At 41.4% G+C, this 137,826-nt stretch overlaps 3 protein-coding genes across 8 annotated transcripts; 2 read left to right on the top strand and 1 right to left on the bottom strand.

The window, feature by feature from the left end:
• Nucleotides 1-12,632: 12,632 nt before the first annotated feature.
• Nucleotides 12,633-50,436, bottom strand: radil2b (Ras association and DIL domains 2b). Of its 3 annotated transcripts, none has more exons than XM_026177377.1 (18): nt 49,802-50,436; nt 43,108-43,313; nt 41,675-41,849; nt 38,685-38,917; nt 37,287-37,708; nt 31,302-31,598; nt 30,789-31,181; nt 30,213-30,250; nt 29,901-30,127; nt 29,539-29,651; nt 25,536-25,800; nt 22,073-22,245; nt 19,881-20,025; nt 19,634-19,800; nt 16,488-16,965; nt 16,216-16,412; nt 13,697-13,836; nt 12,633-13,620 (listed from the first exon to the last, which is right to left on the bottom strand). In XM_026177377.1, exons 1-18 carry the CDS (start codon nt 49,927-49,929, stop codon nt 13,527-13,529), a joined length of 3,891 nt encoding a protein of 1,296 aa, XP_026033162.1. In that variant the 5' UTR covers nt 49,930-50,436; the 3' UTR covers nt 12,633-13,526. The 3 variants fall into 3 exon arrangements, with proteins under 3 accessions (XP_026033162.1, XP_026033163.1, XP_026033164.1); XM_026177378.1 differs by having other exon boundaries at nt 43,108-43,310; XM_026177379.1 differs by lacking the exon at nt 49,802-50,436 and adding an exon at nt 47,403-47,433.
• Nucleotides 50,437-56,062: 5,626 nt separating this feature from the next.
• Nucleotides 56,063-113,595, top strand: abcc3 (ATP-binding cassette, sub-family C (CFTR/MRP), member 3). 4 transcript variants are annotated; one of them, XM_026177373.1, is made up of 31 exons: nt 56,076-56,466; nt 75,225-75,401; nt 76,103-76,216; nt 81,448-81,585; nt 84,848-84,973; nt 85,219-85,280; nt 86,756-86,890; nt 90,358-90,606; nt 93,191-93,368; nt 93,535-93,696; nt 94,369-94,461; nt 94,588-94,791; nt 95,819-95,965; nt 96,058-96,145; nt 96,321-96,387; nt 96,467-96,593; nt 97,858-98,034; nt 98,258-98,425; nt 100,271-100,454; nt 100,549-100,657; nt 100,905-101,061; nt 101,230-101,437; nt 101,912-102,222; nt 107,506-107,705; nt 108,922-109,048; nt 110,000-110,101; nt 110,625-110,771; nt 110,864-111,022; nt 111,813-111,979; nt 112,061-112,255; nt 112,787-113,595. In XM_026177373.1, exons 1-31 carry the CDS (start codon nt 56,431-56,433, stop codon nt 112,896-112,898), a joined length of 4,626 nt encoding a protein of 1,541 aa, XP_026033158.1. In that variant the 5' UTR covers nt 56,076-56,430; the 3' UTR covers nt 112,899-113,595. The 4 variants fall into 4 exon arrangements, with proteins under 4 accessions (XP_026033159.1, XP_026033160.1, XP_026033158.1 ...); XM_026177372.1 differs by lacking the exon at nt 101,912-102,222 and adding an exon at nt 103,015-103,328 and having other exon boundaries at nt 56,077-56,466; XM_026177374.1 differs by lacking the exons at nt 101,912-102,222; nt 108,922-109,048; nt 110,000-110,101; ... (3 more) ...; nt 112,061-112,255; nt 112,787-113,595 and adding an exon at nt 103,015-103,234 and having other exon boundaries at nt 56,063-56,466; nt 107,506-107,565.
• A 5,772-nt stretch (nt 113,596-119,367) lies between these two features.
• wfikkn2b (WAP, follistatin/kazal, immunoglobulin, kunitz and netrin domain containing 2b) lies at nt 119,368-122,394 on the top strand. The gene is made up of 2 exons (XM_026177653.1): nt 119,368-119,775; nt 120,280-122,394. Exons 1-2 carry the CDS (start codon nt 119,590-119,592, stop codon nt 121,822-121,824), a joined length of 1,731 nt encoding a protein of 576 aa, XP_026033438.1. The 5' UTR covers nt 119,368-119,589; the 3' UTR covers nt 121,825-122,394.
• Nucleotides 122,395-137,826: the final 15,432 nt, after the last annotated feature.

Raw genomic sequence — 137,826 nt, 5'->3', positions numbered from 1 at the left:
ATTCCAGTCCCTTTGAGATCAATGATAAAAGAAGATATTGTGCACTCTAAAATTTCTCCTGGACTGAGGCAGCTCTGCATAGCTGGAGTTGAATTTGGTGACAGCAGGTTTACAAACAAAGTGATCAGGAATATTTTGATAAACGAAATTTTCCCTAATCCGGTTAAAAGAAATTATATCCTTAAAGAATTTGAGACCATGGAGGTTAAGGCGATAAGAAAAAAGTATATTTCACTTCCTCTTTCCCCTAAAGCAAAAGAGGTTTACTTTAAAATCATTAATGAGGTTTATCCAACCAATGAATTCTTAAGACGGAAATTTAATTTAGATGTGAACGCCTGCACATTTTGTGAAAATGATATTGAAAGTCTGGATCACTTGTTTTTCAACTGTGAATCAGTGCACTCCTTCTGGACTGACATGTGGAGCTGGCTACAGTCCAGGAGAATTCAGTTACCACATTTGACGGTGACAGTAATAAAATTTGGAATACTTGCTGAGAATGCAGATTTTGACCTGTTGATTAGGACGATTTTGTTAATGGGAAAATTTTTTATTCACAAATGCAGATACTTTAAAGCTAAACCATGTATAAACAGATGGCTGAATGACTTTAGACTCTGGGCTAAATCGCTGAAACTTGTGAATAACAAGAAAGCCCATAAACTTGTTGTTTTATTTAAAGAGTTTAACCTATGTTAAAAAAAAACAAAAAACTCCCTATTTTATAATCACGACCGCCCTTTTTTTGCACGTTAGTTTTTGCCTTTGGTTCGAATCCTTCAATGACTGTTCTTTATTTTTGTGCTAACTCTTTTAACTTTGTGCTTATTGTTGTTGTTTTTGGGGGTTTTTTTGTTCGTTTTGTTTGTTTGTTTGTTTTGCTATAATGCTCAACCGAGGATGTAACATAATCGGATTAATGATGGTGCCTTGTATGTTAAACTGTTGTTTGTAAATAAAGTTTAATTAAAAAAAAAAAAAAGTAATCATTGAACGATTCGTGTAAAATTTACGGACTTAGTAATACACAATATATTTATTTATTTTTCATTGTTTGTTGGGATAATAGAGCTGTTATTGGAGCTGATAACAGAGCTTATATTGTAATATTCACAATTATAAGTCAGAGAGCCGAAAATAAAACACTGCCACGCAAGCTAAGACCCAAAACTTTATTTCACAGCTGGCACTTTAAAACGAGGATCGCAAATAAAGGCTGAAGGGAGGCCACCTATGTACCCGAGGGAGGGCAAAAAACAGCACACTTCAAAGGGATCTATACACTGCAAACAACCGCATGCAAATGATTGACACTGCAAGCAGTGAAAACCATTAGGTTGGAGCTCCGATTACAGCTCCCAGCCTGAACTTGGATCATCTCTCCCCGTCTACGTTCCCTCCGACAATAAAACAACGATACGGATCTTACAGAAACACCAGACCTCCCTTGGGATCTGATCTGGTCTGTGTTTCAGTGTTTTTTATGTGTAATGTCTTTACTTATATTTGTAAAAAGACTTTAGTGTACATGATTTGCAAAGGGCTTATATATAAAAAAAAAATTACATGTTTTTTAAATATGTTTGTGTTATTGTACCTAACCAATCCCGTCCTTTTTGGCCACTTAAAATATCTTTATAGATCTATTGTTATATTTCTGCTATCCTTTGGCCGGATCGGTCTTAAAAAATACATTTTTAATGTCAATCAGATGTTGTATGGGTTAAATAACGGATATATTAAAGTCACTCTGTCAAAAAACTGATTGAGGCTTCTACCTTGTGACAGGAATGTTGTTTGTGGTTCAAGATAACTTGATATCATTCATGAGGGATACATTTAATGTACGTTTCACATATACATAGGCTTAAAAGTTATTTATAGCAGTTTAAATTCAATCAATGACTTTTTGGCGCTACAATGGCAACTAAAGTCCGCAAGGACTTATAGGTGGCATCTTATTCCCAGCCCTATACTAAGTAAGGAAGGGAACTAGCCTCCCCTCGTCACACTAGAACACCAGTCCCCTTTCTATCTATCTTCGTCGCCTCATCTATGAATGCAAAACTACCATGTCTGTCAAATGCGTTTGTTAGGTTTTGTGAGGTCAAAACCTCACAAAACCTAACAAAACCAAAAGAAATTAGCAACTAGGGCTAAAGAGTCAAACTAACATACTGACAACCCCCAAGAATATGCACAGCCCCCCATTTTCTGCTCTTCACTCCCATTACTATACTCTTGCAAATCAGATCCCCCCCCCCCCCCTTAGTAATACAGAACCAAACTGATTTAGGTATAATGGAATATGATTTCCCTGTAATAACCAATACAAACCCACCTAATTTACCATCGATGCATTCAGAACCTTCTTTAGCACTTTCCAAGCCTCTGACAGATACTAAAAGGGTTGGGATGGACAGGTATTGGGCCCTATGCACGCCTCCTTTCCTGGAAATAAGGGCAATTTCACCATATGTGTGGACTACAGTCACACTACCAAAACCCTTCTCCTGTTACTGGAACTAGCAGGCTGAGGGAGAAGAGTGGGAATAACTGGGAATATGTCTGTGAAGGTTCTCAGTCATCCAGGTCATCGTAGTCTAAGGAGCTTGGAAAGAAAAGTAACAAGCAATGCTTCTGATTGTGCCAGAGCACATTTTGAACAACACCATGGGAATTTCGGATTTTACACAGGTGGTTGGATGTTACACTCTGGAAATGGAAGGAAGGTGAGTGTTATTAACCCTCTGTGGTCCACGCTGCACCTGCAAATCACATGACTGATGTAAGCTGACATAGCAACAAGCTGCAGCCACCCTGAGTCTCTATTTCAGCCCACATTGAAAGTTATGACTTTAAAGTTTTTAAATTTTAATTACAGGCCAGTAAATCTAGAGTTGTGATAATATATATAAGGCACGCTTTTTTCTAAATACTGTCATCACGTTTTTGTGTGTGTGTGTTTAAAGCGTTTTCTAAGGAAAGCACGAAAACAGTAAAGAAACATTTAGTGTGGAGTGGATTCTTAGTGTTGTGTTGTCTTGTGTAGTTGTTCTGTTGTGTAGTCGTTTTGTTTTGTGTGTCAGTGAGGGCACTAATGAATGTCACAAAGGCACATTTGCAATGTAAACACTGTCACTAAGTAGAAAACCAGCGGAGTGATACACCTCCTGTTGTCAGGCCTGCAGGTTTATCCCTGTGCTGTTCTCTGTCTTTTGGTGGACAAACTTTTTTTTTACTGGCACACATCATTTGTGGGGCATCTTCTTGCAACACCTGATTGTTCTCTCATTTTAGTTTTAGTAATATTTTTAAATGGTTGTAGAAAAAAAACAGCAGGTGTATTGGCTGCATTTTTAGATAAATAGTTGTATATGTTTACAAAATGTACAATTATTTTATATTTGCATTTCAAGTTATAAAAATTTACTCAAGATGTCTGTGGGGGTTTTTACAGTAAAAAAATACTACTAGGATTTTAAGTTCTTTGTGTGATTTCAGATCAGTAATAGTACTATTAATAGTAATAGTAGTACTAATGCAGTATGTCAGTGAAAAACAACTAAATTCAGTTGAGCTGAAAAGAATGATACCAAACAAGGCAAGGGGGGGAAAAAAATTAAACAATCTGAGGGTGAAACACAAACGTCAACTCAAAAGGAGTCAAAAATGGCCGGTTTTATTTCAGACCTCAGTGGGTTAATCCAACAAATCATGAAAAATTAGGTTTACATTTTTGTTCATGACAGTGCAGATTTCTGACATTTTGTGTAATTTAAGCTGTAACAATGTGATTGTTTTCTAACAAAAAACAGTGTGAAACTTAAGTTAGACTTGTGTTTGTAAATGAACCGCCCCATGTTGTGTAGCTTTCTGGAGTTTATACTTATTGGGCTACATATTTATTTATTATACAAGCTATACAGTACATAACATCAAAACTCACATGTTTTATGTAACTAAAGTGTGTAATTATGTGGGCTACAGACAATAATTAAGTTATAGACTATATATATATATATATGAAAAACGTGTATACTTACTGCATTTGAATCATTTTAACCATATATAACCACCTACATGTGTGTTTGGAGAAAAAAAAAGGCTTTGATTTTGCCACCCCATTTGATTTCTTTGCCACCCTCATGCCACCCTAAGAAAATTTCTCTAGATCCGCCCCTGCTTAGAACTGAAGAAGCTTCTCGGATGACAGGTGAAACGTCTTCAAGCAACTCAAAGAAGTCCAGACGCTTTTCTTTCCAAGCTCCTTAGACAACTGTGGGAATAGAAGCAAAATGCGTGGGCTCCAATTTCAGGCACTGAACCGCTCTCCCTTCCACTACACCAAGTAAAACTTCCAGCTGCTCATCCCTCTTTGACTTTTGTTCTACAACTACATTACTATCCTGAGCCAAGTGGCCATTTTGCAAACCTCTAATAAGTTCCAATTCTGCAGTCAAATTTATTGCAGCCGCTAATGTTGCTGGTTTAGAACTGCTAAGAGTAACATGCAAAATCCTACATCCCACATGTGTAATAAAATGATCCCTTGCCAGCAAGTCTTGTGTCACATATGTGTATCATTATCAGTAGAAGTGTACTCTCTACATACCAGCCTATGTGAGGCAATGCAAAATTCCTGGACTGTTTCATTATGTAACTTCCTCCATGTAGAATAATTCACACAGTTGCAATCTTCACTATCACAAGGATCCAAACACCTCCTCATAGCATCTTTCAGGAGAGTATAATTAGTTTTAGATTAAGCGGACAAACCACTATAAACTTCATGAGCCTGTTCCAATTTTAACTTCTTCACATCTTCCCATACGTTAATGCAACATCTGCATGCATGTCCATTTCATGTTTCAGAGAGTTAAAATGTGAAATTGACACGGTGGATGCGATGGACTTGGCGTGTCTATTATACGTTTTGCTGTGATATACATCCTACAGGATTTTCAATAAAATGTTTTTGTTCACAGTAAAAAATATTTCAAATTGTTGCTTAACACTCGAAGAACATTCCTGAAGGATGACTACACACGCATTCCTATTGGTGGAAAACACTGAGCTGAACAGATCTGTTTCGTTTGTGTGTTTGCCTGTCTTAATACGTGTGCCTGTATTTACATTGATGTTGCTGTGCATAGTATAGACAGGATATAGTCTGTGGCAATTTTATTTGTTTATTTATTTACTTTACTGATAGGTACTTTGACTTTATTGGGTATTCAAATATTTACTAAAGGTCATCAGAAGGTAGTCATCAGAAGGTCCTTAGTTTTCGGTCAAAGTACCCTGTCCCCATATACCTCATTTCAGGGTTACTGGCAACTCTGTTGACCCTTGTCCTTTGCTCTTTTCAGCTTCATCTGTGCCTTCTTTATTAAGTTTCCATCTCTTCAAGTGCTCTCTGAAATTCCATTAATTCCCTCTTTGCACAGATGAATACATATACAGTGTTAGGGATGTCGCTGATGAACTAAACAGAAGCATTTGTTTTACAGTAGCCACAGCATTCCACACATTTCTCTTGCAGTGCACTGACAGAAAACTTTTCAGTAGAGCGTACAGCCCGATTCGATCCGGTGGGGGGATGCCAGATCAGGCGCCCCCATCCGGCTCTCCTCTCTCCTGTCTTGTCAGTTGTCTTACTTCTCTCTATTACCTTTTCTATCCCTTTGAAGAAGTGAGGCTCCTTAAATATTAAAGGGTAAGTATTAATTTTCATTTTGAACTGATAGAAGAAAAAAAATTGTAGTTAACTAAATAGAAGAAAGTAGAAGAGAAATAACAATCTAACGTAAACCAGTGACACACTCTTGGGCCTGATCAACCTTGGCAGGGCCTTCCTGGATGGTGTCTAGTGATAATGGCTGAAATGCCCAATGAATCCAAGGTCCACTACTGATGATGTGTCCCAAATTTAATATTATAATAAGTGCTGTCAGCGTTAATCTCGTTAAAATGACGTTAACGGCATAACTGCATTAACATGGCATATCTCTGTTAGCGAGTTAGCACAGATCGCCCCGTGTGTGGGGCTGCATGGCGCTAACGCGTTAACGAGCTAACCGCGCTAACGCCTTCACACCTGCACAGACTATCGACAGTAAGGCTATACCTGAGCAGAAAAGTGTGTCAAAGTGTGTGGACCGTGTGTCAATGACAAATGCTACACTGGTTTACAAAGGAATTCCAAGTTTACGTTTAATTTCGTAATTCTTATGTTTTGCGTGACTAGCAATCTCCGTACAGGTGTTCAGAATGTATTCTCCTGGATAAGACTTTTGATAATCTGCAACCATTTTTTATTAAACTATGTGAGGTCAAAAGTATTGCTTGGCGACTGTCAACATGTTCTCTAAATGAGTACCTTTTTTCTTCTAGCAAACAAGATGCAGGTTGTAAGGAAAAGTGAGGGGTAAAAATCGCCCTCCTCCAACAAGACAAGCTCCAAGTAAGTGAAGTACAGAGTGAGACTTTGTGTCGCCCACAAGGGATCAACAATGAACGCAGAGATTCATTTAAGCAACCAGGCTGATGTTGCCTGAAAGGTTCAGTGTGGAAGAAAGCCAGGCCAAGAGGAGCAGCCTGATGAAGGAGTTGGAGCTTCATCTGAGCTAGAGGCCATGGCAGCAACAAGCCCTGAGGACAAATTGGAGGAGTTGACAGGGTTGGTGAAATCTCTTATGCGGTCTCAAGCAGCCAGAGACCAAAAGTGGGAGAAGGATTTGTCACGTCAGGAGCAAAGGTGGAAAGGCATGCAGCATCAATTTCAGCAAATCCAGCTACAAGTTAACGCTGTAATTGATAAGCCTGATCCACCAGAGGCGCCAGCGCCCCCTACAACATCTGACGAACAAGAACTTGGATTCAAAGGTGAAGACATTCCAGTGGCCAGTGGGTCCAAGTCTTTAAGTGAACCAAAACTTTTTCCTCTGTCTACAGAAGATGACATTGAACATTTTCTGACTACGTTTGAAAGAATGGCAAACGTGTGTCGATGGCCCAGAGATGAGTGGGCTATTCGTCTGGTTCCCCTGTTGGCAGGTAAAGCCCGCACAGCCTACATTCTTATGGATTTAACAGACTCTGAGAATTATGATAAGGTGAAAGAGGCAATTCTGGTAAAATATGAGATCACTGCTGACACCTACAGACGCCGCTTCAGATCTCTGAAAGTTGAACCAGGTGAGACGCCACGTGAACTTTATGTAAGATTGAAAGACCCGTTTTCAAGATGGATTAAACCTGAAAAATCAACTGTAGAAGAAATATCTGAGCAGATAATTCTGGAGCAGTTTTTGAGAATGGTTAGCCCAGAGCTGGAGATCTGGATACGTGAGCATGATCCGAAGACGGCAAAGGAAGCAGCTAGCCTCGCAGAGGTTTTCACTTCAGCCAGAAAAGGAAGCAAGAGCACCTACTTCAGCCGGGAGACCCACTACACCCAACCAAGTAAGTCCATTGGGGGTGAACAGGGTTCTGGTCAAGTTCAGGCTAGAAATCTTTCTAGTTCTAGGCAGCTCCCTTCTCATAGACCTCACAATGTGAAGAAATCCTTTAAGTCTTCAGTTCAGGATATTAAATGTTATCACTGTCATAACTTTGGCCATACACAACAATTTTGCCCTGCCCTTAAGTCAAAACCATCTCTTTTGTGTGCAGTTCCAAGACCAGCCACAGAGCCGGTAGGAAAGGAAGCTTGTACTGTCCCTGTTTTAATTAATGGGCGTAAAGAGGAAGCTTTGCTTGACTCTGGGTGCTTCCAAACTCTTGTACATTCTAGCATAATTTCAGGAGAAAAGCTAAGTGGGGTTGGGGCTACAATAAGTTGTGTGCATGGAGACGAACACAGGTGCCCCACTGCTGAGGTTTACCTGACAGTGGGAGGTCAAACCCACTTGTTAGTGGTAGCTGTGGTTCCCAGTTTGCCATATTCAGTGATACTTGGTAATGACATCCCCACTCTTTTTGATCTAATACATCAGTCAGATTATGACCCTCAAGTGAGTGCTGAGAAAGACATTCAAGGCTTAGGTGATGAATCTGGAAGCTCACTTCCTCTAGATATGACAGTTGAGCCATTTAAACCCTGTCATGTAGTCACAAGGGCACAAAGTGCAAAGGAAATGATGAAAGAGCTACCCTTTTTTTGAGGAGTCTCTCGAAACAGAGCCAGGGAAGATTAGGAAGTCTAGGGCTCAGAAAAGAAGAGAAAAGTTCAAAGGCTCAGGGGAAAAGGGTACAGCATTGTTCCCTAAGCCAAATAACCAACTTGAGTTTGATGTTCCCTCAGATTTAGGTGCACTCCAAAGAAGCGACCCTACTCTAAAACCCTGGTTTGAGAAGGTAACATAGGTAGAGGGGGCTAGTCAAGGTCAGGTAAGCTGTCTTGCGGACACTGTTTACTTGATTAAAGGAGGCATCTTGTACCAGAGAAAGGGGAAGTGTGAAGCTGTAGCACTCCCACAACAGTTCAGAGACAAAGTTATGGATTTGGGTCATTCAATTCCATGGGCAGGTCATATGGCTTTTCACAAAACACTGAATAGGATCAGTAGCCGTTTTTTTTGGGCAGGGATGTATGTCCAAGTTTCTGAGTTTTGCTGTTCCTGTGAAAATTGTCAGTTGACCTCAGGCAAAGGAGTAGCACGAGCCCAGTTGCAACCACTGCCAATTATTGAAACACCGTTTGAGAGGCTAGGCATGGATATCGTGGGCCCTTTAGAGAGGAGATCCACAGGTCATTGCTACATATTAGTCATATGTGACTATGCGACACGGTTTCCTGAGGCCTTCCCACTCAGATCAATTAAAGCCCGTCACGTCGCTAATTGTCTTCTGCAGCTTTTTTCTAGGGTAGGCATACCAAGAGAAATTCTGACGGATTGTGGACCGAATTTTCTATCCAAGTTGTTGCAGCAGGTTTATAAGTTGTTAGGGATAAAGGGACTTAAGACCACCCTGTATCACCCCCAAACGGACGGGCTAGTGGAGAGATACAACCAGACTCTCAAAAGTATGCTGCGTAAGTTTGTCTCTGACACAGGTGCTGACTGGGATCAATGGCTGCCATACCTTCTGTTCGCCTACCGGGAGGTCCCGCAGGTTTCCACTGGCTTCTCGCCTTTTGAACTTTTATATGGTCGCCAAGTGAGAGGCCCCCTGGATCTGCTTAAGGACTGCTGGGAGGAATCCAAAGCAGAGGGCGAACACATCGCAGCCTACGTCATCACCATGAGAGAGAGGTTGGAGAAAATGGCATCATTGATGCAAGACAACATGAAAGCTGCACAAAAACATCAAAAGACATGGTACGATCAGAAGGCCAGGGATAGGGTCTTCCTTCCAGGTCAGAAAGTACTGTTATTGCTTCCCACCAGCGATAACAAGCTGCTGACAAAATGGCATGGACCATACGAGATCGTCAGACAAGTGAGTAAAGTCACTTATGAACTGAATATGCCAGAAAGAGTTAAAAAATATCAGACATTTCACATGAACTTGTTGAAGGAATTCCACAGCCGACAAGAGCCGGTCTATCAGTTACTGGTGCGTTCAGTTAAGGATGAGGAGGTGACTGAGAAGTTCTTTCCAACTAACATTCAAGTTTGTGCTTCAGTTGACCTTTCTCATTTGTCTCCTACTGAGCAGGCTGATATAAAACCACTCGTGGACCCACAGCTCTTTCGAGAAACACCAGGCTTCACATCACTGGTTCAGCACAAGATACGGGTGAAGGAGGATGCACCCGTTCGACAAAAGAGCTACAGAATTTCAGAACGGTTGGTGCCAGTGCTGCAGAAAGAAATAAAACTGATGTTGGACCTGGGAATCATTGAGGTGTCAAGTAGTGAGTGGTGAGCCCGATTGTTTTGGTACCAAAGAAAGATGACACCCTGAGATTCTGTATTGATTTCAGATATTTGAATGCAGTATCCAAGTTTGATCCCTACCCAATGCCCAGGGTGGATGACCTGCTGGAGAGAGTTGGATCAGCAAGGTACATTACAACACTCGATCTGTGTAAAGGATACTGGCAAGTGGCTTTGGCACCAGAAGCGAGAGAGCTGACAGCCTTCAAAACTCCTTTTGGTATGTACCAATTTAAAGTCATGCCATTTGGGCTTCAAGGTGCGCCAGCGACATTCCAACGATTAATGGACCATGTACTGAGAGATGTGTCAGCATTCTCTGCAGCATATCTGGATGATGTGGTGGTGTACAGCAAGTCCTGGGAAGAGCATGTCATTCACCTACAGAAGGTGCTACACTCCATTAGAATGGCTGGACTGACTATCAATCCCAAGAAGTGCTCCATAGCCAAGAGAGAAGTGGAGTACTTGGGCTTCGTGGTTGGCTCTGGGAAGATAAAGCCGCTAAGGGCCGCCCTGTTACAGTACATAACGTCAATGAAAATAAGCCTGGCATAAATCTCCTTCAGTTCCAGATGGGTCAGGGTTGTGTAGAGTGCTGTGGCTATGGGATCCCCTGTCAACTGGTTATCCCTTGTAATGGAAAATTTTAGCTCGGAATGTCAATTAACCTCAAGTCCTTTGTTTATGAAGTCGTGCTTTGCCTCGTGTTCTACATGTCAACAGTATAACCTCCTTATAACTTTTGCCCTTAAAGAGACCAGGATGTAATGCAGAACACGTCATAACATAACATGATTAACATGTATCTGCTGACTGTGAGGGGCAATGAACAGAGCACGCTCCTGGCACACAACCACCTACTGTTTCATAGATAATGCAAAAGTGGCTCATCGCATTGTGAGCATAGTGTGCTATGAGTGCGTCATGATACCATAGCGATAGAGCTTATGTGAGATGTTTGTGTGATGCTATAAAAGAGGTGCATGACTATGCAACCATCGTGTTGGCTGTCTGTTTGCTCTCCCATCCGCATGGTAACACAAGTATTGATTGCAACTGACTGTGTCTGCAGACTTTGTTAACAGAAAACAGGCAAACCAGTGTGGGTAAAATGTGGGTGGAATTCTTTAAATGATGTGTGATGTTACAAGTTTCTCAACTATAACATAACTAGCAAATCAGCAACATGTAACTGGACTAGTTCTTATATAGCGCTTTTCTACCGTATCCTGAGCACTCAAAGCATTTTACACAACTTGTACATTCACCCATTCGCACAAGCATGTTTTTCTACTGTTTCTAAGTGCTTCCTACCTAACATTCATACTCCGATGGATGCATCGGAGAGCAACATGGGTTTACTATCTTGCCTAGGGATACTTTGCATGCAGACTGGACCAGACTGGGATCAAGCCACCAACCTTCCAGTTAGTAGGTGACCTGTTCTACCAATTTATCCAATTCAGAGTATCAGTTGGGCTGGAGCATATCCCCACTGTGGCCATGTAGCCAATTACCAAAGGGATAAGAGAGAGACAACCCTTCACACTGACATTCGTACCTTTAGCCAATTTGGAGTTACCACTTACACTAATGTCATGTCTTTGGATTACACAGTTGGAGTACACAGAAATGAGGGAATCTTGTAAATTTGATTTTGACTTGCTTTGAGGTGATGGCTCAAAATGTTTAATTACAATGAGGGCTCGCGGATCTTTGGGACCAGGACTCGGTCTGCTCTGGCTGGCCGGCTGCCTGCATGGTCATCGCTGAAGGCCCACTGTGGCTGCTGGGTGACTCCTGTCTGGGGCTCTCCTCAGCTCTTTTCTAGGTGCCCCTGTGGTGGTCCCCCTTTGGGCTCTCGTGCTCTGGGGGGCCTCTGGATGGCTATGGCCTGGATCTCCTCCATGTCTGCTTCATGTCCGGGGGGGCAGGACTATGGCTCCCCACATGTACTATTAGACACTTACATGGAGAAACCTTTTGAATACAAACACGCTCACAAGCACAGCTGTGCCCATGGTTCCTCACAGACACACACTGTCTGGGTTGGCTGCTGCCTCTAAACATATCGTGCATTATTAGTACTGTGTGCTGCTCGGCAACATGCAGTATTTATTATTTAGTGTTACTTATGCATATGTTGGTTGTTGCTATGATTACAGCGTCTTTTCTCTCTCTATCCCTCTTCTCTATTTTTCTTTTCCCTCTCCTTCTGTAAACTCACTTCCCAGCTTCTCTTTCCTTCTTTCTCTTTCCTGTCTCTTGGTTCTGTCCATTCTCATTTAAAAATTAAAAAAAGTATATATAAACATGTGAAGGAGAAATTTCCAATTATGATTGAAGAAAAATAAACAACTTTCTCTTAAGTTGAGTTTGATCTTTCTTTTTACAAGTTATTGATATGCAGCCATAGACAATATAAAAAATACAGTCTGAAAAAGTGAAGGCACTGCATAAGTGGCTTTTAATCTGCATATTTTATTTTTAAAAAAGGGGTTTTCTGCTTTTGTTTTTTTTTTCTCCACTTTTGCTGCAGTGATATAATCCTAACTGTTTATAGACACGTTAGCCAGTAAGAAACCTACAAACATTAACACAATTTGTCATCAAAAAGGTGTACAACTTTGACATTGCGTGACAAAATCTTTGTTTTTCTTGTCCATATATAAATGCAAAAAAAAAAACGTCTGAAAATCTAAACACTGACATGTGAATGAAGGGCCAAGACACATACAATTAGAAAAAACCCTTTGTTTTTCAAAGTATTCAGGACTTGTTCATGGTAAGAAATCCAGACCATCCAGTAACACATTGTTTTAGATGGTCTTATTTCAGATGTTCTCTTGACTGAAGTTTTGTCCATTTTCAGAGCCTTCTCTTTGACATGTACAATAAGAACAACTGAATCCACATCCTACATCTTCACTTAGTCGATATGCTTATATGTGCTTTATTGTCATAAGTAGCAGATGATCATATGTCAAGAAGCCTCCAAACATTGCTGGAAGACAGATTTCTGTCTTCATTTACCTTTACAGTTGTTGCAGTGGTCTACATGTTAATTTTTTGTTTGTTGTTGTTTTTAAAAATATATTTGAATCAGAGTATGGTATATCAACATGTCAACAAGCTAACTTACTTACTTCTGGATGTCTGAATGTTAAATGATATTGCAAAACTTCGGAGAACAGCCACGCTTTTTACTCCCAGTAGTGCCTCAGGGCTCGTCTGCTTCTTTTGAAGTGAAGAAATACTTGGACCCAGAAATGTCTAATGACTAAACAAGAGAGTTGAACTTAAATAACACTGTGAAAAATGTTCCATGTGTGTTATTGCATCAGCTTTCTTGTTCTTGTGGTGATGGTCTTGTAGTTGGAGAGAGCATGGAGAGAAAAGGTCTTGTCTTCTACCAATGGAAATGATAACGCTAATGTAACCTTGACCATACACAAAAAAGGACTATGATGCCACTGTGATGTAAATTAAAAAGCTGCAAAACATCTAAAACCTGATAGAAGATTGAAGATTTTCTTTAAATTGTCCATATCCTTTAACTTGAAAGTTCCAAAAGCTCTCAGAATCATCTTTAAGTGCTGATGGTGTGTCACAAGTCTCTCAGCAAATGTAGCGTCAGCACTCATTCTGTATAATCTTAGCCATCCAGTCTGATCTGGACACGAGTAACCTCAGTCTGGCCCCTGACGACTGGATCAGCTCCCTCCCGCTGAAACAGGGAAAGATATGAAAACAAAGTTGCTCGTGCCAAATTCTTTAAATATGAGATATGATAGATTTCTTACTTTTGGTAGTCCAGTCCAAGAAGGCTGATTCCATTAACAGCCAAGATCCTGTCTCCTGGTAACAGCTTCTCACACCGGGCAGCTGGAGAGTCTGGGACCACTGCACGAATGAAGATGCCCTTCGCCTTCAAAGAAGTGTCCTGAAACATGAGGTGTCGAGTTCTCGATTAAAGCAAAGATTTCACAGTTTCTGACTGTGAGGTTTTCAAAATGGTCCTTATTTTTACCTGCATTATATTTTTTTATATATAAATGGCATGAAGTAATATAATTCATGCCACAATACATAATAATATATAGTTATTATGTATTATGTATTATAGATATATTTTTAGTGTTACGCATCTGCTGTTAACAACTCAAGTACAGTTGTCACACAGTGGAACTTTGTATTTATCTTTTATATTGGTTTTATTTTGATTTTAGCGTTTATTTGCGAGTGTAGTTTTTATTGCATGATTTTATTCTAATGTTCGTATTGCATGGTTTTTAGCGTTTTATTCTACATTGTTTTAATCCACTGTGGATTGGCTGGGCATGGGACAATTAGCTGATAGGGACAGACTCCGGTGCAAAATGCGAGGTGGGCTGGGATGTGACGGGTCCAGTGAAGGGACGAGAGGGGGACAGGAGGCTCCTCCTCGTCATTCTGGGATGAGGCTGGCGTGGAGCCCGCTCTGGAGAAGGAATTTCTGGCCTGCTGGTGGACCCATAATGAGCATTCATCTGGGGTTGTGGGACAATTACACCAGTGGATTTTAGTGCAAGTAGAAAATGGTATTTTTATGGGTTTTAGAATTGTTTTATCTAGTCTCCGTGGGAATTTTAGCATATGGAGAACATTTTATTGTATACTTTTTTCTTTTCTTTTTTTTTTTTTTTTTGCCTGTCCCATTTGGTGGCCACGGAGCAGAAGCCAGAGGGGGCTGCAGTGGCGTGCCCGCCGGCTCCGCCGGCGGCCAGCTGTGCCAGAGTGAACCGAGCCCCAGGCCCAGAGGCCGGAGGCCCGAGGGCCCCTTTGCTCCGGAAGAGGCCTGACCGAGCAACAGGCACCAGGCCCCGCCAAGTAGTCACTGGGAGTGAGCTGGTACATACCTGAGCGCCCAGCCCCGGACACCAAGAACCACCAACGTACCAACCCCTGAGGGCATCAGTTACCGGCAGGGAGTGTGGTGAGGGGAGATAGGCCTTTGGTGTATACTTTTTTCTTAGTATTTGGGTTGTTTTATTTCTACTGCCTCGGGAAATAAACTGTTGCTGATCAGACCTGCTTCATCTTTGTGCCCTTGGTATCTGACTCGCTTGCTCCCCCATGTATTTAAGGAATCGTTCGTATGACATTCTGGCGCATCAGCTTTAGTGTCTGCGTTACACAGTACTGTACTCTGCTTCAAAGAAGCCAAACTTTAAGTGTTTTTGAGTAATAGCTGTCCAGACTTTCAGAAGCTCTTTCAAAGTTTTTCAGAGGATATCGGGCACATTTTCATACCTAGCAAAGAGTCATTTTAAATTGTATTTTTAGGCACTTCATTATTAGGTTGGTTGGTGGCTCAATGCTTACTCAAACCTTATTTCTTTTTCTTTTCATTGTAATAGCTGTAAAAGTTTACAGCTATGTTAGCAGAGATAAGATAAGATAAACCTTTATTAGTCCCACATCTCGGAAATTAGTTGTGTCACAGCAGAAAGTGGACTGTGCAAAGTAACAACAGCAAAAAGAAAAATAATGGAATAGAATAAGATAAGAGAATAACATTTTTTTATTTAAATGGTAAAACACAGTTTTTAAATAATTATAATGTTGCAAATATTTAAACAAGTTTAACATATTACTAATAAAAAGAAAAACAAAACATAAAGCTGATTATTAACTGATAATTGATAATCAGTAGCATGTTTGCTAGCTATTTGTCCTTATCCAGCAACAACTGCTAAATTCAATCCTTTTTAATCACAAGATTTTTTTCCTGTGTGGGAAAATACAAATATTTAAGCAGTGAAAATTGAATTCTATTATCTCTTTCTGAACCTTTTATTATTATATATATTTTTTAATTTAAAATGTTTCTCTTTCCTCTTCCAAAAACATAAAAATGTTATTTATCTTTTTTTATTAAAATGAGCGCTGTGATGCAGTATCGGGCCACAACATACATCGTCTTTATTGCACGATGGCATAACCATCAACAACCTCACATCTGTTCATTACCAGCATTTCGTACAAAGCTTGACCAGACACAGCTTACTCCATACTCCTCACCACACTAACTCTATGTGCTAAAAGAGAAATCACTTCCTTCCTTGTTGCTAAAACCGATTCTGACGTACGATTGCAGTAACTCAGAGGGTATAGCAGCTGTGGTACAATTGTAATCTTTTTCATTTTCATTTCGACTTTTTTCTTGAAATAGATCTTCAACTTTACTCTTGGAATTTCATCGTCATAAAATTTTAGCTGTGCCATAGATTCTGCTAGCCCTGTGACGAACTGTCTACAGGTTAAATTCTCGTTGACTTACCCTTGTGTCTATTAGAGCAAGACCAATCCCTCTTTCACCTCGCTCCAGCTCCAGGCTAAAAACCTCTTCATCTGCTTCTTCTTCATCTCCGTGCTCCTCCTCTTCTTCTTTTAGTTCTACGAGTGTTTTCATATTGCTGCAATCGGACTTTAAGCGGTCTACTTTGAGAGCAGCTAAGCACTGAAACACTAATCCACCTGGAGAGTAAAACAAATGATATGTTCAAAAAAAGACGCAGAGAAGAAACTAGGAATGGAAATGTCTTTCTATACCTTCATCATGTGCATCTACACCAGAGAGCCAGGGAAGTGTCTCATCATCAGACTTCATCCATTTGTCTTGGTCTTCCTTCACCTGATCAGTTCGACCTAGTATGAGGGGACTGTTAGGTGGGGTGAGGAGGCAGGAGGGGTCCAGGACTGACCTCCTCGACTCGCTGGTCTCAGTCTCTCTTGTCTGCAGCTCTAGATTTCTTAGCTTTTGGGACAAAATATTGGCACCAGAGGAGCTGAACTCATCCAGGTAGCTGGTGAAGAGAGGAAAGGGTGATGGTGTTGAAGGCGATGATGGTGATGGCGGTGATGGGGGTGAAGGTGGTAAGGGAGCAAAGGTACTTGAAGGGGAATGGTGATTTTGGTCACTAGGCTCCCATAAGTTCAAATCAGCTTGTAATGTATTCAAAGTTTCTAGACTGCTGTTTTGAAGATTAGCCACATTAGTCAGGTTAGCCTCCATTTGAATCCCATCACCCTGGTGGACAAATAACATTAGAACAGCATGAATAGATACACCAATGAGCATAAAAACAGCCACCATAGTATAGTTCATTGTAACATGATGTAAACGATAAAAAGGGTGTCACCAGATTTATTTTTTATTGCATTATTGTCTGATGAAGAACTTGTGACTGTGAAATGTGCAACAAATATGCCTGCAGTGTTCGAGCTGTTGATTTTTCACTTTTAATGGTCACTTTCAGGCCTAACATCTGCCCTTGCTCTGGTATAGATATGTGATTAGCTTTCTAGTCTAAGGAGCTTGGAAAGAAAAAACATCTGGACTTCTTTAAGTTGCTTGAAGACATTTCTGCCATGTTTCGGTTGTGTACAGGCAGGAGAAGGACCCAAATGCAAAACTCACGACAACAAAATTAAACTCAAAAAGCTGCTTTATTCCAGAATTGCATGGAAAACTAAACTAAACTAAACTAAACTGGGACATGGATAAACTGACACGCACGGAAACACAGCCATGAGGGAGACTACGACACTGACAAAGAGAAACACAGGGCTTAAATACACAGAGGGATAACGAGGGAATGAGACACAGAAGGAGAGCACAGCTGGGAGTAGTCAGGCTGGACGAGACAAGGGAAGCAAAACTAGAATCACTCACATGAGACATGAACCTTCAAAGTAAAACAAGAAACACACTGACTGAACTCTAGACATGCAAACTTAACAGCAACTGAGAAGACAGAACATAGGGACCTGAAACATGGGACAGAAAGGCACAGTAGACACAACGTGGACATAACGCCACAGGGAAAGAGTAAAACAAAACACAGAACCTCTTAGAAAATAAAATAGGAAACATAATGAAACGCAGACATGACTACATGAATTTGACAACATAACAGACATGAAACACATGAAGGACAAGGGAGACTTAACAGGGGTTGGAAGACACAAGGGGAATCTAATAACAAAGAACTAGAAAAACTCATGAGCTTAATCACATAAACATCCAAATAAACTAAACTCAAAACACTGGGTCATAAGACCCAGGATCATGACAATTTCACCTCTCATCCGAGAAGCTTCTAAGGTCGAATGGTGGAGAGTCCTGGATTTAAACCCTGTGGGAGTGTCCCCTGTAGAGGGTCAATGAACCCCTTAATGATCCTCTACCTAATCACACGAGCCAAGGTGTGAAAACGGGTGTAGGTCACAATCAGCCAAGGTTTCGGGTGAGCTCATTGTGAAGCCTAGCCCCACCCTATCATGTGATTTCCTGAGGTCAGAAGGCCCAGGATATGAGTGGGCGTTAAGGCATCTGGGATCTCAAAACTGGATTATAGATGGCAGAGAGTTGGTGTTGTAAACCACTGTTCAAAGATGGTCGATCACAGTGGACATAGATGGCTTCTTTCACTCCTCTTTCAAACCATCTGTCCTCTCTGTCCAAAATGTGAACATTGGCATCCTCGAAAGAGTGATCATTGTCCTTTAGATGCAGATGGACTGCTGAGTCTTGTCCTGTGGAGGTGGCTCTTCTATGTTGTGTCATGTGTTTATGTTTGGTCTCTCAAATGTAGAGGTCTGAGCATTCCTGAGTATTCCTCGCACATACACTACATTGTTAATTTTGTGTTTAGGAGTTCTGTCTTTGGGATAAACTCGTTTTTGTCTGAGAGTGTTGCTGGGTCTGAAGTATACTGGGATGTCATGCTTGGAGAAGACTCTCCTGAGTTTTTCTGATAAACCTGCTACATAGGGGATGACAATGTTGTTGCGTTTGTCTTTCTGATCCTCCCTGTTGTCTGTCTAGTTGTTGTCTGGTCATCTTTTCGGTGCCTCTTTGCTGACTTGATGAAAGCCCAATTAGGATAACCACATGTTTTAAAACTCAGGAGAGTTTTTTCTTTCCAAGCTCCTTAGACTACGATGACCTGGATGACTGACAACCTTCACAGATGATCAGCTTTCTAGTTTTTCATAAAATCATCGACAGATGTTTTAACGTTTAAACGGGCCCAGGCTAGCTGGGACTTCCAGTCTCTATGCTAACTGACTGTTACTCTCAGTGACTTAGTGTATAGCTATTAAATACTGGAATTTGAATATTAAAGACAAGCTGAAAGCTGAACAAGAAGTTTTTCTTGAAAAAGGACTGAGTGGTACTAGACTTTTTTTGTTGTTTTTCAGTTGAAAGCGACATTTTTTAAAATAACATTCTTCCTTTGAAACCGATAATGTGGCTACCTGTTGGACATCACTTCTATGTGCAATCTTTGTTTAGCTCTTTGAATTTGTACTTGCTAAATACCCCAATATATTCTAGTTACTGGAAAGAAACACTCAGTAGAGCTAAGAAACCGGTCAGATCGACTAAGAACTGCTGAACTTTATTAATTAGCAGTTATTACTCCTAATTAGCAAGTGTCATCAGACTAACACTACAGACTAAGAAGGTAAACACAGTAAAAATCAACATGGTTGGTTTTACACTGTTTGCTTAGTGGTGCTAGCGCTTAAGCTAAAGCTAATGCTGCTATAGCCTCACAAGGCTGCTAGCATGACGAGAAAGTTTTCTGATATATGTTTTTTTTAGCAAAGGCTTCCAATCTGACTTTATGTGCAAACTTTATACTTTTATGCTTTATATAAAATATTATTTCTTTTTGCAATTTTCTTACCTTGTGGTCTTCAGCAGTTGAGAGATTTAAGGTGGAAATAAACTCTTTGAGCTTGTCCAGTTCTCTCCTCAGGGCTGAATCTGTTACGGCTCTTCTCAGTTGAAGCTGGTAGCCCACGTCTGGCAGCACCAGTGGATGGTGGGTGTCAAAGCTCTCAAGAATGTCAGCTAAGCAAGAAGACGGAGTGTATTAAAATGAAAAAAATGAAAGGTAAGATTATTGTGTTCACAGTACACTCACTTCTCACCTGTTTGGCGTGCTGCAGCTTGTTCTTGCACTGAAGGAGTCCAGGTGTGTCTACAAGGCGATGCTGGGCTATATAGACTCAAAAGATGGTTCAGCTGGGCTGGACTCAGGGCAGGATAGTCTAAGCGAAGAGAAACCCATGTTTTCTGTGTACACACACACACACACACACACACACACACACACACACACACACACACACACACACACACACAGTGCATTAGAATGATTCTTCTACTACATTTTCATCTGTTAAGTTAAATAAAAACTTTCTTTAAAAAAAGAAAAGCGCTATATAAGAAGCTGTACAAGTCAGTTGTCTTTTTTGAATACAGTTACAGCTGCTCAACGGAAAGGTTTGTATGCTGTTGTGAAAAGCAGCCATTTAAAGGTGAGTACCTAAAAACTGGGACCAACGACCTTAAGCCAGTGTCCCTCAAACCTGACTGGGGTAACCCTGATGTCTCGGTCAGCTTGAGCTTGAACTTGATGAACTACCCACATTCATCCACAGGTTTAAACAGAACTAGGAAATTTATCAACTGCACACAGACTGTTGAATCAGGGTTTAGTATACTTCCCAAGGACACTTCAATATGTAGACGGGACTGACCTTCCAAATATCAGACCACCCACTCTACCTCCTGAGCAGCAGTTGAGCTGTCTATCCATCAAGAAAGACTTTGGTCTGAAATGTTTTCGGTTGGGGAATGTCATTTTTCACAACAAACAAATCTTCAGCAACTGTGGGATGCTATCACATCGCTATGGACCAAAATTTCTAAGAAATGTTTCCAGCACTTTGTTGAATTAGTTCATGTTTAAATATGATGTTAAGCAAACACAGGGCAAGCAAGTAGATGCCTTTAGGCTAAGTGCAGTATGTCAGTTAAATACTGGAACGAGAAACATCATCAAACCATCCAACCATCCCTTCTCTTCCACTTATCTGGGCCGGGCAACAGCCTAAGCAGAGGAGCCCAGACCTCCCTCCCTCTAGCCAGCTCCTGTAGCTCATTTCCAGGGAAACACAGAGGCGTTCCCAGGCCAGCTGAGAGATATCATAATTCCATGGTGTCCTGGGTCTGCCCATGGCCTCCTGCCGGTAGGAGATTCCAGAACACCTCACCAAGGAGGCGCCCAAGAAGCATGCTAACCCAAACCACCTCAACTGGTTCATTTTGATGTGGAGGAGTAACACCTCTACTCTAAGCCCCTTCTGGATGCATGTGCTCCTCACCCTATCTCTAAGGGAGATGCCAGCCACCCTTCAGAGATAGTTCATTTCTGACGCTTGCATCTCATTCTTTGGGTCACTACCCCGAGATTGTGACCAAAGGTGGGAGTAGGGACCTAGAATGTCCGTTGGCTCTCAGCGAAGGCGGTTGCACTTTTTCTCCTCTCCTCCTTACCCTTATCTTCCCTGCTTAGCCTCTTGTCCTCGTCTTGTCTCGTGTGTATTACTTTCCCTGGAACAGTCTCTCACTGTCGTTCTCTAAAACCTAAAAGAGAATTATGGATTTGATCAACTGGTCTCTGAATGCTATTGACACCCTTTTCTCAACGAAAAGTCTGGGCTCGGGAGAGCCCGAGTGCCCTGGAGGGACTTTCCCTGCCGGATACACGATGGACGGGTGGCAGAACTGGAGGGTCATGTGCCTGGCGGGACTGTCGATCGAGGACGCTGAAGATATCTACCTATTCGGAACCATGATAACAGGGTTCTTGCTGATCGGAGCTGGCTTGACCCTGGTTTATCGGAGAAATAAGAGAGCGGAACCGGCTGTTCAAACCCCCCCAAGGCTGCCCGCTGGAATTGAAGCGATGGGACGAGGCGCGACCTCTCACAACGAACGCAGCATGGTTAACACCTTGGAGACGCTTACAGCTGCTGTGAAGGCTCAAAACAACACCATTGAGCGTATGGGGGGGATACATCAGAGAGAGGCCTGCTCAAAATGAGACCCTTGAGCGACAGTTGGAACACATCGCGGAACGGATCACTGCAGTTGTGGGGTCTCAGAATCAAAAGAATGACAACACCATGGAACAGAAGTTTGATACCATCATGGGGAGGCTCGCGGCTCTCCAACAGGAGATTGAGAGACCAGTGTCGGAGTGTTAAAGAACAGCTTGAAATTATCCTGGGCTGCTCGCATGGAAAATCAACAAAATCAACATCGTGTGTTTTACCTGCAGTAAATTCTTTCTAGGCGTTGCCAGCAGATTGACAGCCGATGAGAGTGTGTGTGTGTGCTCCAAGGCTAATTCTCCCAGTCCGGCTGCATGGGCCCAGTCAAGGAGCAGGTCAAGATTGGCTCGTATTCGCACACCTCTGGACCACTGATAGAACCCTGGCTCAGATCCTGTGTGCACAACAGTATTAAACATGTTTTATGTACTAATGTATAATGTACAGTAAGTTTAGATATTAGTCTCCCAACTATATATGCACAGCTCAGAATTGGGGCATCCTCCTAATGAGCTGAAGATGGTTTCCTGGGGGATCTCCTTCCAGTTCTGGACTTGGGCATCACTGAGCCCCTGGACAGTGTGAGATGCAACATGGTGGAGGTCATTTTGTAGTTCTTGCAGTGCTCCTGCTGTTCCTCCTTCCACAAAGGAGCAGGTATCAGTCCTGCTGATAGTTTAAGGACCTTTGACATCCCTGTCAACCTCTCCCAATTTTTGGGGGGTAGGGTTATTTAGAAGGTTTAATGAGTTTGTTATATGATTCTTTTAAAATGTTTTTTTTAACTCTTGTATTAATTACTTACACACATGGTTATATTTTAGCCAATATGATAACTGAAAATGTAGAAATCTCAACTTCTCTTTATGTTGGTAAAAACCTGCTGTAACCTATTGATTTATGGTTATTACAGTTGGGTATGTTTAGCTCTTTCATTTGTTTGTTGAATTATAAGAAACAGACAACTGCTATCTTTATTGCATATTGTTAAATTCCCACAGTAGAAGCACTTCGGTTTAAGTCGGCACCTTCATACTTCAGAAGAAATACAAAGGAGACAAGTGAACAAGTTCTGCAGCCACTGCTAAATCTCTTGATGGCCACTAGAGGGCAGGGCAGTTACAGCTAAATGTAACTTCTGTTAGTACATAAACGTTCAGGCCTTAAGAACTTAATTATGAGCCAAGAGATATACGGGAAAAGATGCCAAACACGCTGTAAGTTTAAGCCATACATGATGCATCACAATCTCTGTGCCAGTATAGAAGAAAAGATGAAGTGCAAAGAAATTCATGACAAATGTGACTCAGTGTAAATGTTATTACAAAGTTAGGGCAGAACACTCACACAGTTTTCCCATTTAATAGTAACAATCTGATCTTCTTGTGACTGATGAGGATAATTCACTAGTAGACAAAAGACTGAGAAGTAGTCGTGGTATAAACTGTGAAGACCTGAAAAGGTGAAATGATTCTGCTGACCTATAAAATTATCCACTTCACTTTTTACTACTTGTCAGCTGAGACTATCAGGAAAGACGACGCTCGAACCAGCAAAAATGTGTTGAAAGAACTTGAAGGCAACTATGTGAAACTACTAAAAGATTTTGTGATTTGGATAAAAAGTGAAAGCTACTAAGGTCATTTAATGCATGTCAAGAAAAAATGTTCCAGACTTTAACACTCTACATTTATAAAGGCTAATTTACACTATGGAGCCCTGCTTTTAAAAGCTGCCATATGTTTAACACAGTCTGTGAGGCTGGATTTAAGAAATAAGCCTTAATAGTTTTTAGAACATGTTTAGCGCCATCTTGTGCCAGTACAGAACATAATGTCACCGGGTTGGTTGGTTGCAGCTCACAGACATTTTTAAGTTTATGTTAACTAACTAGTGACAGAACCAATAACCCAGTGAAAATCAAGGAGAAAAGGCAGTCTAAGGGGGGTTACTTTTGTGCTGCCTCTGTCTACAACAATGAGTTTTATTCTAAGCAACCAAAGATATAGTGTCCACTTTCAGTCTCTGTCTCTTAAGCAGTAAGTGGATTTCCTTGTTTAGCTACCTGTACTGAAATTGGAAAATCCACCTGCCAGCTATAACGTTTGGGGTCCAAGCATTTTATAAATGAGGACTGTGTGGAGGAGAGCCTGCTTGAGTTACCAGACTGAAAAGCTGGTGTCCGAAACCAAGCAATCAGCTGGCAAAGCAGAGGTCTGCAAGTTAGGATATTTTATGCAGTAAATTTGTCTTTCTTTTCCAAGCACAGCCAAACAGTTTACAACATAACAGGTTACTACGTGTGCATCACACCACAAACCAAATTGTGCTTCTTACCGAAGCACAATCGGGGATCTTGACATCCATCAGCATGGACGTTATGTTAATCCTAAACTGGTGTGATGTCTGTGGTGTGACGTGCTTGTAGTAAACAGTTTTTTCTTAAAACATAGTTTTTGGTCTGCGTCGGTTGGAATAATTGGTTCCCTGAAAGCAGAGACTTTGCAGAGTAAATAAATAAAAACATAACGACATACTGTAATTATAATTAGATAGTGCTCTACTGTTTTTGCGTTTTGTGTTATCCTCATGACTAAGGTGTGTTCATTTTGACCTTGTTTTTTAATATCTCTGCAAAGTAATTTGTGACCTGTTTTTGTCTAAAAAAAAGTACCCTGTAAGTAAACTTTACTTACTTACATAATTATTAACCACAAACCCCTGTGAAACACTGCAGGCAGCTTACGGCGTAATTGGACGTGCACTTCTCTATAAATTTAACAACAAGCTGCGTTAAGGCAACCCGCAGCGACTGTGATTGGCCTGTTCTGTATCATCGATTCGACCTATGCTACTGTTTCACTGCAGATTTTGAATTCATCAGTGCAAGGGTAACAGTCATTGTCAATATAAGGAATAATAATCGCAGCATCAGCACAAGGAGTCACAAATGTCAGCAAGTTCCTGAAGCGAGATTGATGAAACTACGGGAATGGATGTGAGGGAATGTACAATGATGTGGAAAAACTTGACGGACATATATGTTTGCCCCTAAAAAATTCTGACCACAACACATAGTGGGGACCCAGGAGGGAAAAAATTCCCAGCATTCCCACAAGCACCCACATAAATGCTGGCAACAGTGTTGCTGACTTACAGTAGATTACATTGTAGCTTCTACAAAGATTCAGCACAGAAGTCTAAATCAGGCTTTAAACCTCAGAGGGTTAAAGGTCGTAACTGGCTAACCAGACGTTACAAATTTGACCAGTAATTCTGTACATGCAGGTTGTTTTATGTTCTAGTGGCATTTGAAATTCAAGCGTAATTTAGAAAATGCTTCAAAATATTTGACATTAGTTATCCTGATAATAGACTGAACAAGAATGTACCAGTTTCCAGGTTATCCAAATATATCTAAATATCTAAGGGGTTTGTACTTCTTTTATTTAGTGGTATTTATGTGCTAATATTAATTATTAGGTATCTTTGTCTGTGGGTTAGACTGATGCAGCCTATGAATGCACTTTTCTAACTCGTCACTGAGCATTCCTTTCTCTTATCCAAATATGGTCACCTTGCCTAAAAAAACCTCTCAAAGGTTAATGCAGCAAACAGTGGCTACATCCATCTTTAATATAGTCTATGATACAGACACTGGAACACCCCAAGCAACCAGCGTACCTCTCTCCATGAGTGAGTTGAAGAGTGATGCATTGATGAAGTAGAAGAGGTAGCTGATGAGCTGAGAGGAAATCTCCGGGTGAACCTGGCAGTCGGAGACTAGTGTCAGGCACTCGGTCAAAACCTCCACCACCTGCTGGATCTCCCCAGGGACCTGCAGTCCTCCGCTACCCAGGACCTGAGCGCTTTCACTGGCTGTACTCAGGTCAGAATTTTCCCTGAACGGATTGCAATCCAAAAGTCCTGGCAGGAGTGGGTAAAGGACCTTGTGAGACAGAAAACAAATGTGCAGCTTAGAGTCACTCAGTTTTGATGTGGAGCTGGCAATTGTTGATAATTCCTGTGGGTCAATTTGAGGTTGGAAAAGTTAACTTTGTGTGGTGTATGTTCTGATTAGCAGGATAAAATAAAACACGTAACCCCCTAACCTAGAATTCAGACCACCCACAATTTCCTGGCGTGTCTGTCTCACACTATAACATAGCTGATAGAAGACTGGGTAGACCCAACCAGTGCTCGCAGAAATAAAAAAGACATAATGTTTTTAACATTTCCTTCCTTTCAGTGAAAGGCCCTTGGTGTTCTTCAGGGCGAGCCCGGACAACGGCCGCTTTGTTCAGGCTAATTGTACACAGACATCTCCCTTCCTCTCCGATCTCACTCTTAGACCCACCAAGCATCCGAGGCCAACTCCAGCCATAGATCACATTCCTAAAAAGCTGAATATGGCTCGTGTGGGCTTGGCATTGCACTGCAAAAAGAACTGCTGAGTGAAGGGTTTTGAAGCAATCCACCCTGAGGAGATCAGTTTACTTTCACTAACGCTCTGAAGCTAGGAAAGGCCGAACATGAACAGGAGAACGTAACGACCACGGATCCCACTGCACATAAGACGCTGGAAATGGCTGAACAATAAAGCAAATAATCTTGCAAATGTTGCTGGTTGGAAAATATCTCTCAGTGGAATCAGGGCAGAGAGGATTTATTCACTCAGCAGCACTGGATTCTGGGATTACCACATGCATCCATGGCACGTATTAGCCTGGGGTAAAAAAACATAAAACTGCATTCATTGTGACGAACACGTAAACACGCAGTCTGCCCACAAGCCTGTTAAAGTACGCCTTTATTCATCACGACATGTCTTCAGCTGCAATAGCTGCTCACCAGTGGCGCCTTTTGTTTTCCATCCCGCAGCAATAACCCTCACATCAGATGGAAAGCCATGAAAAACTCCTAAATAAACAGAGATTTAAGAAACTTTTAGCATGTCTGCTGAGATTTAAAGCTGAATTTGCTGTGATCTAGGAGGAGTTATAATGTTATCAAACAAGAGGTTTTTCCTGGGTCACCTTGTGGAGCAACCTGTCAGGATTTAATATAACTTTATACTGCCTCAGACAAGCTACACTACATAAAACGCTACTGTAGACTAACAGTGGTCACACCACAGGCCTCATGGCTCTGAGCTTTCTAAGTTGTGGCGTTCATGATGGATGACAAAACATGCCTGGATTAACAGGACAAGACCAGAAAAAAGCAAAAATCAAAGAAGACTATGTGAGAAGAAAGCGAGTTCAATCTGCCCAAACAGCAGAGAAATAACTTTATCCTCTTCTCTTTTGTCTAGTAATCAAGATTATGCAGCACAAATAACACCTCACATTAACCCATCCTTGGCTCATGAACGATTCATAGAATAGATTACAATAAAATAAAGTTTTAAAAGATACATTCAGTTAAAATAAGATCTACGTGGTTTAATTCAATTCAATTTTATTTATACAGCACCAAATCACAACAACAGTTGTCTTAAGGCGTTTTATATTGTAAGGTAGACCCTACAATAATACATACAGAGAAAAACCCAACAATCATATGACCCTCTATGAGCAAGCACTTTGGCGACAGTGGGAAGGAAAAACTCCCTTTTAACAGGAAGAAACCTCCAGCAGAACCAGGCTCAGGGAGGGGCGGGGCCATCTGCTGCGACCGGTTGGAGTGAGAGAAGGAAGACAGGATAAAGACATGCAGTGGAAGAGAGCCAGAGATTAACTGTACTTGACTTTACCAATCAATCTATCTTCCTTCAGCAATTTTAAGTTCACCGCAAGTGACGCTGTACAAGATGGATAAAAAAAACCAACAGCAACAGTATTTTGGTGGAGAAGGTGGCAGTTTGTTGTAATACCCTGTTAACATTTAATATCTGGTCAAAACTGGGACAACTGGTGCTTTCCTGTGTCCCCTGAAGTTCTTCATGATCTGCTGTACCATTATATAACACAGCCGAACGAACTATTAGTTGCTCTAATTTGTAAATTGTTTTGTAGAGATAACTAACTGACAATGAAAAGGAAATTATAAATATTACCAGTTGATTGGATATACTCCAATAAAGTATTTTATAAGCAAAACGGTGCAGGAGAGAAGTTAAGGTGAACCAGCTGAACATTACATTTTCTAAAAGGTGAAATTATGCATCATGTTAGAAATTACTATCTGTAGGCAGGTATCTAGACCATATCCTCCAACACTTTTCCTCTTTAAAGAACCAGGGTCATATTACTGAGTTCCTTCCTTCACAGGAAAATTGTTTAAGAAAAGAAAATTGCAGCTGCCAGAATTTATGTGAGACCTCTGTTTTTCTATCTTTAACATGTCAGCATGTCAGGCTGGCTAATGTCATTTGCTAATGATGTCTTGGATGTGGCCTAATACTTGAAAAGACAGAACTCTTTAAATCTGCATTGTTCGTTTGAAGCATCACGGTAACTGGAAGAGGAGACTTCCATATCAACTATCAGCTTAAAGATGTAACTGTATGACTCCAAAATAGGACAGTCTCCTGATTAATTTTTTTTGGATGCTATTTTCACCCACACCCACACACTTAACTGGAAATTTATCTGAATCTTTCCTGGGCAGAGCTCCATGGGTGTGGCGCTTTAGTGAAAGTGCACAACTGGATACTGTGGCTACAATAAAATATGTTTTTTCTCTTTTCCCAAGGAACACTGTGTGAATAAAGCACAACATAAATCAATACAAACATACAGACTAAGAACTGTAAATGATTTACCTTTAGTGTCAGGAACTTGGCAAAATGTGCTTACTAGTTTTCCTACTGTGAGATAAGTATGAACATCAGTCTTTAGTCTAGGAACTAAAATTGGACCTAGAACAAGGAGACAACTAGCCTAGCTTAGCATAAATAATGGAAAGGAGCTTGACTAACTCTTAAACTTCTAGAAAAATTAGACAACCATATACCAATACAGACATTTCACTTGTATATTTGAATTAATAATTATTTTTTTTGCCTTTGGGAAACCTGGCCTTTTTATTGCTCAAGGTGGAATCATAGTTTACTAACAAGGTGCTAACTTACTGGAATACAGTGTGTTTTCACTGGCAAGAAACATCCAAACTAAGAAGGAAGAAAGAAAGAGTAAAAAAAGAAGAGAAAAGCTACAAAGCTTGAAAACCAAAAAAAAAAGAAGCTAAAAGGGTGCAAAAAAAGTAGGTCTTCATTACTTCATTAGTACAACTGTCACATCATACAGACATTTGAAACTTTGTTAGCATGAGAATATGTGCACAAAGTCCTTTCTCTACAAATAAAAAGTTGAAAGAAATGGTTCCTTGCTAACACACACACACACACACACACACACACACACACACACACACACACACACACACACACACACACACACACACACACACACACACACACACACAAAGGCCCTTGGTGTCCCGCCTCTCTCCCATGTCACAATGCACTCAGTGTGGTCTGGCAGCATTGCTGCTCTGTCTGCTAGAAAGCTACTGGAATGCTAACTAAGCTCTTTATTCTCAGCCATTTGCAATGGGTGGACCAGATGATCTACAAGTTGTCTATGCAGGTCAGATCGTTTCCTTCCAGTTAAACCAAGGACATATGTAATCAGCAATTTGTAAACCGCACCACTGAGTCACTTCCTTGATAGTAGTCTGTTACCTTAGTGAAGTAGTACACACACTGCTGAAAGGCGAGCATGATGACCTCCTCTAGGACAGCTATCGTCTCTTCGCTGGCTGAACGGACGCAGGACATCAGAAGCTCTAACAATACTGAAAGGTATACATTCAGAAACGCATAAATGTCATGTAATCATATGGTTGGAAATGTGGACTGTGCTTCATAATGTTGCACTGTTTGGTTGCACTACTGCCCAGCATAAGATAAATAACGAATATGATGAATTTTAAATTATGCCAGCAGAGATCAAGAATAAAAATCCGGAGTTGGAAACAAGCAGAATAGCTCCTCTTTCATTATTATCATGGTTACATGCTCTCTACAGCACCTAAACAACTAACCCAAGTTCTTTACTTCCTTGCTCTCATCATCTTCTTTCTCTGGTTCCTCCTTTTGTTCCTCCTCTTCTCGGGCTCTCCACTCCAGAATAAGAGGCAGCTGGTGCTGAATGAGCTGCAGCAGCTCCAGGCTGTTTGACATCCACACCACTAGGGGGTGCAGTCCAGGGATCAGCTCTTGAAGACAGAGAAGAGTGGGGTCTTCTGGGTTTGAACCTTCGCACCTGAGACTGCAACACAGGAGGAAAGCTGTGCAGTGTTCTCTGTGAACTGTAATATAATTAGTGTCGGGGAAATAAAGAAAGCTCTGCTTACACTTCAGGCTGAACTGCAGCCAGCTCCTTGGTCTGCTCCTGCACGACAAGATTAAAAGTTTTGGAGTGACTTAAAATAGCAATAGGTAAAATTGTAAGCCAGAGCCATCTGGGGGATATAACACAGTATTTCTCTGTTCTTCAGATAGTAACTTAATTTAGTAATTCAGTCCTTGGTTGCTACAGTGAACAGCAGTTTGAGTTCCTAAGAAATGATTCCCTGAAGAAAGTTCTGCTTTGGGAAATTAACTTTTGGAACAGAATTTTAAGCCTGATTTTCTCCCTGCAGACATTTTCTCTTTGGTCTCGGTGTGCTCGTGCTGGATGCACTCAGCAACACTTGAAAGTGACCTCTCCTTTGGTTAGCAGTGAAGCAGATGATTGAAAAAGACTGTAAGCACATCATGGCGACCAGCTATGGATCTCTTTAAATATTAACCTGTGCACATCCTTTTTTAAACATGAAATCTCTGATTTCCTGACATTGAACACATCTGGAACAACTTTCTTTGCTTGTTGTTGTTATGCTCCACTTTAAAATGTGGCCGAGCTCCTTATGTCTGTTACTACAACTCACCCACATGGCACTCTGAACTCCACTTGCAATACGCAGCAGAAGCCTGCGTAGGTCTGACGTTTGAAGACAAACTGATGAATACTGAACACACATGCACAACAGGAATGCAACAGTCAATGGTGGTCTACCACTGATGCTGCTACTGCTCCCCATAGCAACAATCTCCTTCACAATAATGTCCTCGTCTTCAGCTGCATAGGTAAGAGTCAGACTGTGGCCTTCAGGTGATTTTAGAAATGGAGGCCCTCCGCTCAAGGGCAGTTTGCAGTTTGGGCTCTGGTAGGTGATGCAGGTGCTACAGAGGATCTTTTCGCTTGTAGTTGCAGAGGTGGTGTGACCTAGAGTCCAGGAGGCGGCAGACAGGCTGGGTTCAAGAGCATCACTGATCACTTCCTTTATTTTCCAGAAAGAAACAAGAAACATGAAACATGAAGCAGGATTTGCACTTAAGAAAAAATCCAAATTGATTAAAAGTAAAAGATTTTGGTTCTTGTGAAGGTAATCTGCCGTTACCTTGTGCATTGAAGCTAGAGGGTCTTTGAAAAGAAACAAGTAGTGCTGTCCCAACCCAATAATATCACCAGAGCAAAGCGGTTCCTCATTTCTCAGCCCTTTTCCATTCTTAGTGACCACGGCATCCTGACGCGGGCAGAGAACGGTGGGTGCAACGGCGCTGTGGCGAAGGAAGTAGCAGTGTCTCGGAAGAATATCAGCGGCAAAGAGAAGGATATCAGCCTTTGACCCTTCCTTGTGACCGCTTTGTTGACCAACAACAATATTTGGGCTGGCAAGGAGGTAGATGACAAAGTCCTGAGTGAAGAAATAAATGACAAGTTACCAAACAATCACCAAGAGTTCACTATATCTCATCTTCTCTCAAATGTATTCCACCCTGTACAGTGCCGTTGTCTGCTGGTGCTTTGTTCAGGCATGCTCAAAGAATTTCTTTTAGTATATAAAGAAGCATTATGATTACCTGACCTCCCATGTGAGATTTTTATTTTTTTTTTACTTTGGTATTATTGTTTTGGTTTTACCTGCTTCTTTGATTACATTTAACTTCCAGATCTACTTGGTTTAATTCAATTCTATTCAATTTTATTCATACAGCGCCAAATCACAACAACGGTCGCCTCAAGGCGCTCTGTATTGTAAGGTAGACCCTACAATAATACATACAGAGAAAAACCCAACAATCATATGACCCCCAAGCACTTTGGCAACAGTGGGAACTAAAAACTCCCTTTTAACAGGAAGAAACCTCCATCTTAACCAGGCTCATGGAGGGGCCCCCCCTCCATGAGCCTGGTTAAGATGGTGACCGGTTCAGGTGAGAGAAGGAAGACAGTATAAAGACATGCTGTGTTTAAGCACCAAAAGCTTTAGAATGGATCATAGTTTTGGTTCAAATCAGAACTTGCACAATGACCCAGTGACAGGTTCCAATACTTCTAATATAGCCTATGAATGGTTGCCTGAAGAGGATTTAGTGATAGTAGGAAAGCTAAAAAACAAGAATGCAAAGATCTGCTTAATACAATTCAATGACAAGTGTCTGCACAGTGAATGCTAGCATGCTGTACTTGAGTATAAACAGTGGTAAAAAAAACAGCATTTAGTAACAGAAAGGTGTGTCCACACAGGCAAGGCCAACATGGAAATCTGTGCTGACACAAAATCTGTGACATTCAGTGACTTCAGTAGGGTTCAACTTTTCTGAACTTTGAGGCGAGCAACGGAAGTGACTGTCACTGAGCTCAAACCATATTTTAATTACCATATGACAGGATTGTAAATATATTTGAGGGTTATCCAGTTATCCAGGAAATCGAAGTCTGGAATGTCCGCTATCAACCAACCATCAGCAATAAAGCAAATTGCTACTGGTGTGAATGCCATAGACATTCCAGACAGACCTCTGAGGTCTAAGTCATCGTAGGTGGAACACTACTATTAATGCTAACGCTAAACCTATATTTTAGAGAAGGTAAAAACTGATATATTTTTTTTATTTTTGTCTGATTAATTTCTTTGTACTTTGATTGCAGAGACTTGGGAGCACAATTTAAAGGTACAGTAAGTAATCTTTTGACATTATTTAGTAGAAAAAAAGACAGTTGTACTCATAAATATACATTGATTAGTGTATATGTACATCTTCTAAAAAACTGATGCATTCTCACAAACTCGGAATGAATTCATTAAAAATACATGGCAGCGAGCGCTCCTGTGGGAATTTGGAGGGATAAGAAAAGATTTTACACACTGTATCTTTAATAAAAAAGAAAAAATACATATTCTGATTGCCCAAGTTTAAGAAAGCATATCAATCACTGAAGAGCCAGCAGCAGTCTAGTTGCAGTTGAAGAATAGCGTCAAAATTAAAGTTGAACAGATGTTGCAGATGTTACTCTGTCATCAGCTCAAGGTGCTTCTTAAATAGCGCCTGAATGTCCTTGTTAGACTTTCTAGTAATAGGTTTGCATTCAAGAATCATTTTCTTCTGTCTATTTGCCAATTATATAGACAGTGGAAAAAAACAACAATTAAAAAAAACTTGAGAAAATTATGAGCAGAAGAAAGAAAAGCACACACTTCAAACCTCACACATTTGTGTCCACTGAGCTAACTGCCATTATGTTCATGTGGTAGCATTACTGAGTTAATGATGCTGATCTGACACATGCTGCAAACTTCACAAACCAAAGGGTAACGTGAAGTCGGCTACATCGATCTTATATACACAGTCTGTGGTTAATCAGCAACATATCTGCAACATGTTAACAGACTGCATCCATTTGACTTTGTTTGGTCTGTAAAAAATGTTATAAAAAAAAGGCTCAAATCTGAGTAATGAGTGCTTTTGTAATGCTTGAGTTCATTTTATGGATAGTGCTGTGATCTGGAGACACAACTACACACTTTAGCCCTTTTGTTAATCACTAACAAAAAGAAAGATTGAATTTAGTGCATTACGTCAGTCCACCATCAGCTATGTAACAGTCTCCCTCAAACAAAGCTTAGCAGTCTGATCATGTGGAGGTACTGGAATTAAAATCTAGATCCAAGCCTGATTAGACAAACAATGTTTTATTAGCCCCAGTGAGTGGCAAGCATAGTGTGTAGAGATTATTATGTTTGACATTCCCCTTGTGATGCTTGTGTTTTCCAACTGGACAGATTAAAGCTGAATTAATGCACAAATAAACTCTTTAAACCTTTATAATAGTATATCTTGGGGGTACATGATTATATTCTTATGAAGGGTATTTTGGGAAAGAGCTGTGACGCAGAGCTAAAGCACTGCAGAATCTGTGTATGTGTGTGTGTGCCTGCGTGTGTGCGGCTGTTGGCCACCGTTAAAAAACCACTGGTAATCAGTCAGGAAGCAGTGCCAGGCTTGTCTTCTTCTGTTTCCTGAACAGTGTTTTTATACTGACAGTTTTTCTACGTGCTGTTCACTGACCTTCACAATAATGATTCTTTCCGCTGCCTCTCACTTTCACTTAAGAAAACAATGGATTTTACAGCACATGTAACACTATACTTTAAAATGTAATGGTTTGCATATGGAAATATTTTTTAAAGAAGCTGAAAACAACGTACATGCAGCTAAAACTGTAGAGCAGTCTAAATTTACCGTTAGCTGAGTCGTGCCCAAAAATTATACCTCATCGTTTTAGCTAACCACACCTAACAGAGGCAGAGCTACTGACTGACTATAGCGGTTTTTAAGTGTAGAATCTACCTAGCTAACTGATAAAGCAAGTTCTCGTTCTATGAATTTTATATAAATGCATTTCAACTTAACAACGCATTAAATTGTCTGGTGAAAACTGCATGGTGCTAAAAGACTGAAGCTAAAACTGCCTATTCCAGTCAAAAGTTAGCATGCTCAGCAGTTGACATAAAAGACACAGCAACGTATTCCATTGTGTTACTCAATGAGAGTAACGTATTCTGAATGCTTTGGATTCAGAATACTCTTAATATAAAATGAGTAACAGTAGGGTGGACATTAGTTGAGGCTGCACTTTATGCAGCGATTTCGTATAGAAAATTACTCGGCGCGTAAATAAAACAGGCCCGCGGCTGCGAACCGTAGTAAAGAGACCTCTGGCTAATATGTCGGGTTCCATGTCGGGCTCGTAGCCGAAAACTAGCTTTACTTTGTTGTCTGGGTCAACTTTGCTAATGAGAGACAGAGCGAGGCGTTGAAAGGCTGCTCCAACGGAAGTTATTGTTTTGGAGGAAAACACGAACACAGTGTACAGTCGAGTCTAAATAGCTTACTTACAACTGGGTTCGTCAGGCACTCTTTTTGGCTGCAGTGGTTATTATTATATTTACATGTTCCATACATGCTATGGCTGTAACACTCTGCCTATTGCCTTCATATTAAATAATTTTTTGAATAATACTTTTAAAAAAATATTTCTTCACGTCATTATGCGGGCCGCAAGTAGAGGTGGCATGGGCCCCGAGATTGAGAAACAGACTCAATCTCGGGGCCTCTCAATGTGTGTTTTGTTTGCATTTCCACCGGCGTGGAATTACCAAAAATAGAGAGGGCATAGCCTAACATATGAAGCAGGAAAAGATCGCAGTGTAATCCCTTTATTTCGCAAAGTAACTGTACTCTGATAACCACCTTTTTAAACAGTAACTGTAATGGAATACAGTTACTCATATTTTGTATTTTAAATACGTAATGCCGGTACATGTATTCCGTTACCCCCAACACTGGAAACAGAATCATTGTTATAGTGAAAATGTAACTATGAGTACAAGATAAAATGTTAAGATCCATTCTGGCCAACTGCAAAAAAGTATAGTTTCCTAATCCTAATCCTAGAAAGTGTTACCATTCAAAACATCTTAAGATGTTAACATTATAGGGTTTGAGAAGCTTGCCAAACATTTACCTAACAGTTCTTTACTGGCTTGTCTCACTGTGTGTTAACAGACCTCTCTCAACTGAATTATAGTTGTTATTTATCTGTCTCTCTTCCACAGCATGTCTTTATCCTGTCTTCCTTCTCTCACCCCAATCAGTCACAGCAGATGGCCCCGCCCCTCCCTGAGCCTGGTTCTGCTGGAGGTTTCTTCCTGTTAAAAGGGAGTTTTTCCTTCCCACTGTCGCCAAAGTGCTTGCTCATAGGGGGTCATATGATTGTTGGGTTTTTCTCTGTATGTATTATTGTAGGATCTACCTTACAATATAAAGCGAAATGAATTGTCTGGTTTAAGCTCCAAGAGGGACACAAGAAAAATGCTTTGCTTGAGGCTTCAGAATGAGACCTCACTAACCAATGGGTGACCTCACAGTGGCCTTGTCCATCTTATACATACAGGCTATATTTAGGAAGTGTGAGGTGAGCCCCTTTGGGGGGGGGGTCAATGTAGTGATCATGCTGGTCCAGGACCAGGATAAATGAGGAGTGTTACATCTTTGCCATGCATATGGATAAAAATAATGCAGATTGCTCAAGTCCCAAACAGATGCAGATGATCAACAGTGGCAAAGCCTAAGAAGAGAATTTAAGGGAAATAACCAAATGAGTTTGCCAATACTGTTGTCTGCCATTATTTTTTGTTTTTGTTTCTTTTGTGGGAGTGAACAGTTGGTAGTGTTACCCAAACTCAGCATCCGGGACAAACTTCCACACAGTAAGTAAAAACACATGTGTAGTTATTATGAACAGGACCATTTTTTTAAATGTTGCACATACACACTTTTTAGGTCTGTATGTAGTGTACTGTTATGCTGCTGGTTCTGTAAACATAATATGATAGCTATTGCAACTTTTTAGAACAAATAAATGAGGGAGCTCTGGCAGTAGCAGTAGAGGACATCAAAGTTAAGTGGTAACAATAACTTGAAATATAGTTTGGGATTCACCTTTCATGAGCACAATTCACAATTTTATCCCCGGGAAACTTTTAAAGCATTGATTACTTAACTATAAAGATAAACTTTATGTAATAGCTGAATTGTCATGACACTTTAATGCCAATTCAGCTTGTGTGCATCAGTAATGCTAATGCAATGACACTGTAAAATACACTGCTAGTTTACATCTTTTTAGTGCGATCATATAAATAATGACCTGGTTGTTGCTGAAGGTTCTGAAGGTGAGGTAAATAAAACAGTAGCTAAAGTACACAGTGTAACCAAAAGTTTTTCAGTTTGATTATCACTTTCTGCATGTTTCCTGTCTTGTCCTATTGGCCGAAGAGGCAAATTGCCAGAAAAAATAAAACTGACATCAGATAGACCATTCCCTAAACGTACACTATTGTCTTTTTAGTTTTTTTTTTATCATATAAAAACACCACTCACCCGCTACTAAACTCTTTAAATGGACGATTTCAACACTCGAACATGTATAAAAAGCCAAAGCACTGACAGGCATTGCTGTTTCCTACTGCTGCTGACATATGATTGGAAAACTGCTTTTCGGGGTCAGATGCAGAGCGTGTGTTTGGATATGATACCTGCGCGGGGTTGTAGCCCTGCAGCAGTAGCAGGTATGGACAGTCGTGAGGAGGGTGAATAGAGTACTGTGTGGTGTTATCGTCGCTGCTCTCTGTCTCCTCCCTCTCCGACTCCTCTACTTCCTGCTCGCCTCTCGGCCTTGACGGACAGAGGTTCTCTGTTTTGGCCCCCTCTGAGGGAGCTGCAAGGCTGTGAATGTGATTCTGTTCTGGATGCTCAAAGCTTTGCACTGACGTTTGATTCGGGCACTCGCTTTCATCCTTGACACGTTTTTCGTGATCTGTGTCGTGTTTGGTCTCTAAGAGGTCCATCTCACTTTTGCTCCTCCACAGTTTCTGGCTCCGGCTCATGGTTTTCTCTATGAGGGTGGAGGTCACTCTGGAGCGGCTCTTCTGCAGCTTACGAGCCTGAGCATTGATACCTGAGAGGGAGATGAATAAACAAATAAGAGAGCTGGGAATAGCGTTGTAACTACATCCAAACTGAGCTGCAGTAAAAATATACAGAGCTCAGGGCTAATGGAATGTGGTGATAGAGCAACACCCTTTTTTTTCTTCCTGAAGCAAGGTGAGGTGTGTGTGAGCCTCGGTCATTTGTCCATGGTGTGTTTATGCCAGGATGAACACAGAAGCACCATACAGGAAACAGACCACAGTGGAAAGAAAGAGAGCTCATGGAAAAAAAGAAGAAAAAACGGCACCCCCGCAGCAGGCATCTACAAGCTGACACCGATAGAAGGCCATCACAAGCTGTGCCATTCATAAAAGCAAAACACATAACAGGACACAGTCTTACACTACGAACACAGCTGTGTCAACCACAGCTGGGGCCCCTAGTAGAAATGATTGTAGAAAATAGTCCAGCCAGTGCTGTTACAGTACCACGGAGTGTTTGTGTCAGGTATCTGTGGAAAGTTCTGGTGTTTTTCTTCTGTCACATCATCCCTTGTAAGGCCAATTAGATATTGTAGCAGTGTAAATCTTTTACAGCATTTTGCAGCAAGCAGTGAAGTACAAAAGATAGGGTGTGTCACTGGAAGAAATCTAATTAAACAAGTGTGTCTGCGACATCAATTACATTTAAAGTTTTAAAGAACATTTTAATGGAACTGAGAGCAAATGTGATCCCCAAATTTGCAGCAGAAATTGAAAAGAAAGGAAAAAAAGAAATAGTAGACCTATTAAAATATAGCTTGGCCTATGTGGCTTGGCCTACTTTCACTGGAACAACAACGTGCCAACAAACCACATTTTTACTGTGAGAACTTTAAAACTGGGCTTAACACTGACAATGCTTCATTTACTGGTGAAGACTCCTATTCCAGGGCATGCACCCTGGTTCAGGATGTGGTATAGTGTGCAGCGATAACTCCTTATTGCCCTGTGGCTATAGCGTACCAGCAGTGATGGTATCCTTCTCTTTGGATGTCTTCTCCTCTACTGAACTTCTCTTCTGGATTTCGAATCGTCTTGCCAAACCATCTCTGGGTTTCCACAGCGACTGCAGGAGGAGGGGTTTTTCATGGTCGCCCAGTACTCGGAAACCTTCTGTTCTCCACGGATGATTACTAATGGAACCAATGGTGTCACAGAGAACGTAGGACTCCGCTTCCTCCTTTCTCAGGCCATACCTAGATCACAGTTAGCCATGTTATCATCCTTTCAAACCCAGAGACAGAGCACTAAAACAGTAGGCAGCAAAATTTCTCCTGAGAATTTCTCCTGGACAATATCATTAATTCTCTTGAGACCGAAGCATTACATTCAGAAGCACTCAAGGTTTATGTTCGCTTGTTAGCAGCTAACTATGCCTGTTTCTTCACAGTGGGTTTATTAAATGTTTCTTGCGTAAAACACCCTTCTGCTGTGTCTAGAAACAAATTTCTTAAAAGAAGTGACAGCAAATTGCAAAACTTTATACTGAGCTCAAAAATGCTTAAATGCTCTGAACAAGTGAGAGAGACTGTTCTTGAGTGCAATATTAGCTCATCACCAAAAGCAACTGCTTTCACATAAGTGTTTATATACATTACATGCAGTACTATGTAAAAGTGCAATAAATTTCTTTATACTTTACTAGGATAATGGAAAGGAAGTGCAGCAATTTACTGATTATATTGTTTTTCTATTCAGGTTTGCTAATAGCATTGGTAAAATGTTTGGTATTATTCACGTGTTGAGAAAGAAATTAAAGCATCTGTTTTCATAATTTCATCAGTTTTGACAAGATTAATCACCCCCTAAAACCCGTTGCCATTGATTTTCAGTTTAATTCTTGCATAATTTGGCATGTCTAAGTCTTTTCTTTCCCCTTTCCTTCCTTAAGAATCACTTTTTGAGCTCTCCACTGAAACATTTTCTGTTGAGGCTTCAATGAAGGGGGTGAAATGCATCTATCTGACCCTGTTTCAGGTTTTTCCAGTTTCTTAAGAACATGACTTTTAGATAATGTTCATCTGGCACATTTGCTTTCATCCATCACTAAACATTCCTCAACATTTTTTAAGGACACACTGCATAATGCTGAGATATGTCAATTTTCAGGCTAATATATTTCTGGGAATCTACCCTGTTGGTACAAAAATTAAATTTTATGCCCCTTAGATTTTGTTATCCTCGGCACTTTTGTAGGATCAGCTAAAAAAAATGGGAACAAATTGTGTGCTTGTGACAAGCTTTTAGTAACAAACTTTACTGTTCTTTGCTAAGTTGTCTATAATGTGTAGACACAACACTGATTCATCCCTTGAATTAGATGAGTTTTTGTGCTTGAATGATTCATTTATCAGTGTTAAGTGGTAAACAAGTAAGTAAAATAAAAAACCCAAAACATTCCTCTGAAAATGTCAGGTACAAGGACGGGACTGAATCAGCAGCTAACGTCAAGAGAAAAACTAAAAGACCTTTAGAAAATCTGGAGCTCTATTGCTAAAAACACTTACAAATTAAAAGAAAGTCTTCGTCTTACAGTACTGTACTAACTTTACAATTTATCAATATAATTTTGACTGATAAACCTTCATAGACAAACAAACACAAGGTCAAATAAGTCAAACTGACTAACTTACTGTTTGCTAAGCCATTACACTACTGCTAATGTTAGCAAGCACTGCCTGTTAACTGAATCTTCAAGCCTTTAATCCTGCTTCACTTTTTCATCTTTTTATGTAGAGTGCATACATCCAACCTAACAAATCTACCATATCATTGACAAACTATTATGTGTGCATAGATTTCTTAGCAACTAGTTGCACATTTGTCCATACAACAGAGTTAATATTTAACTTTAGAGTTGTTTTGTGCTTGCTTGTTGAATGTTAATCCAATATTCACTTTACTTTGGGCTTTAATTCGATTTCCATTTGCTCCTGAGGGAAATATCTGTATTTAAAGATGCTAAAACCCAACTTTGTTTGCCAGCTAGTTGCTAACTATGTCTGCCTTTGTTGCCGTGCATGTAGTGGGTTTTTAAGAGCTGGAAATGGGTTTGCTGGGAGTGAACCAAGTAAAAAATGCTTCAGGCTGTTAGAAACTCAACAATTAGCTCCAAGAGGCTAAAATGTTTGGTATAATTGATGGAAGCTGTAGAAACTAGGGGTGATTCTTAGTGGTTTCTTCACTGTTGGCACCATTTTTAACTTTACATATTGTAATGGGTCAATGGTTAACATTAAAGGAATTAATGCAGCTTTGACACATTTGTCTTCCAGATGTAACAGACCCTCCTTTTATTCTGTTTCTTTGAAGTAGTCAAAGCAGTATCTTATGAATATTACAATAAACCTGTTTTCATTACACAAAAAAATAATTATTTGAGAGTGTTTGCTGAACCGTTACTAAATGCATAAAGTAGTAATGGCATATTTAAATGTCACTGCTGCAGAGAATTATTTTCACTAAGAGAAAAGAGTCATGATTTACTCCTTCCTCTACAAAGTGAATACCGCTTGCATTAATCATCCCATTATGTTTTTTGGCTGAAATATAAGCAAACGCTGACAGACACTGATTCTCTAGAGGCTGCCTCGGAGCTGGGCCACACTGGCCGTCTTTAACACAAGCCTGTGGTTTTCTCTGGTCCTTTTCAGCAATACTAACTCAGTGGCCCTGTGTGCACTATACTGCAGTTATAACAAACAGAGCAACGGGTCATACCAACTTTGTTCATCTGAAATATACAATACTAAACACAGAAACGTAAATGCGCTAACCTTTCATCAGGCACTATAGCCAGTCTATAAAACTATTCTGACTGCATTGATATACAAACTCCGCTCCAGCAGAAGAAGCATATGGATATACATAACTCAGCCAGGCTCATGAGCAAACACACAAAGCAGGCACATATGGCAGGCAGACGCATGTTCCCAGATAACACATGGTCTCACCGTTCAAGGGCCTCTTTGACGAGCTCTTTTGCACTGGAGTGCGTGGTGGCGAGGACGCTTTTATAGTGAGCTCCTTCCAGGATTTCATTTCCAAAGATCTTCAGGATTCCTGGGGCAGTTATCTGATTGGACAGCTCAGATGGGTCTTCTGCAATTAAAGCATCTGCAGAGATCACTGCAGAAAGGGAAGGAAGGTTTAATGCTTTACTCAGTTGTGGTTTGGTATTATCGATGAAAGGCCAAACTTTTACATGTGATTACAAAAATTAGTTTTTATTAAAGGAGCTCCATGTTTTATTCTTAACTCTGCTAGAGTAGCTTTGTATGATTCACATTTAGTAAATACTATATTTACTTTTTTTTTAACCTCATTCTTGAAGTCAGGTTAAGTCAGGTTTCCTCTGAGTTGCTGCCCATTAAAAAACAAAAGGTTTGAACAGAAGGTTGGTGGGGCTTCTGTGCTCAGGGCCAGTTTCGGTATATCTACTCTATCTTCACATCATATAGAGCCAAGAGTAGAAGAAAAACTGTCAGAAATTGAGTGGATAGAACAGCCTGAAGCCTGAAAAAGTATAACAGGTCCCCCTTCACGGAGCATTAGTAAAAAAGCATGCAGTAAAACAAGTTTAATGCTAACTGATGCAGTTTAGGCTGGTTCCTCAGTTTCTCTTTAGCTGATTGTCATTCAAAACCATTTTAACCAATTTCAGAATGCATATTTGCATTTGAATGGACTTTGTTTTTGTGACTTTCCAAAAATTGAAGGACAATGTAATGAAAAAATATGGTGAAAATTAATGTACAGTAAGTGCAGTGGTTCCCATATAGCACTTTTTTACTCTACGTGAACACTCAAAGCACTATATAATCACACTAGCATTTATTTCTACATCCAGGTGCTCTCTATCTCACATTCTCACTCCAATGAACATAATGGGAGCAACTCAGGTTCACTCAGGTTCAGCATCTTGCCCAAGGACACTTTGGCTGGCTAGGAATCACATTTCCTGCCTTCCGATAGTAGATGACCTGCTCTACACCCTGAGCCACAGCCCCTTACTGTACATCCATGACCCGCTGATGAATATTCTTTATAACACAAACTGCACAACTGATGCAGCCAGTTTAACTTAGTGGTATTGTTTGATTTACTCAAAACAATTATTATTAAAATGAAAACAGCAGAGGCAGAGCTACTCTGACTTTTATTTTCTAAACTGGCTCAGCCTGCATGCAAGATTTTGGTATTAATCTAAAGCGCTTGCAAACTAGTGCCAAAATAGCTCTGATGATATCATTTGGGTCATCGTCTTGCACATCATCACTTATCCCAGAGCCACAAGTCATCTGTGCTAAAAACACTAGCTGTAGCATTAGCACAACAAATCCTGAGTGTAAACATGCAGGGAGAAAGTAAAGTCACTGTGACGTACTGCTTCCCTTCCTGGTGTGGACAGACAATGATGACTTGAGTCCTGCAGTCAGTGCCATGGAGCCTGAGGTGGAGGTGGGGGTGCGGAGAAAGACACCTGAGAGGCGGTGGGTGTTCCGACGAATGCGGCTTTTGCAGGGCTGTCTTATGGCCACGCCCTCAGCAGATCTGCTAGCAGATGAACTTCCAGTGGATGAAGCTGAACTGCTAAATAAAAAAGTAAAAAAAGAGTGTTTGAGAAACATTTTGAACACTTACCAGCTGGAGGACTGATAAAGCCATCACATCGGTTCAAGATCAAGGAAGACATGTTTGCGTCTTCAATCAATCAGACAATCATCAGCCACAAAAAAAGGGAACCAAAACAAAGATATCAGAAAAAGCAAATCGAATCATAAAGTATCATGTCCATTCTTGAAAGCAGCACGTATGCTAGGCACATACCGTTCTGACCGTAATGCAGTGCTGCCTGGTTTCCTTCACCATGCTTCTCTAAGCTCTCTTGGGACATGAATGAAATAATCAAGTGTTGCTTTACTTCTGACTGAGCCTCTAAGCTACTTATCATTATGGTTCAAAGGTTCTCTGCAGTTACGCCACCACTTGGAAATAAACGATTTTACATGTCTGATTGATAATCTTAGCACTCCTAGTTGCACATAAGCAGTTGCATTAGAGGATAATGAAAGCTCCTTCAAGTTCTCTCGGCTCAAAATGTGGGTTTATTTGTAGAAGAAATACGCAGTGGCATTTTTTTCAGTTTGGTCTTCAGCTTCTGAATCAGGCCAATAGTCTTAAAAAAGGAAGACGAGCACCAGTAGCTGAGTTCATCATAGTGTAGTGTGTGTAGTAGTGTGCAACAATACTGCAAGGCTCTAGCTGTACCAAACTTAAGTTCATGTGTCCATGTTGAATTAAAAACCACTTGCCTGAGCTTTTTCAACTTTGAACTGAACTTCAGTGTGACAGTATCATTGTCCATGTATGTGTTAGTGCAGCTTCACTGCTGGCATCTTTATGGTTGTGTTTCTTCAAGGGATAAGTCCCTGTAGAGCAAGGTGAATTTTGCTGAATATCTTTCATTTAAAACCTCGTTTTATTTTATGATGAAATACTTTTGTAATGGCTCTTGTTGTGTATGATACCTATAGTTTGCGTTTCCTGGTCTTAGCTGACAGGTTTGGTACCCAGTGTGGTCTTCTGCTGGTGTAACCCATCTGTTTCAAGGTTACATATGTTGTGCACTTGATTAGTGGTTATTATTTCAGTTTGTGGTCTTCTTATCAGCTCAAAGCAGTCTGACCATTCTCCTCTGAGCTCTGGCATTTTCATTTTAATCTCCACGCCACATCTAAAGTCACTTAAATCATCATTCTTCCCTATTCTCATGATCAGTTTGAAATTCAGTAGGTCACCTTAATTATGGCTAAATGGCTAAATGGAGTTCCTGCAGTGTGACTGTCTGATTAGATATCTGTGTCAATGAGTGGTTGAACAGATATTATGTAAGAAAGTGGATGATGAGCGTAGAATTGATGACTCTGCCTCAAGGTACTGGAGAAGTAAATCTTACAGTAACAGTTTATAGTGCAGCCTGTCAACTGTAATTAAATAATATTTCAATATATTTTATTTGAAATAACAATAGAAGTATATTTACATACAAATACTTAAGAAGGTAACAAGTCATATTGTACAGGAAACAAAGAAATAATTATGCGGTAAGTAAATGTAACTTATGTGGTTACATATGTAGAACAATTTTAAGTTCTACATAAGTAATTTTAAGTACTGTGTGATTTCCCTGTACTTTTTAGAGTGTGGCTGTATTTTAGAGTGGGATAACCTTGCCTAACTTACAGGTATTTTACAGAAAAGGAGACAGAAATGATCCTGTAAGTAATATGAAGTATGGCCTAACTGAGCTGTGTGCAATTACCTGATGGTTTTGTGGGAAAACAAGTATTCATTAGTTAAAATTACTTACATACTACTTAAATTTACTTAGAGTGCAAATATTTCTTTGCTTCCTAACAAAATCTGACTTGTTGCCCACTTATTCAAGTGCACCTACCCAGTGGCGTGTCTAGAAAATTTTTGTTGGGGGGGCCAGGTAGGGGCACAGATTTGGAGAAGGGTGGCAGATTTAATTGGCAGATAATGTTTTAAAAAAAAATTCTACCAACCCTTAACCATAATTCAATAATCCTATAAACCTAATAACCAAATGCACTTTTAACTCTTATTAGAATGAGATTTTAACCACTACGGTGCAAAGTTTTTAGATACTGCGTTGATAAAGTACAAGAGATACAATCAGTGCTTTGTCAGTGTTTACTCAGCAGTCAAGGACAGCAATATTTGCATAGTATTTTTTACTGACATATAGTGCACATATGTTTTGGGCAAAAACATTTTTGAAAATTAAAATACGAACATTTGTAACAAACAATTGACAAATTAGCCAGTTCCAATGCAAAACTTTCTCTGCCTGTTAAAAAAAGAAGATAATCTTCTCACAAACTGGTGTTTGATTTTGAAACAGGAAAAAAGTGGGGAAACAACTGAAAAGACTAACATTTGAATGAAACCTGAAAGCAAGTAAATACTTTCTATGCTGCCTTATCGTAAACTTTGGTAATATTGATAAAGAACAACACTGGCTGATGATAAAATACAGTCAGCTGGCATGGTGACACTGCCAGTATTAACCTGCAGGGCTGGACTGGGACAAAAAAATTGGGCATTTTTACTACAGACCGACCCACCAGGTAGTAAAGCCATAAAGACTTTGACTGAAAACAAACCCTGTTGTGACAGTGATGTACAGTCTTGTTGGTATATGTATGATTTCTATACATTTTACGTCAGATAAAAACTTTGGTTGTAAGATTTAGATAATTATTTAATAAAAACTAGGTATTTTAAATGAGAATAAGAAAGAAAAGTATTTCTTTGTGCCCACCTTTCCCTGTTAATGCCCTACCTGGCCCCCTGGCAAAACTTTGCTAGACCCGCCCCTGCACAGTTACCAGCTGTCAGCTACATAAAAAAGGATCCTGGTGTTATTTATCTCTCAGAAACAGTTCATAACTTCAACTCATTCATGTCACCTAAAAGGTAAACCTGTTTCTCCATCACCTGTTCAGCTCTGATGGTTCAGTAAGGACATCTCCTGGTTTCATCTTCATGTTTCCCTCTCACCACATATCTAAACAGACATCATGACCAGCAGCTTTACAGCTGTGGCTCCAGCAAACATCAGCTGATACTAGAAATTAATATTCAATACATTCTAACAACAGCTGATCAAGCTTAAACGTGCTGCTGTTGTTTAGCGCGACATCTGCTGGTTTCCTCTTTCTGGCGCAAAGTGGGCGATAAACAAGAGAGAAAAGCCGATCAGCTGATCATTGATCAGTTTCATGATTGAAGTAGCAACAGGAGAGGGAGGGGGAGAGAATGAGAGAAGAAGCAGCTGTGCAGCGTAAGGACAGAATAAATCCAGCTTTGTGTCTTTTTTCCATTCTAGCTAAAGTCCGGGACAAACTGCGTCTCTTCTCAGCTCAATACGAAACGTGTAATATTTTCTCTGAATGAGGGACCATTCCATTTTTTTAAGGAGCCGTTGGCAACTCTACTAACCTTATGAATAAAATAAAGTTCACTATCAGTAACATCATAGCACCCACCCAGCTGTATAAAAACTCCGTCAAACTGGCTAGAACGCAGTATGAGTTATTGCAACTGACAGTAAAAAGTCAGCAACATGAAAATAAACTCCACCTAAACTTGGTTTATATCTGACCCAGATAGACTGCAGGTCATAACTTCTTACCTGAAGTTCAGTTCACCTGACACTCGGACTGGTGGCTGCTTCGGGTCTCTCCTCCTGCCTCCCCTTCCCTCATCCACCTGTTGCCTCTGTGGAAGCCCCGTCATAGCCACCACCAAACAACGGAGTTATTTCTACACATCGACCTGCATCTGGCCAATCCACCACCTCTCATTGTTCATGCCATTACAAAAAAAATAAAAAATAAGTCACTGGGGATATGCCCGGTATGCCCGATGGCCAGTCCAGCTATGTTAACCTGCAACCAAATCTGCAGCTCCATACAGCAATGTTACGACTTAGATTATATCTTATAACGCATAACTCTTATGTTAGCTGCCCTCAGTAGCATACTGTCTGAAATATTCCACAGCTGCAATTATTCTTTAAGTGTTATTTTTTTCCTTGGTATTCTAATTTCACCGAAGTTTACTAAACTCAACAAACTTGATATTACTTACCGGGACATTTATTCTGTCCTCATTTTCTTTCACCGAAAAATTGTTTCCTGCAGTGCCGTCTTTCGCGCTTGGCTCTCCTACCTTTGCTAACGTGATGCGCATAGCGCAGAAGCGATGCTGCATTCACTTACACTCGGATATCTGAGCGTCACCGTGAAAACATAATCGGACATTTGATATTTGATTGAATTTTATTGTTTTGCCTTTGGGGTGGCACCTGGGGTGGCCAGTCTGGTTTGGGGGGTGGCCTGTGCCCGCTGGACACGCCATTGCACCTACCATTAAGTATTTGTATCTAAATATAATTAATAGTAATTTCAAATAATGTACATCAAATCGTCGACCTTGGGCTGGAAACACCAATCTGCAGATGGATTCTAAACTTCCTCACAAACAGGCCCCAGGTGGTGAGAGTTGATAAGCATACCTCCTCACCACTCATCCTAAACACAGGTACGCCACAGGGTTGTGTGCTTAGCCCCCTCCTATATTCCCTGTTCACACACGACTGTGTTGCTAAACACGAGTCCAACATCATCATCAAGTTTGCGGATGACACAACCATCATAGGCCTCATCACAGGCAATGATGGCCTATAGAGAGGAGGTGATGGCGCTGTACGAGTGGTGTCTGGAAAATAACCTGACTCTCAACATCAGCAAAACTAGAGAGATGATAGTAGACTACCGGAAACGACCAGTCAGAGAACACCAGCCCATCCACATCAACGGTGTCAAGGTCGAAAGGGTCAGCAGCTTCAAGTTCCTTGGAGTCAACATCACAGACGACTTCTCCTGGACCCTTCAGACAGACACTGCTATCAGGAAAGCTCGCCAGCGGCTTTATTTCCTGAGGAGGCTGCGGAAGTTTGGCATGAACGCCAACATCACCTCAAATTTTTACAGGTGTGCAATTGAGAGCTTGCGGACGAGCTGCATCACAGTTTGGTACGGACGCTGCTCTGCCAGCAGCTGTAAATCACTACAGAGAGTGGTGAAGGCAGCAGAGCACATCACTGGCATGAGGCTTCCTGCCATTCAGGACATTTATCTCCAGCGATGCCTCCGTAAAGCACACAGCATCATCAAGGACCAGAGCCACCCAGCACATCAGCTGTTCTCCTTGTTACCATCTGGCAGACGTTACAGGAGTCTGTCTGCTCGGACTACAAGACTCAAAAACAGTTTTTACCACCAAGCCATACGACACCTCAACCACAACACTTAAACACACACAACACAGTCCACAGGACGCACTCAGAAGCTACCCTGCAGCTTCACAAGTACTCTGTTTAATCTGCACTGGTCACTCCACTTTATTGTTATTGATATTTATATTTAAAAGTGCAATACTGTAATTTTCTGCTGCTCATTCCTGTGCAATATCCCATCTGCCCCCCGTCATATTTCTTTTCAAGATTTTCTTATTTAATCACTAGTGTACATATATTTATATTTATAGATACATATATATTTAGTCATCTTTTCTCTTTTACCACGTCTCTCTAATATTTTGCTCCTTACTATTTTTCTATTTTTTATTACTTTATTTTATTTTATTATATTTTATTATATTTTCTTCTACTGTACCATGCTGCTGAGTGACTGCTGCTCGTCAAACACATTTCATTGCAATGTTGACCCTGTGCTAACTTGCATATGACAAATAAAACTGAAAACTGAAAACTGAAAATTCCACTTAATGATTGTGCTTTTAGTAAATGGCTATATTATAAAGCATTACCACTCTTACAACTCTAGGTCTGTTTGCCATGGATGACTGCAAAACACTACGAAAAAAGTAAGAAGTGGAAAACTGAACTGTGAAATGCTATAGGAGAAGTAGACTGACAAATGCATGTGTGTATAATTTTAAAAATCTATGTCACGACTGAGCCAAAAATGACCCCATTCAGTCACTTGAAGTTTAAAATTTCCGATCAGTTCCTGTTCACAGTGACTGGGACTAATATTACATGAAATACAAAACATTCAAATCGGAAGAAAGAGACAGAAGTAAACTTGCACTTGGGGATACAAATGTTTTGTCAGGTGAACAATCAACATGGATCATCTGTTTTTGTTACAATTAAAGTCAAGTTCACAGTTCAAATACACAGACAGTCTGTCAGTGTGAATGTGAACCTCATGCTTTGTTATATCCAGTGGCTTAAGGGATCGCAAGTTCCAGGACACATCAGGATTGAATACATAACAGCATACAACAACATTCAGACAGCATGCCTAACAATACAATCAAATGACAGGAAGCACGAAGACAGAAGTAAAGGTGCACTGAGGCAGACAAAAGTTTGGTCAGGTGAACAACTTGTTAATTAAAGTGCACATGAACACAATTTGGCACGAATACGCATTTGTTAGCACGTGTTTCATACTCACTGCTGAGAGCCATCACTGGTCTTCCTCCCCAGCCTGACAAACCGTCTTTTTGGGAGAGCTGCAGGTAAGTTCGGGGGTCTTGGTGGTAGAGAGCGCAGCTCCTCAGAGGAATCTTTAATCCGACTCATTCCTGTCTGATCCACCTGGTGCTACGTTAAAGTGGTTTTATTCTAAATGATCAGAGTTGGTTATTCTAGTGCTCGACTGGAGAACAGCCGGTGTTGCCTTGCATCATTCCTGACATGTTCCATTCAGGAACCGAGGCGCAAATTCATCCAGCTGCTGCTTCATTTTCCGGAATAAGCGCTGCAGATGTTTCCAACCCTCATCCAGCTGTTGACGGACTGCTCAGTCCAACAACAGCGACGAAGCTTCTCCAGTTACAACTTCATCTCTTAACTGTCTCTGGGACGCTGACACGTGATCGAAATATATCTTACTGATGTCATTCCAGGGAGCGGACACATCTGATGAACACTGCTGCCATTATGACGTATCCTGTCCGCTTCCAAAGGAAGCAGCCTGTTTCAAATTCATAACGAACCCGCTCTCCAGATGTGTTTCGACAGCGCAACTGCCTGAAAGTGCCAAGGCTGCACACACCCGCCCACCCGCACTGAAACTTTCAAAATAAAACCTTACTGAAGAATTCGTCTGACCTTTTAAATCCCAGCTTTCACAGCATTGCACCGCTTTTCTTGCTGTGGAAGATGTGCTAAATTCACGTCTGTGCTTGAAGCAGACAGAGGAACTCGAGCAGTGAGTGAATCCAAGATTTCTGTGTCCATCACTCCATCTTCTGGCTGAAAGCAGATCACAGCCAGCGCCCTAACCATAACCTTTTTCCTGACCTTAACCAGGACTTTAATGATGTTAAATAGCGTGTTTCTAAGCGATTTGAAGAACATGTGTAGATTGAGTCCATACGGTTCTCATAATTCCTCATTTTCCCGAGGTTGTCATTTAGGAACGTGGTGGGTAGCCGAAAACGTAATATGTTGACGATTTGTCACCTAGCGTAAAATGTTACGCTTTGGGAGTGAGAACGTGTTGTCACAGCAAGATTTTTTTTTATTTATTTTTTTGTTAATGTAGGCTTATTATTCTAATTTGCAGTTCCGATTTTTTTTCCTTTTACTCTTAAATCTACTAGATTCTAGCTTTGCAATGATTTACCTTTCAAATTAGTCCTTATTTATCTAATACAGGTCCCTGGTGTAACCCCTCAATACCAACTAGTTTAGGACTGACTCAGTCCAAAAGTAGTCAAAGCCAAAGTTCTTCTGATTTGCTTTCCCACGAAAAAAAGAAGATTTGAACAGCAGGTAGGTTTCTGCTTGAGATATAGTAACATCCCCTCTTGTTGGTAACACACAGAGCTAGTATTTAAAAAAGTGTTTAAAGCTGCTTTAGCTTTAAGCTCGAGGGATTGCTTTTGCATATTATGTCATTACTGGAGTCTTTGCCCATCTTTAAGTGGAGCTATTATGGAAAAAACAATCATATTTGAGTTGTCGGCACTACGTTTAAGATACTTTTGTTAAACCTTTAATAACTAAAAAGATTTAGTGCTTGGTAAATCCTTTTTAGTTATTAAACCCTGAACCAAATTGCTGACTTATGTCATCATCAGAGGTCCATGTGTGACAAGAAATGTTATAATACTTTTATTCAGTGTTCTCAGTAAAAATATGCTAACGCATAAAACCAATGTGTAAAATTAGCTGATTGCCCTGAATGCTGTCATTTAGGTTGCTGGGTAGAAGACATTTCTTGCTATAACTGGCAAACTCACATCAGAGTGTATCACATGTGTTTTGTAGTTTCATGTGATTCCAATTTCGTATCAAAAATATAAACAAATAAGAGGTGACTCAAGACTTTTGCACAATATTGTAACTGAGGTTTAGTTATTCAGCCCATTACCCATAATGAGAAAAGAAAGTAGCTACACAACAAATAAGATCCACTCCATACAAAATTTCACTAGTGGATGTAAGAGCTAATACAATATTACACTAGAATGATAAGATACAAGCTTAAAGTTGCTTTTTATGTTTTTCCATTCGTCCGTCAGAAAGTCCACCAGCAGCTGTTTTGTTTGAAGAGTTCCAAGAGCAACACCACGTGACCGTCGATTAGAGACATGACCACTAGATGGTGCACTGCACTGTGCGTTACAAATAACCGAGTGTAACACCCTGAACAGAAGCTCTGCTTGTACACTGACATTGTTTATAAGGGATTCAAAAAATTGAAAACCTTACATATTTCATATATATATATATATATATATATATATATATATATATATATATATATATATATATATATATATATATATATATATATATATATATATATATATTCTAAACCCTGTATAGTAGTTATTTAATTCACTTTTGCTTCTTTTGTTCAATTCACAAAGGCCACTTTTCTCTAACTCATTAATTCACTTTAAACAAAAACACATCAAACACCCGCTGGTGAGCTGAAGAGCACTCCCTCGTGGTTTGCGTGGAAAGATAAATGGGCGGAGCTGTTCTGTATAGGCCCTTTTGGATAACATGACGCTTCTGATACCTGAATCTTGTAACAGCTCCTGTAGTGTAAACACTACGCAGGGCTTCCCCCGCATGTCACTGCAAGTTCACACCGTACAGGTTCTCTCTCGTGTGGACTCGTTTACTTGCACTTCACTGGATAGGCTATCCATCTTATCGTGAGCAGGAAAGAATCCGCCTGTAGGCCAAGGTCAGGCTTTCTCAGTACATAGGAAGAGAACAGAAGGGCTTAAGATCTAGTAATCAGATCCCCGGCTGGAGAAGGAGGAGTGACACCTGCAAGCAGGAGACTTAAGAAAGCTTTACAGCCCATACCTCACAAACTTACCTAACAGTAGTTAAGTCAGTGCTGCTGTTTGCGGAACAATTAAAAATGCCTTTACTACACACAAATCTCCCTTTCTTTCACTATCTCCAAAACAGAAAACAACACATCTGCTGTGTTATGAGCCAAAATAAAGCAGAGCTCTGTGCTTATGTTGACTCTGACGTCTATAATTTGACCAGAACTGACCTGCTGGAAATGCACTGCATGACTCTGGTATTTTAATCAGTTTTGACAAAAACATTAGCTTACACAGCTTAATCAGAGGTGCCAATAGCAGAATTCATATATTACTGAGTGGAAAAAAACTAAACTGAAGTTGGCTGTGTTGGTTGGTGGAACATCTGATGTGGTGTGCACATTTAAACACAGATCCAAAGGGCTGAGACAATTAAGGATAATTTGGTGGACAAAAAGGGTGGATGGATTGACAGCTAGTTGTTTTTCTATAAAAGTTGCAAAAATTTTAAATTAAAGATTTTAATTTATTACAGTGTGGAGTTACATATACTCCTGGGTGTGTTCAACAGATTGACAGGTGACAGGAATTGATGTATGCTGGTGGTTTTAACAGAGAACTTCACAGCTCAGTATCTCAGCATGACCAAACACTACAAATTTTAAACAACAGACTCGTGTGACTTTTTCCATCATTGTGGAACATTTTCATGCTGCAGTATTTTGTTTTGTTGTTTTTACCTTTCTTTACTTTTTTTTTTTTTACAGTGTAAGAAAAAACTCTTGTTGTAAAGACAGTTGGGAGTAATGAACACTGTTTTAAAAAAAAAAACTTTCAGCCATAGGTAGCTTTCATAAATATTCAGAGGCAATAAAAGCCACCTAGCCACGCTGAAATGCCGTTGAGTGGGTTGCCATGACAACACCAGAAGCTGGTATGTGAAATCTTCATTTTGATTTCTGTTTATTTTCTTTTTGTTTATTTTATATTTGTGTACAATTATAGTGAAACACCACAAGATAATTTACAAGTTTATGGATGCATTTCTTTAAATAATTTTTTTCTGATAAAATTGTTGTCGAACAGTCCCCGCCTCCGTGAGTCACAGGAACCGGAAGTTGTGAGCGGGAGAGGCAGAACGATAACACGGCAGACTGTAGAATTATGAGCATTAACTTTGCTAAGCACTTACGTACTCTGTTAAAGGGAACACGTTTCTGAGATGGATGTCATATGTAAAATTGAAATGATTTTATTTCTCTCTGTTTTTCACGATGCTTCAGCATTGTGAGAGGAAAATAAACTGAAATGTGGACGTTAGTATGAAGCGTGTTTTTTTGACCAGAGTAGATACACTAGCAGTGTTTGATTCTGAGGTTAATTCTTAAGGCACAGAGGTGCATCTATGTTTATGTGGCGAACCAAATGTTGGCGTGGAGTGGATATTCTGAAGCAAAATCTAGGCTCTGATTGTTCACACACAGCAACACTGAGCAGCAGAGGAAATATTCAGGCATGCTCAGTAGCTGTACTTCTGCAAGGAGCCTGCTTTTTGGGCACTTATTTGGAATGTATTTGTTAAAGCTTTGATTCCTGTAAATAAGATAATAACTGCAATATTCAGTAAAAGTATTTTGACTTCCGCTTTCCTTTCTTTGACTTGGCTCAGAATGCAGAAATCCGCAAATGAGCAGAGTGTAACTGCACAGAAGGGACGTTCAATTCATTTTTGTGTAGCTAACGCTGAATCACACCAGCAGTTGCTTCAAGCCGCTACGTACTTTAAGGTAAAGAGTATACTTGAGAAAATTCCACCAATTAGTTGGCCCCTTATGAGCAAGCACTTTGTTAGGGTAAGAAGGAAAAACTCCCTTTTTACAGGATTAAACGTCAGGCAGAACCAGGCTCGGGGATGGGCATTCATCTGCAATGACTGTTTGGGGAGTGAGGGGAAAGAGAAAAGAAGAAAGCAAGAGCAAAGAGAGAGAAGGCAGAAATGTAACATTCTGTACTGATACAGAAACCACATGGCAGTGGTACTGAAACCACATCAGAGTACCACAGGAGCACCCACAGCAGTGTGAGCCTATAGTTGCATAACTAAGGGATGATTCAGGGATACCCAATTCAGCCAAAGTTGTATCAGACTGTTAGGTACAAGTATGCACTGTGCACATAATTTAACTGATGCTGATCCACTCTTGATATACAGTACATGCATTAACGCAATCAGACGGACAAACTGATAAATAATGTGGTACGCTTCAGATCATGAACCATTTCTCTGGCCTTTTTTGTGTGTGTGTAATCAGTGCTTTGCAGCTTGTTCTAAATCCTCAGGAAGTATCTGTGGAGTTGGACAATGAAGCAATCACGCTTCAAACGAGTTTTATAAGAGAACATTTGAAGACATTATGTCTCAGGTGGTTTATACAGAGCTTGACATGTTTGCCAATAGCTGCATACTCCATCACAGGGCCATACATAGGTAAAGCTGAAACACTTTTCGAGATTGTCTACCTTTCAGTTCATTTAATTTCAGTTGTTTTATAGGAGGAACAACAACAGGAAGAACATCCTTTTAACAAGAAGGCCTTCAACAGAACCAGGAAAGTGCAGCCATGTGCCATATCTGGTTGGAGATCAGAAGAAATGTGAGAATGACAGAATACTAGGACTTGCTGATTTGACTTGGCCCATACATGAGCTTAAGGTCACAATACCTCAAACAGAGTTTATCTGTAGGACAGGAAAATGTATTTTATAATAACCTTTTAAGCATGTTGAACCAGTCCAAGAGGAAGTGTAACAGGTTTACGAGGTGGAAGGAAGATTTAAGGACTTTTATTTAAATACCTTTCCAGTCATACAGGTTTGAAGATATATTTGTTAGGTGTCCTCCAGCACACATTCGTTTTCTGAAATACACCATTACTTGAGGCTGCTTTTAAAAACAAGTGTTTATTTACCATTCATCAATTTCACATACAGTGCACTAAAAGGACTTAAATATTTTTTTAAACATCTCGGAGAGCTTGCTTTGTGTGGATTTAGGTTGTCTTCACTCTCTTCATCTAATAGCCTGATGCTGACATCAGAGCTCTGTGTGGGCCATACCATCTGTTGCAGGATAAGATTTTTATGACTCTTGCTGCATGTTTTCTAGTGGTTGTCATGCTGCAGAATGAATGCGGGACCAGTCTGGAGCACTTCACAATATGATCTCAGTGAAGATAATGTGAGCAACCCAAGCCCTCTTATCCTGGCCACAAAAAAATCTAAGTCAAAACCTTTTTTAAAAAAAAAACAAAACATAACTACAAACAGTTATCGCGTGTAAACCCTAATGATCTGACTCGGAAGCTAAGCATTATTCAATACTGTCGAGTCATGTTGACTGTACACGGTAAAAGTGAGACAGGGAGCAGCAAAAGGGGTGGAGCTCCGCAATATGTACAACCTTTTACTGTCACTAAATCCTCCAGCGAACTACTTCTCGAGCTGACTCTGGATGACTTCTCTCGTGGCAGTGCGGAAGTACCGGAGCAGTAACTGCGCGAGTCGGTCCACGCCGTGAAGAGAGAGGGGAGCGCGATACAGACACCCGAACCAACTCCGCTACAGTGCACTCGTATGTGTGGCATGTGACGGTTAGAGAGCGTCCAGTTACGAGAAGGAACAGGAAAGCAGGTCGTTTGGCTACAAAGAGCTCGACCTGTAGAAACTGTAGAAGGTGCACGCAGAGCTCTCCGGTGGTTCCCCGCTTCCCGCTGTGACCGAGATGGAGCGGTTGTGCGGACCAAAGCTTCCGTTCTGGGTGAGTACCCTTCTGCGCTCGGTGGTTTGTCATGAACATCGGGGTATACTGCAGAATACTCCCCTACCCCGGTGTATAGTTCGTTCACTACCAGGTGGTTTTGAACAGTGTTATGTCACCGGCTGCTCTTGTTTTCTTTCCGTCGCAGCTGTCTATAAATAAGCTTTTTCCCACCTAATAGCATTTACCGGTTTAATAAGCTCACAGTTAATGACACGGCGAACTGCGTGTTTTCGGTTTAGAGAAGTCGGTCACTCGTGCAAAAGAACACCTCATACATTGGATAAGTACCTGTCAACTTCTGTTTAATGGCTCTTGCGGCACTCCTTAGACATGTCGGGGTCTTTAAACTTCTCTAACAGTCCATAAACAGTAGCAAGATGATCGAATGGGCAAGAGCTACTAAATAGCTTGCTACATTAGCCTCACTGGGAATAAAGGAGGGATAAACTCACAGTTAAGCATCAGCACTAATCATTTTCCCACTGGGAATATTTTGGTGACTCTGTTTTTTCCCCTTCTGCTGTTGATGATGCGACACTGAGGAAACTGAGGTCATGCTCGGTGTAGTGCGTCGTTTGTCTTATACTTGCAGGTTTAATGCCATAAAACATGATTGCAGCTCCTAATGTAAACACGGTTCAGAGTTTCATTTCCCCCGCTTTAATGTTAGGAATGCGGAGCGGGCAGAAGTGCAGACATTCTGTACTTAAGTAGAAGTACAGAATGTCTGTACTGTTAAAAAAATACTCCAGTAAAAGTATAAATAATGATTCATCTTCTTTACTCAAGTAAAAGTGAAAAAATACAAGTTCTGAAATGTACACAAAATAAGAAAATAAAAGTAGCTCCTTAAAGAATATTTTTTCCAACTATTTGTACACAAAGCTAATTGAACCTTGTGTTATATTAATAGTTGCCTGAAAAAAAAGTTGCCTGAATTTTAATTCTAATAAATACACTCAGTTTGAATCAGTAAGTGTAACAAGAATAGAGAAAAAGAAGGAAATGTTATAAAAAAGTGGCGTTTTTTTATGTTGCCTACATTGACTTTGCCTCTTAACAGGAAAATGCGTAGAGAAGAGGTTAAAGCAGTTTCAGCAGGTGGAGAACCCAATAAATCTGTTGTAGTGGCTCAGTGTGAGGAAAAGAATCACAACTCTCAATAATTTCTATTGAGAGCTCCGGTAGATTTTCTTAGTGTACAGGCTGTGATCAGCTGTGGGTTTACACACCTGAATTAAGCAGATGTTTCATGAGCTGTCCTGGTTGATTTCCATCGTCTACACTGACAGTACACTGTTTATAATGTCTTTATACCCAATAATTCTCAGCATCATCAGCTTAACTTCAGATTCTCCTCTGCTACACTTAATGTAACCTAACTCTGATCATGGAACCACAGCTGCTGCGCACCAGTCACACACTGATCCATCACAGTACAGCAAACTAACCTGTTTATCCTGTACAAAAGAGTATTTCCACGCACAGTTTGTTCCAGTGTTGTGCCAAAAAAATAAATAGAAACACTGGCTCACTTTAACCTCTGACTATGGCACAGTTTTTTATGCCACATCCCTTGGTGATCAACACATGAACAGGATTGCCTTTCATGTGTTACGGTTCAGGCTTAAATCGGTTTAATGTTTGAAGGCCTGCAGTCACATGACAAAATAACTCCCCTCAAATTAAACCAAAAGTATTGAGTCTTGTTTTGAAAATCTGATTATTAGTATTTGTACTTTGTTACTTCCCACCTCTGTGAGAATGCAAACACCGCCTACAGAGTGTCATCATTTAGCTTTGACTACTATGACTATCTCTGTTTGGGGAAGTCTGTTTTAAAGAAGTGACATTGCGGCAAATGAGTATTTCCCAGGGTGGGTGACGGTAATATGCTGCTCTCATGGAGGTTACAATGGTCACTTCACTGCAGAATGCAGATTCCAAAATGACCACATTGCAAGGTAACCGACAGCCACGCTCAGTAACACTAGATTTGCCTGGATGCTTTTTATCCACATGTACTTCTTAGTTATAGCCTGCCTGGCTTCCTGTGGTTGAAAGACCATTTACAATGTGCTGTTTTAATTTGAATATTTTGCAGCCATATTGTAAAGAATTAAACGAATAGCTTCTTAAGGCTTTAATTTCATGGTTTAGCCACAAATTGTGTATTGATGACCAACAGTTGCGCATATAAACATCGATCTGACCCATTCAGATAAAAAGGATTCTTTTTGTTTGTTCGCTTTTGGCGGGGTTGTCTGGCTGTTTAGTATGGATGTGTGCCAGCAACTGCTAAACAGCACAAAACGAAGAAGCTTGTTAACCAGCAGGTGCTGGACTGGTGGCTCAAGTCAGGTGTAGTTACACTAGATGCGATATACACACAAAGGAAGCTAGAGAAAGCCAAAGATGACCACAGACCAAAGATAATGAAAACTAATTTTAAAAAGAATAAAATCCAAAATTTTTGAATCTCACACAATGAGCTCCAAGTGAACATCAAATATCAAATTTTGGCTTGAAACGGCCATTCTCAGCGTTTAGCACCTGATTGCTTCGTGATATTACTCAGCTGACCTGCATCTGGTTGGATCTCACATTAAGTGCCGGCTCGCTCTTGAGGCCTATTTGCCTATCCTATTTGCTGCTGTCCGCTTTAAACAGACCGACGGCAGTTGTAATCCCCTTGCACAGTGCAAGTCAGGTTAACTACTAAAGCCCCCGTTCACATATAAAGCGATTCGCTTGTAGATGTGCTTCTGTAGGCAGCCTTATAATTTGTGACCATGTGTGATCCTTCCATTCCAGCGATGGTCATTTCAATCATTCACTTTAAAGTCGGTAACAGTTCACCAGTTATTACTAAAGGTTATTTTGCCTGTCGTCACTCCAAGTCATCGAACGTCATTGTCGTCCATGGTCACTAGTTGTCCCTTTAATTTCCTGAGTGTATGCCCCTTAGCACATGGGAGAGAGCTTTATTTGTTCCCTCACTGTTTGCAAAAGGTGTAGTGTGCACCTTTCCCCTTTAAATGATTGCTCAAACATGGCTGTAGTAAAATCAGCGTTTGCACTGCTCATTTCCTTGTCGGGTGATTTATGAATTAGCCTTTGTGTGAATGAGCGTGTACACAGCATTTATAAAAGGGAGTTTTGAAGTACTATGCGGGGGAATCTTTTGCTCTGAAACCTCACACTGACAAGATTTGAATGGTAAAACAGCTGGCTTTGATGTTTGTTTCTGACCTGTTTACTTCTATCATAAAGCACATAAGAGTTTATAGACAAGCCGCCCCTGTATTTAACATTTGTGTCAGTGTGACACTGGGTAGGCTGTCTGTAATGCTGTTACCTCTGTGGTAACTCAGCGTGAAGCCACATTAGAGAAAATGTGCCCTGTGTTCTGTGGTGAGTTTTAATTTTGTGACTCTGGTTTCTGAATATTTATAAAGACAAAAAAAGGTTGTGTTTAATAAAAGGGCTACAATCCCACTTTTTGATAATGCCATATGGGTTTTTAAATGAGTCATTTAGTGTATAATATTAAATAATCATCAAAATATCTTTTACAGTTTTTCACGAAAGTTTTAACAGTTTCAAAGTGTAAAGAAAAATGCAGCTATTTCCCCATTTTAAAAAAGGCCCAGAAAATGATTGTTGACTGAAACAATTAAATAGTTATTGGAGCGGTTGCAGACTGTGAAATACCAATGATTTGATATCGACCAGGAAAGCCGATGTCAACCAATACAGATATCGGCTAATACCAATGTTGAGCCAATGTTTGAAATACAGTCATGTGACATAGGTGGTTCCAGTCCTATTGGTTTGGCTTTGCAGTGACCGAGCAGTACAAAAAGGCTCAAAAGACATGCAAATCGTTTTGCACATGCCAGCCCTGCACACCATCTGCCAGAACTGTCTCCGTAAAATCATCTGACAGCTGCTTTTTGGGGCTTCCCCACATAATCTTCCTTTATGGATCAAGTTCTCATTAGATTGCAAATTTTAGTTCTTCTGAGCTTTTTAAAGACTTCCCTGTTGGTTTCAAAGTTGATGTTGAAAGTTCAGTCTCAGCACTGGACTCAGCAGTTTGCTACCACCTGCAAATCTTCATTATCGACTTGCTGTGAACAGTGTCATGCGAAATAAAAAAATGAAAATCACGTTTTGTTTTGTTTTTTTAAAGGGAGAAATGTTTTATATAAACACTTTGATGAATATACAGTGGGGCAAAAAAGTATTTAGTCAGCCACCGATTGTGCAAGTTCCCCCACCTAAAATGATGACAGAGGTCAGTAATTTGCACCAGAGGTACACTTCAACTGTGAGAGACAGAATGTGAAAAAAAAAATCCATGAATCCACATGGTAGGATTTGTAAAGAATTTATTCGTAAATCAGGGTGGAAAATAAGTATTTGGTCAACAACAAAAATACAACTCAATACTTTGTAACATAACCTTTGTTGGCAATAACAGAGGTCAAACGTTTACTATAGGTCTTTACCAGGTTTGCACACACAGTAGCTGGTATTTTGGCCCATTCCTCCATGCAGATCTTCTCGAGAGCAGTGATGTTTTGGGGCTGTCGCCGAGCAACACGGACTTTCAACTCCCGCCACAGATTTTCTATGGGGTTGAGGTCTGGAGACTGGCTAGGCCACTCCAGGACTTTCAAATGCTTCTTACGGAGCCACTCCTTTGTTGCCCGGGCGGTGTGTTTTGGATCATTGTCATGTTGGAAGACCCAGCCTCGTTTCATCTTCAAAGTTCTCACTGATGGAAGGAGGTTTTGGCTCAAAATCTCACGATACATGGCCCCATTCATTCTGTCCTTAACACGGATCAGTCGTCCTGTCCCCTTGGCAGAAAAACAGCCCCATAGCATGATGTTTCCACCCCCATGCTTCACAGTAGGTATGGTGTTCTTGGGATGCAACTCAGTATTCTTCTTCCTCCAAACACGACGAGTTGAGTTTATACCAAAAAGGTCTACTTTGGTTTCATCTGACCACATGACATTCTCCCAATCCTCTGCTGTATCATCCATGTGCTCTCTGGCAAACTTCAGACGGGCCTGGACATGCACTGGCTTCAGCAGCGGAACACGTCTGGCACTGCGGGATTTGATTCCCTGCCGTTGTAGTGTGTTACTGATGGTGACCTTTGTTACTTTGGTCCCAGCTCTCTGCAGGTCATTCACCAGGTCCCCCCGTGTGGTTCTGGGATCTTTGCTCACCGTTCTCATGATCATTTTGACCCCACGGGATGAGATCTTGCGTGGAGCCCCAGATGGAGGGAGATTATCAGTGGTCTTGTATGTCTTCCATTTTCTGATGATTGCTCCCACAGTTGATTTTTTTCACACCAAGCTGCTTGCCTATTGTAGATTCACTCTTCCCAGTCTGGTGCAGGTCTACAATACTTTTCCTGGTGTCCTTCAAAAGCTCTTTGGTCTTGGCCATGGCGGAGTTTGGCGTCTGACTGTTTGAGGCTGTGGACAGGTGTCTTTTATACAGATGATGAGTTCAAACAGGTGCCATTCATACAGGTAACGAGTGGGGGACAGAAAAGCTTCTTACAGAAGACGTTACAGGTCTGTGAGAGCCAGAGATTTTCCTTGTTTGAGGTGAGGTGACCAAATACTTATTTTCCACCCTAATTTACGAATAAATTCTTTACAAATCCTACCATGTGAATTCATGGATTTTTTTTTTCACATTCTGTCTCTCACAGTTGAAGTGTACCTCTGGTGCAAATTACTGACCTCTGTCATCATTTTAGGTGGGGGAACTTGCACAATCGGTGGCTGACTAAATACTTTTTTGCCCCACTGTAATGTGTTACGTACTGTTTTGATAACCTCCCTTGTACAAAGTCTGTGTTGTGTATCATTGTGAGAATACAGCTGCTAACTGTCGTGTTCTGTCTAGTTGTGCGCTGCCTCTTCATGCTCGACCCCGGCCTAAACACTTAAACCAAATGGAGTATTTCTGGAAGCAGCAGCCCCTCTGACACAGACTGTCTCCTTATTTGTACTAGAATAGAGAAAGGAGGACTGCAGAATGTTCCTGAACCTTTCCCAACAGTGTTTGAAGTTTGAATGCGGAAAATGCTTTTTGGGTACACATAAAAAAGAAATATAGATAATAACTGTATGTTTCTGTTTAAAGTAAAATAGATGCATTCCAGTATTTACTATATTGGCTGCTAATAAGAAAAAAGCTTTTGAACTGATTACTTGAAAGATAATTGGAATTGAACACATTGATTAGCTTAAATGGCTTAATGGACATTTTCTAAGTAGGACATCTTCACGATTAAGCTATTTATTAAAAGCCAGCATTGGGAGTGACCACGAGGGACAGGATTGTAAATGAGGACATCAGAGGGACGACTCAGGTTGAGCAGACTGGGGACAAACTTTGAAAGGCGAGGCTGAGATGAGGGAGCTGCTAGACTGGAAAAGAGGAAGAGGACAGAAAGATTCATGGATATAGCAAAGGAGGACACGAGGAGGGTTAGTGTGATGGAGGAGGATGCTAAGGGTAGGGTTAGATGGTGGCAGATGATCTGCTAAAGGATACGGTAGCACGGTGGTGGATGGTGAATTTCCAGAGAAGCAGCTGAATTAATTTCAGGGACCACCACAACAATGGCCTGACCAGACGGCCAAAAGGACTGGAGCTAGGTGGTTATCAGCGACTGGATGTTTTCAAGTGTGAGTGTTCTTGCAGCGCCCAAGTAAAGGGTACAGTGTGTGTGTGTGTGTGAGAAACTCTGCAGTTTCCCCGAGTTCAAAGTATATTTAAATAAATGAAAATGCCAGAACGTGTTCAGCAGTGGCAACAATAACTGATTAAGTGCGAAGAACTTTTCTGCCTCACAGCACTTTATTAAAACCTCTGTCAGTTTTATTAAAGTAAGCATCAAAGCTGAGGTTGGGCAGGTTTAAATGCGCATGTAAAGGTTATTACACTAATGTCACCCTGATGTGTATTCGGCCAGAATGAAGAAATGCCCACTTATTGTAACCCATACTCATACAGGAGGGCGTAGCACAGTCAGACAGAATGCATGGTATGCAGCGCACACATTATCAGACTGATCCAAAGCCTATTTATCAGCAGCCTTATATACCAACAACTCAAACTGTCAGCAGCAGCTTGGATTACAGTTGAGTGCCTTGGGGAAGATCAGCCGTGCAGGAGCTGAGCGTCGTCTTCTCAAAGACTTTAAAGTGTAGTGTAAGCTGTTGTGTAAGGCTGGAATAGTTTGTCTCATGTGCTGCTCTTAGGCAGAGGTTGGATACTACGAGGCTGAAGCTGAATTGAAATTGAAAAAGAGGAAGTTCTTGTATTGGTATTAAACTGTAGACATCGAATGCGTAGCGGTTTTTGAGCTTTTAAACCCTTGTCACACGCTGCAGGGAAGTGAGAGTACTGATGAGGTGATGAGTCTGCAGATGTGCTTAGTGCATTCAGTGTGTCTTGACAAGAAACTTACTGTGCACATTTGTTCTTCATTCATTTTTACATTATTTATTCTTCATTATCCATAAAAGTAAAGTATTGGCCTTTATGCTTTCTATCCTCCATCTCATTTGGCAGCCTTTTATAGCTATATAGCAGCTGACCATCTTAACAGTAGTAACCAACAGTTTAAAATGACATCCTATTAATATTTAATCACCTTATAACTGCAATCTTTAGATCAGCCTGCAATCCCTTCAGGTCTGCTGTGCAGATCTGTCTGCCACCAGTTGCACAGACAAAAGAAAGACTTTTGTTTTACCTCATAGCTTGTTGTTGACGTTGGTGTGCCTGCTCCAGGTTAGGAAGCCTCAGGATGAAAGAGTTCAAGTATCTCAGCCACAGTGGACTGGGAGATTGACAGATTGTGGTGAGGGTGAAAGTGAATCTGTTGGTTTATTGTATGAGATCGCCCACTCTTTAAAGAGTGGGTGGCCTCTCCTTTAAAGATAGCGTGAAGCACTCGGTCATTCAGGAGAGGCTGAGAGTGGAGCTACTACTCCTCCTTGTTGAGGTGTTTTAGGCATGTCCCAATTGGGAGACGGGGCAGACACAGTGGAGAAATTGCATCTCTCGGCAAGCTTGGGAACACCTTTACCTGGAAGGGCTGGTGGAGATGGCCAAGGAGAGAGGTCTGGGCATCTGTTTAGACTGCTGTCCCAGTGACATGGACCCAGACAAGCGGTAGAGGTTGGATGGTTGGATGGACGTAGCCCTGTGGTAACACATGAGGGCCTCCTAGCTCTATTGCCAAAGTCTATGTGACAGCACATTTGTGCCTTTTTACTTTTGGATTAGTCTGAGGAAATATGTTATCCTTAGTCGATTTGCTCCAAACTAATCATCCCTCCTCAAGTAGTTGCTGTACAATAGAAATTGATCTAAACTTTGTGACAGTGGTGCCCAATGGAGTGGAAGTTGCTTGTTGCTATTTGAAGTCTGATTTTTTTTTTAAATTCCTTAAAAACAAATTCTGCTTTTTTGTTGTAGGAAAAAAAATGTAGTTACATGTGTATTATGAATTCCGGTATTTTAATGTCAGTTTATATCTGTCCACTCTGGCATGGAGAAGTAATGATGCCCTAGGAAAAATTCCCCCGATGCAGTGTCTACTTCCTGAACCGAGAGACTGCTAAGTCAGCAAAAGCTGGTAATCGACACAGTTGTGACAAGTCTTGGTTAACAGCTCTGAATGAGTAAGGGAGGTTACAGGCTCATGATACCATGTTTTAATAAATGTGGTTCTCTGCGTGAACCCATAACGTTGTGGGTTTAAAGTGTAACAGCAGTCTTTCTGCCGCTCAGAGTTCTTCATGTTTTCAGTTTTCTCTCAGCCGGCTGGTCCGATTTATCTTTCCTCTACGGTTTGCTGTATCTTCTTTAAGGCCCTTTGCCCCCCAAGTTACGCAACACATCTGTAAAGTATCATCTTTTATCTGCTCCAAATATGAAAATCTATACTGTAGTCTGCATTTAAGTTATTTCAGCAATGCCCACTATACAGACCAAAGATCCATGGGTAAAATGCTAATGTTTTCCATGCGTCGGTGTAAGCAAACACAGCCAGCAGCAGTTCCTGTCCCCCTGCAGTCTTTACTGTCGTCAGCCTCCCATTCATACCGCTGGACAGCTTTTCAGTGTAACAGAGAACAGATGGAGATGGCCTGTTGATTTTCTCAAACCTCTAGATACACTAGAAAGCATAAGCCTGACTAAACTGTGTTGGTTGATGGTAATTCAAGTACAAGTACAAGTTAATACAATTCCCCTGCACAACAGTTGCAGTGTCTCAGTACCGAGTAATTCCCTTGCTATGGCTTTCAGTACCCTGGTGTATTGTATTAAACCACATGTAATTAAAGTATGAAACCAGAGCCACAACATTATATTTACAGTCATTAGCAACAAAATGAGGTTAGTAAAACAGGCCTAATGCATTTGCTGCACAGAGTGCAATTTTGTCTCCCCAAGGCAAAGTGTACCAAGCTGTGTTCATACATATCTGAAGTGCAGTTTCATAACCACAGGAAAACATGCAAAGTGCTTGATCAGAATTACCACCACATCAAAATGGGCCTAATGCATTTAAAACTCACCGGTTACCATTTGGTAACTCATTTTTTTCATACTCATACAGTATGAAAACTAAACTGAAATAAGCCAGGCTTTCTATTTCCTTAAGTCCAGTCTTTATGCTAAGCTATGCAAACGACAGTTTTACAGGTACAGATGTCCAAGATTTCCATAAGGAGATGAGCATGCACCACTTTGCTGATAAAAAGCAGTCTAAGGATTAAAATTCATTGTAAAATTAAAGGCTGGATCTTAAGCGCATGTGGTTGTGTAAGAAAGTTAGATTGTGCCAAAACAAATCATATGATTGCATTGCTTTGGGCATGTCGCTACAGGTACTTAGAAGACGAGCGTGCCAGATGCTTGATCCTTTTTTTGCCGTAGATAATTGTATTCTGTGTATCACTGTAAGTTACCTGATCAGGCTTGTTGATAATTTTATGCTTCTGAAAATCAAATGAACACTAAACCATAAACCAAAACACTGCATGTACATAGTAAATGTTGAATAAGCTTGAGATTCACCACTTTCATAAATGTGTTCAAATGATGTCATTGGTTAAAAAAATACACATGGGGAAAATGGAAAAACATCTGGGAATGTGGCGTTAGGAAGTAGGCATATTCAGTTATTTGCTACTAGCATAACAACTGTAAGCACCAGGATTAAAAAGGATGAATTAAAAAAAATTAGACGCCACCTGTGGCTCTGCTCCATTACTTCTTAAGCTGTTCAGCATTCCACTCTTAGAACAGTGTTTTATTGAATAAACTGCCTTAACAGCTCAGTGATAGCACTTTATAATCACCATCGTCATTATTAAATGGTGAACTGATAGCTCATTTAGCTTTAGTTAGTAGTTTTGACTGTTTCAGTGGATTATTTTAGAGAACAAATACTTTACCTAAATAATATTTATAGCTGTTCTTATGTTTTTAAGTATTCAAAAAGGCAGGTGGGATGCTAGTGGGAAAATCACAAGACTCCAAATCTAGAGATGGTGGTCTGTGTCCTACTTTTTCTTTTCTTTTTTTTCCATATTCATTTTGCTATTTGCTTGAGTTTATCTTCAGTTGATGTGTTGATCAAAGGTCCTACAAACCTTTGATATTAAATCTCTGGACACCTGAATGAGCGTTAATTAAAAGAAAACAAAAAACTATTAGATCGTAAATGGTTACAGAAAATTAAATAGTAACGGAATTCTATTTTTTAAGTATGTATTTCGCTTTAGTAAAGTAATGGCAGTTAACTCACTTTTGGTGAAAAGTTACAATAGATAAAACTAACTTCAAGGTAAGTTTAAGATCCTGTAATATTAGACATCATGAGAATGAGGTTAAGTTTGCTAATCAACAATAAAAGCTTTATTACAAAATTAGAGTTTGTGTTAATGATCACAAAGTCAGAATGTAGTATGTAACGTGTGTATGATTTATAAATCGGGGATTAAAGTAGTTTGGTAAGAGCCAAACTATCCATAGGTTGTGTTCATGATTCTACAGCGCTCATGTTCAGTTAAGCTGATGATGTCGATTCACTGACTGAACACACAGTAGCTTTATACTTACTCGGGATGGGAAATTTGACATGATGGCTTGTGTAACATAAGTTCTAATGATGAAATCCACAAAGAGCAGCAACGCCGATCAGCTGATCACAACCTGTGCAGAAAAGCTGCTTCTCACAATAGAAATCATTATCGTTGTGACCCCATGCTGCACCACCACTCATTTTTCACACCTTCAGATTGGTGGTAGTGGTGCACACCTGCCAAATCTCACTTTAACCACTCACCCTCCTACAGTGTAGTCAGAAGCAAATAGAGCGGATTTTCTCTGGTCAAACTAAGTGGATTAGATGTAAAAATTATGCATAAAATTGTTATTCCTTGCATTGATACTATTCGATTATGACATGAGATTTAATTAGTTTGGCAAAAATAAGCTTTTCAGTTTAACTTGAGTGAAGAAGTTGAATCGGTAGTTTCAAACTTTTAGCTGAATGTTTTTTTTAATGCAAGTATCTGATTCTGCTAGAAGAGGCACTCGTGTGTGCTTTTCCCACTTCTGTTATCAGTTTACAGCTAACAGTTTAATTTACTGTCAATCTATATTTTACCAACAGTGGCTATTTTTAGTGTCACTTCAAGTGATGTTCATTTGAAATCTTTTCATTTTTCATTTTAGTCTCAGTTGCAATATAAACCATTTATAAATCACCTCAAGTTTTGACAGTAAAATTGATTTTGACATGGCGACAGTCAAGTATTTTAGCAAAGGCCTTAATCATTTAGTGATGTGAAATGTATCGAAAAGCTTCACTTCAGTGATTTTGTGACTTGGATATTTAAGTCACAGTGCTGAGATTTTCAGTTTTGAGGTTGCTGACATGTGCTTGTCTCATTAAATCACTGAAAGGTTGGGGGGCAGATGGGGGTATGCAATAGAATGACTGTGTCACCATACTGAGTCATCTTAAAAGCACACGTTGCAACAAGTCTAAACAAATTAGACAGCGAGTCTCAGCGAGGAAAGAGCAGCTCTGACTCACTGGTTGTATTAAAAGTCAAACTGCCAGCATGTACAGTAGAGATTTTGTACTACTGTAAGCTGCATCGCTCGTTGTATTTGAAAGTGGTAGTACTTGAAGCTCAGGTGATAAAGTGATCTTTTATATTGCTCCATAATTTCAGATATAAAGCTTTTCACTTTCTGATATTCTGCAAATGATTTATTTGGATTCACAGGGTGTTTTGATTTTACAACATCAAAAGTTCAAGAAAAAAAGACGAGAGGGGGCTAAAATTTTTGTTAAAAGACCTTTTAATTAGAATGTTTGTCATTGTGGTTTAGTGATTTTACTTTGTTTATTTGTTCATGTTAATATGGCATGAATACTGTCTTATTCAGTCTGTTCTATACTAGTGTTAGAAAGAAAGCCAGCGTGAAGTGCCTTAAAGCTGCATTCTTTTTAATGGCCACCAGGATCTTGTTACTTGTTGCAGTGTCTTCTGATTAGGGCTGCTCGATTATGGCAAAAATGATAATCACGATTATTTTCACTGAAATTGAGATCACGATTATTTGACGATATTTATTTAACCCTTTAAGACCTACTATAGAACCAAGTCCACCAGAGCTTATATTATTTTTTTTACATGCTGTAGTGCCATTTGTGGGAGCATTTCAAGTTGCTATACATCAATACAACTGTTATAGCCCATATTTTAATAATATGTATGCATTAAGTCCATAGTAATTACATAAATTGCAAAAAAGTGCAATAAACTACAAAAAAAATTGAAAATCGCTTTTGTTTTGTTTACATATATTTCTACTTGGAGAAATTTAAGAGGTTTATCCCTCAAAACTTTAAATACAATAAAGTTGCAAAAAATAGTTTACAACAACAGGAAATTTATTTTGAGTGTCTTCATAGTTTTATTTTGGAGATACAGCAATTTTTATATACTGCAGGAAAAACAAAAAACAATCCTATGATGCAAATTTGCAAAGAAAACAGCAGGTGCATCATTTCACTGTGGGAAGTGTTACGAACAGCTGATGGGAACGGCAAAGCGTGTTTCTGGAATATTATGTTTTTGCTCCTGCAAGCGCTTTTTATGCAATTTTTGCAAAGCTATATGTGGAACGAAACCGTGACCGAGGACAAGCTGATGGCATCAGATCTAAGTACAACTCCTCCGGTTTCATATGCAAAACAAATTATTGCGCTAGCTTACACGGTTCAGGTTCTACAGGGATTTAAAAATAGTTACGCAAAACGGAGCGTGCTGCTCTGACCGGCTTTAAAGGGTTAACAATGACTTTAAAAAATAATATAAAATAGTGTGCAACACCACTGAAGTTTTTTTTTTAAACTCTCTTTTCAACCAACGGCAGTCACTCTCCAAATAACTTCTGCTTAGCTTTCCGAGCTTCCCTCGGGTCCTCTTAATCAGCGGTCTCCAACCTTTTTTGCGCCACGGACGGTTTATGCCCGACAATATTTTCACGGACCGGCCTTTAAGGTGTCGCGGATAAATGAGGGAGGGGCTAATAATCGGCTCAGTCATTTTTAATGATCGTTGAAAGCCCAGATCGTAATCGTGATTAAAATTCGATTAATTGAGCAGCCCTACTTCTGATGTTGTTGATCAGTTTATGGCAGCGGCCAAACTTGCGGCCCACGTTACCCCTACTTGAGCTGATACATTGACCTGAAGAAATAAAATGCAATTTGGCCTTTGAAGTTACTTTTCTTTTTTTTTCTTTTTAGGAAGGATTTGTTCGTTGTTGAGTGCAATGTTAAAATAAGTTCTTTAAAAAGCAACAAAATATTTAATATGGAGGCAACAAGCATGTGGGGAGCACAGACATGTGGAGGGATTGGCTGTGTTAGTTCAGTTCTTTGTAGAGAAAACAGCTTTCACTATCAGTCAGAAACTAATGTGTACACTTAAGTCTGCATTCTTACTTTGGTAAATACGAACAAATTTATAGCAGAAGTGCGGCCACGTGTGTGGCCAGAAACAGAGGACCAATTTGTTTATTTGGTAGTTCAATAAAAGGCTTCAGTTGGTTAAGAGTGAGGGGAAAATTGTGTTTGCATTTGCAGTTTTGTCTTCGTAGACAATATTTGAAATTTCAAAAACAAACAAAACACTAAATTTTCTGTGTGTGTTTTCTTTGTTTAGTTTTTTGTACTACTTGAACAGCAAAGTTCCCTGAAATGAGATGACAGTGCCAGCAGTGGCCCACAGCTCATTTAAGCCAGAGACCCCTGGTTTATGATCTCATCCACTTGTTTTGGGTCAAACTGATCACTAAATCAGATTTAGTAATTCTAAGATTAAGAAAATAGAATTAAGCAGGATATTCTCATAGCTAATGACTTCTGATTAACGAGCGTGATTGACATGCAGAGTGACACAATTTTCTTCTTTGTGGTTTTAGTCAAAGATAACACGTTTCCTGATGAGTCGAGAGAGCAGCTTCTGTATAAATCAGATTGATTTGATTACCATGAAGCCGATGTACCAGGATGTTTAAGTCAAATGCCGCTATTGAATCTTTCCTGGCTCTTATCGCTCAGTGTGATCGGTATTACCACATGATGAGACTCATAAGGGAGAAAATTATCTGGCTTGCAGTTTAACACTCCGGTCTGCTTCTGCTTCTACTAATATTTTATCTCAGTCTTGTGAAAAGAAATCCTCCTGCTCTCTGAACCTTTACATCTCGCCTTTTGTTAAAGTCTCAGCATTCAGGTCTTTAGTGCGAAGACAACGACCTTGAAAGTCTGTGAAACAGAATGAAGTCTAGTACCGGTAGTCTGCCTTTAGTAGCAGCTGCAGTGTTGAAAGTAGCTTGTCTCTTCCCTTTCATTAATCTCCTGCTTGATAGAAGCCTCTGGTGTTTCTTAAGGCTTCTAAAACACATTTTGTTAACTTGTTTTTCCTTAATCAATATCAGTTGACACACAGAGTTGTAATATTTTAAGCTTTTACAGTTACACCACTTTTACACTTTTACACCAGCAGTGTTTTACATACTACAATCTGAACACAAATAATATGTTGTCCTGCTGCTCAGGTTGACCTGAAGAAAGGAGAAATGGAGAGGAGGACCTATTAGTTGCTGTGTCATGCGCACATTTGCAATGCAAAGCATGCAGAAGTCACTACTTCATTTAGGTGAAAAGTAACATCTGCTTGCAGTAGTCCTCCATGTGTCAGGTAAACCTGAATGGATCATTTAAAAAAAAGTTGTTTGTTCCAGAGAACCAGAGAAGAAGATTGGTGCTGTTCTCATGCCTGTGTGATAAATGTATTAGTCCAGACAGGAGATGGTTAGCTTAAATGGAAACGGGCGCTAACACAGTTGTATCCACAGGTGACAACAGCCACCTGTTGACACTTCTCACTAATTAGCATGCCACACTTTCACTTCCCTGTGTTATTTTCATAAAAAGTGAAGTTAAAAATGACAACTTGTATGTTATACAGGGTTAAGAGCTTGGACTGGTTACACCAGTCCAAACTATTGAAGCTGATATAATGCCATTAGCACCCAGTGTTCTTTGTTAATAATAATAAAAATAATGATGGATTGCATTTATATAGCGCTTTTCGGGACCCCTCAAAGCGCTTTACAATACCACTATTCATTCACACTCACATTCATACACTGGTGGAGGCAAGCTACAGTTGTAGCCACAGCTGCCCTTGGGCAGACTGACAGAAGCGAGGCTGCCATATTGCGCCATCGGCCCTTCTGGCCATCACCAGTAGGCTGTTGGTGAAGTGTCTTGCCCAAGGACACAACGACCGAGACTGTCCGAGCTTTATTTGCAGGGTTCAGGTTGTGCATACTGAGCATTTAACAGCATGTTCCCTCTATCTGTTTGTCCTTGTAGGAGCACCAAGGTGTCCTTTTATCTAAATGCTTCATTGAGCAGTTTAAAACCAAAACAATCCCAAACAGATTCCTTTTCGTAGTATTAACATTTTGATAAATCTTCAGCAAATCTGGAACTTTGGATTCTTTGGACCCAGACCGAGAGACTAGTTGGGGATTCCTTGGCAACGTCAACTCACTATGGAAGAAAGTGTATTTCCCCCTGCAGTTTGCAAGTGGTTACTACAGGTTGCTGTCTGTCGCTGGGTGATATCAGTGACAACAGAGTTGCTCCACAGAAATTCTCCTTGTGATTGCTAGCAGATTACCTAACCTAGGTTAGGGTTAGGGTTAGCTTGCATAGAAGATGATTGTTTGCAAACATTTGCTAACTAACCACAGAGCGGTTGTGAAACTAGGAAAAAATGTGATGCTGACCTGAAATGGAGTACGTTTACCTTCAAAGTAAAAGCTGCACCTTTTGAAACATGTTTTTTCAGTAGAAAGGACTGTGTGCAGCAACCAATGCATTTGCAGGGCGGTCTTTAATGCACCAACACATGCCTTCTTACAACCAATTTCATCTAGTAAGAGCTCGGAAGCTGCAACCACTTGCCAGTTGGTTGGAATTGGATTTTTCCTAAAAGACTGGCAGTTACAGCGGGTCACTGACCTGTCTGTAGGCCTGCATGATTTAGAATAGTTTGTTTTCAGGTTTATATTGATTAACCACTGAGTGAAATATTTTTTATTTTTAAGATTATTCTTTTGGCCTTTTATGGATAGAGACTGTGTATCTAGGCAGGAAAGTGGGGAATACTGCTGTCCCATCATACAGCATATGGTAAATGGCCAGTATTTGTATTGCACTTTACACTACATTCAGTCATCCACCCATTCACACACTGGTGATAGCAGCTACACTGTAGCCACAGCTGCCCTGGGGCGCACTGACAGAGGCGAGGCTGCCGGACACTGGCGCCACTGGGCCCTCTGACCAACACCAGTAGGCAACGGGTGAAGTGTCTTGCCCAAGGACACAACGACCGAGACTGTCGGAGCCGGGGCTCAAACCGGCAACCTTCCGATTACAAGGCGAACTGCCAACTCTTGAGCCACGATGGTAGCATATGATCATCTGCTCACTCACTGAGCTACACTGAGTAAAATAATTTTGCTGAAGTTTTGCTGCAGCTTCTTCCTAAAGTTGATGTTAAACATAATAGATTATTATCTCTATGACAATGTACTGAAGTAAATGTGTATCTGATGGTAAAATACAGCTTATTGTTTTGGCTTGTGGACTTTAACATCCTGTGAGTCAGAAAATTCATTTCTGTTTGGACTGTGAAATGGAGAAACCCTGCTGATAAACAGTACATTCACGGTCTGAGAATTCTTTTAGTTTCCTGTCATTATTGGAGCTAAAGTGCATACATTTTTTTGTGGTAAAAACTGCAAACACACACTGGGAGAAGTTCATGAATTTAGGTTTAAAAATAACAAGTTTATAAGGCTCACGTTCACGGTCTGGGAAATCTTTAAGAAGATTAGCAGAACCACTGGTTTCACTGCTCGCTCTTGAGCAATGTTAAGACTATCTGAAGTGGAGAGGGACATTCTACAGCCACACACACATGCGCAAGCACACACTTAGCCATGCAGATGGGCGTGGCAAGGTATGAAGAGTGGTTAGATGCTGGCAGCTGTGTTTATCTTGGTTCGATCTGTGGGTGGGCCTTCAGCCGTGTGGGAGCACCATAACTGCATTGTCAGAGTTGCGTATCTGCGAATGTTTACTTGGCGTTCTCCTCCGGATGTCCTCTGGGCTAATCAGATATTGTTCTTCAGCTGCAAGTAAACGAGCCATCTGTCTTTGACACATCATGCTAAAGGTTTTAATATTTACACATTATCCGAAGTGGTGCACACTTTGTACATGTTTCTTAACCTCCATTGCTACTAATGCAGGTGGACTGCACTCTGCTTTCCCGTCAGTGCAGTTTGTGGACCAGTGTCGGCTCATCTAAAATAGACGCGGACTGATTTATCAATCGGCAGATATTATTGGCCGATAGGCTTTAATCTTAAAGTAAAAAATGTTGGATGAAAAGTCAAAATGACAAGGTGAACATTATCCACAGTATTAATGCACATTTACCTTACAAAATAAAGTCCTGTTGGCGTTAGATAAATAAAACTGTATTGAATGCAGTTTGCCCATATACCCATTATGATCGTGAATATTATGGTAATTTGAAGTTTTTAAATATCCAGTTCAAAGAAATTATTAAAATCCCCAAATTATCCTGACATTTATCCTCATACTGATTGAATTTGAGTTTGATTATTAAGGAAAGTGATTAACACAATGCCAGGTTACTTTCACTGGATATATATATGTGTAGTTTAAATCCAAACATCAGATATAAAACAAACAAAGACACAAAACTTTCTTCCACTGGGTAGCTAACCAACTGGTCACCTTTGAAGTTATAGATTTAATATTATTGCAGGCCAGCACATCATGTTTTCCTGCCCCCCAATTTGTAGCAATGAGCAGATGTTCACAAGATGTTTACTAAGAGTTTTAACTTAAGGAAACCAGTTGGTGTGATTAAATTCTGTAGGTTGTGGAGGTGGGATTCCAGCTTGTGCAGTTTAGACAAGGTGTTAGCTTTGTGGGTCTTTCAGTGAGATGTAGGCATGTAAACTAAACCGCTGTTTTCTTGTGTCCACAGGTATCCAACCGGACATTTAATTCCAGTTGGCCTGACCTCCCAGAGTGTTTTCAGCTCTCTGTTCTCTCATGGGTGCAGTGCATCTATCTGTGGGCTGTCAGCCCAATCTACATCTTCTGTCTCAAGAAGAACAAGAAAGGATACATCATGATGTCACTTTTGAACAGGTTCAAGACGGTGAGAGAGCATTTCATACACTCATCACTTTAGTTTATTATAGTTCAGTGTATGGTAATGTCACATAGTACACATTATTGTGTTTAAAACTAGTTGGGAGGTACTGCAATATGTGAGATTTTGCAAGATAATTCGTATATTCATGTCTATAAAATAAAAACCCGAGGGTCCAATACTAAACCATGTTAGATTCAACATTTATCTTTCATATATTCACGTTTAGTGTCTATAAATTGTACATTGTGTTCATTTATTTAAATAATTACTGAATAATATGTAATCTGTTTCTCATATATGGTATAACCGCAGTACAAAGAGGAGCATTTCATGTTCTATGAATGCAGTTTTTAAAGCCTCTTTTATGTGTTTGATTTCTAGTAACGTCATGCAAACTAAGGTTGCACTAGAGTATATCAATTTTAGTAACCGAGTACTTTGTTTCTCTGTTTTAGATGGTTAAATGATTTTCAGGTTATCATACATGTTATCATATATCATCACATTAACTCGACCAGCAGAGAGCGTCTAGAACTTGAAGTATAAATAAATATATTACAAACTAACTAACGAACTAAACCAAGCACAAGACTGGCCAGAAATCTCCTCATATTTTGATGGCTTTGACTTCTGTGTCTTATTTCTTTGTTTTTATATAATTCAATGTTTGTTTTCTCTCCCTTCGTCTCTCGGTTTGCTCTCAGGCATTTGGCTTTTTGCTGTGGATTGTGTGCTGGATAGATCTTTTCTACACATTGCACGAGGGCAATCAGCCGCCCATCTACTATGTAACCCCACTCGTGCTTGGCATGACCATGGTGAGGATCATGTTTTATATATATATATATATATATATATATGTTTGGTTTTTTTTGTTTTTTTAAGAATTATACAAATGTTTTTTTGCATATTCAAATACAGGCTGATGTAGGCCACATATACAAGAGATTAATATCTGAGTGATAAAAGATAAGAGTCACGGAGACTGGCTTGCCAAAATGACAGCAGCTGTTCGTGTGATGGATAAAGTGAAATAGCAACATGGGCAGTTAGCTTGCCTTCAGTGCTCCAGAGGTGTTTTTACATGACTGTAACAGAAAATCGAAGCTGACATTACACATTCATAACCAGCTGTGGCCAGTTAATGTGTGATCCGAATCTTTGTTCATGTTCACATGCACACACTCAAATACTGCGTGTGGGTGAAAGGCTGAAATCCTTTCTCTTAGCTTCTTCTAAGCAAGTGTAACTCGGCTATGAAGCACAACAAAATAAGTGAGTTTTGTGTAAACAGAAACGTCCACAGAGATGTGGAGGAGCCTGTATAGACAAACAATGTGACTCAGAGCTTAAGGAGCGGGAGGCCTCAAACTTTTTTTTAAATCATCTTAAGTGCAGTTATGGTCTAGAATAATAAAACAAAAGAGGAAAACGTAGCAATCACTGTGTAATTCTGTGTCCATTTCCTGCTTATGTCTGTCCGTGGGCCAAAGCTAAATTATTTGGTCTTTGTCAGGAAATCCAAAGGATCAGTATTTCAGCTATTTATTGTTTGATTTCCTGAAGTAACAAGAAGTGGGGAAACATTCCTGTATCGCTGTACTTCAAAGACACGGGTCACAAACGCAGAAATGTTTCTCCGATTGATACATTTAAGACATAATGCCACAGTAAAGACTTCCCTGTTTTTTGTAAAACAACAACAACAACAACAAAAAGAAACCCAAATGAAACTATGCAAGAGAAAAGGGTTTCTCACACTCATATATGCTACTTTGATTTGAAATCCCTGTAGTTGCATCATTCCACACTCATAAATGTACAGGGTTTGGCAGCAAAACTTTAGACTTTCTGATGGTTCAGCTTTTTTCAACTTGCAGTCATGGACACTATAGACACAATACAAGAGGGGTGTCCAACTCCAGGCCTTGAGGGCCGGTGTACTGCAGGTTTTAGATCTTACCCTGAGTCAACACACCAGAAGAGAATAGAGATGGCTGTAAAAATGCCATTAAAACAGTCAGCTTCAAATGGAAATTCTCTGAACTGATACAATTCACCCAAAAAAATACACAAAATATTGATAAAAGATATGCACAGTGCCCGTGAGACCATGAAATGAATCCTAGACTCCACACTGAAGCCTCTTTGCCATCATGTCAGACGTGCTAGATAACATGCTAGAATTTCACTCACTAACTGCAGCAGTAACTTTGTTGGTGGCCTTTTCTATTTGTCAGATAATGCCAATAAAATGCTCCAAAAACCATCAACACCACGGACACGTTTAAAACCTCTCTAAGAGCCTTACCAGCTACAGCTGCCTAACTTGGCAGACTTGCAGATAAAACAACTCCTAACTGTGTAAGCCTTGACAAATGAATGGGTGAGTTATACAAAAAAAAGACAATGATGCCAAAATAGTTGTTAAGTAAGGGAAATTTAATGTTTTAAAGTTGGGTGTTTTAACACAGGAGTCCATGGGACTGAGCGAGGCTCTGGAGGCAATTTTAAGAAATGCAGTTTTTGGTGCAATTTTTAGCTCATTTGGAGCTAATCAGTATCCCAGTAGTGCTTTCATTTGAGCCACAGATCAAGACAGACTGGAGGAGCGGGCATTGAGTTGGGTTTTCAATACCTGATTAGTTTACTAACTCATGTGCTTGATTAAAAGATACATTTTGTTGTTTATGAAAGGTCAAACATATATATTGTTCAGCTAATATACATTTTCCCATGTGGTTTAATGTTGTTAATGTCCAGTAAATGAATGATCTGTTAGACTGTTGATGTTACCTCTTTAAATCCCAAACTGTTAAAAACAAAATGCATCCATCAGTGTGATAAGTGCTCAGATGCAGTTATCTAAGATTGGACCAAATAAACCAAGATGCAGAAGTGAAGGTACTCTGGCACATTTCTGCACATGTGCAGAAATGTCCTTGTCACACTGGATACAGCTGGCAGTCTTGTGATAAACAGTTTACACCATCGTGAAGTTGTTGCAATTTCAAATGTCGCATGTCTTATTCCAAATCAAAACAGTTTTTTTTCCAGGACGTAAAAACAAATCTGAAACAGTTTCTGTTTCTTAAATCAGAATCAGAATCAGAATACTTTATTGATCCCTGGGGGAAATTATTTTTTGTTACAGTGCTCCATTTTAAACCAACATTAAGACAAGACAGACAATACACTAACTAAGAATAATACAATATATACATATATATACATACATACATACATAAGTCACTCATAAATAAATAGTTGGAAAAGAAGCATGTGTAGGCAGTAAAAGGAGAAAAGTCATATGCACTCTTTTTTTGTTTTTTTTTTCCTTTCTCCAAACAAATCCATTAACCAGGCCAGTGCTACAGACCTGAGGCCAGATACTGTGTAAATGGTGATACTGTATTTTTTTCCAGGTTCCTCTTAGACAGGAAAATTGTATTTCGTCTCCCCCTCCACAGCAGTGGAATGTTCCATCACTTCAGTTGTTATTGTTGGCATAAATTTACTGTTTAGAGAAAGTTTTCTGGTGGAAAAGGTGATGAAATCCTTTAGAACCACTAAAAGTCGGACAAGCACACTGCAATGGTTGCCCAAAGTAAAATTAGACAGGAAGCACTGAAATGAAAAACGTCACGCAGCAGCAGGAAATGAAAAAGAAAAAAAGTGGACTGAAAAGATGAGAGAATCTTTTCAGTCAAAGACATTGAGGTTTTCAGTCTGCACTTTAAAAAGGAAAAAAATCCTGAATGGTGAAAATAATGTAGCTGTGAGGTTTAAAGAGCTGGCCTTGTTGATTTGAGGTGAAAGAATTTAATAAAGGCAGAAAAATCCTTACAAAAGAAATTGACTGCTGCAGAACATTTTAATAATGACTTTGCTCATCCTCTGAAACTTTAGCACGTTTTTTGGTGTAGATGTTCATGAGTCTTTATGACCTTTGTGCCTTTTTTTTATCCTGTGATAAATATTTGCCAATATTTGCTTGACAGACTAAGTTTAGACAGGAAAAAGGAAAAGATTACTTGCTAAACACAGGTGAGTCACATCGGCTAAAAAAAGAAAAGGCTGTGTGTATGGACAGCATTGCAGTCCTAACATGCTTTTTACATCTGGAAATGTGCAATAGTCTACTAGGATCCAAAATTTCATTATCAAAGGGTGAATGAGAAGATGTATGGATGCAGATGCACTTTCCAATTCACTGTCTGTGTAGCCACCAGTGTTGGTCAAGTTACTTGAAAAAAGTAATCAGTAACTAATTACTGATTACTCCCCCCAAAAAGTAATCCCGTTACTTTACTGATTACTTATTTTCAAAAGTAATTAATTACTTAGTTACTTAGTTACTTAGTTACTTTTTAAAAACACGATTTACAACCTGAAGAGGTGATAAAGTGATAGATCTTTCAGCCCAATTCTACTTTTTCTACATAATCCATCATACAAAATGTAATCAAATGGAAAAGTCTCTTTTTTTAACTTGTTTTATCAGTTTTAATCTTTTAACTTTATGCATCAAGCAAAACATTTAATTATATGCAACATTCTCTGACTTGAATAAATTAGTTTAACATTTAAACCTATTTTCTACACATTCCAGCACATAAAATAAAATATTTTTTGTGTTTACACTCACTCTTTCAAACAGATGCAAGTAAAACACAGCAGAAAATAAATAAAGTCAAAGACTCAGCGGTCCTTTTGCTCTATTTTCACCTGTAAAGCAGGAGCAGGGTAGGCGGAGGGTTACCCTGTTGTAGGTGTGCTGCGGTCAGTTGAAGAATCCGCGCGAGTGTCTCTGTGAGTTTCCCATCACGTCGTAGCTACTCGGTGCTTGCTCGGAAGTTTAGGGGTTTTTTTCGCTGTAAAAAGAAGTTTTCTTCCCACGCACGATGGACGCTAATGTTTTTGTCACTTTTTATGGAATCAAACTCAAAGTAAGGTCAGTACTTCCACACTTTAAACGCTGCACGCTCATACTCTCTCCCGCACTGATATATTATCCATTGTTGATCTGCACACAGCTGCTGTCACCAACGTCGCACTTGCTTACGTCACTGTCATGAGACATTCTCGCAAAAAAAAATCACGGTTTTAGTAACGCAGTAACGCAGCGTTCCTACGGGAAAGTAACGGTAATCTAATTACCGATTTTGCAATAGTAATCCCTTACTTTACTCGTTACTTGAAAAAAGTAATCAGATTACAGTAATGGGCAGTAACGCGTTACTTGTAACGCGTTACTGCCCATCTCAGGTAGCCACTGCACTAAAAAGACACCGGCTGTGCATAACTCCTGTAGGCGGACTAGAAAGTAGGATAACAAGAATGAGTAAGTGTACCGAATGTCCTGAATGAGGACATCCTCAAAGGAGCATGCAGCTTATTGGATTCTATCAGAGTTCATTTGCTCATTAATAGCTTAAATACTTATTTACGTTACACTGGGACTTGATGCAGCCTCTGGGTTCATCATCTGTCTGAAATCAGCTGTGTTAGTTTTTCTCCCTGTAAGCCAACTCTCTTCTGATTGGCTGCCCCTTGAAAACAGAAGATTTGAACAGTAGGTAGGTGGAGCTCTGATGTTATTATTTTAAATTTTGAGCATGTTTGATATAAGGATCCACCTCTGAAAAAGTCTAACAGAGGATGAAAAGCAAGTTACGCTTTCACTCTTAATTTAAAGACGGTCCTTAAATTGGTAATTAGCACAAGTTTGATCTCACTGTCTTTTTTTAAAAGTCTGTCTTTACCTCTCCATCACCAGAAATAATGTAGCAGAAGCTGACTGAAAAGCCAGATAGGAAAACAGTGAAGCGGTCCTCCTGAAGTAAACTGCCCTGAGTGCTGCGGTTCCACGAGGAGCATATCTAACCCAAAGTTGAAACACTGACCCAGTTTGTGTGTGGTTTACCTCACATGCCCTCAGTTATTCTGTCATGGCTAATCTAATACCGTCTCTCCCTCTGCCCCTCACCCCTTCCCAATCCTTTTTCCTCTCTCTGTGTGTCACCCCCACCCCTTCCTTCCCTCTCAGCTGTTGGCCACATTTCTGATCCAGTTTGAGAGGTTACGCGGGGTCCAGTCCTCGGGGGTCCTCTTCATCTTTTGGTTGCTGTGTTTGCTGTGTGCCACCGTGCCTTTCCGCTCCAAGATCCTACAGGCTTCCAGCCAGGTGAGAACATGCCGTTGCCCTCAAATACCTTTTACTTGTCTGCCATCATCTTCTCTGCCTGGTGCCCTTTTTTCACCCGTCTGAATCTCCTTCCCCCAGTCTTGTTGTCTTAAGAGTTGTTTTGGAGTTTACAGTGGGTGGATGCTCTGGCAGGGGTTAGATCAGGGCACCACTAAGCAAAAAGGGAATAGTAGGCCTGTTGTTCCCAGTGTACTTATCTTACCTTCAGTGTGCACCGCTCACCAGCGGAGCTGCAGCTCACAGCAAACAAACCCTGCAGGGAGTATGGAGCTGCGGTGGAGACTGATGCAGAACAGTTGTTTGTAAGCGCTGCTGACCCAGTAGTTCTGCGAATTCTGGTTTTAACAATTGCAAGGCTCTAATCTGCAGGACTTGCATGACTCCCAGATAAGCTTCCCGTCCATGAGAAGGGAAATTGATTAGTGACCCATTAAACTGTTGTACTACAAAGGCTGAAAACTGCTGTTTTTACACAGTAAAGATTCATGTCAAAGTTGATTGCAAGTTGTGCACATGATGAAGAATGGTGCAGTTTATTGAATAATGCAAGATTTTAGACCTGAGTGTATTTAGTGTTATTTAAGGCAGCAAAAATCTATATTTGTTCATAATCATGGCGTTATGAATACGGAACAAAACTGCTCCTAATAAAAACTAGACTGTGCATTGCATTGCAGCATTTTTAATCTTTGTCTTTACTGGTTTGGTCCATTCTTACTATTTATAATCAGGTACCATACACTTGGTACTGCCTAGTGAGAATAGTGGACGATTTAGCTGCTGTACAGGCAGATAAGATAAGATAAGATAAGATAACCTTTATTAGTCCCACACGTGGGAAATTTGTTTTGTCACAGCAGGAAGTGGACAGTGCAAAAGTTATGACGCAAAAATTAGAATACAATAAGAATAAATACAGTACACAGCTGTACAGAATAGAATAAAATAATATACTATATACAGTAGAATAAAATAGAATAAAAATATACAATAAGATAAAAATAGAATACGAATGCTATATACAACTGAGTAAAAATACAACGATGCCAGAAAGGATTATTGCACTTAGTGTTATTGCACATGTGTGGATGTGTGTGTTTGTTCAGTTAAAGTCTTTGTTGTGGAGTCTGACAGCAGTGGGGAGGAAAGACCTGCGAAATCTCTCCGTCCCACACCGTGGGTGCCGCAGTCTCCCACTGAAGGAGCTGCTCAGTGCTGTCACAGTCTGCTGCATGGGGTGGGAGACGTTGTCCAACAGGGATGACAGCTTAGCCGCCGTTCTCCTGTCACTCACCACCTCCACTGGGTCCAGAGGGCATCCTAGAACAGAGCTGGCCCTTCGGATCACCCTGTTCAGTCTCTTCCTGTCCCCAGCAGAGATGCTGCCGCCCCAGCAGACCACACCATAAAAGATAGCAGAAGCCACCACAGAGTCATAGAAGGTCTTCAGGAGTGGGCCCTCCACCCCAAACGACCTGAGTCTCCGCAGCAGGTTGTACTGCGGAGATGTTTCTGTTTGTGGCTGGTGTCGTTTAATACTCAAAAAGATGACCAGCCTCAGTGTTGGATATGAAAGGCTTTGATGTCTGATATATGTATGCACAAGTAATTCTTTTTTTTTACGAGTTAATATTATTGTGGAGAACAGAGAATGGAATGACTGTCATGTGGGGAATGTTAATCTTGTATAAAATCTTTAAGTGATATACTTGTTTTCTGTTATAAAAAGGTCAAAAGCTGTGTTAACGTGCACGTAATGATGGGATTATAGTCAATAATCAGAGTAAGGCTTACCCCAATTAGCGTGTTTACATGGGTTCATATTCACATTTTTACATGTGGAGGATAATCAGATTTATGGCTAAATGTGTCCCCCCGTGACCCTCAACAAGGTTCTGTCTCATCTCTGTTTCTTGGTGCCAGCGTTGATCTCTCCTGATAGCTGCAACGTAGCGTGCTTTCTGAATGGTAAATACAAATTCACTGCACCAGACAACATTCATGCGTTTGAGATCTTCAGATTCACATCTGTTGTGTTGGTTCATGGCAGACCATCTCTCTCCCCAACCAGTTGCGGCAGATGGCCCCGCCCCTCCCTGAGCCTGGTTAGATGGAGGTTTCTTCCTGTTGAAAGGGAGTTTTTCCTTCCCACTGTCGCCAAAGTGCTTGCTCATAGGGGGTCATTTGATTGTTGGGTTTTTCTCATGTATTATTGTAGGGTCTACCTTACAATATAAAGCGCCTTGAGGGGACTGTTGTTATGATTTGGTGCTGTATAAATAAAATTGAATTGAATAGTGGCAAAAAAGGGGGTGCCTGATTTTTGCAGACTTTTGGCTTTTGTGATACTTTCTCCTCTGTGTGGATGTTTAGTGAATGGAAAAGCCATTCTATTACCTTGTAGGGTTGTTTAGCCTTTGAACCAAATCCTAACCTCAGCACACTGCTGTGCTCACTGTGACAATGCTTATTTTAGCTGCCAGTAGTATTGTACTATTGTACACACATACAGATCCAACGGTTCTACCTCCATTCATATGTCAAAAGGTGTTTACATACGAATATCCTGCGGTCAGCTTCCATCCATTCATGCGAATGTTCCTAACACCCACACACTTACAACTCATGCTTACCTTTCTCCTGGATGATCGTAGCAATGCATGGGTGGGGCTGCCTGCTGCCTGACTGCAAGGGGTGAATTTTACATTCATCACCAAAGCATAGGACTTGAATAAGAATTTAAGGAAGGTTCTTTTTTAAATTTCCATTTACTTTGTCATAAAGCTGTAAAATTGCTGTAAGCAGTAACTCATATCATCATGTGTCACAAAGAACCTTTTGCACACAATGACAACACCCAGACACACCTGTGAATTCTGATATAGCTGCAGGTCTGAAAGGTGCAGTCGAGGAATAACATTGTTCATCTGTTAGAGGAGGTTATGACAGAGGGCCGCCCCTCCCTGAAGCCTGGTTGCTCTGGAGGTTTCTTCTTGTTAAAAGGGAACTGGACTTTCCAGTGTCGCCAAAGGCTTTCTCACAGGGGTCGTGTGAATGTTGAGGTTTCTATATAATATTGTTGGGTCTTTAGCTTAGGATTTAAACACTCCTTGAGGTGACTGATGTTGTGGACTGGTACTTCAAGGACATGGTGTGTTTTCCAAAAAAGCCATCTCATCCCAAAAACTGATAAACGCTGATGTCTTGGTGTCTGCGTGTGTGTTCTTGTTATACTTTACAGGGCGAAGTCACAGATAAGCTGCGGTTCACCACTTTCTACTTCTACTTCAGCATGGTGGTCTGTGAGTTCATTCTCTGCTGCTTCAACGAGAAACCTCCTCTCTTCTCCAATGTTGTCACTGACCCTGTGAGTCATCGGTCACAGTCCGCTCATAAATAATTTTTGTGATTTCCTGCTCACACCATAAAGTCAGTGTTCTGAGTAGCTGAAAGTCTGAGCACGCTCCGGGGCAGCTCTGTGCTTGTTAAAGCAGGTCACACAGTCACACACTGAATTCAGTTGTTACTGGCTTCTCAGTATGTCCTCTTTATCCTCATTTAACCTCCCTGGTCTCATATTATGCGCACTCATCCTCTTTTCCCCTCCCCCAGAATCCTTGCCCTGAAGCTACAGCAGGTTTTCTCTCAAGGATCACTTTTTGGTGGTTCACAAGGTAAGCTAACATTGCTGTCTGCCACCAAACCAACCTCCACAGACCAACAGTTTGTGGTATACACTAAATGTTTTGGGGCTTTAAAGGCTCTGAGGTGTTCGTTTCTCCATCTTTAGACCCTGCTATTCATTTTTCAAGCAGTTTTTGTAGTTCTGTGAATATAGTAGGACGTGCTAGTCTGTTAAATCTTTAGTTTGGGGCTTTTTCTCAAGATGGATTAGCCCTCTTAAAACAAGAAAAATGTTTTAGGATAATTTAAGTCAATCTAATTTATTTGGACGTATCTCACTTAGCTTAGCCTGAGAGTCATTTGGCTTCATACTATTGTTGTTTAGATTAGCGCTAGTTTCTCCTTTCCTTTCTCCTTTTTTATTGCAGTGATCATAAACGCAGTGAAACTGAACAAGCAGTGTCGACTTACCTCGACCACAGCTGGTGGTAAAATGTAAAACGTTTGCAGTCATAAAAAACAATGAATGAAGAAGCTTAGAAATCGCTGTTACTTTTGCTGTTAGCTTGTTCCATGCTATGTTAGCTAATCCACAATTAATAATATATGTCATTATGTTAGTGGCTGTTTACACAGTATTCACTGTGTTCAAACATGCAGAATGATAAAAGTGTGATCTTTGTTCACATCTCTCATAGTGACTGCAATTGCCATGGTAATAAATAAATGTAAGGTCATCATAAACCATGCTAACATTCCTTCATTCATATTAGTGCTTCAACCCTTCAGTCCTCTTTTTAATGCACACATACTGTGGCTATATTATTTAGTATTGCTTGACCTCAACTTTACCTAAATGTAAGAGTTATTTACTCCTTCATTGTACAGTTTATTGGTTACAGTTTATTAGTTGTTTAATACCTTTTGAAGAAAAAAAAGAAATGTTGCTGGCACCGTTACTCCATGCTACAAATATTGTTTCCTGATAATTTTTCATGAATCACTGTTCAGCCAAACCTGTCACTGAAGAGTTTGTTTACTTACTATATCACATGATGTCAAAACATGGGGGTAGTTTGCACTGTGATTATAATTACTTAGTTCATAATGTAGCTTAAGCTTATTTAATACTGCAATATCATATTATTATTATTATTATTATTATTATTATTATTATTATTATTATTATTATCTGTTATTTTTGCATAGACATGCATCTCTGTGGGGGAAAAAAACATGAGGCCAGTTTCCGGTGAAATTCAATCCAGTTATACATAATGATCATTAGCTAATTCAGTAAACTCAATTAAGTATTTTTGAGGACAACATGTATTGGTAAGATGGCTCTGGGATAAAGAATTTTAGTGTTACATGTTGGCAATGAATCAAAGCAAACTAAACAGAAAAAAGAGGCAAACATGCACTTTAACCATTTAGATAATGTCTCATTTGTTTCAGTCACACTTGTAGCAATGAATTGCTTTAATGTAACAGATTGAATTAAGTTGCTGCTTCTCTTTCCCAGTATGGCTGTAAAGGGCTACAAAATGCCCCTGGAGGCCAAAGACCTGTGGTCTCTGAACAAGCGCGATAGCTCCAAAGTCATGGTGCCCAGGCTCCTTAATGAGTGGGAGAAGGAGGAGGCCAAGGCAAAGTTAAGGTATGTTAAACTTAAAAGCTTTGAGCTACACTTCATTTCTTTGTGTTTTGCTTAAAATAAGACAGGCTTTGATGTCTTTTAAGGTGGTCTTACACGACAGTTCTCCAGGCTTCAGACTAAACCTGGAGAACTATCTTCAGTCACTCTCAAGGAAGATAAGCTGTGAGAAAAGGCTGCAGACTTATAACTAGGCTGAAAATCAGTGTCCATGGGTCCGATAGAGTGATGAATCCATATTTTAAATTCTTGCACTGTCATGGTTTGGGGCTGCTGGTGTTGGGGGTCATGAGAAAAAAAAGGTGGTCATACCAACTTGACTTTCAAGCTCATCAGAATTGTACAAACCCCTTTTCACTGGGATTCAACCGGCCTGATGAGCTGATGAAGTGTTGTTCTAAATGGGGAATAGTTAAAAGGCCTTGATCTGATGATTGGAGAAGGCTGATGCTAGAATAAGGTCTTAGCAATTTCAAAATGTTACTGGAAGCCAAGCAAGGACACAGACAATGTGTTGTTTTTGGCTGCTAACTCGCCAGTGAGAGCACATTCTGAGCCAGCTGAAGATGGGGTAAGGGATGCTGAACAGTGTCCGCCTTAAGTTCTCTTTGTGGCTCAATGACATTTACAAAACTTTTAAATGTAACATAGTCCAATGATGCCGGCGCACACAGACGTATGCAGCGGCTAATATTGCACCTTTTTGTGTTTTTAAAACCTTTTTACTTTGTCTTCCTGCAACACGCTGACTTTTCTGTTGTGTGCCTTTCTCTTGTTGTGCATGTATTCCTCTAGACCGTTTACATTTCTCCTGTTTGTCATTTATTCCGGCTGTCTGAGCAGTGAGCAGTCAGTGAAAACCTAAGAGTTCACATTTATAAACTAATTTGAATTTCTATAAATGCTTTCTTTGATCCACATAATGTGAATTTAAAAAAAGCCATAGCTGATTGTAGCCCCGGGCTCAGGCTTTCAAAGGAAGGGCAGATTTATTAGTTCTTTGTTAGACTAGAAAAGGGAAGGGATGTTGTCGTAGAGGGCAGAGCTCTTTGTGTATGGTTGTGCGCATGCAGGCGTAGGTTCATTCCTTTTTGCACAAGTGAAACTACTAGCGCGTTTCTTTTGTAACCCTAGCAGGAGGGTATCAGTATCTGAAGCTACCACACACCGTTTCTACTTTAAAGAGTTGTGGGAAACTCCATGCACACAGACTGCAGCAACAACTCACACAGAGAGCGTCTGCAGGCATCAGAGAGGTTATACGAAATGCACTGCAACATTATAAAGGAAAGCAGCTCGTTTGTAGTAACGCTGCTCTGATGTTTCCTGTACGTTTGTGGAATATCTCGGGCTTTTACTGTCAGAGCTTGTGAGGATTAAGTCCACCTCCCGCTGCTCTGCAAAGTGAATGACTTTTCTCATATTAAGGATGCTGGATTCTATTCTTTTGAGTTTGTTCAGCTTCATGCAGGAGAAATTACTTTCCTTGCCTGCCGGCTGGGAACAGCATTCCAGCTACACGTTGTACCGCTTTAGCAAACACGCTTGACAACTTTGCTGAACTCCGACCTCTGTCAGGCTGGAAGGATCCAGGTTTGCAGAGGGAATCTGAAGTATGATTTGTTTATGCGGTATAATTTAGAGCTAAAACAGTTTAGCTACTGAACATTGGCAGTTGCTCTCATAGTGTAATTCATCAGCTATGGTAAATTATAGTCAGTACGTGACAGTGATTTACTGCTTTTCTGGGATTTTTTTTATTACATTTCCAGGGATTTAGTATCAACAGTTCACTGTACTTTACATTTAAGTTGAATCCTTTAATGGGTTACAGTGTCTTTGCAATTTAGGACTGAGTAGTCAGTCGTTTCCTCCAATGTTTGCCATAAACTGGCAAACATTTTTCTCATTTATAAACATCATCAAATCTGCAGCTAAACTAGCTTCAAATTGAAGAAATTTTGCTAGCAACCTGAGACGACGTCTAAAGGTCAATAATATTACCTCCTGTATCTTTTGTTGAACACTTTCCTAAATGCATTTGGTATTTTCATCAAAGGAAAGTGATTGGCTAAGAAAGCATTTGAAAAGTTTGTACAATATCAAACGGATATAATAGCAGTCACTTTGACCAAGAGAACAATTGACTTTAATAATAATGGATTGCATTTATACAGCGCTTTTCAGGGCCCTCAAAGCGCTTTACAATGCCACTATTCATTCAATTTCACCTTCACACACTGGTGGAGGCAGCTACGGTTGTAGCCACAGGGGGCAGACTGACAGAAGCGAGACTGCCATATCGCGCCATCGGCCCCTCTGGCCATCACCAGTAGGTGAAGTGTCTTGCCCAAGGACACAACGACCGAGACTGTCCGAGCCGGGGCTCGAACCGGCAACCTTCCGGTTACAAGACGAACTGCTAACTCTATGAGCCACGATCGCCCCAGTATTATGATCTGAGGTTTACGTTAGCATAGGTGGTAACCCTAACCACACCATAACCCTGTATTTGGGAGGCAAAAGGCAGAATTTTCATTTTTTTGGAACAAATGTGAATAGTTTTTTGATGTGTCAAAATTTACGCATTCTTATGGAGTTAGTTAGATTTAGTTGTTGGGGTTGGACCTCAGACGGTAAAGCTATTTAAATCCAATGATAGTCAGGAGCTCTGGCAGTTTAATTTACTTTTTCGAAACTCATATCAAATTATTACTAGTAATTGTTTTGAAATATTTTAAAAATCTGGAGACAAATATTTTGCGAGCACAGCACACAAATGCAAAATCTTCTAACATAAGACCTGTAATGCCAAAGATGTATGAGATTTCATGTGAAGCGCAGCATCTTCTCGTTTCTGAACTGTGCCTGTGCCTAGCATGTGGCTTTAACGAAAGCCAGTGCTGACCCTGAAAGCCTGCTGAAAGGGTTAGCAAATGTTAAATATTTGGCAGAGGGAGTCAGACACATAACATGCTGCTTTATCAGTATGAGAGTGCCACTTTCTGCTGCTGTAGTTAAACAGTCAGGATATGTGTCATTAAAGAAACTTAAGTTAGACTTTTCCTTCCAAACATTTTGATCCAAATTGTTGTGCCAATTATCTGTTCACAACAGATGTTATTCAGAAAAAAGCACCTCTGAATCTTGAGTAACATGTTATCTTGGCCTCACATGATTCAATCACTATGCTTGGGTCCTGGTGAAGGTCCAGTGCAAAAGCCTCTTTCTGCCTAGTTCAGGGGTTTCATCCTGTTACTGGGGAGTCTTCCTCCCGAGTGCTTGCTTCTAGGAGCCATCTGATTGTTGGGTTTTTTTGTATTATCATAGGATCTTCACCTTACAATATAAATCGTGAGGTGATGATTTGGTCATGATTTGGTGCTATATAAATAAAATGTAATTGTATTGAATCTCTTGCTCTTTTTCTTTCATTCCCATCCTAAATACCCAAATCCTCCCCCCTACAGTGAAGAGAGTGTGGCTAGCCAGGCTACGTACGCTAAGCCCCCGCCGTCAACCACCAACCACATCTCAGGAGGAGGAGAAGGCGAAAGCAGCCCAGAGGAAGTAGAGGTGCTGCTGTCCAGTAAGAAAGTCGCGCACCAGCCATCCTTCCTTCGCGCCCTCGTCAAGGCCTTTGGACCCTACTTTCTGATTGGCTCAGGCTACAAGCTCCTGCAGGACATCATCACCTTTGTCAACCCACAGCTCCTGAAGTAAAGACAAAGATTCTACTCTACTGTTGCGTGCTCTCTTTACTACAGCACACAAACAACTATTGTTCCAGTGTTGTTCCAGTGAATACCATTTCCAGGACACATTTTTGCATGCTGCGTTTGTGTTTTTGCATTTCGGTCTTCTTTATGCAGAGCATGTTAGCTGTCTATATTCAAAGGCATACACTGGCCTTGTTCAGGATGCAAACTCCTCATGTAAATATGTTTCCTCTTTATGCCTTTAGTAGCCCAGGGTGCAAATTCAATGATAGGAGTCTTTCTCAGAAATCCTTATCACTGTGTAGATAAGCTGTCAGAGATGGCTTCCCAGATAGTTTTCCTGCATGTGTCTTTTGTGGGACTGATGTGTTTGAACATTCCCTCCTGACACTGATGTATCATTCTTACTTGCGGCACAGTGGGGGGAAATTTTAATTTCAAATTTTCTGTCCTTTTATTTGACAGTTATCTTTTGATAAGACAGCTTTTTCATTTATTTTTGTAGTATGCCCAAGTAAAATCCTAACTTAATGTTAAAGTTCCAGCCTCTCCTCTATGGAAAAATGGATCTCAGGATTTAATACGATGCCTTATATGTAAAATAGAAAAACTAATTTTGAGCCATTTTTGGAAGTTAATACCGTCTGAGAAAGAGGGAAAAAAATAGTGAAGGGAAAACTTTACAGTCCTTCCAAACATTCATTAGAATGTCGGTGGTAACGCCATCCAGTGATTCCTATTTATATTTTATATGTACAGCATGTTTCCTTTCACAGAGATGCTGTTGTTGCTTGTTCCAAATTTTGTCATGTTACAGTCTTTTTCAACATTTAATAAATTCATTGCTCTGCTAAAAATTCTACACACAGTTCCCATGATGACAAAGTGGGCAAAAACTTTGCTTGGAATTCTTTTAAATTTACTAAAAACGGAAAAAGTGCATAAAACATGCACATAAGAATTAAAAGCCTTTGCTCAGTACTTGAAGCACTTTTGGTATCCTCAGTGACAGCCTCAAGTCTTTTTGAGTATGATGCCACAAGCTCAGCACACCTTTCATTCTTGTTTGGAGAACCTCTCAAGCTGAATCGGGTTGGATGGAGCGCATCAGTGCCCAGCTAGTCACTGACTGGGCCACTCATTCACAGAGTGGTCTCAAAGCCATTCCTTTGTTATCTTGGCTGTGTACTTAGAGTCATTGTTCGTTTGGGTGAAAATCCTTTGTTCCAGTCTGAGGTCAGGAGTGCTCTGGAGCAGGTTATCATCGAGGATGTCTCAGTACATGTCTGCATTCATCTTTGCCTCGACCCTGACAGGTCACTCAGGTCAGCAGGAACCTTCATCATGGGGTATTGTGTACATAATTTTGTGGTAATGAATTTAGCTCATTTTGGAAGAAGGCTGTAACTGGACAAACTGTGGAGCAAGTAAAGAGCGCTCTTCAGATGCACTGTATTTATAATCAAACTTGTAAAAGTGGTTTCTAAGAGTATAACCACAGTAATAACAAAACCCTTAACCAGAAGAAGCAGTTGCCACACACTTAAACATTAAAGACAACTATTTTGTCCCTCATGTTCAGCTTTGACATGCCATTGAGCCCTTTACTGGTTTATATACTATGCTATACTATGAAAAATCTACTGTTACAACAGAATGTACCTGTCATTCTAGCTCTGGCCTTTAAGCTGCCTTTACATACTGTAATCACCCATGGAAAGAGCAGATAATCTGCAGATTAAGTGTATCTATCTCAGGTTAAACAGGTTCTGTTATTTGTCCCTATAGCACGAAATAGCAGTCCTTCTGGAATGCGACATTAGGGAAGTTAGGGAGTGTCAGGAATAAGTGAGTTTCTGATATATAGTATGTAAAGCTTTAAAGGTGACATGCTAAGCTAAATAACGTGTGTCCTGAGTCGCTAACTCAAAAAGATACAAATAAGTCTGTAGCTTTAAAAACTTTGCAAGACTAATGAAGTAAAATGCACGAAAAGTTAAAACAGACTAGATTTTTGGTTTAGCTGAGATTTCGGGGAACGTGACTCGCCTTGAGGGCAAAAGCATGAGCACAGTTTGAACAAAGGAGCTTCAGGTGATTGTCGGAGGACATTCCAAGTCTCGTGAGCCTCGTGACTTCTGTGTCCTCGTAACGGTGTCAGAGGACGGCTGATTAAAGAACATGTTTGATTTGGTCTGATTTCAACAGGCGAGCACAGAAGAAATTAGAGGCCTGGGAAACAGTGGTGTGTTGACACACTCACACCATGAGTCAACAAAGCCGCTAGGGTCTCTGCTAATAGTAACACTCTTTTGTGAATGCCAGACTTTTTTTTTTTAATCTTTTTTTTCAGGTGTTGAAGGTCAGCAGTTCTCCCCAGTATTTTAAGGCCATAGTTAAAGAACAGATGTCTGTACAGTCCAAACTGTAGGATACCTGGATCATAGTGCGCTAAATGACACTAACATTTTGCAGTGTGTGTCTGCATGGATGGAGGATGGAGGGCTTACACAGGAGTTTACACTTTTGGTTATTTCAGCTTCATGTGCTTTAATCAAATTATTCCTCTTCTTTATCTTTCCAGGATGCTGATCTTGTTCATTAAAGAAAAAGATGTTCCTAATTGGTGGGGGTACACGCTGGCCTGCCTTATGTTCTTCACGGCCCTGCTGCAAACCCTCATACTCCACCATCAATTTCAGTACTGTTTTGTCACTGGCATGAATGTGCGCACTGCTGTCATCGGAGCTATCTACAGGAAGGTATGCAGGAAACGATCCCATTAGATTTTTTTTGTTCTGCAAACAAATTACATTCATATTTAAATTTAGAAGGGAGAAATCAATTGCTTCATAGAAAATATTCTTGTGGTGTTAAGGGTTTTGTTCCCTGATCTTCTGTTTTGCTTGTTTGTTTGTTTTTTTACAGGCACTAGTGATAACTAATGCAGCCAAGCGTTCATCTACTGTGGGAGAGATAGTCAACCTGATGTCTGTGGATGCGCAGAGGTTCATGGATCTGACCACCTTCCTTAACATGCTGTGGTCTGCCCCTCTTCAGATTATGCTGGCACTATATTTCCTCTGGCAGGTACATGCACAGATTGTATTTCTGTTACACTGAGTCTTCTCCTTATGCCAAGGGGACTTTATTTAATGCACTCATGAGAATAACAGCTAAAATTTACTGTAATTCGGAAGCTGTCTGACCATTGTCGGTCACTGAGATCATCTTCGTCATCTTCCAAGCTATGACTTCCATTCAGCAGCCTGTCAGAAAAATTTGTGGTTTGTTTGGTAAGAGAGCCTCCTCAACCACCACAAAGGTGAGGACAGGTAGGAAGTGAAGGGCTCAGGAGGAGCTGACCAGGCAGAAGAGCCGCTGCGGCAGACTTTGGTGTTGGCAACAGCATGCCAATACCATGATGCAACAAAACCTGGGAAGAAGAAAGAACCCAGTTGGTTTAGGAAGGAATCTGAACAGGGGTGGAGGAAACCTGCACAGCTAGAGACAGACTGTGACAGCAAGGGGTGTGGGCTCAGTGGGAGAAGGGAATGGACTGGAAGGTCTCGTGGTCAGAGCTGTGGCAAGCTGAGCCACACTGGATCAAGTTCTTTATCCAGTCAGTCTACAGTTTCCTCACCAGACCGTGGGAGGTAGTGGTTATCCAGGACCTGCCACGTTTTTATTTACACACAGGAGAGTTCTTCTTTATTTTGTATCATAAATTTAATCATTTGCTGACTCTTGTTTATTTTACAGATCCTCGGTCCATCTGTGCTTGCTGGGGTGGCTGTTATGATCATGCTGATCCCTTTTAATGCATTTATCGCTATGAAGACTCGAGCCTATCAGGTATTTCAGTGTAAAACAAACAGAATGAGACATTCACACAATTGATTTGCTTAAAAATAAGTCCCCTTTGTGTTTTAAGTATCAAAATTCACAAGTAAAAACAGCTGGTCTCACCATCATCGTCAGGTGGAGCAGATGCAGCACAAAGATGCTCGTATCAAGCTGATGAACGAGATCCTGAACGGCATCAAAGTCCTCAAGCTGTACGCGTGGGAGAGCTCCTTCAAAGAAAAGGTTCTGGCCATTCGGCAAAAGGAGCTTATCGTGCTACGCAAGACGGCCTACCTCGGAGCACTGTCCACCATGGCCTGGACCAGTGCGCCTTTCCTGGTAGGCTTCCCCCAAAAAACTCAAGAAACTCATGAAGTAAAGTTGACTACACAGTAAATCTAAACAGGATGAAAACTTGTTCAAATTTGACAGTTTATTATTATGACACCACTATAGGTTTCAGCACAGCTTTTTGTCTGTTATGGTTTGTTAATAAAAGCCTTGACAAAGAGCTTTGTCAGTTTCTAGGTCAGTTTTTAAAGTCATATTTTAATAACTTTACTGGTTGGAAGCTGCTTTACATTAACATGACTTTCATTTCCAACTTGTATAAGAATGTCACATGTTGGCATTATTATTAGGAAGCTCCTCGTTAGGGGGTTTTAGGCCTTGATATGAAAATATTTGAAATAAGATTATTTGCAGATACGATCACACTAACCCCATTTGTTTGTTTAGCATTTACAGTTTAATTTACATACACATAATTTACTCGAATGATTTATGATGAGTCTAAACATCTCCCATCAAAGTTTGTTAAGCAGTCTGAAAAGCTCTGGATAAACCTACAGTGACTAAGTATTCTGGTGCACTTGGAGCCACCACAGAAAGTTTGTGTCCCAATTGCGAAAGGCTAAAATATTAAGAAAAGTGTGATTTTTGAGACAATATTGGAAGAACCAGAGTGCTTCTAGTGCTTTGACTTTCACCACTCAGCAGGCGTCTTTCTGCAGCGGACTAACAAAACCACAGGAAACTGAACTGAAGCACGTGTATATATACACATGGCCTTACCCTGAGGTCAAGTTTCTGTGCAAAGAAGAAAGGAGAAAAGTCTTCATATGGTGTGTGAGCAGCGTTTCTTTTCACATGTGCTCCTGCCTGCAATTGTTATCTTCTTTAGGTCACATTTTGTGGACGCATGTTTTATTAGTTGGGTAAATGAGCACTTCAGCCTTAAAGGTGCTGTTGATATTTAGATCCTTGCTGAGTCACTGACTGTCTGGCATCACGGCTCTGCCTCCTCTCTGCATTAAACCGATGAACCTTGATGTCTGAGTGGTCTGCTTTTCCCATGTGTTTCCAGGTTGCCTTGACAACATTTGCCGTGTATGTAACTGTGGATGAAAAAAACATCCTGGATGCGGAGACGGCCTTCGTGTCGATCTCGCTTTTTAACATCCTTAGGTTTCCCCTCAACATGCTTCCCCAAGTCATCAGCAGCCTGGTACAGGTGGGAACCTTTTTCACGTCCTGCGCTGTGTTCGTGTTTCGGGTTTTCTTTAGCAGAATTCATTGCATGCATCTGTTTATTCTACATCTCAGGCGAGCGTCTCATTGAAGCGAGTCCAAAATTTCCTGAGTCATGATGAGCTGGATCCAGATTCCGTAAACAGGAGCAACACAGTCACAGGTGAAATTAAACACTTGGATTAACTTGTCAAAACTTTGCTTTGTCTAGTCACTTAGATTACATTATGCTTGAGTGCAAGTTCACTGTTTTCTTTTTCACCTAGTGACTCCTGCCTGGCCAGTTCTTGGATGACTTGGATTTTTTTTCTCACTTGTGTCATTTTGTTGCTCAACAGAGTTTGCAGTCACGGTTGTCAATGGGAAATTCACGTGGGGCAAAGACGACGCTCCTGTTCTACACAAGTATGCTACGAAAGCCACACATCGTATTTTTATATTCACCGTATTTGTTTTAGTAAAATATTTGATTGTGTGCTTGCAGTATTAACGTGATGGTGCCCCAGGGCTCCCTGCTGGCTGTGGTGGGCCATGTTGGCTGTGGGAAGTCTTCCCTGATCTCAGCATTACTGGGTGACATGGAAAAAGTGGAGGGAGAGGTTTCTGTTCGGGTAGGAATTCCCCTAGTGTTTTTTGAATAACATACCGGGAAGCAGCAGGTGGTTTTGACCCAGTTATTGCAGTTTTCCTTCCTGTAAAGTTTCGCCATTTGATATTTTCGTGTGAAAGCTGGATCAGTTGGCCAGATGTAAAATGAAACGGCTCGTGTTTAATGATCAAATAGTTGTCATCAAATTTTTTTGCTCCTTTTGACGCAACTTACTTACTAAAAAACTCTGATAAACTCAATAAACTCGTTTTTAGATATTTGTCCTCTGAAAAGATGCGTTTATTTACTACTGCCAAGTGACAAATAAACAAAACAAAACAGACAAAACAAGCATTTTCAATTTCCCGAATATCGCTGGCAGAATGAACATTAATATCTGAACTTCTACAAATGTTTTTCATTTTATTGAATGTTGATATTTGCATAAACCTCCAGTTTATGTCTGAAATGTTGCAGGTAAACATCAACACAGATACTGAAGAATGAAAAAAAACGACTGTAGCCATTGTGCCTAAAATTAATGACGCTCTTTGATCTTTGTGGTTCAGTAACAGTAATGGTGGGAAAATGGACGGTCACCGTGACGACACTATGCAGCTGCTTTAAAACCAGACGTCAAGCACGAGGAGTGGCTCTGACAAGTTGCTCTGTTTTAGATAAAGGACACAGAATATACTGCAGCCCATAAAGTCTTCAGGAACCTTTTTACCAAGATTACAAAGCAAATGAGCTGAGGGCCGCTCCCTAAAGGTTTCTCCATAAGGTTGCCCCGTGCTTTTCTTTGAAAATGATGCAGGTTTATGGGACTTGGCTTCAATTTCTCATCTTTTAAACATTTTTGTTAATTAAAAACAGTCTACATAATACATTTAAGACCATTATTAACATAAACATGTATTTAATATATGGGTACATTCATTCTTTAAAATATTGCAGACAGCGTTCATAAGAGTTTGACATTTTGGGGAAAAAAATGAGGAGAGCTAGCAGTCTCTTAGCTTAGCTTAACTTAGGCTCAATTCTGGAAGTAATAAAATATAAAATCCAGTTAGACAAAAAGGAAGTTATAACTTAGTACTGTAAAGCTTAGTCTTGAGTAGAATATATGTGTATATTATTTTGCTTAACGTTACATTTAAAAAGGGCACATCAGTCCTATTGCAGTGGGAATCATTTCTAGAAAATGTGGCATGGTTTATTCTGATAATAAAAGGTTTCCTATTTGAGGAAGTGAGAAGAACCTGGTTGTCTGTCTCTATCCTCAGGGGTCAGTGGCTTATGTACCTCAGCAGGCCTGGATACAGAACGCCACCCTGCGGGACAACATCCTGTTCGGGAACCCGTACAATGAGCAGAAATACAATTCTGTCCTGGAAGCGTGCGCCTTAACCCCAGACTTGCAGGTGCTGCCTGGAGGAGACATGACTGAGATAGGAGAGAAGGTACAGAAGCACAGGGAGCGAGTTTAGTCTCCTTGATTTTAATTTTTAATCTCTTTCTGCATCTGTTTTATTTCCAATTTTCTCTCAGCACTTGTTGATGACTTTCATCAAAGATCTCTCCTGAATTTATTGGATACTCGTTGCTAATGTAATCAGGCTTCTGATTCGAGGAACTCTGATATAAATTCAGCCTCGGCCTTTTTATTTGGTTTTTGTCCTGCAGGGCATCAATCTGTCTGGTGGTCAGAGACAGAGGGTGAGCCTGGCTCGAGCTCTGTACAGTGATGCTGATGTCTATCTGTTGGATGATCCGCTGTCCGCGGTGGACGCCCACGTGTCCAAACACATCTTTGACAACCTGATCGGCCCAGAAGGGGCTCTGAAGGGCAAGGTGAGGAGACTCTAAACTCAACTTCTGTCCTGGTTAGTTGATGATGTAAAGGCTCTCTGTAAACAACACAACCAGTAAATATGACATGAATCTTTGTCCTATTATGTTGTAAATGAACTGCTACTTTCGGCTCAGTTTTACTGCTGAAGTCTACTACTACTAAGTGTCATTCACCCAGTCACACACAGCGTTTTATCTAATATTTGCATACACTCACACTCCGTTCAGTAACTTACACGCCGATACTTCCAACACATGGCCTGGAGGAGCTGGGCATCGATCCACCGGCCTTCTGTTGGTGGACATCAGGTGGTTGTCTGGCTCTGTGCCGGAATGCGACCGTTAGAGTCTGAACAGTTTCATGTACTTGTATTTATGTAGTACTTTCCTACTCTTCCTGACCACCCAAGTGCTTTAGACTACCATTATAAACTTCTGCAGTTCAGTGTGAAACGGACAGCCTCGCAGAGCTGTAATTTTATCAGAAGAGGAACTTGTGTCTTATCTTTCTACTGGACAGGAAGTTTTATGAGGTTTGATCACTTTCCAATCTGCTGATTTTTCATATTTATGACACCAGTTTGTAAAAAGAGTAACTTTGTGTGGCAGCGTTCTGCTGGAAGTAGTCATATTCAGAAGTTACTGAACCTGACTAACAGCTGGCCTTCAGGTTTTCTTTATTTATATACTGTACAATGCAGTATTTAATATAGTATGTACAGTTGTATCTTTTTCTCCCTCATTAGTAAGATGCTACTCACTGTTCTCTGCCGGTTCATTAGGTTTTTTTTGGGTTGTTTTTTTTTCCTTCTCTCTTTTGTTACTTTAAAGAGAACTATGAACCAAAAGTGCATTCAGCTAAATTGTAATGGCTGTAGCTTTTAAAAGTAGGAACAAGAACCTAAAAAGTACACAGCGGTTCAATATTTTTTAAAAAAAAAATGAGGGGAAGGGTGTGGAGACCTCTGCCTTTTGGTGAAATTAAATGCAGGTGTTTCCTGTCAGGTGTGAGTGTGCGTCCTGTATTTATTTAAGAAACAGGGATGTATGAAAAGGAGAGTTGAAAGGAAATTATGAGTGCATGCACACATATCTCTGAGCTTCCCAGAAGATGAGTTGTTGTGATAATCTTCTGAGATTCAATCGTCACACATGGCTTTGTCACCTCAGTGCTTTCTAGGATTAAATTGCTAGAAGTTGAGAGAAGTTTATTTTTGGCCTGACCTGCTTCCCATCACCCAGATTCAGCAAATTCAGGATGTTTTTTTTCCCAAGAACCAAATCTCAGGAAAACCTGAGTCATGCAGCAAAACATACATAACATAACAAAACAAACATAACTTGCAAGTCATTCTTCATCAGAACGGTCAAATACAAAAGAAATCGAATGTTTTGGAACAGCCAAGTCAAAGTCCTGACCTTGTAATAATAGAAATACCATGAAAGTGAATATCTGGAATCCAGCTTGCTCTAAAGCTCCTCTAACCTAATGTGCAGGACAGATCGGCGGTTCCTGCAAATGTGGTTTTCGAGGGATTGTTGCACAAGGCTGTACGCAGAAAATAAGCGCTTGGGATCGCGTGCTTTTTTCCCCCTCCCAGATGGACAATATTAATTTTAATTTAATTTTAGTTTTATTTAGAAAGAGGGACAATACATATTAATGAACATAACAAATGTAAATATGCCAGATTATAGCCTTGGGCTAAAGGATGATCTTCCTCAATAATTAAACCACTAAGTCTAATATTTTCATTTTCGGCAGTTTAATTGGTCTTGTTCATGCAAATGGTAATTGTCATACTGGTTTATTGCATGACAGAAGTTTCTTGTGTTTGACTCCAGACACGCATCCTGGTGACACATGGCATCAGCTTCCTGCCTCAGGTGGATAATATAATGGTGATGGTGGATGGCCGGGTGTCAGAGATGGGCTCCTATCAGGATCTCCTCAAGCAGAACGGAGCATTCGCCGAGTTCCTCAGAAATTATGCCCTGGAGGATATTATGGAGGAGGATGAGGCCAGCGGTACAGCATTTCCTCCCCTTACATATCACCTCATGTTGGTGCAGAACGGATTGATGGTTCAATAGTATCTCATGCTGGTGTTCTGCTCTCACAGATGAGATCATTGAAGATGACGAATTGTTCCCCGATGACGCCCTTAGCAACCACACAGACATGGTGGACAGTGAACCAATGATCAATGAAGCAAAAAGAAGTTTTATAAGGTAAATTGAAAAAAACTGGATATTTAAACTTGGATGAGATAAAACGGTTGTTGCATAAACTCCAAACTTTGTCTTTTTTTTATCAGGAATTTCTCAAGAATTATATGAGCTTTTTAAAACATTAAGCAAATTGAAAAATATGGAGTCTTTTTGCACAAAATAGCAGTTGAATAAATGCATTATCGCCACCAGTTATCCTGACCCTGTTCAGTAGCGTGAGCTCATTGCCCTGTGCCCCTTTTTACAGGCAGATGAGCATTATGTCCTCAGACGGAGAGAACCCCAGGTCCCGTTCAGTAAGGAGACATGGCTGCAGCCAGCGAAAACATTCAGAGTCGCAAGACAAGAAGAAACCGCGCGAGATGGAGAAACTCATCCAGGCAGAAACGGCAGAAACCGGCCAGGTCGGTGCATCATATTTCAATTCTTTTTAACCTGCAAATATATAACTGCTCATTTTAAAGTTCTCCACCTTTGACCCACGACTGCTCAGCGTTCACTGCAACATAGCAACCTGGTATTCACTGGTTGGACCACATCGACCCCTGAATTATCTTTTGTTTTGATCCCAGGTGAAAGGAAAGGTGTACCTGGAGTACGTCAAGGCAGTCGGACCACTGCTGTCAGTGGTCATCTGCTTCCTGTATGGCTGTCAGAGCGCTGCCTCCATCGGAACAAACATCTGGCTCAGCGAGTGGACCAATGACGCCGTGACGAATAGCACCGCGGAAAATGTTCAGATGAGGGTGGGGGTGTACGCGGCACTGGGGTTTGCACAAGGTAAGACACGCTGATGCTGAATGTTTATTTAAATGCATGTATTTTATGCGGAAATGCAAACAGCTGCCATGTCGGATTGTTGAACCTGAATGCCTACTTTATACTTCCACTTCCACCCTCACAGCTTTTTCTTTGTGTTTTACTGAAATAATCGGAACAGATTTGCTTTGCAGCCAGTTGAAATGCTTCTCTTTTGTACAGTAAACTCTGGAGAGATGCTGTGAGCCAAAGGAGAGTTAATCTGATTACAGCATCGTTAATTGGAATACACTGAGCATTGTTCTTGTATACAAGAGACATCCTTTTTTTCTTTAACTGCGGCTCCTTTCATGGTGAACTGCTCCCCTGACTACCTCACATTCAGGACAGAAGCTGCCCATGTCTATTTATAACAGCTGCTTTCTCGTTCTACAGTGAAACGTTCCTCCCCCTAATCAATTTTTCTTCTGCTCCTGTGGTTTAACCTAATCCCAGGTATCCTGATCATGATTGCTTCCTTCACATTAGCCATGGGGAACATCGGTGCAGCCAAGAAGCTGCACTTTAACCTGCTCACCAACAAATTCCACACGCCCCAGTCTTTCTTTGACACCACCCCTATAGGACGCATCATCAACCGCTTCTCCAAGGACATCTACGTGATAGATGAGGCTCTGCCGTCCACTGTGCTCATGTTCCTGGGCACCTTCTTCGTTTCTCTCTCCACTATATTAGTTATTGTTTCCAGCACACCCATTTTTGCTGTTGTCATAGTACCCCTGGCTGTCATATACGTCTTTGTCCAGGTACTTGGGTGGGGTCGGGTGGCAGTGTGGCTCGCGTGCCAAATGTGTCCTCTCAGTTCTTCTTTTCCTTGAAAATGTGGGGCTCTTCCTCTTCCTCAAGTGGCATGCTGCTTGCATGTTTGCCGCAGCAAAATTTGTAACCGTCAGGTTTGGCTTGTTTCCTCTGTAGCCTGCAATGTTGTCCATGATGAGCACCTCCTGCTGTCATTTTTTCCTTTTCAGTTGTAAACTCACTTTGCTCTTTCTCCACAGCCAAAACACTTCCTGTCCTGCCTGCAGCTTGCTGCGATGCACATGCACACACACACCTCACAGATCACGCTCCTAAACACATTCACACCATCACTATATCGTGAACAAAATCAAAGTCACGTCAGTCAGTTTTTAGTGATCTATACCCCCCTCTAGTGGTGAAGCACTGTTAACACAACTAAATAAACTTTATTTTTATCGAAGGCCAGTGTGACCTCACCTTCTTAGGTGAAATGATAGCAGTATCTCACATTTCTCTGTTGAAGTTAATGAAATTTTTAATTATTTAGTCTTTTAAAATTTCCACATCTGGTAGTTTTCCATTAGATATTAAAAGTAAGCACCATGTGCACAAAAGGGAAGCATAAATGAAAGAATATGATGATAAAATGCCACTTATGAGGTGTATAAGTGGCGTAGAGGACTGACTCTGGGAAACCTGCACTGACACTGAAAGTTGCTGTCTCACAGGCTGCTCATCCATTTAATGCAGGCGTTATTGTGTTGTCACACCTGACCCCCTCCCCTCCTGTCTCGCAGGTGCGCTGCTGTTGATTAACTGCCTGCTGTGCCGGGCCTACAGTATGCTGCAGGCAGCCAAGCTCACACACCGAAACTTACTTCAGGGGGTCCTGCGAGCTCCGCAGGGCTTCTTCGAGAGCACCCCTACTGGGCGGTTACTAAACCGCTTCAGCAAAGATGTGGATGCTATAGACTCCCAGATCCCAGACAATATTGACATATGGATGCGCACTTTCTGGTACACACTGAATGTGCTGCTCATATGCTGTGCCCTCACCCCAATGTTCCTCATAGTCATAGCCCCGTTAATGGTGTTCTATTGGTGGGTTCAGGTAAATAGGAAAAGAGTCTGCTAACTCATTAATATAACATGCATGTCTGCGAGTGCTGTTGAGTGTGCGTGTGTGTGTGTGGTAGTAAACAGCTGCATGTGGTTGAGGCAATGATCGTTACTCGTCTAGATTTAGTTGCTGTGTGGTTTGGTCTAGTCCAGTAGTCATAAATTGTTGTGGCCTTAGTCGCTCAGTAGCCAGTCTGTAGTTTAAGACTGTGTGAGCCGTAGTTATTTCAGTTGTTTTATGGGTTTAAAATGCAGCAAAACGTCAGTTAAACTGTTTTTTGCTGTAATCAACAAATGTGAATTGGATTGCAGTTAGTGCTGGGCAGTATGACCTGAAATATCTATCACACAAGTATTTGCACAGTAGATCATGTTGTTGTTCTTGTTATAGTTACTGCATGAACACATCTGACCAATCACGTCACTGCATTTGGCACTCGTATCTCAAAGCGCGCACTGGTACTGAATATAGACGTGGTAAAATAATAGTACTTTGCGAGAGACACAGCTGTACGTCTCTAAGTCAGTCAGCTCTGTGAAATGATTTCTGTGTCGTCAGATGCTGTCCCAACAATAGTAAAATAGCCCCACTGACATGCTGAGATATGTATGAAAGCTTCAACTCTGGAATCAAACCATGAAATTCTCCCCGCCGCTGCCTTCTCACGAGAATCGGATAAAACCAGAATCTCAAGTTTCTTCCTTTTCTTCTTCACAAACATCAGGACCAGCTCATTTCACGTCCACGTTTGTTTTTTCAGTGAACTCGTTCGGTTCGGTGTGTGTATGTTACAAGTTCATATCTGAAAAATTCAGAATTTCGTGTCACTTTTTGCAACACACTCATCGTGTAATGGGCTTAATTCCTAAAATTCCTGTCAGTTCTGATTCAAGAATTGATATGATGCCACTTTTCGTCATTTTAGCAAGTCGAATAACAAAAAGTTTTCACGTCAGTGCTCCTGCATACGAGCTTGTGAGTGAAGCATCACATTTATAAGTTATTCTTCTAAACTTTGTAGCCCAAAAAAACACCTGTTAGCCTTGAGAAACGTCTCTGTGTACCAGATATAAAGGTATACAGCCCAGCACTCGTTACAGTCGATCCACGGAGGCAGGGCTTCTCTTAGGGCAGAAATAATATTACTAACTGAAAATCAGATGTGGATAAAGAGCCGTGCATGTTTTTCCTGCTTTTAACATCGTTCAGTGTGTCAAAAAGAAACTTATCTGTTCCTCTGCGAGGTTTCATAAAGCAGTAAAGAACAGTTTTTAAGGAATTTTATTTTTCATTTCGCAAAACATATTTGGGCCTTTGCGCTTTAAATTAACTGTCATTGTTGGCCTCATACAGATATATCTGTATCATCATATATGTTGTCCCATATACACCACAAAAAAATATAATTTTGGCTACAATGCTGTCAGGTTATTTCAATAGATGTGTTGGCCCCAGCCTTGAAGGATCCAGTGTAATTTGGTTCTAGTTTGGGAGCTCGTATTACTTATTAAAAAGCTCATGCATGAACTACATTTCTTTATTTACATCCTGTTTTTTAAACAATCACATGCACAAAAGATGAGCAACTTCACCGAGGACAGGGCAAACATTTCTGCCGTGAGAGCAGCCCTTTCTAATCTGTTTAGTGGTGTTGGTGTCAGCAGCAGTGGTTAGTGTTGGTGGTATCTCTCTATAGTGTTCAGCACTGCTGTGTTAATATACGTTTTAAATGCTACGAGATATAATCAACACTAACATTCACAAATCAACACTAACATTCACAAAATAAATTTCTGCTGATTACGTCGTCAGTTTTAAAGACTCATAGAAAAGGTGGTTGTCTCAGTGCTCAAGCAACACTTTGTTGCCTATATGCAGTTAAAGGGCAAACTAACAATTTTAACACATGGTGTCCTTTTTACTTTTCTGGTATCAGGGTTATCTCGGCTTTCTATTGCATATCACAGGTTTATCTAACTCATCGGATGAAATTGTGCAGTGTCAGCCCTTTGGCTTTCAGTTAAGTGTGCAGGCATTTAGTTGAAGGCTCAAACAGCTGTTCAATAACTAGGTGACTAGAATATGAATGAGTATGAATCTCTTTTTGTCAGGTGCCAACTCACTACAGGTTTTTCTTATAGGATTTTGAAAGGCTTTAGGACAGGGGTGAGCAACTCCAGGCCTCAAGGATCCTGCAGGTTTTAGATGTCACCCTGGGTCAAAACACCTGAATCAAATGATTAGTTCCTTACCAGGCCTCTGGAGAAGTTCAGGACATGTTGAGGAGGTCATTTAGCCATTTAAATCAGCTGTGTTGGCTCAAGGACACATCTTAAACCTGCAGGACACTGGCCCTCGAGGCCTGGAATTGCCCACCCCTGATTCAGGATAATACAGTTAGCCTGGAGGTGACTGGGAAGTGACACAATTTTCACAATTTAAGCTCTCTGATGCCACAGAAGATGTAGTAGATGAAGAAAGTTGTCTGTTAAACTTCAATGCTTGGCTGAATCTGAGTGAGCCCAGCAATGTGAGACTGTGTTTACGTCACAGCCTGTCGGCAGAAAATATAACTGCATATTATCCACAGAAGATTGGAAATTAACACTAACATTTCCAGAGTAATCTGACCCAACAGAAGCATGTAGATGGAGAATAACATGCGATTCTGCCAGTGCAACAAAAACGTGAGACATTTCAAGGACAATGATTCAATTCAATTCAATCCAATTCAATTTTATTCATACAGAAATTGCAGCAACAGTCGTGTCAAGGCGCTTTATAGTGTACGGTTAGATCCTACAATAATACATTCAGAGAAAAACCCAACAATCATATGACCCCCTATGAGCAAGCACTTTGGCGACAGTGGGAAGGAAAAACTCCCTTTTAACCTCCAGAAACCTCCAGAAACCTCAGGGAGGGGCGGGGCCATCTGCCGCGACCGGTTGGGGAGAGATTCACCTGGCTCCAACTCAACCTGTGATTTAAACCAGTGCCCAATTCTTTTTAATGTTGAGACTGATCGCTGGTTTGCACCTTGTGGTGAACCCTCTATATTTACTCTTGTGGCATCTCGATTTACCATAGGTGTGGATAATGATTTACGGACATCCTAAAGAGTGTTATCTACGTTTTTTTTTTTTTTTTAAACCATGGAAGGAATCCTGTGATCATTCATCCATTATCTTTGTTTTCCGCAGATGTTTGCAGATGTCTTTTTTTTTTATCTTATTAAGTACACATTAACTCTTTTAAAATGATCTAAAATGTTTATTAAGCCATTAATCTTCCTACAGTCCATTGTAGTCAAAGGGAAGCCTGATTAAAGTGGGCTCATTTAGCCACATGTTGTGCCATGACCACATGAGGTATATACGTCTCATATTCTAACCTTTTCCTGTGTAACTAATAAAAATATCTATAACGTAGGTTAATTATCTAGTCATATTTCACATCATGAACATATAAAACTGTCTATACGATTTATTTCTTTTTTAATAAATAAAATTGCATCTTTCATTTCAAATGTGGCATAAAGGGAAAAAATGATAAAAGTTGCGTCACTGCCCAAAGATTTGCTTACCCAACTCTCAGTTTGTCTTTAAGGGAATATTCTGTGTCCTCACTACGTGATACTAACTGCACACTCACACAACTAATATCAGCTTAACAGTAACACTAAATGTTGTTCCTGCAGCTTTGTCATGGCATCCACTTTGCATCGCTTGTCTCTCTGCCATATTCGTCTTTAATCTCACTGTGCTCAGAAACTACCAAATACTCAGAAAAGCAGAACTATCGCTTCAAGCTTCTAACACTTTCAGAAATATTACGGCTGTTTGTGTATAAATTTGATTTGGATGCAGATATATGTGTAATGAAAAACAAAACACCTGCAGATAAAAATCACCTGTTCTGTCAGCTTTGCGGATTTTATCAGTGAATCTTGTTATTTGTATTAGTTTAATATGCTTAAATGCTTAAAAGCTCAGGGTCAAATATCTGCAGTTGTTTTGTTAACATAGGCTTTCTTCATTACTCTGTGTGGGTGTGCGTGTGTATGCGTGTGAGCCTGTATTTGCATCATATTTAAACATATCTGAGCACGTGGAAAGCCTTGTTGTGTTTTAACATTGTCTGTTTTTCTCCCCCTCAATGCTTGTAGAGATTTTACGTTGCCACGTCTCGGCAGCTAAAGCGTCTGGAGTCGGTCAGCCGCTCTCCCATATACTCCCATTTCTCTGAGACCATCACTGGCTGTAGTGTAATCCGAGCATATGGCAGGCACTCTGCCTTTGTTCTGATGAGCGATATCAAAGTGGATGAGAACCAAAAGAGTTACTACCCTGGTATAGTGTCAAACAGGCAAGTATCCTGCTCCAGCAGAGAAGCAGCTGTGTTCCAGTCTTGAGTTCTTGTGTCGCTCTGTGCACAGCCACTGCATGTAAAAATTCTGCGTCTCTGTTTGGCTGATTCTTTCTGCTTTGAATTTTGTTTCAAATTGTGGCTGCACATAATCTGTTACTTATGGAGCCCCTAAAGTTCTATAAGGTGGGTTTTTTAAAAATCTCATTGTCTCGTGTGCACAAATGGCGAATATCTAGTGTTTATAACTATAGAAAGGTAAGGAGTACTCATGCTCAAAGACTTCTTCTCTTCTATTCAGCCTTAAGTTTGAGTGACAAGATGAGAAAATCAATCCTGCTCGTGTCTGTAGGTTTATTATGGTTAACTACAATGACTGTTTAAACTCAAATTGCACAGTGAAATTTTGGTGGCTTCTAACAAAGCTTAGCAAATCGTTTGCACCTGTGTGCAGCTTTTATGATAAGCTAAGCTAACTGGGTGTAGCATAGGTAATATTCAACTCAATTCAATTTTATTTATATAGCGCCAAATCAACAACAATCGCCTCAAGGTGCTTTATATCGTAAGGTAGACCCTACAATAATAGATACAGAGAAAAACCCAACTATCATTTGACCCCCTATGAGCAAGCACTTGAGCAAGCACTTGAGCAAGCACTTGAGCAAGGCGACAGTGGGAAGGAAAAACTCCCTTTTAACAGGAGGAAACCTCCGGCAGAACCAGGCTCAGGGAGGGGCGGGGCCATCTGTTGGGGTGAGAGAAGGAAGACGGGATAAAATACGTGCTGTGGAAGAGAACCAGAGATTAATAACAAGTATTGTTCAATGCAGAGAGGTCTATTAACACATAGTGAGAAAGGTCAATATCAAAATTCTCACCTGATCCTTTTTTAAGAAAAAAGCAGATTTTCTAACATCTGTCCATCTTATTGGAAAGATGGCGTTAATGTGAAACACTGTCTGAGTGCAAAGAGTGAAAAGCACAAAAGGAATTCGCACACTGTCTATACACACATAAGAAAATATACTGTACTTACTATAGTGTTGCTCCACAATAAATAATATTTCTAAAACTTGTGGCTCTATCAATGGCACTGCCCCTTGTATCCCAGTAATGAGTATAAGTCATTATTGTCGTAACACGAGGTGCTGAATTATCCCGTGTTTTAGTTTCTCAGGTGTTCTTAAGGTCAACTGCATCTGCTGTTTTACAGGTGGCTCGGAGTGCGAATTGAGTTCATTGGAAACTGCATTGTGTTGTTTGCTGGCCTGTTTGCGGTGACAGGAAAGGACAGTCTTAGTCCCGGCCTCGTGGGTCTGTCGGTGTCCTATGCTCTACAGGTACTACTACAGCTATTGCAAGAATATGACCTAGATATCTCATTTAACCAGTAATAATGTCACTTTATAGCATTTTTTATATTTATAATGCTTTCTCAGTAAAGCTGCAGTCACTGGTATTTTTACCATGGATCAAATCAGTGTTTTATCCTCTTAGCCTATTGTTTGCTTGAAATACAGAGCGCTATAAGTGTTCTCAGTATTGCCTCTTATCACTTTATCAGTTACTTTTAACTTTATGAAAACTCATGTTTGTTGTTTAGCAAAGCATCTTAATTTATTTCAAATTTTAGTTTCTAGCATTTATCCTTTTAAATATTTTATCATCTGTGCCTCACAGTTACTACTCTTCTGATCTATAATGTGCTTGAGAAATTTCAGTGTTTACAGACTGTTGCTTAAAGAAGAGGGGGGTGTTGCACTTTGGTAAACATGGATCTGTCTCTGTATTTTTGAGATATGTTGCTGTCATCAAATTAAGAATGAGCTTCATTTTCTCACTTAAAGCAGATCATTGCTTTCTGAATGTATCTGCATTTTACTCTGTATCACAATTTTATTGGATGGGGTTGTTTAGTAACATCATTTATCCTTTTGCTCAGTTTTAGCTAATAAACCTTACTTTACTTGCATGCTAACGCTTCCCTTGAACTTCACCAAATATTATACAGCTTTAATTGAATGAAGTTATATGTGAATAAGTCTTCATATTGTAAGTTCAGCTCGTTAGTATCTAGTTGAGCTGCTTCACGTTCATGTGAAGGGCCTACTTGTTTTCTGCTCAATTTAAAACTTTTTCCTTTTCATTTTGTCTTAATGTCTTTTATGTAAGTCATTTTTTATTTACAAGGCTCTGGAAGTTGTTTTGCTTTGCCTTACTTTGCTGTAGTGGACACACAGCATCCCTTATTGTAAATTTCTGGAGTGTTTCATAAGGCATTGTTTCAATAGGTGACCATGTCTTTGAACTGGATGGTGCGGATGACTTCAGAACTGGAGAACAACATAGTAGCAGTGGAGAGAGTGAAGGAGTACTCTGAGACCAAGACAGAGGTATGTCATGAATCCCTTTAAGCACCTTTCTAATACTCTGTGAAGATGGGACTGTTCATGTGTTTGCTTTTAAAGTGGTGTTGGCTTTGTGCTACGGTTAAAATGTAGGAATTTAGCCACGTTAAAAAAAAAAAACCTGCCTTGTTGCTCAACTCTGCAACACAAGACCTATAAACTGTAACTAGTTCCAGAAATGTTAGCTTACCTGCTGCCAACAAGGGCCCCTCTGTTGCAGAGAAACAGGGCACTTATACTGTACAGAGTGTACTTTTTCAGTAGCCATCACAGAAAGTGCCCCTTCTGTGCATTAGTTGGTGTAGCTGTTATTGAAAGCCTCTGTTTGAAGCATCCGGTGCATCCCAGAGGTGAAATAAATATTTGGCAGCTCCGAGTGGCTGTGCAAAGAAGTACAGCTCTCTGACTTCTTAGCCTGATAAACAAATCGGTTCTGGTCCAAGCCAAATAGGCTAATGAGTTGCTCAGAAAGTTTTCCTACCATGAAGAGCTGTGTTTGTGTTTACAGGCCCCCTGGGAGGTGGAGGACAAGAAGCCCCCACCTGAATGGCCCATGCAGGGGAATGTGGAGTTCAACGACTACAGCGTTCGGTACCGAGAGGGACTGGACCTCGTTCTGAAGGACATCACGCTAAGAGTCAAGGGAGGAGAGAAGGTGTGGGGAGGATATGCCGAGATGATTTATTTATCAGTGCAGAATAATGGCTCAGTGGGGTGTTCAACACAACTCCGTGTGTTTCTGCGCAGATCGGTATCGTAGGTCGTACGGGGGCCGGCAAGTCTTCGATGACGCTCTGCCTCTTCAGATTGCTGGAAGCTGCGGGAGGCGAGATCACCATCGACAACGTGAAGATATCAGAGATAGGCCTGCACGACCTGCGGTCTAAACTCACCATCATTCCACAGGTACGACTGTCAAATTCTGCCTGAATGAAGCACCTGTATGTTTGAAAAGGATTATATGTCAGTATTTGTGCGAATAATCTTAATTTTCCAATGAAATATGTACAGTTTAGATCTCATACATCAACAGGAAAAAAACTAAACTAAATGATTCAGAGTAGTAATTACAGTATAAAAAGCATCTATTTACTTCTAACACTTATTAGGGTCTGGTATAACTCAAGGACCAAAACTTTTAAGCCAATGCGGACATAGCGCAGTTAATATTATTAACTGTGATATCTGCTACTGCTGTCTCAAGCTCTATATTCCACTATCTCTAGTCGGGAAACATCTGAAATCACCAGTCAAACAGCCCCCTGTGAGCAGCCACTTGGCGACAGTGGGAAGGAAAAGCTCCCTTTTAACAGGAAGAACCAGGCCATCTGCCCCTCCCTGAGCCTGTTATTGTAAAAATGTTATTGTAAAAATTGTTCAAAGATTATGTGAAAACAGCTTGAGTCACATAAACGGGGTTATTTAGATTGTTGTTATGTTGACTGAGGCTCTGGAGACTGCTAATTCTTAATTTAGTTGCTGATCTGTCTGTGTGCTGTAAACTAAAGCTAGTGCTTTGCACCTTACCAGTGATACCCACCACCACCCTGCACCCACCCAAGTTCACCCTGCCACTCTGTAGCATCGAATAATATCAGAGTGAGAGCCCAGCTGAATGTCCATCTGTCGGTTTTCCTTTCCAGCCAGGGTTGTGGTAGCTTATTCCTGCTCACCTGTGTTTCTGTGTTTGCCTCAGGAGCCTGTGCTGTTCTCTGGGACACTGAGGATGAACCTGGACCCTTTTGAGAAGTACAGCGATGAAGAGGTGTGGAAAGCCCTGGAACATTCTCACCTCCACAAGTTTGTCAGTAACCAGGCAGCAAAACTGGACCTCGAATGTTCAGAGGGAGGAGAGAACCTCAGGTACGTTCAGAGACAAAGAAGCACGGTGAGCAAGGCTTGTCTGTAAATGCTGTTTCACTTACTGGATTTTGGTGTCTCCAGTGTGGGCCAGAGGCAGCTAGTGTGTTTAGCTCGAGCCCTCTTGAGGAAGACCAGGATCCTCATCCTGGATGAAGCTACTGCTGCTATCGACCTGGAGACAGATGACCTCATCCAATCCACCATCAGGACTCAGTTTGAAGACTGCACCGTCTTCACCATTGCACACAGACTCAACACAATAATGGATTACACAAGGTTAGTACCTTACCGATTACTTTGAAGGGAAAATGCACCACCTGCTTTTCCTTTTTTCTGTCATATATTTATATGTACTGTTACAATGGTGAACGCTCATAGACGATGGATATCCTTAGTATGGTCATCTCAGGAACAAAACTGTGGTTGTAGCCGACCTGCTGTTCAACTCTTCTTTTTTGCAAGGGAGAGCCATTCTTATCATCCTTGGCTTAAAGGGAGGATGCCCTCAAAGAGAATGTGGCTAAAACATCTATTATTCATTATTTTGAATCATGCAAAGCTACTCTAGTCAGGTCCCAGGGGCAGAAATGGGCCACTTTAAAACTATTTTAGAAATAGCTGCTCATTATTTTGAAGTAAGTGAGATTTTTAGAACTGTAACACACAATACTGATGCTTTTCTACCAAAAGCAAAGTAGGAGTAAATTTGATAATGTGATGTGTGTGTAAAAGAAAATAAGAATGTACTGATTTAAAACCTGTATAGGTCTTGTGAATGAATCACACTCTCTTCCTCTCTTCTTACAGAGTGCTGGTGTTGGACAAGGGACGGATAGCTGAGTTTGATACTCCTACAAACCTTATATCTAAGAGAGGAATCTTCTACGGCATGGCTAAAGATGCAGGACTGGCACAGTAGAACTGCCTTTTTGTCCCGATGTTGTAAACCAGAGTCTGGAATTCAGCTCAGTTCACTTCAGTCTGAGTCTGTTTGAAACCTGGCAGTGGAACTGAAGAATACTTTCTGTGTGCACTTGTTATCATTTTCAGGAACCTTATTGCTCTCTTTGAATGAATCCTGAGCTCCTCTACAGACTTGGGTCATTTAGCACTTGCAAGTAGTTGCAGCGTCTGTCAAAAACACATCAGGACATAAACAAATGTTTCAGTAGGAAGTTTCTGGCTCTGATTGTCCTGCAAGTAAAAAAAGCCATAAGTGCAAATGTCATTTGAGCCAAGTCTGCTCTCTAGTGCCTTCTGCCAGTGGGATAAAGAAAGCCAGTGAATGTATCGTTTTCTAATCGGCTCTCTGCTGCAAAACAAACAACACGACAACAAAAAAAGGAGGACCTTTTTAATGTCATATTTTCTACAAAGAAGAATAATGTGCCACTGTACCTTTCACATGAGAAAAACCCTACATTTTTGTGATGAACCCACTTATTTTTGTACTGCACTATTATTTAAGCTACTTTTAAAGAATTGTCTTATCTAGGGAAGTGTGCTCAGTTACTTATGTGATTCTTCTGTGAACCAAATCTATAAAAACTTGAATTATGTACCACCAAAATATGTAATATGAAAATGCCTTTATATATAAAAAAGGAAGAACGAAATTGTTGTGCTGTCTCTAAATGGTGCTGGGGTATAAAAACTTCAGATTTTTGTTTCTGCTTATTGAAGTCATGGTTCCAGATGGGATTGTCATTTGCATGCCAAAGGGTCAAATATGATATGACTTTAACATTTTACAATCAAGATATTTGCTTTTTATGTTAAAGAGGCTGCTTGGGGTTTATTTTGTTTTAGCCATATGTCTGATTTTTTTTTTTTTTTAAATGCTGCCTTTCAAATGAAAACCTTTACGTTTTTCCACTTGGGTGTGGAACCTTTATCCTAGATGGGTTGCTGTGACCTCGTGGATGCTAAGAGATTAATGTGCTCTGTTGTTAGTTTGGGCACATAACAGGTTTGTTGTAAACTGGTTATTCTAGCCCAGGTGTGTCAAACATAAAACCCAGAGGACTATATTAACTATATTTTCTTAATAGCCACCACAACCCTATCTGCAGTTTTACCCATATATTTCTTACAAGTCCAAAGAGCCTTTCTGAACTTCTTTCATTTTCTACAGCAACTTCTCTGTGATGCAGAAAAACCTGAATTATAGAGGCCCTTAATTTGTGCAGCTAAAGTTCTGGGAAGGGAAGCTTCACTGGTTGCGGCGGCAGTTGTCGTCTGGCGCTATGGAAATGAATGAATTGGTCCAACCCACTTAAGGTCAAAGTGGGCTGCATGTGGCTGAGATGAGTTTGACGTCCCTCCACTAACCCAATAGTGAAACTGAACAGCTTGTTGGAAGATTGACTTGTTTTTTGTTTATCTGAAAAATATATTTAGAATTACTCATATTTTAAGCCCAGCCAATCCTGCTTACCAAGTCTAAAATGTTACACATTCATATCAAGTGTTCTTGTTGTTGGTTGCAACTCGTCACATACTCACAACACTGAAGAACATTTCATGACAGAAACACCACAACAACAGAAAAACCTGAAGAAAATAAAACATAATGCGTATCTGAAAGGTTACCATCATCTTTTGGGACATTTGTAATAAAGATTTAATAAATCATCAGTAATGATAACGCCATTGCAAGAAAATGTATCATATAAGCTTCTGCAGGAGTCTTTGTTTAGTGTCTGATTCTAGTTAATCTCAAAGCATCCACCAGATTCAGGGTGACCGTCGAGGGCCGGTGTCCACCTGAATCAAATGATTAGTTCATTACCAGGCCTCTGGAGAACTTCAAGACATGTTGAGGGGGTAATTTAGCCGTTTAAATGAGCTGTGTTGGATCAAGGACACATTTAAAACCTTGAGGCCTAGAATTGCCCACCCCTGGTCTAGGGTTAGGGGTTGGGTTAAAGCCCACCCCTTTAAACAACCAAACAGAAAAGCCTTAAAAAAAAAACAAAATATTAATAGGTTTAAAAAAAAGGATGGTTTAATTCTTGGATTTTTCTACCAGATGAGAGTTCTTCGAAGACCTTATTTGTAGAATTTAGGAGTAGTATGTAAGTGGGAACTTTTTGTGTGCACATACATGCAAATGTACCAATTATATACTACTCACATGGGTTGAAGTGTGCAACTAATTTTTCTTCCACATTTTTGTGGGGATATTTATTGGCAAAGATAATAAAAGAAACCCAGAAAGTTCTTTTAAAGTTACCAGCACCAGGGTCAATCCGTTTGGAACTCGGGAATACAGGTGTGGATGAATTATATGAAGTGAAACTTGTTAGAGTTAACCTTTAAGCAAAGGTTGCATTGACCTGATAAAAAGGGATGCAGACGGGACTTTCAGAATATCTTACACAGCGGCCTAAAAATCCAAATGGGGTCTCAGTGGTCACAGGGATTACTGCTTTGGAAGGCAAATCAGTTCTATAATTGGTTATGTGACTCTGGAGAAGCCTTAGTTTAAAAAATGTATGCTGATGATGTCCAGAGGGTTGTTCCATTCAAGTTGTGGCTAATGAATCATTCCCATGTAGCCTTGTAGTCAGTACAGATTTCTTAAATTAGATCTTTTACATATTTGGAATTTTTTTTCCAGGTAAAACAAAACAAGACTGTTTCAGTTGTGCTTTGTGTGAATGTCATTTATACAGTGATGCAGCAAAGATTTATTTATTTTTTTACAATTAAGAAGAGACAGTGTTGCAAATCACCAGTTTTTGGGGGGTAATCTAACGTCAGTGCCAGTCATTATGTAATTATTCCAACCATCCACTAGAGTGTGCTCACACTCAGTCAGCAAGCCAGGAAAGTGACTGTTGCCCCAACTTCTTCACTTACAACTGAAGGAACTTGTGTTTTTTCCTTAATGTATCCTAACAGGCAAAAATATGGTAATTTTACTACAGTGCTGGTAGAAACTAATACAAAAATACAATAAATTAAAATCTAATAAGACAAGAGAGTTAATGTAAGAGCTTTCCTAACTGTGGATCAAGAGGGATTTGTTGCTTTTTCTATTGTTTTATACATTGATTCTGTGGATATGTTATTGGAAATTGGGTTGTCTGTTCTCAGAACTGATTGGGGATTAAGAGAAAGTAGGAAGAGAGACCATGACGGGGCAAAGAAGAGAAGTTTACCTTAGATTCCTTACAGCAAGATGTCTCTTGCCCCACACACAGAAACACTGCAGTTAACATTTCTCAGTATTTTTCCCTGGCACACACCTTTCTTTGTCTCCAACATGCTAAAACTGATAAATGTTGATAGGGCGGCATGAATGAAAGCTGTGCTGCCAGCTTCCTTGATAAGGTCCCTGCCTATTGGCACAGATGTACAGAATCGGACCCAGAGGTGAGAGGAAGATTAAAAACAACTTTAGCACAACAGTGATACAGCAAGAAGGTTTGAGTGTTATTTTTTGATGCCTTGTCAGAATGTTGCTCAGTATTGCTCAATATCGGAGTACCAGACAGAGCAAGATGTTCTTTTGATATGTCTAAGCCACCCACAGATGTCAGGAAATTCATAGAAGAGGCCTAGATTTTTGAGAAATGCATAACTGGTTTTAAATTGAAAAATGAATAGGCTGACATTAGTCAGATTTTACGGTAATATAAAGCTAGAGTCAGTTTCCTGGTAGCTTCTTTTGGCATATACACTGTAGATGTGTAGGTGGGGGTGGCTGCATATATAAGAATCAGTCCATTTACCATTTGTAAATGAGGGGCCACAACATTAAAGGTCGCCACAGCAGATGGATGATGATATGAGATAATGTGTAGTGTTTGATTTGGCACAGATTTCTTAAAAAAAACGAAGTATATATATATACTTTTTTTAAATGCCAGATGCCCTACTTCTGCTGATATCGCTTTAACCAAACATGCAGATGTTTGCTAAAGATGCTGAAGTCAAAGTTGTTTCTTTGGATTTTGTTTTACTTCACCAACCTGTTGCTAAATTCTTCAAAATACTTTTTAAAATTTTTGTACAACCCAAAGGTCTAATGTCAGCCAGCTGAGCTTCATTACTGGGGTAATCTCAAAAACTATGATGATGTTTTGTCTCTTCTACTTTGACAGGTGTTGACTTTAATAGTCTAAATAAAAAAAACTGATATCAAAGCTTGTAATCCTCACATAACCTCTCACCCGAGGGCGTGCCATTTCATGATTTTGTAATTTTCCTGACACCTGGAGAATTTTTGTGATTCTACAAAATAAGCTTATTATTTGTAGCCCCAAGATGTGTCTGGCCTTACTGAGTTTGACAACAGTTAACAGCTTACAATCCTCCCTCATTATGAAACCTCTCATTTGTAACTCTTTCTGTCCTGGGGAGAGCGACAGGTATTTTCACCTGTGTACACGCACACATTTTGCCCCTAGTGAATATCCTATAACAATAAGTACAGTAAGCTGCCCCAACCACAAACACATATCCAGTAAACACTAATATAAGGTGACATAGTGAATCATGGAGAATATGGGAATATGTTTTTTATGATTAGCACTGAAATGGACCTAAAATAATCCTTCTACAGGATCCGGAGCATGGCAAGATCCAGATAAACAAGGCTTTATTTATTAGCTTGTCATACACACACGCACACAGGTTTACACAAAAATCACCACGTCTGCATGAAGAACAAACAATCTCCTGCACACACATACTTAAACTCAGCATGAGTCCACCGTTATTGCACTGGAAGGCAGTCTAATAGCTACCCTGTCCTCAGCTGAACTGTGGAGGAAACGGTTTACACAGGAAAGGACTGAAGAAATGATAATAACAACTTCATTCATTAAACATGGTGCCAACTCTCACGCCCACTGCAGAGCACACCTTCAAAGTATTTTTTTTCCCCGTTTTTGAGTTGCACTGTCCTCATCTCACCTCTGCTGGTTTGCCAGTCGGACTTGTTAAGGAACGAAAAGCTGGACTCATGTTTTCTATTTTAAGTCTTGGATATGAACCCAAACCCAAATGAGTACTTACGTTTTGGGTGATAACCTGTTTCAGTGCTCCAATTAAGCTTTGTTCTTGTCAAATAATGTCCTCAAGCCAAGATTCAGAGACCGTTTTTTTTTCTTTTCTGGAATTTAAGAACAAGTCTGTACATTTGCATAAATTCAAAGTAATCCTGTGTACAAAGACATGCTTTGTAGGATGTATGCAGACGGCTGAAGAATGTGGACTGTATAAATGGAAAACTGTGCTACGTGGAAAATAGAGATTGTTGTGCAACACCAGTCACGTATCACAGATTGCATGCATTTACAGAGACAAGAAAAAGTCCACAGAGTGTGCAATGTATCAAGCAGGTAGAAGCATGAACTTGTACATGGCTAAAATGGCTTTATTGAGCTCAGGCTGCAAGTTATCATGTTTTACACAGTGCAGAAAGTCTATTAAAGTGAGGAACAGTATATAATCAGCTACGTCAGTGTGTTTCATGGAATCCCAATGAATGCAATCACATTGAAATGGATTCTGTTTATAATTGCTGTTATCGACATCATCATTATGTCTAACCTGAAGGAAATGTACTGCATTTATTAGTGCTGATCACAAAGTACTGCAGGTCACAATTTCCCTTTATTTGGCCCATTATAGATTTTTACAAACAGTTGTCTTTAATATTAAGTAATGAAAAAATTAAGCATATTAGAATAAAATTATAACTATGACATGGTTTTGTTTTCTTTAAAAATGCAGTCTTTTCCAAGAGCATATTGTGTTTGTTAAAATATGAGTTTCAACATCTGTAAAAAAAAGAAAAGAAAAATCCTCTAAATGATTTCACCCAGATAAATTTAGCTGTTGCAAATATGCTTAAATGATGAACAGTTAAAATATGAATCGTTTAAATTTTCATTATTTCAGCTGTTGTCGTTTTATTTTCTGTAAAAGTGACTCATTTTTCTTATATGTGTGTGTGTGTGTGTGTGTGTGTGTGTGTGTGTGTGTGTGTGTGTGTGTGTGATATAAGTAATATTCTATATTCATAGTATGTAAAGGCAAAGTACATCACTTCTTGTTACCTGTAAAAACCGCAGCTTTAATTCAAACAGTCTGAATGTGTGTTAACATGTGTTTTTTGCTGTTTTGCAGTCGTTAAATAATAAGAACTACATTTTTTGTAAGCTGAAAAATGCCTTTGAGACTTTTTTATTCCGTGCGTCATAGCGCACGGTGCGCCCTGGCGCCGGCGGGGACCGCAAAGGGTTAAACGGGGTTACCAGCAATCCTTTTCACAGGCAGGTGCCCCGCCAGCTTTTCGCTTTTTTTTTAAGCTTCTTTCAACATCTAAGGAGAAACTCATAACTGTCATTTTGCGAGTTACTTGGCGCGTCTTGTTAGCAGCGATGGCGGAGGGTTGGTGGTATAAATAGAGAAGTGAATTTATCAACTGACACACATCGCACGGACTCTGGAGACTGATGCGCTTTGACTCGTTTGCACACCTGCCTTTATTTCGAGAACAACTGATTTACAGCCGGATCACAGAAACACACATTACTTTGTTCGTTTGGTTGTTTTAACTTTCAGCACTTGTTGAATTGCGCGCCGCTCTGAAGATGTGGTGGATGCTGTTTCCGCGCTGGATCTGGTTCCTGACGTGTGTGTCAGTGTGGATGGAGCTCCAGGTCGGAGTTTTGACCCACATTGACTATACGCACGGGGGGATCTGCCCCAATGATATGAACCCCAACCTGTGGGTAGACGCCATGAGCACCTGCACACGAGAGTGTGAATCTGACCAGGTAATGTCATGGCAGTAACTTGGAATGAAAGCTTATCGTGGTTTGTTTTATTTTTTGTTAATAGTGCATGTGGGATTTTCAAATAGAGTGAACAAAAAAGAAAGAAAGAAAAGTCAGGATAGCTATATTATTGTGATGGTAGTGTGCCACATTGTTTGATGTCCTTGGTTTTGTTTTTTATCAAATTGACTAAACTCAAAATACAAGTGCACAAAAATGATGACAGACTCTGTAATTATGACTGTAGAAAAAGAACAATTACACATTTATTTACTTTATTAGAATATGTGCCTTACTGGTGCAATATTTCTGTTTTATTTCTATTTAATTTGTAAATATCATATCATGCATGACTCTTTCTAGTTGTAGTTATTTTTCAGCTGCTTCTGTTTTAGGTATGTAAGTTGCTTTTGACTTTTTTAACTGTTTATATCTCACATGGAAAGTTTAGTTTTGTTCCATCTTGGATTCAAAGCACTTTTCCCCCCCCTTCTCCTCTTGCAGGAGTGCGAGTCCTATGAGAAGTGTTGTCAAAATGTGTGTGGGAATCGAAGCTGTGTGGCAGCCCGTTATGTGGATGGAAAGAAGGGCCCCGTGGGAATGCCAAAGGAAGCAACCTGCGCCGGTTTCATGTGCACTCAGCAGGGCTCTGAGTGCGACATCTGGGACGGTCAGCCGGTGTGCAAATGCCGGGACCGCTGTGAGAAGGAGCCACATTTTACCTGCGCCTCTGACAGCATGACCTACTACAACAAGTGCTACATGGATGCAGAGGCGTGCTCCAAGGGCATCACCCTGACTGTTGTCACGTGCCGCTTCCATCTGATGTGGCCCAACACAAGCCCTTCTCTCCCCCAGGTGACCACTCTCCGGCCAACCACTGCGACCCTTCAGGCGACTATCCCACCCACCACCGAGCCTCAGCCACCTGTACTGATCAGCAGCCCCACTCCACAGACTGTGAATGTCGGGGAAACGGCAAGCTTCCTGTGTGACATCATCGGTCGCCCCCGGCCTGAGATCACATGGGAGAAGCAGATGCCTGATGGGGTAGAGAGGGTTCTCATGAGGCCCAATCATGTTAGGGGTAACATGGTGGTCACAAACATCGGTCAGCTTGTCATCTATAACGCCCAGCTGCGCGATTCAGGGGTCTACACCTGCACGGCTCAGAACCCATCCGGTTTAGTGCAAGCCAAACACCCATTCACTGTGCTGCCCACAGAGTTACACAGAACTCCTGAACCCAAGAACCAGACCCGCTGCCTGCCTGACGAATGTCTGAAACCCCTTGACAGCGCAGATGATTGTGGGAGTGAGCTGCAGAAAGTCAGCTGGTACTACGAGTCCAAATCCAACAACTGCTTCTCCTTTACGCACTGCCACAACAGCAGCCAGCAGCCCAGGAAGGTGTTCCAGACATACGAGGAGTGCATGCAGTGCTGTGGTCCAGAACTGTCGGGCCCCTGTGGGCTCCCCACCCTGCAAGGCCCCTGCAAGGCATACGAGCCGCGGTGGGCGTACAGCACCACCCTACAGCAGTGTCAGTCCTTCATTTACGGCGGTTGTGAAGGAAATGACAACAACTTTGAATCTAAAGAAGGCTGCGAGGAGATGTGCCCCTTCCCCAAAAACCAAAACTGCAAGGCCTGCAAGCCGAGAGGCAAGATGGTGACGAGCTTCTGCCGCAGCGACTTCGTCATCCTGGGTCGCATGTCTGAGCTGACAGAGGAGAAAGACTCAGGCCACGCCCTCGTGACTGTGGAGGAGATCTTCAAAGATGAGAAGATGGGTCTCCGCTTCTTTGGCAAGGAGCCCCTTGAGGTCACTTTTATCAACATGGACTGGAACTGCCCATGCCCCAACATCACAGCTGCTGCTGCAGAGGGCCAGGTCATCATCATGGGCAATGTCAGCGATGGCATGGCCATCCTTCAGCCTGAGAGTTACGTGGGAGCATCTAGCCCTCGTCGGGTACGGAAACTGAAAGAAGTCATCTCTAAGAACACATGTGACATTCTCAAAGCGATCACCAACAGCCCTCAGTAGGGCTAATATCTGTACATAATGTTAAGCTGTTATATTCTGAACATTGCCCACAGTACTGTCGAGATCTTTTGAGCATTCTAGCTACATTTGGAGTTCTTAATGTTTCACTATGATGTTGTTTATGTTTTGTGTTGTCAGTTTGCAGGGAAGCATTTCTTTGTCCAGCCATTGGAGTTATTAACCCAAATGCCATGTAAGTGAACACAGGAGAGTTACCTTACTCTGCCCTCCCTCATATCCTCTCTGACCTATGCAGAAATATAGCTTGTAGACGTTTGGCATCAAAGCATGAAACAATTTGAACTCTCCATTTTAAATACTTGTTATGTGACCAGGAACTTTTAACATCCTAACATTTACTCGGTGTGGCACACCAGGACATATGCCATACTGCATATGCAGTATGACTGCATAGATTTCATCCAAAAGAATGAGTTGTAAAATATTCTATTTACCACATTTTCTCCAAAGCAGCTGCTCATTTTATATCGTCCTTCTCTTATTTCTTGGGTATTTATTACCATGGAAGCTTGTCTTTGATTTTGTACCTCACATCCTCTCTGAAATCAAGTGGACTTTTGTATTTTGTGTAATGTATAAAGAAAATAAACATTTGGGATCTTCTCTTTCCTCCTCATTTCTTGTCTTGTAACACCATATTATGAGGGATTATAGGGCACAGTCATAGCGATCTTACTTTTTAAGGCTAACAGGAGTGCGGAACCAGATTTGGTGCCTTTGTACCTGTTGTGATGACAGACAGCAGCTTCTCTGTGTACTGTACCTGTGTAGCTCCGCTGACAGGTTGTGATAAAAGAGACTTGGGAATAGCATATCCACAGTCCACCCTGCCCCCCTCCTCATCCCTGCAAACCTCCAAACAGAACCCATCCATTCCAAACACCCATGTGGCATTGTAAAAACTTCACCCTATTTTGTTTTGCCTCCATGGTCCAGCCTAATTGGGTAAGGATCCCAGGCCGTAAACCTCAGATCCACTCCCATACAAGAGTTATGTGTTTCATGCCGTGCCAGCCGGCATCTCTGGGTTACTAGGAAAAGGCCTTGGTGGGCTTCGACGAGGGTGTTCTACTTCCCAGATGAGATTCTGTTTCTCCCATCCAGAGCGGTGATGGAGGCAGAGATCAGCCCATGTATGGTGTTCCTTTACTGGCAAAACCCCCCGGGAGGTCAGACCTGCACTTCAGCAGCTGTTGAGTCTCTAGACTCTGAAAAATATTAGATCTGCAGCACCTTGGATCACATCAGAAAGTGATATAAACAACACAAACACAAAGTTTGCCAACCTTTTATTGCTCTCTGATACGCTGTTAATTCATTTTAGAATCTCTCAATCCCTCATCCCATCCACTATGGACGGGATGACATTACAGACAACTCCTCAGGACACTGAGGTCTGTGGGTTTGACTGCTTCATTCACATAGCTGATCTAAAGATAGTTTAATCTTTGGTATGTTTTTGCAGATTTTCCAGATTTTGACAACTAAAAGCAAACTAACTGTATGGATCAAAATGCTATTTTGGAAAGATGGCCGTTTAGAAATACAAGTTAATTAGATATACCTGATAACTGATTAAAGGACTTAATTACGGAGATTGGGGCCTCTATATGCAAGTATAGCTGTACAAAAAGGGTGTAACAGGGGAGTGCAGGGTGGCACCTCCACATCTTGTGCAAATTATCAATTCAAAACAAGATACTTTTAAGTTTTGAAACATAGACTCTCATAAGCTACATAGTGGTTTTGCTTACTCCCTATAATTCCCTAACTTCTGCACATTGCAAAGAAGGGCTTCAAGGCACAAGACAAAACAGCCATGTTTCTTAATGTATATTTAAGGAGTCAAGCAAAGCTAGCAAAAGCTGTTTTCAACTGTATTGCTCGATCGCTTGGTGCATAAGTTTGAAATTTTGGATTTTCTTCAATCCACACAAGGTGAAAAGCAGGATTTGGTTAAATTTCCCTTAGCAAGACTCACCTTGACCACATTCTTTTAGTAGCCATCAATGAGGTTCTGGGATAATCCTAGTTGGATATTTGACCATTCTTCTTGACAGAATTTGTAGAGTTAATTTAAATTGGTTGGTTTTCGTTGTTCAGACTTGGCTTTTAAGCCTAGTCCATACATTTTCAGTAGGGTTGAGGTTGGGGCTTTGGGAAGACCACTGCAGAAGCTAATTGTTGTTATCTATTCCAAACCAGTTTTGTTTGTTTGGGATCATTTTCTGTTGAAACACCCAAACTGAATCAAACTTTCAACCAACTAGCTGTTGATTTGACATGAAGTTGAAGGACATGGAAGTAGCCCCACTTTTTCATTATTCTAACAATATTCAGTACAACTGGCAGCAAAACAGCCCCAGAGCGTGATGCTACCACTACCATGTTTGACAGTTGGTCTAATTTTCTTAGGTTTGAAAGCCTCAGGTTTACTCATCCTCCAAATATAGGTCTTCTCATTGTGACCAAATTGCTCACTGTTTGTTACATGCAACCATTAAAGTTATCTCAAGACGTTTGGCTCATCCATATGGGCAGCTGCACATTATAGTCACGCTTGAAGGTGTTGATTTTTGGCAGGATTGAGCCATGGTGGTTCCTTGGTTGTTCCTGAACATCCTAACCAATTTATTCTCATCTGAGGGCAGCAGTTAAGGTTTTTGTCCAGAACTTAAGTGCTGAATAACTCTCAGAATCTGCAGTTATTAAGAAATGGCTCCCAAAGCTCCTGCTTCAACCCCACTGAAATTTTTTTGAGTGTGCTAACTGTAAACCAAGTAATTAAAATGGGCTCTACAAATTCTACCAAGATGAATGGTCAAGTATCCAGCCCGAATTATGTCAGTCATTCCACCCAAGAAAAAGACCAGTTCAAAGAAGTCACTGAAAGGTCTAAATTACCATGATATTCAAATCTTTTGTTGGATTATTCTGTATGTGTGTGGTTGTCACCAGGGTATAGTGGTACTTGCTTATCTGCATAGTTTTACATTAATGACCAATTCTACATGGACAAAAAGATAAAGACTGAAAATCTGCATTAAAGAAGAGGGTTTATCATTAAAAGAAAAGTACTCAAATGATTGCATAGTGAAAGAATGAGTTAGAATGCTAAAGTTGATTTCACAGCTATCAGCCAGAACCACTTTTCACCCAGTAATGCACATTCTTTTAATATTTAAGGCAGTTTTTAACACTCCAGAACTTTACATAGAAAGGTGAGGGTTTGAATCATGAACCTTCGCAGAGCTTGGATACAATGCACAAACCAGGTAACTACATCATAGTGTCTCCAAAATGGGAATGCTTGTGCGTTTTTCACAGTCAGTAGTGGAGAGTCCTGTAAGTGAAGCATATCAGGGTTATGTGCATGAAGATTTGAACCACAATAGCTTCATGCTGACAGGTCAAAACTGTTTCAGTGGTGCACAGAGGACCAAGTATAACAGTCAGGGTTCTTCATAATGCTTTCCTCATGAGTGCATACCCACACTACTGTCCCTTTAATTTAGTTTGGATTAAGGCCAAGCAGGTAAAACCAACAGTTCATCTGAGGAAACTAGCTCAACAAGCAAACAAAAAATCCCTTAAAAGAACCGCAAAAGCCATCAATTATTTTTCTTCTCTTCTCATTTTCCAACCTATGTGCATTAAAAAAACACCTTTAACTACTTCAATGCATCGTCTGAGGTCTACAAAAGCACAATTTATTATCAATTAAAATTCAGCATATTTGAAACATGTGTGATCCTTAGTTTTCAGGCACTCGCAGACTTTTATGCTGTTCTAATTTGAGCTGGGCCAACTGAAAGGGTACAAGAGTTATGCTTTGATATGCTGTGCAGAATTTTCACTCACGTATTTTTTTCTCCCCCCTTTGCTTTCTCTCTGGCTTTGCTGATTTGATGGGGTCACTGCGTTCACAAGCTCGGTTCACACAAGGCCGGAATAGTCGGTGTGGTCTGCGTGAGTCTCAGATGTAGACTTGCATCAGGGAGAAAGGACAGCACAGGGAACGGAGACTAGGACAGCAGGGCCGGTTACACTCTCTGTGTGTACATCTATGCGGTGCCTTCACGTTGTCTATCCAGAGCAGATTTGGACAGTAGCACCTGTGGAACAGATCAGCTAGCCGGGTGGTTTAAGACCTTTGATTCATGACCTGCATCTGTTATGGTTATATCATTTCGAATGTCTATTGAGAAGATACAGTGGCCACTCACACGCATTGACTGGAGATGAACGGGCTCTCCGTGGCAGTATATCATCCTGGAGCAGGAGCAGCTGAAAGGTCTGAAGCTGGTAGGTGGTAGCTGATCTAAAGCTGAAGCGACTGTTAAATGCTGTCACTACCCTGAATCACAAACATAGGTGGCCTTGAGCGAAGTGTTTCACCACAGGCCCTTCTTTGTCAAATGTGACAGACTCTCTGATGATGATGTCTGAAAAGGCAATCACCGAGTCCAGGCCAGGAACAGATTACCTCACATCACGGCATTTGTCAAGGCTTCTGCTTATATTCTTTTTTTTAAAATCTCAATCTAAAAATGCTATTTAGCTTTGTTCTGTTTTCTCTCTATCATTGTAAGGTTTTTACCCTACAATATAAAGTGTCTTGAGGCAACTGTTGAGCTGTGACAGACATGTCTTTTTTTCCCCCCAGGTCACGTAGGGACGACCTAGTTGACAGAAGTGTGGGGATCTCAGTGTGTTGGCCCGGTTATGTGGTTCTGTATTTGACGAGGTTGCATGCACCACAGCATCCTCTGGTGTTGACTGCAGCTTGTTTTCATTCAGATTTTTCCTTTGCTACCAACACAAAGTCCAATCTAAACTAAATATATTAAATGTATGGAAATATGATAACACATTTTCTCCACACATTCTGTACTTTGATGTTGTTTAATCTAAACGCTCAAGTTGTTACATCAGGATTCTGCTGTAGTCACTTAAATGTTTAACAGCAGACACCATTTCCCTGTAATCTGAAAGTTTTGTGCACAATAAATTGAAAACTACATTCCCTTGTTAATGGTCAATAAGGGAAATGTGACTCCATTCAAGCGCAATGGTGGCATAGAAAGCAATGTGATTTGCTCCCTCTTCCAGTCTGCATGTTTACTGTAATCATCTTTAGACAAGATACTGAACTCCTGACATGTGGGTGCGTGCCTAACTGTTAGACTTGGGAACAGAATAAAAGTGCTGGATGACTGAGTGAATGAGGCTTGTAGCAAGAGGTTCTGGTCCTTTGCTTTAATTACCGCCACAAAGGAGGTTATGTTTTTGGTAGCAGTTGCGTGTGTGTGTGTGTGTGTGTGTCACCTCTACAGGGTGCAGAGTGGGGTCATGTTAACATTCCATTAAATTTATCTTATCCACCAAAGTTTTCAAGGTTGACTTAAAAAAGCCTCATAACACAGAAATACAGGGAGTGCAGAATTATTGGGCAAATGAGTATTTTGTCCACATCATCCTCTTCATGCATGTTGTCTTACTCCAAGCTGTATAGGCTCGAAAGCCTACTACCAATTAAGCATATTAGGTGATGTGCATCTCTGTAATGAGAAGGGGTGTGGTCTAATGACATCAACACCCTATATCAGGTGTGCATAATTATTAGGCAACTTCCTTTCCTTTGGCAAAATGGGTCAAAAGAAGGACTTGACAGGCTCAGAAAAGTCAAAAATAGTGAGATATCTTGCAGAGGGATGCAGCAGTCTCAAAATTGCAAAGCTTCTGAAGCGTGATCATCGAACAATCAAGCGTTTCATTCAAAATAGTCAACAGGGTCGCAAGAAGCGTGTGGAAAAACCAAGGCGCCAAATAACTGCCCATGAACTGAGAAAAGTCAAGCGTGCAGCTGCCAAGATGCCACTTGCCACCAGTTTGGCCAGAAAAACTAATGACATGGCCTCCTTGTTCACCTGATCTGAACCCCATTGAGAACCTGTGGTCCATCATCAAATGTGAGATTTACAAGGAGGGAAAACAGTACACCTCTCTGAACAGTGTCTGGGAGGCTGTGGTTGCTGCTGCACGCAATGTTGATGGTGAACAGATCAAAACACTGACAGAATCCATGGATGGCAGGCTTTTGAGTGTCCTTGCAAAGAAAGGTGGCTATATTGGTCGCTGATTTGTTTTTGTTTTGTTTTTGAATGTCAGAAATGTATATTTGTGAATGTGGAGATGTTATATTGGTTTCACTGGTAAAAATAAATCATTGAAATGGGTATATATTTGTTTTTTGTTAAGTTGCCTAATAATTATGCACAGTAATAGTCACCTGCACACACAGATATCCCCCTAAAATAGATAAAACTAAAAACAAACTAAAAACTACTTCCAAAAACATTCAGCTTTGATATTAATGAGTTTTTTGGGTTCATTGAGAACATGGTTGTTGTTCAATAATAAAATTATTCCTCAAAAATACAACTTGCCTAATAATTCTGCACTCCCTGTAGAGTCCTACAAGTGTGGTGTTTATTGTCAACATATAGAATGTAGTGTATAAAGATCTTAAATATCGTGTTATATTTGACCTCTGACCTCGCCTTCAAGGTCAAAAAAGTTCAAACTTTCATAAAATATCTTTACTGCCTGTGTTTGTGTTTAGGAAATAATACTGGTATATGGGGATTCTAAATATCACATTGCACAGTCAAATATCATCTCATATTTGAACTCGGACCTCACTTTTATATTACATGTCTGCCTTTCTTTCAAGTTGACCCCAAGTTGTTATCCAAGATGGCGCCGAGTATGGCAGCCTCGTTGCGAGCTCCCCCAAGCAACAGCTTTTTTCTGTGTTTAATTTTACTTTTCCTTCATTTTTTCGCGAGTAGCACATGTCTCCTTGTGTACGACCAACAAACCTTACTGGACATAAAAGACGGTCTTTCTTATAACTTTCCGGAGTTCAAGTTTTGCAACACGGACGCTCCGTTTGCAGACCCCCCATTCATCTCACCTGAGACGCCTTTGTTCTCTGGCCCTGGAGGCCGCAAACGCCGACGCAGAGGGAGAAGATCTGGCGTTCTGGTTCGACTGAGACGGCGCACTAACAGACCATCGTTACCCAGTTTATTACTGGCTAATGTGCAGTCTCTGGAGAACAAGCTGTGCGAGCTTCGGGCACGGATCTCATTCCAGCCAGAGATGCGGGACTGCTGCGTGATCTGCCTCACAGAAACCTGGCTATCGGACAAGGTACCGGACTCCGCAATACAACTACCGGGGTTCTCCGTGCATCGCGCGGACAGGTCACAGGATCTTACTGGGAAAAGCAGAGGCGGTGGTGTGTGTTTCATGATCAACAACAGCTGGTGTGATTATGCGAACGTGCACCCGGTCAAATCCTTCTGCTCACCGGACCTGGAGTACCTGATGATTAAGTGCCGGCCATTCTGGCTACCGAGGGAATTTACAGCAGTGATTATTACGGCTGTTTACATTCCGCCACAAGCCGATACTGACCGAGCACTCAAGGAACTGTACAGCGCGATCAGCAGCGAGGAAACCGCACACCCAGAGGCAGCGTTTATCACAGCCGGAGACTTTAATAAGGGAAACCTGAAGAAAGTCTCACCCAAACTCCACCAACACATCCTTTTCAACACCCGTGGAGATCGGCTACTCGACCACTGCTACACCTCTTTCCGGGATGCGTACAAAGCCCTCCCCCGCGCCCCATTCGGCAAATCAGATCACCGCTCCATCCTGCTCCTGCCCGCCTACAGGCAGAAGCTGAAACAGGAAGCTCCAACCCGGAGGGCGGTGCACTGTTGGACGGACCAATCGGAGTCTGCGCTGCGGGACTGTTTTGATCACGCGGACTGGGAAATGTTTCACGTGGCTGCTAGGGACATTGACGAGTACACAGACTCAGTCTGCGGATTTATCAGGAAATGCGTGGAAGATGTCGTCCCATCCAGAACAGTTAAATCCTTCCCAAATCAAAAACCCTGGATTAACGGAGATGTTCGCGCGGCACGGAGCACCGCCTTTGCCTCCGCGAACACATCGGACTACAAACACGCACATTACCAACTCCGGAAGACGATCAAAGCAGCCAAACGTGAGTACAGGGACAGGGTGGAGCAACAACCCTCGGAGTATGTGGCAGGGACTAAACACGATCGCAGACTTTAGAGGGAAAACCAGCACACCGCAGACCACGGCCTCTCTGTGTGAGGATCTAAACGTATTCTACGCTAGATTCGACACAGCGAACACCATGAGACCGGACAGTGTGCGCACTGCGGATGACGTCAGTGCGCACACTGTGTCTGAGGATTATGTGCGGAGGTGCTTCGGGAAGGTGAACGCGCGCAAAGCTACTGGTCCGGACGGGATTCCCGGCCGCGTCCTCAAGTCATGCGCGGCTCAGCTGGCTGGAGTGTTCACGCACATCTTCAACCTTTCCCTCTCTCTGTCTGTAGTCCCAGCCTGCTTCAAAATGGCCACCATCGTCCCTGTACCCAAATCCTCCACCATCTCCTCATTGAACGACTGGCGACCTGTAGCCCTGACCCCCATCGTAAGCAAATGCTTCGAGAAGCTGGTCAGGGACTTCATCTGCTCTGCACTACCCGACTCACTGGACCCTCTACAGTTCGCATACCGCCACAACAGGTCCACTGATGATGCCATAGCCCTGACACTACACACTGCCCTGTCACACCTGGAGAAGAGAGACACGTATGTGAGAATGCTGTTGTAGATTACAGCTCAGCATTCAATACCATCGTTCCCTCGAAGCTGGACAGGAAACTGCAGGATCTAGGACTGAGCAGCTCCCTCTGCAGCTGGATCCTTAGCTTCCTGTCTGACAGACGCCAGGTGGTCAGACTGGGCAGCATCACCTCATCCCCCATCACACTGAACACTGGTGCTCCACAGGGGTGTGTACTGAGCCCTCTCCTGTACTCACTCTACACCTACGACTGCACAGCCTCTAACAGCTCCAACATCATTGTGAAGTTTGCGGACGACACTACAGTGGTGGGTCTTATCACCAATGGTGATGAGACGGCTTACAGGGAGGAGGTCAGCGCCCTGACCCACTGGTGTCAAGACAACCATCTCACCCTCAACGTCGCAAAGACAAAGGAGTTGATAGTGGACTTGATAGGAGGTGCAGAGAAGTACACACCCCCATCACCATCAACGGCGCTGCTGTGGAGAGAGTGAACAGCTTCCGGTTCCTTGGAGTACATCTGGCTGAGGATCTTACGTGGTCAGTACACACAAACAAAACAGTGAAGAAGGCGCAGCAGCGCCTCTTCTTTCTCAGGAGACTGAAAAGATTCGGCATGAGCCCCCGCATCCTCAGGACCTTCTATCACTGTGCCATTGAGAGCATCCTCACTGGATGCATCACCACCTGGTATGGCAACAGCACCGCCTACAACTGCAAAGCTCTCCAGCGAGTAGTGCGGTGCTCTGAACGGATAATTGGAGGTGAGCTTCCCTCCCTCCAAGACATCTACAGGAAGCGCTGCCTGAGGAAAGCGGGGAGGATCATCAAGGACTCCAGTCACCCCAGCCATAAACTGTTCAGACTACTTCCATCAGGAAGGAGGTTCTGCAGCATCCGGTCCTGAACCAGCAGACTGAGAGACAGCTTTTTCCATCAGGCCATCAGACTGCTGAACACGTCATAGACACCTTAGCTTCACTACTGGAACTTTAACATTATGCACTCCATACTGTACAGTAATGCCACTGTTTTGCACATGTCTCAACTCTGTATATTTTTATATATTTTATTTATTGTTTACTCTATTTAATTTGTAAAATATGTGTACACACACACACACTCACACACACACGTAGAAAAATATTTAGTATACACATCCAGAAATGCATATACTATTATATATTGTACATATATTTATTAGTTTCAGATGTAGCCATTCTTGTATTTTGCTTGTTTACGTTATTGTATTTTGCACAACTCTGTTGCTTGTGAAGCTCGCACACAAGAATTTCACTCACATGTGCTGTACCAATGTACCTGCACATGTGATGTGACAATAAAAGTGATTTGATTTGATTTGATTTGAAATGCATTATATCTTTAAAAAAATTACTTTCAAGAGAAAGAGAATGAGATGCCTATTTAGTTTGAAATATACTGTGGTATAATATTAAAAGTTATATAAATAAGTTCAAGTTCTTCATGTCAAGATTTTTCCACAGCATGTCTTTATCCCGGCTTCCTTCTCTCACCCCCAGCCGGTCGTGGCAGTTGGCCCCGCCCCTCCCTGAGCCTGGTTCTGCCCGAGGTTTCTTCCTGTTAAAAAGGAGTTTCCTTCCCACTGTCACCAAAGTGCTTGCCCATAGGGGTCATCTGATTGTTGGGTTTTCTCTGTATGTATTATCAGTACAGTCTACAGATACTGCTATTCAGCGTTTTTTTAAATTATTGCTAATATATATTTTGTAACATATTGTGGCGAGCTCGGACAAGGAGGAGACGGAGGTATCGTTTGGTCTTGCTTCCTGTGAGCTAGCCAGGGAGCACAGCCGTTTATTAACATTTGCAGAAGAACACTGCCGCTAGCTAACTGCTCAGCGCGGCAACAACAACAACAACACACAGGGCGCCCTCTAACCCTGGAAGGACACACCGTCGCAGCGAGAGGGCGTCACCCGTCACTATGGCAACATAAACAAAACATAACTGTACAAACAGAACCCCGAACAACCCTGACCCGCTACATAGCCCCCACCTAAGGGGTCAGTCGTCCCCGACGACCCCATAACCCCACACAAAGTCCTGCAAATGTCCAGGTGCCTTCTTTTGGCGCACTGGCCGGTCACGACCGGCGGGGGAAAAGTCACTCGGGTCAGAACATGGGGTGCCATCATCATCCCCTGCCCTGGCATCTGCCGGAGCGAGCGGTCAGTACGGTGAGAGCCTGTCCCGGTGCAACACCACCATGCGCCCCGGGCCCGGCATGCGGATACGGTACACCACATCTGTTAGCCGCTCCACGACCTCCGCCGGCCCCTGCCAGTGACTGCAGAGTTTGGGGGACACTCCTCTCTTGCGAACCAGGCAGTACACCCAAACCTTGTCGCCAGGCATGAAAACCCCCCCTTGGCACTTGGTGTCGTAGGCTCTTTTCTGTCGTACTCCGGCGCTGGCCTGGGCCTGGCGGGTGTAGTCATGAACCACCTGCAGCTGCTCCCTCAGCCTCCTGTAGTAGTCCATCTCTGGCCCACCATCAATCTCCGGCTCGGGGGGGGACCCGAACACTAGATCCACAGGCGTCCGGAGCTCCCGTCCAAACATCAGAGCGGCAGGTGTGCACTGGCTGGACTCCTGAACCGCAGTCCGATACGACCAAAGGACCAGGGGCAGATGTCGGTCCCAATCCCGCTGGTGGCGGCTGGTGAGAATGGCGAGCTGGGTGGCCAGCGTGCGGTTGAAGCGCTCAACCAAGCCATCGCTTTATGGGTGGAGCGGTGTGGTTCTCTGGCCACTTCGTGGAATAGTCCATAGCCACCAACACATACCGGTTCCCTGACTCTGTGACGGGGAAAGGCCCTAGGACGTCCACTTCCACTCTTTCCATTGGGGCCCCCACCAGGTACTGCTGAAGGGGGGCAGTGGAGCGTTGAGTTGGGCCCTTCTGTGCCGTGCAGGTGTCACAGCAGTGCACATGAAGTTCCACATCCCGTCGACAGCCAGGCCAGTAGAACCGTCCCCTGAGGCGGCGGAGAGTTTTGGCGTTCCCATAGTGTCCTTCCCCCACCGAGCCGTGGACCAGCTCAAGCACCTGCGACAGAAGTTGAGGAGCCAAGTCAGAGATGCAAGGTCAGTGCGCAGGAGGAACCGGCAGCCGTGCAGATATGGCTGGAAGTGCCGCACCGCTAGCACTACGGCCAGCAGCTCCCGCCGGGTCACGCAGTAGTTCCTCTCGGCTCGCCCCAAGGCACGACTGAAGTACGCCACCACCCGTTCTCCAGCCTCGTCCTGCTGGGAAAGGACCGCCCCGACTCCTACATTGCTAGCATCAGTGTCCACAATGAAAGGTTGCCGGGCGTTGGGGTAGGCCAGGACTGGGGCTCTGGTGAGGGCCTCCTTCAGCTGTGCAAAAGCCGCAGCACAGGCATCCCCCCAGCCAAACAGCTGTCCCTTGTCAGTCAGGCAGTGGAGGGGGCTGGCTATCGTCGCGAACCCCTTGATGAACCGACGGTAGTAGGAGGCTAGGCCCAGGAAGCTCCGCAGTTCTTGGACGTTCGAGGGAGTCGGCCAGTCCCGGACCGCAGCCACTTTTGCGGGGTCAGTGGCGACACCTCGAGTGCTGATCACATGGCCCAAGAACGTGGTCTCTCTCACCAACAGCCGGCATTTCGCGGGGTTGAGCTGCAGCCCAGCTCGTCGGATGGCACTCAAGACCTCGCTCAGGTGAGACAGTGCACTGTCGAAGTCGCCACCGTGCGCCAACAAGTCATCCAGGTACACAACGCAGCGGCTACGAGGGATATCCACGAGCACCCTCTCCATCAGCCTCTCAAACATCGCTGGCGCATTGCAGAGCCCAAATGGCATGACCCTGAACTGCCACAGCCCCTGTCCAATGGTGAATGCAGTCTTAGGCCTTGCGTGGGGGGCTAGCTCCACCTGCCAGTAACCGCTGCGTAGGTCGAGGGAGCTGAACCAACTGGAGCCGGTAACGTAATCTAGGACCTCGTCGATCCGTAGCAGCGGGTACGAGTCCTTCATGGTGACTGCATTGAGACGGCGAAAGTCCACGCAGAACCTCGGGCTGCCATCCTTCTTCCCCACCAGAACCACAGGTGTCGCCCATGGGCTATTGGACGGCTCGATCACCCCAGCCGCAGCCATCTCACGGATCTTCTCTTCCGCTACCTGCCGTTTTGAGAGGGGCAGCCGGTGTGGGCGCAGACGGATGGGCAGAGCAGAGCCGGTGTCGATGGTGTGCTGGACCAGACTCGTCTGCCTACAGTCTTTGTCACTGGCGGCAAAGATGTCCACATTCTTGTCCAGGAGGCACCTCAACCGCTGGCGCTGGTCGACGTTGAGGCCTACGCTGCTGCACTGCCAAAGGTCATCAACAGCCTCGATGGTCTGGGTCGAAGGAGGTTTGTCGGGCTGAGAGGCTGAGGCTGAGGCTGAGGCGAGTGGAGATGACCCGGAGCCACCGGCATCCGAAATCTGCTGAGCGGCAGCTGCCCGACGCCTGTCTCGTCTGGTCCCCGCTCCCTGCATTTTGGCCGCGCTGGAGGGCAAAAGTCTCTGCGCCAAGAGTGATAGCCTGCTTCGCGGTGTCGACGCAGGCCCCCCAGCGGCTCAGCAGATCCAGGCCAATGATGCACTGGTCTTGAATGTCGGCGAGCCAGAAGTCGTGCACCAGCTCTAGATCCTTCACTCGGATCCGCAACGGTTTCTTCCCCCGCATAACAGTTTTCTCCCCCGTCACTGTCATCAGCTGGGTGTCTGTGGGCAACCAACCCTTCACCAGTGGCCCGGATGTTTCAGGGAGCACGCCAGGTCGTATCAGGGAAATGGTAGACCCTGTGTCCACCAGGGCCTGGCATGGCTGGTCCTCAACACAGCAGCTCAGGTAGAGTCCCTTGAGGTGCCCAACCGCTGTGCATCGTCCTTGGAGGGGGGCAGGAAGCTGGAGCGGTGGTCCCCTCGCTACACCGCTCCCTCCTCGTTTCCCTGACGCTGCATAGTTCTGGTCTTCGGGGCTGGTGCTGGGCAGTCATGTGCCACGTGGCCAGGCTCATCGCACCGATAGCAGCGGTTGGTCAGTCGACGAGGACGCCTCCGGGGCACCGAGGGTTGCAGCTGGGACATCTTGGCGACCTCCCCTCCCCGTCGCAGTCTGCAGCTCTGATTTGGGGGTAGTTTGGGGGGGGGGCACCTGCTGGTTAGGTCGCGAGGTGAGCACCGGCTTGGCCCTTTCAGCCTCAAGGAGCGCCTCACGGAGGGTCTGAGGCATGGCCAGGCGGACGTGTTGGCGTAGTCGCTCTGGGAAAAGTCCTTGCAGAAAAGCATGCAGGCTAAGCTCCTCACGGGCTGCTGCTGGAAACTCCGGGTAGCCACGACGAGCATACAGCAACACGTATGCTGCAAAGGTGCCCAGGCTCTTCCCCCGGTCGACGGCTCCGGTTGGTCAGCTGCTCTCTGCTCTGATCAGTGGAGTGCCGCTGCCCAAATTGCCTCTCGGGTGCCGCGGTGAGGGCCTGGAGCTCATGCTGCTCTTCCGGGGCTAGGTCAAGGAGTATCTGCAGTGCATCTCCCTCTAATGCTAGCGCTAGGTGTGTAGCAGTCTCCTCTTCACTCCAGCCACTATGTCTGGCGGCCAGCTGCACTTGTGAGAGGTAGGGCTCTAGCGGGGTTAGCCCGTTGTATTTCGGTACCTTAACTGGCGTGGTAGGCATAACTGCTCGCGGTTGGGGGCTTGGCGTGTGGGTCGACAGAGGTAGCCCATGAAGTATTGCGCTAGCATCTGTCGTGACGGTGCGCTCGCGCCATCGAGACCCGTCGGGGGACTTACATGGCCGCTCACATCATCTCTCTTCAATCGCCAGTTTCCCAAGCGGGGAATGTTCTCCTCGACAGCTTGCTCCAGCCTCTGAATGTCTCTCTCCATTACGGCAAGGGTGAGCTATCCCACTTCTGACACCAATGTGGCGAGCTCGGACAAGGAGGAGACGGAGGTATAGTTTGGTCTTGCTTCCCGTGAGCTAGCCAGGGAGCACAGCCGTTTATTAACATTTGCAGAAGAACACCGCCGCTAGCTAACTGCTCAGCGCGGCAACAACAACAACAACACACAGGGCGCCCTCTAACCCTGGAAGGACACACCGTCGCAGCGAGAGGGCGTCACCCGTCACTATGGCAACATAAACAAAACATAACTGTACAAACAGAATCCTGAACAGCCCTGACCCGCTACAATATCTATATTATGGCTAAAGCACTTCTGGATGGATGCAAACTGCATTTCATTGCCTTGTACCTGTGACACGTGCAATGACAGTAAAGTTGAATTCTATTCTATTCTATTTTACAATAAAATATAAAGCACCTTGAGGCAACTGTCGCTGTGATTTAGTGCTGTATTTAAAAAAATTGATTTGAATTGAATGCCACCCTTATTTGATTTTTAGTGCACTAAAAACTATAAACTATTAAAAAGAACAATGAAAACAAAATTAATATACAGAAAATAAATTCTGCCCAGAGAGTTGAGTTAGCACTATCAGAGTGCTTCTTGTTTACTATAAAATGCAAGTCCAGGCCTTCTCACATGCAGCTTGGTGTCTTCTTACTCATGAAATGAGTTAGCCAGTTTGCAAGAATGAGCATTTTTCACATCAGAATACTAAATGATGATTTTCATTGATTGTGACCACAATTAGAAACAAGTAAATAGGAGGGACAGCTCAGGTCCAGCGGTTAGGAGACAATGCTAAAGTGGTAAGGCTGACATGGTTTGGACAGGCACGAAGTAGGGACGAATGGATACACTGGACAAAGAATGCTGAATATGGAGCTTCCAGGCAGTAGGGAAACAGGAAGAGCACAGTGAAGATTGATTGATGCAGTGAAGGAGGACATGCAGAAGGCTGCTGTGACAGAGGAGGATGCTAAGGATAGAGTGATATGAAGGCAGATGCTTCTCTGTGGTGACTCCTAAAGCAGCTAAAAGAAAAAGGGGTTGAGTGAGAAAACTTAGAGATCACTGATTTTGAATTTTACCTGCACGAGACAGCTCACCTTTATGACACCAACCTAAAATTTATAGTGTTCATTTTCTCAGAAAAACTCTATCTGAGCTATTTCTATACTCTGATATGAAGAAACTTTCATTTACAGATCTGTCCCTTTGCTTTGAAGAACAATATTTTGTTTCAGCTGCATGCTGCTTTTGAGTTCAACAACTTTCTGCCTGCTTCATGTGTCTTTGTAGCTCATCTTAT

The sequence above is a fragment of the Astatotilapia calliptera genome, chromosome 8, assembly GCF_900246225.1.
Source record: "Astatotilapia calliptera chromosome 8, fAstCal1.2, whole genome shotgun sequence".
Lineage (NCBI taxonomy): Eukaryota > Metazoa > Chordata > Actinopteri > Cichliformes > Cichlidae > Astatotilapia > Astatotilapia calliptera.
Note: the sequence above shows the minus strand (reverse complement) of the source record. Positions and strands in the feature narration are given on the sequence as shown.

Excerpts from the sequence above, each read along its gene's own strand:
- radil2b (XM_026177377.1), bottom strand. The coding sequence starts at position 49,929 with ATGAGTCGGATTAAAGATTCCTCTGAGGAGCTGCGCTCTCTACCACCA. Across the intron at positions 37,709-38,684 it reads GAAGGATACCATCACTGCTG|GTATCAATGCTCAGGCTCGT; the intron begins GTACGCTATAGC and ends TCTCCCTCTCAG. Across the intron at positions 31,599-37,286 it reads AGGGCTACAACCCCGCGCAG|GACTTTGTCATCTACCTCCT; the intron begins GTATCATATCCA and ends TTCTTCACTCAG.
- abcc3 (XM_026177372.1), top strand. The coding sequence starts at position 56,431 with ATGGAGCGGTTGTGCGGACCAAAGCTTCCGTTCTGG. Across the intron at positions 96,594-97,857 it reads AGGGAGAGGTTTCTGTTCGG|GGGTCAGTGGCTTATGTACC; the intron begins GTAGGAATTCCC and ends CTCTATCCTCAG. Across the intron at positions 111,980-112,060 it reads GAGGGAGGAGAGAACCTCAG|TGTGGGCCAGAGGCAGCTAG; the intron begins GTACGTTCAGAG and ends TGGTGTCTCCAG.
- wfikkn2b (XM_026177653.1), top strand. The coding sequence starts at position 119,590 with ATGTGGTGGATGCTGTTTCCGCGCTGGATCTGGTTCCTGACGTGTGTG. Across the intron at positions 119,776-120,279 it reads GAGAGTGTGAATCTGACCAG|GAGTGCGAGTCCTATGAGAA; the intron begins GTAATGTCATGG and ends CTCCTCTTGCAG.